Source organism: Dinoponera quadriceps, unplaced genomic scaffold, assembly GCF_001313825.1.
Source record: "Dinoponera quadriceps isolate SergipeBrazil2010 unplaced genomic scaffold, ASM131382v1 scaffold558, whole genome shotgun sequence".
Taxonomy (NCBI): domain Eukaryota; kingdom Metazoa; phylum Arthropoda; class Insecta; order Hymenoptera; family Formicidae; genus Dinoponera; species Dinoponera quadriceps.
Genome location: NW_014554665.1, coordinates 642,497 through 779,615, shown reverse-complemented (window position 1 = coordinate 779,615; position 137,119 = coordinate 642,497). Strand labels below are relative to the sequence as shown.

The 137,119-nt window shown below is 43.8% G+C and overlaps 19 protein-coding genes and 2 long non-coding RNA genes across 51 annotated transcripts in view; 10 read left to right on the top strand and 11 right to left on the bottom strand.

Annotated features, from left to right (window-relative positions):
- The window catches only part of LOC106740715 (ATP-binding cassette sub-family B member 7, mitochondrial), a 6,502-nt gene extending 5,036 nt beyond the window's left edge, over positions 1-1,466 (top strand). The window contains exons 10-11 of the mRNA XM_014612031.1: positions 1-87; positions 311-1,466. The exon at positions 1-87 is cut by the window's left edge and continues 189 nt beyond it. Coding sequence (XP_014467517.1) covers positions 1-87; positions 311-568 — 345 coding nt within the window. The 3' untranslated portion in view covers positions 569-1,466. The remainder of the gene's footprint in view (positions 88-310) is intronic.
- LOC106740714 lies at positions 1,366-5,184 on the top strand. Of its 4 annotated transcripts, none has more exons than XM_014612029.1 (9): positions 1,366-1,456; positions 1,641-1,753; positions 1,820-1,974; positions 2,049-2,267; positions 2,342-2,461; positions 2,574-2,809; positions 2,929-2,980; positions 3,057-3,547; positions 3,664-5,184. In XM_014612029.1, exons 1-9 carry the CDS (start codon positions 1,386-1,388, stop codon positions 4,961-4,963), a joined length of 2,757 nt encoding a protein of 918 aa, XP_014467515.1. In that variant the 5' UTR covers positions 1,366-1,385; the 3' UTR covers positions 4,964-5,184. The 4 variants fall into 4 exon arrangements, with proteins under 4 accessions (XP_014467515.1, XP_014467514.1, XP_014467512.1 ...); XM_014612030.1 differs by having other exon boundaries at positions 1,370-1,456; positions 1,839-1,974; XM_014612028.1 differs by having other exon boundaries at positions 1,647-1,974.
- A 549-nt stretch (positions 5,185-5,733) lies between these two features.
- Positions 5,734-6,726, top strand: LOC106740716 (trafficking protein particle complex subunit 3). Its single transcript, XM_014612032.1, has 2 exons — positions 5,734-5,832; positions 6,094-6,726. Exons 1-2 carry the CDS (start codon positions 5,740-5,742, stop codon positions 6,589-6,591), a joined length of 591 nt encoding a protein of 196 aa, XP_014467518.1. The 5' UTR covers positions 5,734-5,739; the 3' UTR covers positions 6,592-6,726.
- Positions 6,727-6,885: 159 nt separating this feature from the next.
- Positions 6,886-7,622, top strand: LOC106740677 (E3 ubiquitin-protein ligase RNF180-like). The gene is made up of 2 exons (XM_014611945.1): positions 6,886-7,299; positions 7,380-7,622. Exons 1-2 carry the CDS (start codon positions 7,117-7,119, stop codon positions 7,548-7,550), a joined length of 354 nt encoding a protein of 117 aa, XP_014467431.1. The 5' UTR covers positions 6,886-7,116; the 3' UTR covers positions 7,551-7,622.
- Positions 7,623-7,949: 327 nt separating this feature from the next.
- Positions 7,950-11,371, bottom strand: LOC106740670 (lysM and putative peptidoglycan-binding domain-containing protein 2). Of its 3 annotated transcripts, none has more exons than XM_014611936.1 (5): positions 10,839-11,112; positions 10,317-10,632; positions 10,004-10,156; positions 9,774-9,897; positions 7,950-9,478 (listed from the first exon to the last, which is right to left on the bottom strand). In XM_014611936.1, the coding sequence occupies exons 2-5, from the start codon at positions 10,494-10,496 to the stop codon at positions 9,321-9,323; spliced, it is 615 nt and encodes a 204-aa protein (XP_014467422.1). In that variant the 5' UTR covers positions 10,497-10,632; positions 10,839-11,112; the 3' UTR covers positions 7,950-9,320. The 3 variants fall into 3 exon arrangements, with proteins under 3 accessions (XP_014467422.1, XP_014467421.1, XP_014467420.1); XM_014611935.1 differs by lacking the exon at positions 10,839-11,112 and adding an exon at positions 11,135-11,371 and having other exon boundaries at positions 7,951-9,478; positions 9,770-9,897; XM_014611934.1 differs by having other exon boundaries at positions 7,951-9,478; positions 9,770-9,897.
- A 1,060-nt stretch (positions 11,372-12,431) lies between these two features.
- Positions 12,432-17,485, bottom strand: LOC106740703 (striatin-3). Of its 3 annotated transcripts, none has more exons than XM_014612011.1 (11): positions 16,709-17,485; positions 16,139-16,242; positions 15,490-15,708; positions 15,201-15,360; positions 14,886-15,041; positions 14,666-14,804; positions 14,424-14,551; positions 14,127-14,305; positions 13,674-14,011; positions 12,899-13,210; positions 12,432-12,712 (listed from the first exon to the last, which is right to left on the bottom strand). In XM_014612011.1, the coding sequence occupies exons 1-11, from the start codon at positions 16,973-16,975 to the stop codon at positions 12,543-12,545; spliced, it is 2,172 nt and encodes a 723-aa protein (XP_014467497.1). In that variant the 5' UTR covers positions 16,976-17,485; the 3' UTR covers positions 12,432-12,542. The 3 variants fall into 3 exon arrangements, with proteins under 3 accessions (XP_014467497.1, XP_014467496.1, XP_014467495.1); XM_014612010.1 differs by having other exon boundaries at positions 14,886-15,047; positions 16,709-17,484; XM_014612009.1 differs by having other exon boundaries at positions 14,886-15,047; positions 15,165-15,360; positions 16,709-17,483.
- Positions 17,411-38,432, top strand: LOC106740701 (activating transcription factor 7-interacting protein 1). 18 transcript variants are annotated; one of them, XM_014611993.1, is made up of 17 exons: positions 17,411-17,497; positions 19,177-19,381; positions 25,645-25,973; positions 28,196-28,309; positions 28,536-29,681; positions 30,190-30,542; positions 30,685-30,945; positions 31,099-31,440; positions 31,589-31,745; positions 32,037-32,221; positions 32,716-32,799; positions 32,907-32,967; positions 33,136-33,281; positions 33,438-33,537; positions 34,336-34,505; positions 34,587-34,665; positions 35,741-38,432. In XM_014611993.1, the coding sequence occupies exons 3-17, from the start codon at positions 25,709-25,711 to the stop codon at positions 35,818-35,820; spliced, it is 3,543 nt and encodes a 1,180-aa protein (XP_014467479.1). In that variant the 5' UTR covers positions 17,411-17,497; positions 19,177-19,381; positions 25,645-25,708; the 3' UTR covers positions 35,821-38,432. The 18 variants fall into 18 exon arrangements, with proteins under 18 accessions (XP_014467479.1, XP_014467484.1, XP_014467483.1 ...); XM_014611989.1 differs by lacking the exon at positions 17,411-17,497 and adding an exon at positions 17,615-17,960; XM_014612003.1 differs by lacking the exon at positions 17,411-17,497 and adding an exon at positions 18,889-18,986 and having other exon boundaries at positions 33,136-33,218.
- Positions 19,389-24,450, bottom strand: LOC106740704. The gene is made up of 4 exons (XR_001374118.1): positions 24,365-24,450; positions 20,406-20,717; positions 20,090-20,328; positions 19,389-19,969 (listed from the first exon to the last, which is right to left on the bottom strand). It is a non-coding gene; the product is annotated as an uncharacterized LOC106740704 (long non-coding RNA).
- A 1,169-nt stretch (positions 38,433-39,601) lies between the features above and the next one.
- LOC106740700 (probable E3 ubiquitin-protein ligase RNF144A) lies at positions 39,602-44,635 on the top strand. Its single transcript, XM_014611988.1, has 4 exons — positions 39,602-41,234; positions 41,331-41,493; positions 41,566-41,876; positions 42,021-44,635. The coding sequence occupies exons 1-4, from the start codon at positions 40,575-40,577 to the stop codon at positions 42,255-42,257; spliced, it is 1,371 nt and encodes a 456-aa protein (XP_014467474.1). The 5' UTR covers positions 39,602-40,574; the 3' UTR covers positions 42,258-44,635.
- A 2,420-nt stretch (positions 44,636-47,055) lies between these two features.
- On the bottom strand, positions 47,056-57,308 carry LOC106740699 (activating transcription factor of chaperone). Of its 2 annotated transcripts, XM_014611986.1 has the most exons (3): positions 57,168-57,308; positions 55,559-55,888; positions 47,056-48,842 (listed from the first exon to the last, which is right to left on the bottom strand). In XM_014611986.1, exons 2-3 carry the CDS (start codon positions 55,794-55,796, stop codon positions 47,944-47,946), a joined length of 1,137 nt encoding a protein of 378 aa, XP_014467472.1. In that variant the 5' UTR covers positions 55,797-55,888; positions 57,168-57,308; the 3' UTR covers positions 47,056-47,943. The 2 variants fall into 2 exon arrangements, with proteins under 2 accessions (XP_014467472.1, XP_014467473.1); XM_014611987.1 differs by lacking the exons at positions 55,559-55,888; positions 57,168-57,308 and adding an exon at positions 52,485-53,581.
- Positions 57,309-58,796: 1,488 nt separating this feature from the next.
- Positions 58,797-70,050, bottom strand: LOC106740720 (battenin). Of its 5 annotated transcripts, none has more exons than XM_014612039.1 (9): positions 69,693-70,050; positions 69,465-69,550; positions 65,029-66,830; positions 63,234-63,373; positions 62,256-62,414; positions 60,118-60,454; positions 59,892-60,041; positions 59,666-59,806; positions 58,797-59,534 (listed from the first exon to the last, which is right to left on the bottom strand). In XM_014612039.1, exons 3-9 carry the CDS (start codon positions 65,215-65,217, stop codon positions 59,394-59,396), a joined length of 1,257 nt encoding a protein of 418 aa, XP_014467525.1. In that variant the 5' UTR covers positions 65,218-66,830; positions 69,465-69,550; positions 69,693-70,050; the 3' UTR covers positions 58,797-59,393. The 5 variants fall into 5 exon arrangements, with proteins under 5 accessions (XP_014467525.1, XP_014467527.1, XP_014467524.1 ...); XM_014612041.1 differs by lacking the exon at positions 69,693-70,050 and having other exon boundaries at positions 65,029-65,853; positions 66,330-66,830; positions 69,465-69,641; XM_014612038.1 differs by lacking the exon at positions 69,693-70,050 and having other exon boundaries at positions 69,465-69,641.
- Positions 69,488-69,806, top strand: LOC106740722. Its single transcript, XR_001374119.1, has 2 exons — positions 69,488-69,579; positions 69,639-69,806. It is a non-coding gene; the product is annotated as an uncharacterized LOC106740722 (long non-coding RNA).
- Positions 70,051-71,691: 1,641 nt separating the features above from the next.
- Positions 71,692-75,323, top strand: LOC106740676. Its single transcript, XM_014611944.1, has 4 exons — positions 71,692-72,369; positions 72,451-72,847; positions 73,124-74,554; positions 74,848-75,323. Exons 2-4 carry the CDS (start codon positions 72,541-72,543, stop codon positions 75,240-75,242), a joined length of 2,133 nt encoding a protein of 710 aa, XP_014467430.1. The 5' UTR covers positions 71,692-72,369; positions 72,451-72,540; the 3' UTR covers positions 75,243-75,323.
- Positions 75,324-76,040: 717 nt separating this feature from the next.
- On the top strand, positions 76,041-77,168 carry LOC106740674 (probable U3 small nucleolar RNA-associated protein 11). Its single transcript, XM_014611941.1, has 2 exons — positions 76,041-76,191; positions 76,304-77,168. Exon 2 carries the CDS (start codon positions 76,324-76,326, stop codon positions 77,080-77,082), a length of 759 nt encoding a protein of 252 aa, XP_014467427.1. The 5' UTR covers positions 76,041-76,191; positions 76,304-76,323; the 3' UTR covers positions 77,083-77,168.
- A 344-nt stretch (positions 77,169-77,512) lies between these two features.
- LOC106740667 lies at positions 77,513-78,987 on the bottom strand. Its single transcript, XM_014611931.1, has 5 exons — positions 78,918-78,987; positions 78,557-78,691; positions 78,390-78,476; positions 78,197-78,308; positions 77,513-77,973 (listed from the first exon to the last, which is right to left on the bottom strand). The coding sequence occupies exons 1-5, from the start codon at positions 78,985-78,987 to the stop codon at positions 77,646-77,648; spliced, it is 732 nt and encodes a 243-aa protein (XP_014467417.1). The 3' UTR covers positions 77,513-77,645.
- Positions 78,988-79,834: 847 nt separating this feature from the next.
- LOC106740666 lies at positions 79,835-81,134 on the bottom strand. Its single transcript, XM_014611929.1, has 3 exons — positions 80,747-81,134; positions 80,360-80,508; positions 79,835-80,026 (listed from the first exon to the last, which is right to left on the bottom strand). The coding sequence occupies exons 1-3, from the start codon at positions 81,132-81,134 to the stop codon at positions 79,835-79,837; spliced, it is 729 nt and encodes a 242-aa protein (XP_014467415.1).
- Positions 81,135-81,672: 538 nt separating this feature from the next.
- On the bottom strand, positions 81,673-83,199 carry LOC106740678. Its single transcript, XM_014611946.1, has 3 exons — positions 83,096-83,199; positions 82,475-82,762; positions 81,673-82,195 (listed from the first exon to the last, which is right to left on the bottom strand). The coding sequence occupies exons 1-3, from the start codon at positions 83,172-83,174 to the stop codon at positions 81,834-81,836; spliced, it is 729 nt and encodes a 242-aa protein (XP_014467432.1). The 5' UTR covers positions 83,175-83,199; the 3' UTR covers positions 81,673-81,833.
- Positions 83,200-84,755: 1,556 nt separating this feature from the next.
- Positions 84,756-87,611, bottom strand: LOC106740679 (acidic leucine-rich nuclear phosphoprotein 32-related protein 1-like). The gene is made up of 5 exons (XM_014611947.1): positions 87,536-87,611; positions 87,182-87,370; positions 86,744-86,833; positions 86,090-86,258; positions 84,756-85,927 (listed from the first exon to the last, which is right to left on the bottom strand). Exons 1-5 carry the CDS (start codon positions 87,609-87,611, stop codon positions 84,817-84,819), a joined length of 1,635 nt encoding a protein of 544 aa, XP_014467433.1. The 3' UTR covers positions 84,756-84,816.
- A 6,386-nt stretch (positions 87,612-93,997) lies between these two features.
- Positions 93,998-96,656, top strand: LOC106740684. Its single transcript, XM_014611954.1, has 4 exons — positions 93,998-94,067; positions 95,440-95,667; positions 95,829-96,036; positions 96,134-96,656. Exons 1-4 carry the CDS (start codon positions 93,998-94,000, stop codon positions 96,654-96,656), a joined length of 1,029 nt encoding a protein of 342 aa, XP_014467440.1.
- A 1,269-nt stretch (positions 96,657-97,925) lies between these two features.
- Positions 97,926-130,323, bottom strand: LOC106740732. Of its 2 annotated transcripts, XM_014612060.1 has the most exons (9): positions 130,178-130,323; positions 129,726-129,888; positions 129,359-129,499; positions 127,267-127,404; positions 122,129-123,471; positions 103,428-103,664; positions 102,462-103,339; positions 101,915-102,197; positions 97,926-101,834 (listed from the first exon to the last, which is right to left on the bottom strand). In XM_014612060.1, exons 5-9 carry the CDS (start codon positions 123,393-123,395, stop codon positions 101,647-101,649), a joined length of 2,853 nt encoding a protein of 950 aa, XP_014467546.1. In that variant the 5' UTR covers positions 123,396-123,471; positions 127,267-127,404; positions 129,359-129,499; positions 129,726-129,888; positions 130,178-130,323; the 3' UTR covers positions 97,926-101,646. The 2 variants fall into 2 exon arrangements, with proteins under 2 accessions (XP_014467546.1, XP_014467547.1); XM_014612061.1 differs by lacking the exon at positions 127,267-127,404 and having other exon boundaries at positions 129,359-129,888.
- A 4,711-nt stretch (positions 130,324-135,034) lies between these two features.
- LOC106740710 overlaps positions 135,035-137,119 on the bottom strand; it is a 9,970-nt gene continuing 7,885 nt past the window's right edge. Inside the window, exons 10-12 of the mRNA XM_014612016.1 lie at positions 135,860-135,949; positions 135,619-135,776; positions 135,035-135,501 (exon numbers count right to left, since the gene is read on the bottom strand). Of these exons, the coding sequence (XP_014467502.1) occupies positions 135,249-135,501; positions 135,619-135,776; positions 135,860-135,949 (501 nt within the window). The 3' untranslated portion in view covers positions 135,035-135,248. The remainder of the gene's footprint in view (positions 135,502-135,618; positions 135,777-135,859; positions 135,950-137,119) is intronic.

Below are 137,119 nucleotides of genomic sequence, written 5' to 3'. Positions count from 1 at the left end.
GTCGCCATCGCCAGGGCGATCTTGAAGGACAGCCCTATTCTTATTTTTGATGAAGCTACCTCCTCCTTGGATTCCATCACGGAACATGTAAGCTCTCAAATAACGTATCTTTTAAGGACCGTCTACAATAGCAGCAAGCTAATTGACCAATTGGATTCGTACATTCCAAAAGTAAGTCGACTGTGATTGGTCAATTAGCTTATTGCTTATATCTTACTGCTTATCCTCTTGTGGACGGTCCTTTATTGTCCTATTTTATGTTGCATCAGAAATGTTTCTCTCGATCTGATTCCAAATATCTCATTTCCAGAACATACTCGACGCTCTGCACAAAGCGACAGAGAGACGGACGTCGATCGTGATCGCGCATCGTCTGATGACTGTTATGGACGCCGATGACATACTCGTTTTAAACGAGGGTAAACTAGTCGAGAGGGGCACACATAATTCCCTATTGTCGACACCGAATTCCCTGTACGGAAAATTGTGGGATGCTCAACATTTAGGCATGAAGAAACCTAGTCAAGAAGCACAAGAACAAAGAACCATTGGTGAACAGTATAGTTAAAAACACGATGACATAGGTAAAAATATATAATATCGAATGTGAAAGTATATAGTCTTGTTAAAAATTCAGTGCTCGGGGGATTCCATAAAGATTCCCGGTCTACGATAGATATTTCAAGCCTTGAGAAATCGTGACTAATCACAATTAATTATTCTCTTCACATTCGACTGTGATTGGTCAATTTTCTTAAGGCTTAAACTTGAAGCAGCTATTGTAGACCAGGACTAATTATTGGAACTCGGCAGACACACAAGTTGTTTCAGGTGATGACGAACCATTACAATACTATTGTACAGGTGTAAGAGAGTATACGTAGTGAGACAGTAATATTTATTCCAAAGTCAATGTACATATAACATATAACGTTAAATAGTGATAATAGACAAGTGTTGTATATTTGATCGAATTGTTACAATAGTACGTATACATTCGTTATGTATGTGTGTATGTGTGTGTGTACTTCTTCACGAGTAACTGAAACCGATTATTTTGAAAATAATTCGTACGAATTTGAGGTAATACAAATGTCAGCTGCCATCGTTTGTATCATAGTCGACTTGTAAAAATGTAAACTGTAATAAATAATAAACAAGAGGATCTTACAGAGACAAAGGGAGAGAGAGAGAGAGAGAGAAAAAGAGAGATATATTCCAAACTTAAGATACACATGCTTGAAATATATATCGATTACTAAGTATTGCCTTGACAACCGTTCGAAACAGCAATGGATGCCCCGGCCAGGCTGCAACGAGTTTGACAGCTCTGTGACAATTCGATACTACGAAGGATGGATCGCACAATGCGAGTTGTAATTTAAATGTATAAAATGCAAACTGAAGCGTCTACCTTGCCGGTAGTACAACTTAATGTGAATAAAAAATCCGATAGGTAAATGAGATTTGAAGAAATTTGGAGAATATCCTTATACTGTTGTGTCACGCGCGGGTCAGTTGTATACCCCCTCGGATTGGATATCCGGGATTATTAGTTAACACAAATGCTCGAATGATGTGTATCATGCGATTTAGATTATAAGCTAAATTCATTAAGTATATATGCATATGTATATAAGTTGCAGAAAATCCAAGTCCAATTCAAAGAGCTCCACGCTGGAATCCAAGAAGCTCTCCCCTTGCAAAAACACATTATTTACATCGAATAGAAAATGTTTAAATCCTCTGCTCGGTTTGTATAAGAATTTAAAATACAGCAATTTACTTCATAATACCTGTGTTATATATATATGTATAGGTGGGCCTTATAAAAGCAGCATCAAACAGCAATCGCTATCGGATGAACCAAAATCTAGCAATAAAAGTTTCCTCGGACAGAGGGTGATGTCCGCAAAAATACTTCGCTTCAAACAGCTGCAAAACCAGTTAGCCGATGCGCATTATCATTTAAATGCAAGTATCTAAGAATATATATCTACCGAGAGATTAACCGAACCTGTTTATGTAACGCAGAAACAACTTTGTAGGAACTCGCGAATGAGAACAGGTTACTGAAAGCATTGCAGAAGAAGCAAGATTCCGCATTGAGGCGTTACGAGGGAACGAATGCGGAGCTACCGAGAATTATAAATTCGCATCACGAGGAATTAAGAGTACTTCAAACAAAGTACAAGAAATTAAAAGAACTGCACAGGGATACGTGTAACTTGCTGAAGGAGAAAGAAAATGAGCTTTACACCATAAATGTAGGTAATTCGAGCGATGCATTTATATACAATGGAATGTATAATTACGGACTCATGAAAATGTCACTTTGCAGTCACAGAACAAGCATCTACTGCAGCTCAGTAAAGATCGAAATCTTGGAGAAAGGGAAAAGTTGCAGTTACAAATATCCGACATGAATCATGAGATGCGGCAGCAACAGGAAACTATACAGGTAATTTTCAGTGTATGTTTCGGTAGTAAGCATCATGAATTAAATTAACGTGAATCGTAACGATTTATTTGTATTTCATGTGTAAATGTGATTTACAATGTTTTATTCGCAGATACTGCATAGGAAGCTGGCACTTGAAAGCAAGAGCCTGAAACACCAATTGCACGTCGAAATTTCCAAACACAAGGAGACACAGAAGAATCTGCAGGAAGCGATAGAGAAATTGAAAACCCTGGAATGCCTGTTAGACAATAAAGAGAAAAGATTATATTACAACGGTCAGTTGCCAGTCTACAACAAAGAGAAGAACCTGGGCAGTCATTCTTCCACAAATCTCAGCGATATCAGGTACAAAAATCACACCCTTTCGTATATATTTTTAATCGTGATATACAATATATGTTAAAAGTAGAGATATTAAATTTACATATAATATATATTTCGCATGGTACGTCCAATGCAATTAGACCGTCCGGTAGAAATAAGAAAAGTGGAAATGATACGCCAAAGGACAATCTGGTAAGGATAAATACGGTAAATTACATGTATTAGAACGATTCTGTGGACTTGGTGCCATTATTATTATTGATTACAGCCACTACTCGATACCCTGGAATCCAATGACGATGAAAAAGCGACTGAAGCAAAGAATGTTAACCGTGCGGGAGATCGATTGAAATCGGAAACAATGGCGAGCCTGCACCAGATACGAAAGTTCCGGCTGCAGAAGTCGCCGCACATGCGTAAGCACGCTCATTCTATGAGTGATTTGAGGCTCCGATTTAAAGATCCGGAATCGGAGACGCACGGCAGGAACGAGAAGATCACGATGTACCAAGACGCATCGGTAGACCTGAAGTCAACGCCAGGGAGGAACAGCCTCGGCAATGATAAAAATGAAAGTGGCGGGTTGAGGAAATTATTTAATAAGATGAAGAGTCGAGCCTCGCGAAATCTGCAAAGAGAAATGGAGCTCGAGTCCGATTATTTGTCCGACGATGATACGGAGGACGAAAACGCCGACGAGCGTGATATCGAGTACTACTCTGTTGATAGTGCGAAGAAATCCAGAGAGCTATATGCAAGGTGTGCAAAATTGTCGAGCGAACGCTCGAAATATAATCGCGAGATTCTGCGTCACAGTTATTCTGTCGCTTCTGTTGATTAATTTGTCAATTAATACGTAGATTAATATGTTACAGGTTAATTAACGGCACAGACGATACGTCTGATGCTTTATATGGTACGACGAAGAGGATAAACACCCATTACAGCGACGACGACGACGACGAAGAAGACGAGGAGGAAGAAGAAAGAGAATTAAGCACGCGGTTAGCGAAGGATTTGGTGTTTCAGAAACGCAAGTACAAAAGCAAATCAGACATGTTGCGTCATCGCAGAGATGAACAATTTCACGACAGCGACTCCGAAGCTGATACCGAGGGAAAGGTGGATGGAAACGAAGGTTACTCTTCGAGAGAATATAAAGCTGATTTGTGTGGCGAAAAACAATTCTCGAAACCTTTTGATAACACCGCTCATCCGGAGTACAACGCTTCGGAGATCGAAGAAACGTCCCAATCGAGAAGTCTGGAGCTACGGAAGATCTCTAACGTTACTTTCGACGTCGTCAGCGCGCCGAAAAATGTCGAGGTTTCCGCACAGACTTCCGAGAAAACGTGGTCGAGAGGGAATAACAGTGCGAATAACTCTTTCACGGACATCAGGAGGGAGAAATACAAGGAGGAAAACGGGGCGAAATATTCGGAAAGTAAGCCGATACGCACCGAAACGTCACGTGACAGCATTTACCGCGATACGTTTGAAGAAAAGAACGCGTACAAGGAAATGAAAGGTCTGTCGAGTCCAGGAAGAGATGTTCAAGATGGCTCGCGGCACGAGGAATACAAAACGAGAATGGCAAGCTCCACAGAGGCGGAATATGCGAACACTACGATACCTAACGAGGACAGAGCTACGTTCAGTCATCCTGAGGACGACGATCATTCCATGCATAATTTAATAAAAGAATACAAGGAAAGGCTTCGAGTGGAGGAAGCACCGAGGCATTACAGTGACGAGGAAGAAACATCAAGGGAAAACGGTTTTAATGTGGAAACAATGAACAGATTGAACGGTTCATTAGAAGCGAGGGAAGATGTTGATGCATTACCTGATAATGTGTCAGGTCAGACTGAACGAGCCGGTGACATGGGAATCGCCGAGGTGACGGACGCGAAACAAACCGACACGAAGAGGGTGATGAATTTTAACAAAGAGAAGCTCCTGGCATCGATGAAAGCCATTGACGATAACGAGAATATCGAGTTCCTCAATCAGGGCTTCAAGAATCATAATGTAGTGAGCAGAATGCAAATAACGCAGAATCTTTATCGGGGCGTACCTACGCACTCAAGGCCGAAGCGCGATGTAATTAAAGATATATTCGAGGATAATCACATAGAAAATAAGGTCAGAGGTACTTGCAGTAAATCCCATTGAGAGAGAGAGTTTAGGGACAACAATAGATGGTGAACGGCACGAAACTCGCTTTCCACTTATGTTCCTCGATTCTACGAAGCTTTTAGCGCGAATACAGCCGAAGGATGGAATATCCAAAGAAAGAGAGAGAGAGAAGAAAAAATGCATTATATTTTTTCTAGTATACTGAAGTTTTTATCAATATCTGTCTGAATATGTCACGAAATGTAAAATATATTTTTCTCGAAATAAATTAAATATATTATTTTCGAGAGATATTTATTTATTTTCAGGCAGATATTTCTCAATGGCAAGTCAAATCGGAAATTTATACGATCCGTTGATCGGTTTTTTATCGAAAGATAAAGGTCTGTCTGATTTATCAGTGAGAGTTGTATATTACTTGCGATTAGAAATAAAATTATCTCTGATCTGTCATTGAGTTATCCGACCTGGAAATAAAAAAGTCATTTGGATATCGTTAGATACCAAATGAAGATGTTAGGTGTTCAAATTAATTTCAGTGCCTTTAAATTAAATCAATCGTAACTCTGTTTTAAATGTTTCTCGTAGTTTTGGGATCCCGATTGCGTTCGAAGAGAACGTTATCTGCGCTCTCCCCGAACGCATCCTCTGAAATGCCAACTTTAACATTTAAAAACACTACATATCTTGGTCAAACGGTCGACATAAGTGGTATGTTCTTTATATAGGCTGCACCAGTTCAGCAGTGCAGCTACAAAGAACAGACCAAAGGTTTGTACGTTTTAGTTGACCTGAAGCCAGTGATGCCAATAATGTGCGTTGTGGCTCGATGTTATCATTGGCATCACTGCTCCTTACTTGTCAATATGTCACGAACAGGAACGAAACTGGATGCGAAGAAAGTGGCGAGTGTCGTGTTATTTCTTTCGAACGCGTATAGAATATTGTTTTGTCGTTCGTAAAAGTCATATTTGACGTTTTTGCATTTGTTTTAAATACAAAATAAGTACATTACACAGCTAATGGAGGTTATGATCGTGTATCTGTTTAATTCTAAGTGTCAAGGATCAGTACGATGTTTGAAAGAAGAAAAAGCGATGTCAAGGATTTAATGTATTAGTTATTTGCTTGTCAGATAAGGTAACATTGTCATCTCTGTGTTGCAGAACTCTGAATTGTTTACTTTAACGTACGGAGCACTGGTGGCCCAATTGCTTAAAGACTATGAAAATGTGGAGGATATTAACAAGCAGTTGGAAAGGATGGGATACAACATGGGGATTCGACTGATAGAGGACTTCCTGGCGCGGACAGGTTCCGGCCGGTGTTACGACTTCAGAGATACCGCTGAGAAGATTCAGAGCGGCTTTAAAATATTCCTCGGCATTACACCGACGATTACGAATTGGAGCCCGGCCGGCGATGAGTTCTCTCTGTGCTTTGAGACCAATCCTTTGACTGAATTTGTCGAGTTGCCGGATCATTGTTTAAATCTGAAATATTGTAATATATTGACTGGTGTACTCAGAGGTGCTTGTGAAATGGTGCAAATGGAAATTGCCTGCTGGTTTGTACAGGATCAGCTTAAGAACGACAATGTTACCGAGTTGCGTGTGAAGTTTGTCAAAAGGCTGGAGGACGCGATACCAGCAGGCGAGGATTAAATGTATATATAACAAACATATATATAACAATTAGCTTTTCTGTCTGCATTTCGCAAACTTTTCATTTGAAAATAATGTATTAAGGATTTCATTTTTACATTGTCGCTAATGTTAATGTAATAATTGTAAGATAGACAAATATATATCGACCACTTTGTTAAAAATTTGTATCAAATTCTTATCCTGTCATGTGGAAAATAAGTTATGTATTTTTCCGTCATTTTTATAGTAATGATATTGTCCTATAAAATGCATAAATCGTTTTCTTCGTTATCCCTTTTGGGCAATAGATGGCTCACAAATAGCGTGGTAGTCCGATCCGGTCACAAAGGTTATGTTTACGTTGCGTGTGTGTGAAATGCAAGAATTGCGAGATTTTAGTTAGATCGTGGCTGCGATATTACGAAAGTAATTTTTACTCGATTGTATATGAGTTGAAATTTAATGACGCATATATTCGAGTGATAATATTGTTATTAAAATAATAAATGTGGTAGTAAAGTTCCTAATGCTTGATACAAGATCATGGAAGTGAGATGCAAACATTGTTGTAAGCACCTTTTTAAGGGTGATTCTATGTTACTTAATGCACATCATCAAATAAAACGGCATCCGACAGATATGGGATGTAAGACAGATGAATATGATTGCTGTTCATACATGACTGTGGAAAATGTGCCAGATTGGATCTTGGACGTTATTGAACAAGTATATATCTTTATATATCAAATTTTGTAAGATACCTAATGTGTATACATGAGATATTATTGAAAAGTATTTTTTCACAGGAATCCTGGACTAAGGGGAAACTATATTGTCCACATTGTAACAGTCGGTTAGGAACCTTCAATTTTGTAAACGACTTAAAGTGTTCCTGCGACGAGTATGTAAAACCTCCCATAAGATTAGTTAATAGTAAATTGGATATTCTATATGAAACTGTAAAATATAATAGTTAAATGAATATCTGTATTAATTATAATTAATATATCCATGAAATTGTAGGTGAAATTATAGGGCATAATTTTGTAAGAAAATAAACAAATTTTCTCCTGTGACACATCCCTGTCAAATAATCTCATTATTTTGATCGATACCCAAGAATTTTTTAATCATTTTTACTATACTAAATAATTTTCTATTATAGGTTGCAATGCGATAATGTAATAAAAAGACCTGTTACCACAGTTTATTCTTCTTCATTCGATTTCTATTTACAACTTTTATATATAATATTATTTAATTACATCCTTTCTAACTCTTAGGTACATTGTGATTATTTATATATAATGGTGATGACAACACATCACAGAAACTATATATTAGCTTACAACATGTCTATGTATAGTNTATGTATATTATTTTCTATGAACTATATATGTACAATGTAAAATACAAGATGTCGGGATAGAGATTTATGTACAAAACTCTAAACAATACATATGATGTACAATGTATATCAAGTTTAGATGGAAGTGTATATTACAAAAATTTACTACTAATTTTCTTACTGTTTCGTAAATTATATAATCTGTAATAAATTTGGATAAGAGAAATCTTTAATATTCACAATATTGAAAGATTTTTATATTTCTTACATTTTTACGCAAATGTTTTAATTAAAAACTTATCTTTTTATTCTCTAAACTTATAACACTGGGTGTAAAAAATAAATGCTCACATAAAGACGCATGTATAGAAGGATGCTCAATTAAAGATCAACATTGAAGAGACTAAGCCGCTCTGTTCCTTAATCCTTTTATTCGTAGTAATCTACTTTGGAAATTTTGCAAATGATATATACGTATATGTAATATTACAAAAATATCATACGAGCAATGGCGTACATTTTCTTCCGCCACTGTGGCAAAAGAATATTAAGTACCTTCGTAGTAACGATTCAAAACAATTCAATCAACTTAAGAGACAAATTGACCACCTTATTGTTATACAACAAACATAACAATTCATTTAAGTAATAACGTTAAAAATGTCGATACTACATTTCATTGATTACTGTAGTATTACCCATCGATAGTTACTTTTTCCTAATATTGCCAAAGTTTCCGACTTCTGTCGAATTCATAGTTGGTTCATCACCGTGATTGAACAAGATGAAAAAGAAGAAAAAATCGAAGGAAAGTACCCGTAAACGTCGATCTTCGCGTAAAATTGATCAGACAGAAACGGAGAGCATCGAGAGAAACCTCACACAACACAGACTCGTGTCCAAGGCACGTATTGGTTCGCTAAGCAACATTATGAAAACAGTTCAGCACTACGTTCAAATAGTATAAAAGTTAGTTGATCCGCTCTCTCTCTCTCTCTCTCTCTCTTTCTCTCTCTCTCTCTCTCTCTCTCCACGATATTAATTACACGACGAATGAAAAGTCGAGATACTGTAACACGAGTGCAAGCGTTACATCAAATGTAACATTCGGATCGGCCTTGAGGGGCTCGATCGTTCAACACAGCGAAAGTCAGGTAAGGGCGACGCGATTTACAATTAAATCACACACTGGACCAACCAACCAAATGTCGGGCGTGAGAAACGACCTCCTATTCGCATTGATATACAGTACATCCTTTCCTACAAGCTTCTTAATAACAGTCGAGACACCCAGCGTACTTATTACAATCCCGTAATGCTCACAATCGCTACAACTGGAACATCTCGTCCTGCTGCTGCTCGAGTCTTTGTAAGGAAGTCTTCACTTTCCTTCCTTGCGTCATAACCACGGCGGTCGGGAAGTTATGCATATCACCAGAGGACGCGGGCCTACCGGGGTCAGAAGGGCTGTTCGACGTGGCGCCGGGATGCGAGTTTCGTAGCTTAGCGGACGCGCGACGTCGTTGTACGTAAGCGTCATTGCTGTCGGCACAGAATCTGTGATGAGACAAATTTACCGATGAGAATGTGCCACTTAACGTGTCTCTCTCTCTCTCTCTCTCTCTCGCTCGCTCTCGGTAGTGGTGTGACGCGCTTAGGCTTGAACAGAGATCAGAGAGCATTCTAAGCGAAAGATCTCTGCGAAAGCTCGCCTTCGTCTCTCCACAGCACTTCTGAATCATCATCATCATCATCATCAAAAAGGTTCGAAATCGCTTAACGCTTTATGTAAATCTCGAGCGCACGTGAATTCCACCAGATGCGTGTAAAGCGCAGAAAATAACTTACTCACTGTTCCCTTGAGCACGCTTGACCTCTCTCTTGACGCTGGCTATCGAGCTGTCCATCTTAGCTAAGAAATCATTAACCGAGCTCTCATCGTCGATGGACGATGATATCGAAGAAGGACTAGATATCTGCAAAATACGTGCATGAAGGTCGTCTTTTAACGCAATTTATTTAACGCAAAGTACAACGCAGTCACCTGTGTGTGTGTTCTATACGGTTTCGGGTTTTACTTACATTCGGAGGTACGTCGTGTTCCTCAGAAGCTACCGCCGGCTCGTCGTTGCACGCAGAGGCAGGACTGTCGGCGCTCACAGGTATAAGCAGGTGTTCGCGTAAAAATAAACTATCCGACGCCCATAATCGATTGACCCTCCTTATTTGTTCCGTCTGCAAGAATCGGACGGTAAGAAGATACCCATCATCAGTGGTGTGATGGATATCGCAAAGATAAAGCGTTATCAAGCGGCATTGAAGAGAGATAGTCTTCAAGATCATGTGCTAAACAGATGAGCAAAAGTACAACTGAGCATACAGACGAGTGTCATACCGTAACACCGTACTTGAGAGCGATTCCTTGCAGAGTATCCGTGCTGGACACTATATGCTTCACCAAGCTCTCGGTTCGTGTCATGTGTTTGGCCGTGCTCCCGTACTTCTTCAAGGTCCTCCCGGTGTCCCGAATACACCTACGCTCCTCCATCTCTCTGGCGCCGTTCCGCTCCATCATCGTAGGCCTTCAGAGCTATGATACTCGCCGGAGAATAGGACGCACCATAACCAGTCGACCTAAGTTGTGCCTCAGAGATCTCAGGAGGAAGGGGGGGGGGCCTCTGTATCATTCCATGGTCGCGTCCTCACATAACCTGGCGGGGAATTTCCGAAGGGTTTCTCTTACTCGGCCTCGAGTTTTGCGTGTCGATAAAGCGAGCCGACCGCGCGTCGAAAATTCACGTTATTTCGCCGATCTGCTCGTTTCACCTCACGTCTCTCTCAGGCAACACACGAGCACCCGAGGATGACGATGAGGACGGTGATGATGACGATGATGACTTAAGGAGTTAACACTTACGAGGCAGGTGCGGATTACACAGCGATTTACGAGGCTGGAAGCGCGATTATCGTGTTCGGAGCGGCGTGCACGCGTGTGCGAATCCTCATCATCGTCTCGAGATCATTGACAGGCTCTCTCGTGGAACGGTGCTCTCGTGCTCGACACGGGAAGCGAATGGATTGGATATCACGAGAGAGAGTGTGTGTATATATGTGTGTTGCTACACCGTATTCCGCGTACACGTACACGCGCTACGGCTGTGTCGGGCTGTCGAATGCGACAGAATGTCGGTGGAATATTTAACAGATACATACGTTAATTATAGAGGAGATCACCACGCTGCGTCAGCCCCCGAAGAGATGGCATCGCGTGAATCAGATTAAATCCGGCGAAAGGACCGCCGCGCGCGGTCGTCGCAATGTCGGCAAGGATTAATTCAAAAAGCCCTCGCGAAGCGCGAGATGCACGAGGAGTACGCGGATGCTCTTCGCCGATGCGGCGGCTTCCCCGACGGAATTATAATCCGGCGAGATCCCTTCTCTCGCGAAGGAGTTTCAAGACACGCCTCGGCATCACGTGCGATCGCATAAGAAAAAAAAAGAGCGCGATCATATGACCGCGCGCTCGTAATTTTCGACGGAGAATGCGCGCGCGACGAGCTTCACTTTCACCGCGACGGGACTCGGTTTTTCGTGGGAGAAACGGAAAGGCCGGAATCTGGACCGTCGGGGCGCGCGGAAAAACGCGGATCACTGTGTGGGTAGTGTGTGTAAAATAAGAAAATAATGGAGTGAGATTTTAATAAAAAAATGTTCATTATAATATACGTTACACAGTTATCTATTTTTAAATACAATATATTACAGAGAAACACACACAATTATAATTTATTGTTATTAATATTATGTCTATCAGCTTACGATTAATAGTATTATTATCATTATTATTATTATTATGTTATCATTACTATGTGCTAGCCTCGATGAATATATTAAGGCAGCAGGAAAAATTATGTGTAATGGGAGACTAATTAATGCATGTTTTTTTTTTGTTTATTAGGGCAACTTTATCGTCGATTATTACGATCGTATTAATCCCCAGTAGCTGTGCAACAGTAACGGCGATATTGGTAATAAATAGTTAACGTAAGGATAAATATTACGCTACCGCGGCAGTGTATACTTCCTGGATTCTGGGTAAAGGGGCTTGGTTCCTCTAATTATCAGGACTATATCGGCTAATATGCTACATGATAGACCCCCCTTCCCGCTATTCCAAATAGTATGGCTACTTAATGATGATAACACATCAACAAGCAGCGTTTATAATTATTAAAAATTATTTTTTTTCCCATAAACTGTGTCACAGATAAGAAGTTACGGATAAACTTTTCTTTTTTACCTTTATGAATACCTACACACGATCGCGATTTGATTTCCTTATAAACCTTTCTCGTAAAATAAACGGTAGAAAAGAGAGGAGAACGATCAGAGAGAGAGAGAGAGAGAGAGAGAGAGAGAGAGAGAGAGAGAGAGANGAGAGAGAGAGAGAGAGAGAGAGAGAGAGAGAGAGAGAGGGAGAGAGAGAGTTTACAACGAAATTGGAAGTGTGGACACATAAAAGTTAAGGCTATCTAGAAAAAAAATACGAGTACAAAAACTGCTCCGTTTGATATAATAGTAGAAACCATTATTTTGATGTGAGTGTATCTCGATTTACAATTCACACAAACACTTTGGCGAGAGCGTCGGCGCCTGCGCTTGCTATAAACGGTCGTGACGGGTGGAACGCTACGTCTAGAATACTTTCGTCGAACTTCTTCCTATGCGCTGTTATCTCCTGAACACAAGTCTTGTTGTCCATATTCCATAATCTTATACTGCAATCATGACCTGCGCAATAACGAGTAGCGAATTAGAAGAGATGCACAGGCGGTACCATCTTTTGCGTTACGCATAAAAAATTGAGATTCAGACCCGAGACTCAAGCAAATTGTGCGACCATCTACCGATGGTATTGATCTGCTCGTCGATCGATCCGCTAACTATTGCATGTCGTAATTTTTTTTTTACACTTACTTCCTGAAAGTAAGTATAGACCATGAGGATCTACAGCAAGACTAGTAACTGCGTCCAAGTGTGCTACCATCGCGTGGGCGAGAGTAGCCGACCGGTGATCGTAAAATCGGATGTGCCGGTCCTCGTGCGCGGCCACGACAAGCGGTAACGTTGGGTGTGCTACAACGCGATTCACGCCTTTCGTCTCGTTTGCCTCGAGTCGCGCCACGATCGCGCCGGTCTCGGTGTCAAACACCACGCAAGCTCCCTCGTAAGCCACGACTAGCTTGTGCGGCTCATCCCTGATGAAGTCGACCGAGGTCGGTATGCCGTCTATAAAGGAAAGAAGAGGAGGTAAGTGCCGGAAGGATCGCAACAGCATTGCAAACGCGTACGGGCCGTATGACACAGGAAATCGACAGCCAATCGACATTCGCTAGATAAAGCTCTGCGAACTTGAGACAATTCTCGTGTTATTTTAATTGGCATTATAATTGGCTACTGATCGTGTGAGTTGGGCATTGCTCGAGTAAATTTTAATTCACCCTACCTTACGTATCTATCTTATAAACGTGCTCGGGGAACCGAACGTATTCACGAATTGAATTTTACTCGAATATAAATCCCGGCAGGATGATGTTAAACAAGGAAATTCTCTATCATTGACCGATCAATTTAATTTCGAATGAAAACTTGTTATCTTCGTACGTCACTGTCCAATTCTGAACTCATTCATTATTCTCGCATCGAGTGCGTCGAGATTTCAATTCGCACGTGTTGGATAACGTCTGCTCACCTTGATCCGAGACATACGTATTGAGAAGAGGTACTGGTGCCTGCGGCGCCCATAATTTTACAGTTCCGTCCGCACTAAACGACAACATAGTGGGACGTAGGTGATACATGCTCAAGCCCCAGACGGCATTTGTGTGCCCCTTTAACGTGTGACTAAGGACACTTGGTTCGTACGAGTCGTACGGATCGATGTTGGCCGATGGTAGCGTCCAACAATGGATCATGCCATCCAAACCACCGCTGTAACATCGGTTGCCCGCGCTACACATGGCTAGACACAACACCGGTCCGGTGTGTGATCTGAATGTGTAAAGTGGTTCTACATCTAATGAAGCTGACCTGAAAAAATAACAAAATGCAGATAAGGACGACGATATCACATAGTATCATTGAACGAGATTTTTATATCAATGATGAATATTTTTATAGCATCAATCAAGACTCGGATCTTTACTTTTTTGCCGGTACAGTCTTATGAAGATTCCACAACTTCAGTGTGTGATCATCGCTTGCGGTGATGAGAACCGGATCTGTGGGATGGAAGACGAGTGCCCTGACAGCGTCAAAATGCGAACGCAACGTATATTTTGCGTTCCATGTTTTTCTGAAGGTTTCTTTCGTGGTGGAAACCATCTGTTACAAGAAAAAAAAAAATGAAAAATAACACGTCGACAACACATTAATGAGTTGCAACTTGAGCGAGTCGAGAGAGCGACTCGATTGAAACACGGGGGAAGTATTTAAGACTTACATCGTACGATATTTCTGCATCATTGTTAACACATAATTGTTCTAATTCTCCTAATTCCAGTGTGGAGTCACCACCCTCTTTATTATTTGGGCGTCTTGGATCTTGTTGTAATCCTCTGTGTAATAAATCTACAGGCATCGTTGGATTATCGTGATTGTAAAATATGGCAATGTTACAAAATATCTATTACCGAGGTCTATATTGTATCTTAAAACGTACAGAATTAACAGGGATTTACTAACCCCACTTTGAAGAATTCATTTCCAGATGAATAGAGCCGGGTGGCGATTCCTCAATTTCTGTGAGGAGATTTAATTCGTTTAATACTTCTTCTGCCTCTGCATCTGTATCGACATCTTCCGCAAGAAGGGGGATAGATGCCTGTAAAATAGATGGAGATCACGTTAGCAAAGAGTGATAGCAATATCGTGCTGAAAGACGCAAGACGATAATGAACGTTACTTTATTTGGTTTGGTATCCGTATTCGCATCATAAATTTCATCCTCTCCATCTCCCTCCTCCTCTTCCATATCCATATCTGTATGTCCCAAAAATTCGAAATTCGCTATAACAGCTGCTTCAGTGTCTAATATCATTGCTTCTGCTATAGAAGACGGCTGTTGCTAAAACAGAGCACACAAATGTATAAACAAAATTGTAACAAGTCACTGGCACGACTTAAATTCCTCGACTGAGTTTTAAATTGACAGCAAAATGTAAACACGTTCATTAATCTCTACCTTTTTCGGATGCTTCCCCCGAAGCACAAGACTTACATCGGATGATTCTTGTCTGTTCTGCGTCCCTTCATTTCCATTTAATGCTGGAGTATTCATTTCATCTGAGTCTGTATTATTATTTAAACCAAGCAGTGATCGTACTCTATTCGACCGTACATCTATTATTGTGTCGGTGTACCCAATCTCTTGTAAATATCTATAATAAGACATGGATTCTTTTACATCCTGGTAAAGTTTGGTACAAATTATTGACTAGATCACGAAGGAAACTGCCACCAACAATTCTAAGGGCAACATCTCCGAAATTAAAACATGTTTTACATACTGCCTTAGAAGTTGACGACCTTGTCTCCAACTAACGTTACTGACAGATGTAAATGAAGCTTCTCCGTCTCCACCTTCTCCTCCCCCTCCTCCTGTTCCTCCTCCACCACCACCACCACTTTCAGAGACATTGCATGTGGTACCTTCTTCGTAAAGAGGTGGTTTAACATCTCCTTGCATTACCAAGTCGGTACCATATTTTAATTTATGATACCTTGCTCTGTACAAATTACAAGAAGCATTAGAGTGAGATCAACAGATCATAGATAATAATCGTAAAGATTATAATATCAAATATAGTCGATCCAATAAAATAATATTGACATTTAATCTGAATATAGCAACTCTGATAACAAATTTCAATAAAGTTCACTTTGCATTCAGACAAATTTAGAAAATACACCTTATAAAAAGATAATATTCTAATACACTCCTTTCTCAAACAAACACAAGAAAGTATAATTATATAACTTCTCAAACAAATTGACATTAACATGTACATACAAGAATGACAAATTATTGAATATACTTTAATCTTGTGTGTAATTCAAGATTCAAACACTTTATCTCCGAGAAAGATGGCAAGAATATTATCCGTTCTATATAAAATCGCTATATAATAAATAAGCAGTTATTGATTTATTATTTACCTTTCTTGCTTAAGTGCGTACTCTAACATTTTTATTCGCCTCACTAGATCATTCTTCAGATTCTCCTGTCCTTTTCTCTCGCCTTGAAGAAAAGCTATCCTAGCCTATGTAACAAAATACCAAGTCCAATTAATTGTCATCATTTAGTCATCATCTCACAATGACACTGATATTTCTATCAAATATCGCATCAGGGACTGTTATATATATACATGTAATTGCGACTCGTATTCTACCATATATATAAACAATATCCTCCGTCAGTACGTTCAGTCAAACAGCTCGAGCAGCAAAAGAAAAGGCATACTCGTTGTACTTTGGACAGCTTGTTGGATGAGAAACAGTATTTCTACAAACGGAGTCGTAGATTCAAGCGGTAAGATTATTCGCACTGCTACAACCGTGTCGCGGATACACGCACTGACTCAGAGCCAGTGCCCGTCGGGACTTTACATGTTCCTTCATCCTTCTGTCACATGACAGCTGAGATGACACGCAAGGCGGACAATCGTCGCGCGCTCGCTCGCGCACAGCCCGCGACAAGCACGCACGAACAGCTCGGGGTCATACCTGAAATTCCGCCCTGTCCAGCTCCCACTGGGACCTCTCGAGCTCGAAGCGGGCCCACTCGTGCTGAATGAAGTGCAGGATACCAGGCATCGAGTACTGCGGCCGTTGATCCTTGGCGTCGCCGTTGCTGCCATTGTCACTGCCCTGGATCGTTTTGTTCACGAGGGAGACGTTCGCGCCGCCGGACAACTGGCCGTTGTGATTCTGGGACGCGGGGCTGCAGCTATCCTCCATTGTGGCACCACAAAACTGGCTCGGCACCTTCATTTCATGACACGGCGGCCATTACAGCAACTTCCCTTTCTTCGCCGAGTACACCGAGAGCGCTCCTCCGGTCGGACAATGTATTTCGATCGGGCGAGTCGGAAAAGGAGACAATTATTACGCATGCGGACGCGTCCGCGTGTGTGCGAGTCTCTCTCGCGCGCGAGAGGGAAAGAAAAAATCCGCAACACCCCGTCGCTGCGCGAACGCTCGGCACCCGTGTGCTGCTATGTGTGTGCGTGTGTGTGCGTGTGCTGTGCGCGCCGCGCGATGCTCTCTTCCGGAAAAAAGCGAAGGAGGCGGAATCGCGCGGTGGATCGTTGTTTCCTCTCTATTACTGCGTCGTCAGCGGCCCGTCCGTCCGTCTCGTCCGCGCGGCTGCTCAACGAGTCAACGGGTGAAAGTTATCACGCGGCATGCCAGCCGCGGCGAGCTCGTGCATCGTCCGCCACGGAATCAAGCACGATCCGACCCCTGTCGTCGAGAGATCACACCGATCGCGACATTCACTTCGCGCGACTGCCCGTAAGGTCCGGAGAGACCCGTTTGTTTTCCTGCTAGTCGCGACGCATTATACGCTTCACCTCGCCTTTTATTGGCCCATCCTAGTCTAGTTACCGGGCCGTTCCGACGCGCGCAGACTCCCGCTTCTTCATTCATCCGCGATCTCCGACTGTGGACCAATAATCGTGATGTTGGCGCGCGTGGCGGGAGCGCGCCCTGTGTACCGAGCCTAAGATCACCGTGCTCGCGCGTCGCCCCGTTGCGTCACAACGATCGACGGATTTTGATCCGACGAACAACTAAATCGTCCGCCGGCCGAGTGACGCTTCGTCCCGCAATCAAGTGACAATATTGACTGACCGACCGACCGACTCGCTCTCTCTCTCTTCTTCCCTCTCTGGTGCTAATTTATACCGAGATGACACCTTCGTGTTTGAAATGTGCGGCTTGTCGCGACGCACGCGCAGATCCTGGCCATTCAAAGGTATCCTTCCCCGCTGTGTACAGTCTTCGTCAAAATACCGGTCGAACTATTTCCGACAAGGAGTTGATTGGTTGGTTAAAATTCTTCGAGCAAGACTTTTACACATTGGACGCTTCGTCGTGTGATTTACAGAGGGATGGTAAAACTCACTCGTTATTCGTTGCATCTGCGACGCTTGTAACGTGATGATCATGTCGTCCGAGATCTCGCGAGAAAATTGATCAGGATCGCTCTCTTAGTAGGGTTTGAAACGATGTCGAAGTGTGCGCAAAATAACACGTAGCTCGACTCTTCCAGATTTTTCGCGATGCCGCGGCGGATAATGTCTCGATTCCACACATTTTGTGTGATACATCACATTACTATTTTTACATGTTTGAAGTAAAATGAAAAGTTATTTCCGTAAATGGAAAGGTCACTTCACCTACACGTCGGAAAGGCCTGTAAATGTCGTTACGCTTGGGATGCTCGACATTCTAAGTTCGTAATTGCGCCAGCAGGTGTACACGCACCGCGAATCGTTCGGTATCGATTTCAACGATCCAAGATACAAAGTATGCAATAAACAATAACATTCTTCCGCTTACTCGAAAATTGTAACGGGCAATACAATCGTTGTTTCCAGTCTGTTCTCAAACAAACATCAAGTAACATTATATAACTGTTAGTTGTAATTTCCCACTCAACGATCTAAGTGCAATCAATATAACACTCGTATTATATTGCATTTACACTGTTGAGTGGAAAATTATAACCAACAGTTGTGCTACTTGCTGTTGGTTGGGTTATGTATACGTGTTACATGTATACATAATGAATGTGCACCCAATTCCACAAAACAACGTAACATCTCCAGCATTTACATATCTTTCTAATAAAACTCCTAACGCATTTCGATTTACAATTATTTTATTTAATTTGCGTACAGCTGTAGATTGTCTCGTTAGTCGATTAATTAATCGATCGTTTAATCACACTCGCTGAATTTTGCGGCAAAACAAGTCAGGAGTAAAAGAAATTTACACAGTGAGTATAAGGAAATAGTCATCGTTGTATTTCAAACGTTACTTTATTGTCTCAATTTTTGTCAAGGTATTACAATATTGTTTGCGCACGTCAGAAATGACACGAAGTGACTGGACACAATTGGCACGAAACATACATTACGTAAACGTGACAATTTCATTAAGGTAACAGAAATACTTACATTACGCAGATGCAACGACGAGACCCGTAACACATGACGGCGACCGCACTACTACCGTAAGCAGAAAAACACGGCGGTAGCAGGCAACGGTTTCGAAGCTTTTTCATCGAAACATGACACCGTTGTATCGTTGTAGACGATACATTCATCGTATGAGTAGTAGCTTAACCACGAAGTGCCGGTGTCAAATGGCAGCACTATGTCAACATATTTCGTAAGTAGCTACTATGAGTTCTGCGTAATGATGCTTATACTGATCGCGCGATAACGGTAGATGTATGAATGATGAGTACTTCTATCGCGAGGTGATTTCGAACCGCTCGACTTCGTGCGACGATCCAGGTGGCATTGAATACATTATTCGAAATCAAAGATTCTCGGAAGTTGAGGAAAAAATTGGGAATATCGAGATGTGTCTCAACAATTTTGACGTTCTTGAAAGTTGACATACTGATAATAAGTGTATGACGAAACCGTCTAGTCATCACATAGCTGCACGTGTGTTTGTTTTGTATTGATGAAGTATGAACGTTCTTCGAAATGATGAGATGCACTATTGAGGAAGTATTCAAAAGGGGCTATCCGGGGCTTCCCGGAATTCGAAATTTTCAGACAATAGCCAGGGTGAGTCGTTACTTTCGTATCCGATGAGGCGACATGTTGAGCTCATCACTATGCACACTGCCCTCGCGTTAATATCTCAGGATACTTACGAAATTCGCGTTAACGACCGCCTCGTACGCGTCGGAAGTTCATGCGTTAGCAGCAACGGGAAGAATAATCTCGCGACGTGAACTTCTCGCTGAAAAGAAAGAAAAAAAAAAAGACAAATGCCGGTTGAGCTAAAATTATTAGTCCGAGAATTTAAGCGTAACGCGCATGCGCGCCGCGACGAGATACAACGTATAGATACCATACGTACGTCGATAACTTTTACATATGTCGTTGTTACACCGATTATTTCCGAGTTACGGTAATTTTCACTTCATCGTATCGTTTAACGTAGCCTTCGAACCCGTCATGTCTCCGTGGTTCCTTATAATTTCGTCGCCGTTTCCGAAGTTGACGCCGAGAACAAAGTGGGTGGGGAGTGTCTGCCTGGTGTAGAACTGGCAACCTGGCGCGACTCGCTTGTTTAGTTTGCGCTGTTGCAGTTACTCGCTGGTGGGATATCAAAACGTGAGATATCTTTCCGTTTCTCTGAACATTATTCGCAAATATAACCCGTTTTCACGTACCGAGGAGTGTATGCACCACCGCCTCCTAAGTCTGTCCACACAATACCGTAACGTAAGTTTATTAATTGGCATCATTGTAATACTCTTATACTGGGGCTGGGATCTGCACGGGATCACACTCAAGGGAACCTCATCATAGGTCCCCAGTCGTTAGTGCCAACGATCGTTTTGTCGGAATTGCTACACGGTGCTCGATGAGAATGGCATTTTCTCATTTAAAAATTTCGATCTATTTGGTAGTTTTGTTTTCCGGAGGTCACGTATCTCTAGTTTGGGTTTTGTTGCCCAGCAACGAAGCCATTCTGACATAACCTAGACATTACAACGTAACATGGCATAACCTCACTTTTTCGAAAGGAACGACGCAATTAATTATATAATGAACAAAATGTCTCAGAATTGGGCCTTAAGGCCCAAATTTTCTCGGGGATGTGCCGTTGCCATAGAGACGGTTCCACCTGACAAAAGACACCATTTTATATATCGTCCTACGCCATTTTGTTGTTGTTTTTTGCGAACTACGTTTCACTGCCTAGCTCGCGATTAATTTTAGATCGGCAAGAAATTCCTTGTCGTGCATAAAATGCAATTGGCTCGTATCGCAGTATTAGTATCAGAAATCAATAACACACATTCACAACAATTCCATATACACACACACACACACATATACGTATGTATATATATATATATATGTATATATATTGACATAATGATGTTTTCTCTAAGTAGATCTAGCCGATTATTATTAAACAATATCATTATTGAATACATCTCAATAGTCTTCTAAGATTTTTGTTGTTAAACACTGTAAATTACGTGTTTTGCCGTTTGTCCATAATGACTTAACATCTTAATGCGGCCGGTCGATTCGGATACATTAAATGTAGAATACGGTTTTATTTGAATCATAAGAACTAATTGTGCTTTATCGTAAATTTACGAATACGTTTTTACATTCATATGGATATACAATTAGAATGGGGAATTTATTGATTTTTCAAAAAAATGTATTATATTTAATTTTTCGTAAACATTGGTACATGTAATGATAAATTTCTTAACGATGTTACATTTTTTTTACAGTTGAAAACGAGTTTTCTTGCATGTGAAACGAACTACATATAAGATTATAATCGATCGGCTTATCTCGATACCTTTTTTCCAAAAGAATTATAATCAAAATGTACACATATACACGTAGCAAAATGAAAAACATAATTTTGCATGATTTAATTATATTTTTTTCATAATCGATTTATTTCATTAAACTAAAAGCAGATGGCGCTGCTTGTTCAATTGACCTGTCATCTAAGAAACACAAACTGTGATTAAATATATTTACACATCTCTAAGGCTTTTAAGTTCTTAATGTATGTTAATCTACCTTTAATTATAAATTATATCTATTAATTTGTTGTAGTTTGTATGTGCAATTTTTCGAATGTCACTTATTGCAAGTTTGAGTTCCTTGAATTACTTGTTTGCTTACATTTGATTATATATTTCATGTAAACATTAAATATATTAATTAAATAGTCGAAAATTGAAAAAATTTTTGAATAAATCTCTTTTTGCGAAACAATGTGTATCATTATATTTGACGTTGTTGCTCGAAACATTACAGCATCATTACAGCAAAAAAGTTCGTACAAAACCGGTAGAAATCTATAATTATATTCGCGATTATATGTTCCAAAGTGTTAGGTTTGTGTAGTAGTTCAGAGTAGCGTAGCTACTTGAGTGTTCGTCCAATCACCGGCCGCGTTTAGACCAAACCTGTCTGTATCGCGCGCATCATTGTATTAGTGAGACCGTTCACTTTTCCACGCTGACGTTAGGAATAAACGAAAAACACACAAGCGTGCACGCGATTCGCAGACATCCGCGTCCGTTATCACGATTCATTAACGATAAAACTTAAAAAAACCGGTAAAGTTTCAAAAGCTTCCGCTTGAAATAGAAAAATGGCAGACATTAGTGCTATCTTTTTTTCACGTGCTCTTCCACCACTGCGGCCGTGAGTGTTTGGAACGTCGGGTCTCCTGGTAAAACACGAAATTTAGTAGATTGCAGGTAAATTGTTTTATTGGTTCTTCCGTTAAGAAAAACAGCCGTTCGCAGCGTAAAATAGCAGGGCCGTAGTCTGAGGTCCCAATGACCGTTAATGTCGCAACATTACGAAAAAATAACACAAAAGCGAAAATATTAACAAATCGGGCATGATTAAGTTAGGTTGTAACTTGAAGGTTAGAGTACGGCAAATGTTTGAGTCAGAGGCGCCATCTTCGTCACATTAGACGTACATCTTTGGATGTACTTTTTTTCTCCTTATTACATTAATCATGAATATTTATATACTATATTGCAGATACACGTTATTTTTATGATCTTATCAGTGAACCGTAACATGAGGAGAGGTCTCCGTCTCGCGTATTTTCAACTTGTTAACTGATCAGTTAGCCCCGCCTTTTGAGTTTCGCTAATGAAATGACGAAGACAATTCAGGAGAAAAATAATTGTTGACTGTAAAACTTATTTTCGATACTTTTAATTAATTTTTCCGCTCGTGACATTGATCTATAACGTGACGTAATTTAACAACTGCAGCAACGAGTCTGTTTCATGGATCCTGAAATCCCACCGATAATCGTGTATACTCAAAATACGCAAGTGTTTTAATAATAATTTTAATATAAATTGCATTTGGATGAATTCATAAGCGAAGTAAATTATCCGTTCATAATTAAGAGTCGGCAATTCAATCAATCTTGGTTACATATGCGAATCGTTATTGATTCACAACGTTGTGTGAAAATTTATTGTTTTATTAGGTCGATAGATATGAAAATGTTTACACGTCGGCCTCGGTAATTTATTGAGCGCGCAAACCGAGTGCGTTGATGAGCAAACCGAGTGGAAATTGATCTTCGACCGTTTCTCGAGATCGAAAGTGGAGAGTTCATACCGCTGCTGGGCATCCGATTTAAGATCGAAGCGAGGCAACAAAATCGATCGTTTTGCAACACGCGACAAAGAGAGCTGTGCCATTTCTCCCACTATAGTAGCAGTTATTGCTGCTTCTGCACACAAGCCGAGCTTGCCATTGGTTCATCGGGCAAAAAGGGTGGGGGGCGCTGTTCATCAGCCGCTCAATAAAACGAATTCGCGATGCGAGGATTATACATATATGTATATATATACACACCACACAAGTAAAGGCCGCATTAATAACATTGAATAATCAAAATATATATCGAAAAATATATCGATCGCAAAACTGGGCCCGATTTAAAAGAGGAACATACCGTATATGTATATATATATATATATATATATATATATAAGTATATATATAGTGGATTTGATTGATTCGTGACATGAAATAATCGTGCATGCGCGTAAGCAACACCCGGGAAAAACTGGTACAATCGATAAGGCACGTCTGATCGGCGGTCAAACGCCCGTTTAATATCCCGTGCGAAATGAATAATTTGAACGAAGAAGGAACGCTGAGAAATCGGAAGGTCGGATTGCCACAGCGGCGAAGATGGTGAAATGGGAGGGCCGATCGCGAATTATGATTCCGTCCATTTATCGCGCTCCCGCGCACCAAGCCCGATCTCTCTCGCGCGGGATCTTTTGCGGGATCTAATGATCGCCGATGCGATTCTAGATCCTCGCTCGCCGGAGGGAACAAAGGTGTTCCCCGGCGGTCGCGCACTGCGCGCGCTACGTCGATTTCTGCCGGCATTTTCCGACACTTCGTACGTACTCGGCCATCTTCGGCAACGAATCGTCGGGGCCTAAATGTAGTGTGCCTCGCGCTCGATGCGCTCAAACCCGTCCCGTCGACGACGTACTACACGGAGGTCACACGGATCGCGCGGTACCTTTAATTCGCGTGTCGTCCGTCCGCGATATATTTGAAGATCCCGCGATCTTGTAAGAAGACTTACTCGCTGGTAAACGATACACGTCCGCCGCCGTTCCGTAATTTGCGATCCCGAGTGCCGTTTCGTAACGACTCCGTCCGTGGACGTTGACGGAGCGGGCTTTCACACTCCTCCGCGAGCGAATCCGGTGGCGTCTCTCTCTCTCTCTCTCTCTCTCTTTTTCTCTCCTCGATTCTCGATGCGCGATACGTACAACGTTTCTCCTTCCCTTATTTCCATTCGAATTACCCGATTTCGCTGAGTGAACGCCACATAAACGTGCAATAAACAGATCTCGATCTCCCTCTCTCTCTTTCTCGTCGATGTCGTTGAGGTCGAATGCACCGCGATCAATTTGCGTTGTTGATGATTCGCGGGGGGACCGTTGAGTACGTCGGGCTGACGAGAGTTTGAAAAAAGAAATGAAACGAGACGACGAACGAACGCGAAAAATCGTCACAACCGTCATGGAGAATGCATCTTCAGACCGCCATCTTTTGCTTCGATGTGCCAATGGGCCAGCGGGCCTTTGAATAAAGGGGCCCGATCCAGCTCCATGCCCGCGAACGATCTGTGTGACGGCCCGTGCAGCACGCTCGTCAGTGGCTCACCGAAAAACCGAAAACTCCGCCGTTTTCTTCGGGAACGCGTCGAATTTATACTGTCGAGCACACATCCAACAAAGTGGTGACCTCGCACGGTGGGCATCGATCCAGAATGAGAGAGACGTGCGCGCGTGGGCGCGTGCGTTCGTTGTGTGAGTGTGTGTGTGGTATAGTAGGCGTCGAAGGACGATAGGGATATTTTCCGTAGTGTAGGTAATCCCTATACCAGATTGATCGTCGCACGAATCAAGGACGATAAAAATAGTCGTTGAAACGTTTAATAAAAAAAAATAATGCTGCCTCGCGGGAAAAATGAGCACTCTCGGAGGTAGGAAGGATAGAGAGAGCGTTGACCATGTGTACGCTGCGAGAGAAGAGTGGGGGGCGGGGGGGGGGGGATAATTTTGAACACATGTCCGTTTTCGGCGCCAATGAACACGTTTCTGAGGCTCCTCTTTCGTCTTTTTCATCCTCCTTCTTGCTCTTCGTCGATATACGCTCGTGCGTTTCGTATCACACTTTCTTCATATCGTATATTAGTCCGTTTTACTTTTTAACGTATCATATCATATCATATCATATGAAATCATAAATGCAATGCGAGTACATATTGTGCGAAATTACATGTTCAGACACTCTTGTGACTCTTGCAATCGCGCATGCGCATTAATTTTAAAGGTAGTCTTTATTTACTTGTAGATTGGGAAACATTTGATTGACGAGTTAAAGGAAGTGCCGTGAGATTTTATTGTACAATTTCATCATGATGGAAGCTGTACAGAATGAATCGGTGCATGATACGAATTCTAATTCCGCAGTCTCGTGCATCGACGAGACTAACACCGATGAATTGTTGAAGGAGAAAGATGAATTATTGTTCGGCGCGGAAGAAGATGGTGAAGATGAGGATGCGCTGTCCGATGACAGTTTGCGATTAAGGCTATCCGACGACGAGGACCCTGAACAGGAAGATATTACGAAAAACCAAACGAATGTTTCGGAATTTAAGGCGCCAAATAAAATTCCCGGTATGTAGTTATAATTTCGATGTATCATATATATATATATATATATATATATATATAGATATATATATATATATACACGTCGAGGATATTATTAATTAATTTCTCGACGATTTTTTGTTGCACGTACATCGTGTATGTGTGTGTGTGCCCGTTAAATAATGAGGCTCATCGCTTCTAAAGACTCCGCAAGTAAGAGTTTAACCAAATGTATAATTAAAGTTGTGACCGCTAGAGCGTGCTCTTTCCCATACGTGGGCGTGCCGTACTTTCGGTGTTTTTGATTTTACCGCCGCCGTCTAAGAAGCAACGCTTTCGTTGCACATGTTAAAATATTTGCCATAAAATATACGCATATATATATATATATTAACATATAAAAACCAATTATGGATGGCTGTCTGAATCGTTTGTACTCCTTTCGATGATACGGACGTATCATGGAAGGTAGAAAATTACTGGAGGATGAATTCCGCCCAGGTTGATCGGTTTCTGCTCACTGAGCAGATGAAAACTTGAAGAAAGTTCGTACGATGTGATGCAAAAGAAGTGAATGAGCATTACACCATTTACTCAACTTGAAATCTCCAATGAGACGGCTAAGTAAATGTTGGAAGCAGAAAAAAGTTTGTTCGAAATTAGTGCTGCGTCGTCCGACGACTGAATAACGAGAGTTGCATTGAGTTGCACGACGCCATTTTGTCGACCTTTTTTATTTACGTTTCAATAACGTATTGATGATGATATTTGCTGTTTTCAATATGACTTTGGGCAAAGCATAGAGCGATGCGTAACAAATTCTCGCGGCAAAAAGGAGTCAAGTTGCCCGAATTGTATGTCGAGATAATGCTGATCGTTTTTTTTATGCGATTGGAGTTATCTATTTTGAATTCGTATCCAAAAGTACCGCAGTAGACAGTCGCTATTATTTAGGAATAATGGAACGTTTCCACACGCGCATGCGCCGCATCAGGAAGCAGTTTCGAAAGAAGAGCTGAATACTGCTGGACGATACGAACACTGTGCACTGTGCATCGAATGTGAAGCAGTTTCTTACTTCCAAATTGTATTATTTATGTGACCAGAGATGAAAATTACCCGATCTGACAGTAAATTGACCCGGTAATTTTGAAAAGCTGGTAAAATGGTGTTTAAAAAAATTACAGAAATAAAGATATTTGATATAAAACTCAAAAGGAGCATTTAGACTTTAAAATCAGTGAAACATTTTATTTAATTCATATTTTCCATAAAATATTTTTATACTGTGTATTGATATACACGGTAATTTTATGTTTCTACATGTGATCACAACATCAACACTATTCGCTCAATTTGGCGCTGATAGACGTTTCTTCTGTTCTTGAAAATAAATATGTCATAAAAGAAAAAGTGTTTCGGCGACATTAGCGACATCCAACGCATCGCGATCATTCAACTTAAAGATGTCTAGTGCAGCAATTTCAGCGCGCTTTTAATATGCAGAAAAGGTCTCAACCTTGTGTGAAATATAGGAAACGTGCCATATTGAAAGTAAAAAAAATATTTCTCGTAATAAAAATTTCGAAATATATATATTTGTGTGTTTTCTCATAATATAATCTCATTATTTAACAGGCACACTCTGTAGGTGTATATCGCTTTATGATCAATTCAGCAGAATGCAATTTGGATTAAAGTAATTATGTTTATGTAGAAAAAAGATGGTCATGGACATAGCCAGGGTAGGACAGGGGACGTTTTCTCCCTCCCCCTCCCTCTCTGGGAAATTCTGGCAAGAAGAAACAATTAAATACTATGAAAATAAAAGAAATGTAACTGACATTACAATCTACATTCCACAAGAAATCTACAATACATGTTTTGTAATTAAAAGCCAATGGCAAAAGTATTAGCAATGCTTTGTGAAAATGAATGTAATCGACACATTTCTGAATTTCACCACCGACGTCAGTGCCTGCATCGTCTGCAATGATTTGGACGTATTTCAGTTATGTAAGAAGAATCTACTTCCACAGATGCGCGTGAAATAAATAATAATATTTGTGTGAAGATTTTGTTCTGCCCCCTGACTGAAATCCTGGCTATGCTTGAAGGTGGTAAAATGTAAAAATACACTTGTGAAAAACACTAAATAAACTAAATAAATTAAAAATCTTTTATCGAAGTATCTGATTTTTAAAAATAATATATAGTACATGCGTATATTGCCATTTTGTTCGCAGAACCATCTAAAGATATAATTACAGAAGAAACTTCAAGCTCTGCTCCACAACAGGTTGTGGAAGAAGAAATGAAGTCTGGCAGCAAGAAACTAACACCGAAGCAGTCTAATTCAGGTAATACTTTGACGATTGACAAATTTATATATGAATAATAATAGCTTATTTATATTCTTCTCCTGTGTGACATGCATAAAAAATAAAGAGGACTTTTAAAATGGACTTATATATATATGTAATCGCTTCTTATATACATGATATATGTTGCATGAATTATTTCTCACTTTGAAGATACAAAGAAGAAATCGACAGCTTCACACTGTAACATTAAAATTTGTTACAGCAATAAATCTTCAGGAAAATTCAGCATTACCCTCAGAATGTACATCAGAAAACAAATTAATGCATAATGAACATAATTTGGAAGACAGCACAACTGTAACTAAGTCTAGTGAAAAATACACGTTGAATATATGTGACAAAGTAAAAAGTGACGAAATTTTCCAAGTTGCTAACAATACGGAAAGCAAAATGCATTTAAATCACGTTAATAATGATAAAAGTATCGTTGAAATTCAAATATTAAATGACAATTTTCAAAAAGAAGACAACAACAGTGTGATAAAATATACTTTTAATTCTGCTAAAGATAAAAATGTAAAAATTATCGAAGAGGGCAATGTATGTGAAAAGCAAGAACTCGAGGAAAATATATCAGATAATGATCGTTTACCTGTCGACAATCTTGCAGAGACAACTAGTTGTCAAAATGTAGAGCTAACAAACGACAGTGAGGATAAACTAAAAGCAACAATCAACAAATATGACGAAAAAGATTCTGTAGATACTTGCGGGTTAAATAACTTGAATACTGCGGATGATTATGATGAGCTTATATGTTCTGCCAAAATTAAGAGTAGGATTTGTAATGTCGAAATGTCAACAACTACAGTTATTCCCGACCAACCCAATGATACTTTAACAATATTAATTGACAATGAGGAAACTATTACTCAAAAAGGACCGCTGACTGAGATTAAAGATGATCACGATTCTACAGATACAATCAAAACCGATAGCTCTGAAGACACTTCTTCATCTTTTAAATATTCTAGCAAAAGTAAAGTTAAGACGGAAAACTTAGAACATGAAAGTGTAACTCGAAGTGCAAACACACCAAAGACGCAATCAATAGACACGCTCATACAACAAGAAATAACTATTGCGTTAACAGAAACTCAGAATGATGCAATAGACAAGGCAGAAATGACGAATGAAGATCGTGACGTTAATAAACCCATAAGCGAAATAACAGATAATAATACTACGTCGACAAAATCCACCTCATTAACACCAGTTAATGTGGAAGATAATGAGAATAAAAGTAATAATACCGGCACAATCGTTCAGAGAAGGAAACGATTGAAAAGAACTGAGATCTTAGATATTAGTGCGGTACAAGATCGTATTAATGAAGAAAATAAACAAGGTAGGGAATATTTTATGAAAGTGTGGCGCATTGTATCAGTATCTGTAGCAAAGGATTGAGACAGGAAAGAAAATGAAAAAAAGAACATGATAAAGATCTTTGGCAGTCCATAATCAACAATCTGTAACGTTTAGTGCATATCTATAGGCAAATTTATGTGGATGACTCATAAAACAACGTTAGTTTCGTGCAAAAAGTTTTGTAAATTGAATATTACGACAAGACATTTCGACGTTCATGTATATTTGTGATACATAAAAATATAACAAAATTTTAAGAGTTACTATAAGGTATTTCGTTTTAAAATTACTTAATTCTATCGATGTTAACTGAGTTTCTCAAAAAGAGATATAGATTTTTTTTTAGACAAATTGTATCTACAGTTTGTTTTTTGCTGTTATGTGTGAAATATTCTAATCGATTTCTGAGTATATTTATTACACTTTGCTTGTGATATTTTTACTGTGGATATTTTAATATGCGTATATTTTGTACTTTATTATTGCAGAAATAGGGAGCAATGGACGGCAAAAACGGAGAACTGCGAGGAACGCGGAAGAAATCATTAGAAGGAAGTACCTTAATAGCGACAGTGATTTTAGCGATAGCGATAGCGAAGGACGTAGTGTAACATTAAGCTCGAAATCAAGTCAGAATGTATCTTCTACATCGTCAGCGTCATTGAAGCGTAATTTTTCGGAGAACGATGACGGTGTTGTCTTTAATGGTATTGTTAAGAAAGTGAGAATAAGCCCCAACTCTGAAAAAACTAATGGCTCGAACGACATCACGAATCTCTCTTTCGTAGAGAAATTCAGCCAAAGGAATGGTAAAGATAAATTTCCGAAGCTTACGAACGAGGTAACGGAACATTTATATAAGAATTAGATATAATATCGAACACGGTGTTATACATATATATCACTGTATTCGAACAAATCTGAATTCATTTGAACTAACAATCGCTCGTATTGTATGAGTAATTTTCGCCAATTTTCTTAAGCAATTGGAAGAGTTGCTCATCCAAAAGATCGCGGAGACGATAACGATGCGCAGCGAAATCGGGATACTTCGTGAACAAGCTCGCATATCGGAGAGAAATCAGGAAGCGATGCGAACAAAGCTGCAGCAGTTGACGAAACAGGTTAAGGATTTCGAGATGGTGTTGAATCGCAACGCGTTAGACCGCCGTGTAAACCCCGAGAAGACGGCCACGCCTATTAAAATCAACAGATCTGTGGGCCTGCAGGTCAACTTTGTTACGGTACTTATAACTTATAGTTATATACTTGTAACGGTAGGCTATGTATTTCAACTCGTCATTTTCGTGCAGGATATTCGAAGAGTAGTTCTCTCTCGCGTTATATCTTTGCAATTGTGACTGACACTTTCGATCGAATGCTCTTTATCCAAATAGGAACACGGAATGCAGAATTTGCGGCAGGTACAGCAAAGCCAGCAAAAGCCCCTCACGAACGCTCCGAATCCTACCAGCGCTCCAGCTTCTGAACTGGCAACAACTAACAATACGAATGTAAATACAAGTCCAAGGCGTGGAATCAAAATAAGATCGCCTCGACGATCCGAAACGTCCACTGTTGTACCTTCCGCTCCCACGGTCTCGCAGTGCTCGATGCAAACTACGCCTCTTGTTTCCACCGTGACACCGGCGGCGTTGGTTGTCGCTAAACCCGTGGACACGCAGCAGACGATAACGCTGCCTAATCAGTCTAACATTCAGCTCTTATCAGGAAATATGGTAAAACTACAACGACATCCGCATCGAAGTGCGATAGCTATATACAATAGCGTGCAGGTCGCACTTTTTCTTCGCGATATTTTTTACATGATATAATATTAAACTTTCGACGAACACTAAGCTGCAGTTAATCGCATAAATCTTGTAGTCGCAGCAGCAGCAGATTCAGCCGCAGACTTACGTTGTAAATGGTAAAATCCAGAATCAATCCGTGAATCGTCCGAATACGACGTTGGTAACTGCGACTACGAAATCAAGAAGCAGCGACCTTATCGATCTTACGGACGAAGAGGAAAAGAATAAATGTAAGTTTATGCCTTATGCATCTACACAACACGACGTTGTCGCAATGTGTGTATTGAAAAAGCGTGTATTTATACTTTACGTTCATACGTAAAGGACCGCCTGCAATAGACGTAAAGTATGTAGTGAGACGTAAGTAGTAAGCTAATCGACCACCACGGTCGATTTATTTTTGGAATGTATGAATCCGATTGGTCAATTAGCTCACTGCTTATAAATATCGGTCAGAAATGTAGAAACTTTAATTTCCACTCCCCCCGCACTTTTGTTTAATCTGCGGAATCTCATTGTAGCTGCGAAAGTTACTGCCACATCAACACCTACTTTAATCGAGCAACTGTCAACGGTCACTACAACGAAACCAATATGCTTCCCTAGGGTAATACAAGCGTTACCGACAAACGTGGCGATTACAACACAACCGGCTAGTATAAGAGTGGTACAGCCCAATCAACCACCACCGACCGCTACTATCGTGGTAAATATTTTCCGACCGTGTCAGGCTGTTACAAGTACTACAAATACTGCGTTTGTATCGTGGTAAATATTTTTCGACCGTGTCAGAACTACTACTACGCTACTACAANTTTTTTTTTTTTTTTTTTTTTTCTTAGCGAACATGTCGAAACTTGCATGTAATTTGTATTTGATGTTCGATTCGCAAAAATATTGTGTCCGCGCCGAGATGGATCGATCGCGTTCGTGAAACGCGAATAAGATCAATATGGCAAGATTTGAAGAGTGATCCTCCCGGACGGTAATTTTTAACGACCGAAGGACAAGAATCGTGTGGCGATAAAACGATCTGATGGTAGACAGAAGCGATATTTAATTCGAGCTTGTTCTGTGTGCCTAATTTAACCATTAAACGTTCTTTATTTTTATATAACCCGGAGTAGACTTATTTTTCCGCGAATCTAGAAAACGAATAAGCGTAACAATATATTATCCAGTCCTTTTTTTTTTTTGTAGAATAACGGAGGGCCTCCTAGACTGGCATATGTAATGCAAAGTAGTACAACGAGACAATTGTTAATAGCTCAAAATACTAGTCAGGTATATTGACAGTTTACTTATGATTTTTGCAACTTTATTCGAATGACAGTAAGATCACTTAATTTTATCGCTGATTCGCGTTAAAACAAGAAATTTGATTTTAATAGATACGACCAATAACTACATGTAGAGTAACAACGTCGTTTCCAACTGTGGCATATAAGACAGGTTAGTAAATTATAAGAATTATTGGAAAAACATTAACAAAACTATCCGTATCTTGGGAATAAATAACGTCATGTCTACACATTTCTTCAAAAATACAGTATAAAAAATACGCTATAATATGGTACTTGCATTTATTATTTTATATATATATTTTTTTTCATTTTAAAGGAACCTCAACAATTGCGAATGGCACTGTGCGTGTAATAACTACACCGGCTGTATCAAATGTACCAAATGTCCCGGCAAACAAGGTGAACATCAGAAGCAATCCTTCCCGCAATCTCAGAATTGGCGCATCCAAAACTTTGGTTCAAGTAGTATTTCAAATAATTATTTTTTTCTTCAGATTTAAAGCGATTTATATAAATTTTTACATTTCGTAAAAAATTCGCCTGAATTCATTATCACAGTATATATATATGTATGTATATGTATCGAACACATGATTATACAATTTCGTTTTATTTCAGCATCCTGCACCATTGCCGGATACTCCAACTTACGCATTTACTCCTGGCTGGAAACTTCCACCGCCTGCTCCGTCGTTAAAAATGTCTAAAGTCCCCAACGGTAAATTACGATTCTTCATTTAAATTTTTAATGCGACACTAATGTCTTCATTTTTTTTCTCCTTCGGCGGTTAGTTACAGATTTGTTCTTTTTCGCTGGACTATTGTACATTTATAGAATTTAAAAAGAGACAGATATGCAGTTAAGACTTGCTTGAAGAAAGAGAAGAAGAGAACTGGTGTAGCCAGTTCAGCTATAAAGAACAGATCTATACCTACACGATATATATACCTACACGAGATATAGATCATAGTATTACTACTTTTGCCCAGACTGCGTTCAAATACTCATCGCCAGTGTGTTGAAAATCTGTAATAACGTAACATGAACTGTAGATTTTCAGCGTTGGCAGTGAATTTTAGAACATAACCACGATAGAGAGCAAAATAGTTTATAGACACACTACGGGTATGTTCGGGAAGCGCGTTATCCGCGCTAAAGCGTTGTTTTATCTTTATCGCTTACTAGAGCGACCGATACACCTAGAATGACGCTTTAGTGCTGATAATACGCTCCCCGAAAGCACTCTAAGCCTGTTTATTTTAGCCGAACTTAATGTTGCAATTTTGTTTTCTTTTCGATCTCATCTAAGTTATTTGTTTTATTCTAAAGGCGAAAAATGCAACCTAGTTCGACTGAAACGAACAGGCTTACTGAAATCGGGAATCGGGCAGCCAGTGGTCCAATGGGAGCACTTATTTTCGACTTAATCCCTTCCCTCATTGGACCATCGGCTGCTCTGAACTTCACTATGTCCAAACTGTTTTACTCCCCACCAATAGCAATGTCACGTTGCAGGCATAGTATTATCCTGGAACGTGCCCCTGACTGATAAGCATGCTGATATTGTCAGTTACCAATTATATGCGTATCAAGAAGTCACAGGCGTGTCACCAAACACGTCATTGTGGAAGAAAGTGGGCGATGTTAGAGCACTGCCGTTGCCAATGGCGTGCACCTTAACTCAGGTAAATCTACTGCTTTATATCCGGTGCTTAATCCGAGATTCACCGATATCATAAGAGTAATAATAATATTACTTTCCACAGTTTTCTGAGGGCAATAATTATTATTTCGCGGTCAGAGCGGTGGATACACATTCCAGAAAGGGACAATACAGTATACCTGGTAATATCTCTTTGTAAGAGAGGCGAGAGAACGCGAGAAAATCAATCATAATTTAGTCTCGAAATTTTATCCAGTTCACATCTCTCTTTGCGTCCCTTCTTTTTTTATGCTTTTATGCATAATTCGATGTGTGATAAAATGTGATAAAAATGATCTGCTGTCTAACAACCAGCATATATGGCACACATTGTATTCCATCTTTCCCATATATATTTTAAATAATTTTTTTTATTTTGCACTATTAACACTTTGCGGTCCGCGTTATAAATTTATTGCGCTATCTGACTCAAGAAAAACTGAGCCTGTAAACCCTTATTTGGCCGCACTTTTTCGGTTGTACATAAACATCTGTATAAAAGGATTTATTAAAATTGCATCAATTTGGTTTTTATCGTCGTAAAGTTCATTCTTTTCTCTCACCAATGAACTTAATAAATTTAAACTTTTTTGCTTGTTTTTTAGACAGTCAAAGATGGCACTTACTTCCTTGCTGAAAAACAAAGTCAAACGTCAGTATGTTGATAAATTTAATTTACGTAAATGACAATCGTCCCATAAGAAATCACGTTTATAATTTTTTGGTGATGTGCTAATAATTGATCGTAAGGAATTTTGTATGTTTTCTGAAGATAATGTCGGCGCGTGCGTCATCATACTGTCAAACATATTTATCCTTCTAAATTAAAATATATATTCGAACTTAACAACCGTGTTTTTGGCTCTTAATGGCCTGTTCTAATTTCTAAAGATATAATAATTTCACATCGTCCGATGAAAATTCTCCTTATATATATATAATTCTATATTATTTGGCATTTCCGCACTTTCGTTCGTTAACTATTTCAACCGTGTGTCGCCCATATTCGCCATTTTCTAACGCTTAATTGCGATATTTTAACATGTTTACAATTTCTTGTATTGTTGCTGGCACGTTGCTAAGCATGTTTTGCTTTTATTTTGCTCCACACATTTATTCTCAATCATATAGGTACGTGTATATCGTTAATATTAATATTCTATCATTATATCGTCCAACGGACCGCCACGTCGGTTAAGACGCGATGATACTGCATAGGTGCTTTCCAAGGAAACACGGAGAAACACTGTGTCGCACAATTGAACACAGTGCATGGGTGTTTGATGGAAACATCTTGATTTTCGAAACAGCCGCTAGTTGGCGATAATGCACGCACGAATACACCCCACACAGCACACTCCATCTGCGGGACGTCCTACGGACATCGTTTTCGGATATCGTAATAATCAAGATATTCTAAGATATCCGTGGGATTTTCAGCCTCTACTAGCCAATTACGGAACTTGAAACGTCATTGGTCGTTCCAGGAGCGTTTCAAATCTACTTAAAAAAAAAAGAGCTAATAATTTTATTGTTAATTATAACTTTTATTTATATTGCTCAACTAAAATTATTTGCTGTTTGGCAAAATATGAATATTGTTAAGTTTTAACTACTATTTTGTTATCTCATTCTAAACTTATATTTTATTATAATGAACATGTATGGGAAAATTTTCAAAACAACAGAAATTGTCCCAAGAGAGAAAACGATTCTTCAGTATATATTTAACGCTACAAATATGAAAATTATATGAAAATTACTGAAAAGTTACTAGCTATGATACCGACACAAATGTTCAACTCTGCTCTACAGCTGCGTTGATTTGTGTTTTATTGTGTCGTAAGAAGGCATTTGTGTCAACACTGTGTTACATTGTGTCTCTTCTTTGGAAGGTATCCTATATCATCGGCGGACCGCAAAGTGTTAGTTTCAAATCAACGAATGAACGCGATTCTTTGCATTCATTGTTCAGAAGAATAATAAGTGAAATAAGTCTAAAGAAGAAACATCTAGAATAAAATATAAGTAAATAATATAAGTAAAATACAAATTGAACAGTTGCCAATCGCGCGAATTTCACTCCCATAAATGCTTCCAACTACATAATTAGCCAGGAGACGTTTTGCGCGTAGATGGCCGGCAAATCACGCGCCAAGATTGCTCAGCTACGCAAGCAAAACTTTATCCTAGTTTTGCGTCGTCATACAGCCACCGAATGATTAGTAAAATTTGCGCACGATACTCTTAATATGAAAACGTAACAATGCTCGGGTAGGATCGAAGCACGCGGTGAGATTGCGCGAGTACAACAAATGACTTGCGAGCACAACTTAAAAGCTGCGTCAATATACCGTTAAATCACGATAAAATGTTAACAGTATGCTAATCAATTTGCACGAGATTTACTGGTGTATAACATAACACGTAGCCTGTCAATTTGCATACAATATACACATGACTGGACATATTTCACGAACGAAAACGTAGACAAGTCTTGTGCAAAGCTCGCAGGCGTAACTGACACAAGGTTTGCGTGAAAGAATTGTTATGTGCATTGAGAAAAAAACATCTAAAAACAAACGAATTTCTTCGATGGGTCTTTACACGATATTTACTTAAATTCTCTTTATTTAAACTGAGTAAATAAATAATACTCGATTTAAATACAGTGAATTTAGGTTTAAGTAAATATCGTGTAAGAACCCATCAATAGAAATATAAATTTGTTTTTAGATAATTTTCCTCTCGGTGCGGGTAGTTGCATACACGTATCGTTGTGTGTGACCTTTTTAACTCGATTCTGTGTATATTCTTCTAAAATAGACAATTTACGTTACAATATAACTATATACGGTTATGATTTCTCAGCTATACATTAACGAACATCGATGGGATTGTCTTCATTCAAGCTATGTCTTTGTTTTGCACTTCTTCATGATTTACTACATTTAACAAGTAGCCGTAGCGCGTAGAACAGAGAATTCTAGTCGAAAGGTTTTGACGAGTTTCTCAACATCTTCAAATAATGGAAAATATTACACAAAGACTTACGGAAGGGAGCGTTGACAATGTACAGGAAAACAGAAAACATTCTGCGCATGGATATCCACACTCGTTGTTCTCTCGTATCGAAAGATTAAACGCCAACTACGTATAATTATTATTTTAATTCGCGCTTAAACTCGTGATGATACTCGATGCTGGTCTTTTTTCCAGCAAATGATTGCACGAGTCTCTACTAAAGTCTCTTGTTCTGAATAATTTGCTCAATTTTTATACAATTTTGAATTCGGGGTGTACTATGTATTTATAATACTATATATTTGTAGGATAACAAGTGTGAAAACAAGATGTGTATTGTACGACGAGCTCGTGAATGTAAATATTAACGTAATGTGTAAATCGTTGTGTTATCTAGGTCAAAAAGCATAATTAGGATACTATTAAATTACGATAAGCTTTACTTTTACTTGTAATAATTATTACAATGATTCTTACTTTTATTTGTAGTGAGACCTGTTGCGGCGTCGAATTACCTAGAGAGAGAGAGAGAGAGAGAGAGAGAGAGAGAGAGAGAGAGAGAGAGAGAATGATAGCGAAAATATATGTTGATTTTTTAAAAGATATGTAGTGCGAAATTTTATATATATATATATGTATGAATTTTATTTGTAACTGCGTATAAACGGGGAAAAGAAATTTTCCTGTTCCAGCAAAATCCGTTTCCTCCGTGTACCGTTATTCTTCGCAACTTGTTTCCGCTATTTTTCAGTGCCGTTTAAAGATGCCTCGCCGGAAGTTCTTGTATTGGCCAGCGAGAGATTTCTCGAGGATGCCACGAATACACTGCGAGCGATCCACTAATATATTAACATCGATCTTGTTTTGTACTTGTATGAGAAATAAACTTTTCAGCCAATTTCCTCGTGTAAATGCAAACGCATTTCACGATATCGAGGCTCCGGGGTAGCCGCTATGACGGCCCTTGCTTAATGAAATCAGAAACGAGAGAAAACGCATACCGAGATTTTTTGCGTTATACTTTCGAATCCAAGGACGCATCCACGAAATGCTATGTTTGTGATCGGTTCGGCGCACCTGTAAAATTGGACGAACACCTCTCTCTCTCTCTTTTGTTTGAACAATCAATAAGTAGTCGAAATTAACGTACAGTGACAAAATCATGAGGAAAAGGGAGGTTCGGTGTCAAGTTAATTTTGACCGGGTTTCCGCGCGCCAGACGCAGCTCTCCCGCGAGCCTCGGTGGCCGCCGCGACGCGGCGCCGCTGCGAGATCAACTCGCTCGCGAGGTTGACTTTGCTCATGGCGGGTTATACAAAGTATCGCAAGAAAAACTATTCATCTCTATAGATTTCTCTTAAATTTTGAAAAGGAACCATATATGTTAGTGAACGCTGGCTTTGTGATTGTTCAAAGTGTGTATGCATTTTTGGGAGACACCCTGTATTAGGTTGCTTGGGAAGTTCGCTTCAAATTTTGCGCGCTCGCGTTGCTACGTCGCCAACCAATGAGAGTAAGGGCGCTCCGAATGATTTTGCAGTTTTCGTTCGTCTCTAAAAAACGTATTCCTTTCATCGGATATCAGACGTATGTCGGACGTTGGGCAGTGTGAATCCGCCATAAAATGATCATTGTTTAAGTCCGTTCTACAATACGCCGTATGTCGGGGTCGGATGTCAGATCGCAGCCGATGGTTCAATGAGGAAAATTCTTTCCCGAGGAATTAATCCTCTCGTTGGACCGTCGGCTGCGTCCCGACTCCGACGTATTGTAGAACAAGCCTTACTACTGTGCGTTTAAAACGTGGTCTACAATGGACTATATATAGGTAGGAATATGTTTACAAGAAGCAACAGTAAGAAGAGAATGAACCAGTCGCAGTCGACTATTCTCCTTACATTCGAACACGATTGGTCAGTTTCTTATTCTTACTTCTTATGAACATACTCTTACCGTCCGTTGTCGACTAGACTTTACCCCGACGGTCGTTCCGTATTGGCCGCTCCCCATTCCCGTCGCGCGTTTTCGCAGTTCATGGGGACAGCGGCCCGAAGCGCGACGTCGCGGAGGATCTGCGGGACGAGCATAAACTGACGTCACGCATTCTAGTCGTCTTCGGGAGTCGCGGGCTCGCTTCTCAGGCTCGCCCGCCGCTGGTGGCCTCCGCTCTCCATCTCGCTCCGCGGTTCTACCTCTCCATCTAACGCACATCCTCCGCATGCAACGCGCTAAGTGAGTCACGCGCGCGCGGGTCGCGTAAGGTTGCGTCAAAACAAAAACAACCGCCGCTGCTGATCGCGAAGGTACCGTCAGCGACCGTCTCACCCCCTGCGCTCGGTAAGGAAAGAGCGAACGAGGAAGCGGGGGCGGAAGTAACGGCAGTGGTCTCCGTCGGGTCGGATAATTTATGAACGCGCGACAGGCGCGCCCGTCCGCGTTTGTGTTGGGTGTCCGTGAACGACACACGGCGAAGGTGAAAACGTTGGCCGGAGCGAACCTATAGCTGGGACGTGCACGGCGGGATAGAGTGGGACATCTCGTGCGCCACGAATAACAGTGAAAGCGGAGGCGACGAGTGGACGATCGCGTCGATCATTATATCGCTCTATATAGACGAGAAAAGCTGCATCGCGACGCCCGCCAATGACAGCGTTCGCGCGTTCGTGATATCTCAGGTGCGACTCGTCGGCGCTCGCATTCTCCGCTGGCGACGATACGCGCAAACACGCTCTTAGCGACGCTCTCTCTCGTGGAGGCGCGATCAGCTGTTGCGGTTTCCGCGAGGTCGCCCGCCGATAGGACGGGAGGCAACACACCTACGGAAACAGAGAGGTGTCCGATAAGGTGCGTGTTTTCGGGCGCGCGCGCACTCTCTCTCACACGGAGAATGTGCAAGAGGTAGCCGCGACGAGGAGGACGGGTGGATTATTATGACGAGCGGCGTCCGAAGGAGCCGTCAGCGTGCGTGCGACATCGGGCTGCTGCGCTATGTGAATACACCGTGGTGTACGTATGAGCAACGTAATTCATGCGTTCCCCTACTGTCAGCGGTGAGCGTACGACGACGGGCGGCTCTCCGCCGACAGGCGAACGGCAGTCCACGTCAGTAACCGGCAGCGACATTCAGGGGATGCCTAGCCTACACTCGCTCGTCTTACGGCGAGCCCCGCTAACGGATATGGGCGCCGCGACCAGCTCGGTGACGTCCGTCAACCCGCCCGCCAAGATCGCCAGCCAGAAGAAGGGGGACAAGTCGAAGCTGAGACTACCTCTGATACGCAAGGAGGCCAGCGTGGTGAATCTCTCCCTGACGGAGAGGAGCGTGCCGGGCAAGGAGGCGGACGCGCCTCTCCTGCGTCCTGAGAGCAGCGCCAGTCTGGAGGCGCGCGGAGGAAGCAGCTGGATGAGCCTCGGCCCCGGGCCGCTGAGGAAGTGCGAGACCGCCGTGGGGCTGAGCACCTCCGCCCTGGAGGGCAGGCCCATCAATCGCAGCAGGGTCTGCTCGCGCTGCTCCAGCCTGCTCTCACTGGCGTCCAGCTCGAGGTACAGCCTAGCCGCCGGCAACTTCGTGCCCGCGGCGACCTCCCAGCAGACGATCGGACGGATATTTTGTAAACTCTGTCTCGTCGACACCACCCTTTCCAAGTCGTTTAAGATAGAGAGATGCGGTTGTTCCTATTGTAAAGATGTAAGTCTGACTTCTCTTATCATATCTCGGGGACGTGTGTACACAGAGATTAAACGTGCGACCGCATGTCCTCAACGTGTTCTCAATGATTTCCAGTGCATGCGTGCCTACGTGGAGTTTGAGATCGAGGAGGGCGCGTACGAGATCAGCTGTCCCGACGCTCAGTGCGATCAGGGCGCCGTACTCTCACTGCCGGAGATCGCGAGCCTCGTCAGCTCGGAGCTCGTGGAGAAGCACTGCAAGTTCCGAGTAAACAGAGGTAAGCTCCCCCCTCCCCTCTTCCTCTCTTTCGGAGAAAGAGAGATATCACCAACGTTCTTCCTACTCGCAGATGTGTCCATGGACAAGAGGCGGGCGTGGTGTCCAACTGCCGGTTGCGAGACGATATGTTCGATCAGGGCCAGCGGTGGAAGCGGCGCTCCCTTGGTCCCCGTGCACTGTCCCAACTGCTCGACCGACTTCTGTTGGATATGCCGGGAGCCCTGGCACAACGGGCCCTGCCCGGATCTCCCGTTCGACGGCGACCACATCAAGTCCTGTCCCATGTGTTCGGTGCCCATCGAGAAGGACGAAGGCTGCGCTCAAATGATGTGCAAACGGTGCAAACACGTGTTTTGCTGGTACTGCTTAGCATCCCTAGATGTGAGTATATATTCCCTCCAACTCGGCCGCGCGATCGCTGCTACGCGCTGGTAATAATATTCCGTAGCTTCCGTCACGCTTGGCTCACGCGCAAAAATACGAGCGTGACTAAACCGCTTTTTGTCGGACTTGACTTGATTGTAGGATGACTTTCTGTTGCGACATTACGACAAGGGACCATGTAAGAATAAGTTAGGCCACTCACGCGCGTCCGTGATATGGCATCGAACGCAAGTTATCGGGATCTTCGCTGGTTTCGGCCTACTTCTGCTCGTCGCATCGCCCTTGCTATTGTTAGCGGCGCCCTGTATCGTGTGTTGCAAATGTCGCGTCTGCGGCACCTCCAGGCTCGACCAGGAAGAGGGTGACACGGCAACATAGGAACTTCCAAATCTCTCTTTCTTTCTCTCTCTCTATCTGTCTATCTGTCTATCTCTTTCTCTCAGCTAATTCTCGCTTCATTATTTCACCCAGCTAAAAATCAACATTTTTCCTAGACTTCCATGTATGGGAGGTAACACGGTCGGCAACTTATATAGATATACATTGCATTTCCTTAAGTCTATACTTTTGTCTTTGCGTCGCTAGACATAATGTTGGAGAAAAACAAAGAGAACGCATGTCTCTTTTCAGTCAAGCATATTGTGATTCACTCTATACACATATATCTACATGCATATATATATATATATATATATATATGTGTGTGTGTGTGTGTGTATATATATTTATATTTTATTTGTGTAAACTATTTAAACAGAAAATGAGAAATGGTTACTGCGCGATTCGTTTAGTCTTAATACAATTGTTTCTTCTGATGATGATATAAACTTACCTTACGTAGCCACTTAATAACTCTATATTTTTTTTTCTTCGTTTTTTTTTTTCTACGACGTGTACTAATCGTGTGATTCAATGAGATCTAATTATTTAAAAATACTCATAACGAATCATTGTCTACGAGAACATTCCAAAGACTTGTACACTTTGCATCAAATTTATTGTACTGCCGCATAACATTACTACGTCTCCGTCTTAATCGGGACACGATTAAACAAATTTCTTCGGTGAATTCCCCGTGACGTTTTCGTTAATTTCTATTTACCGAGATGCGAGCTCGATCGATTTTTGAGAGAGTCCTCATGAAGTTGTGATAATAGCGTGTTGATTATTTTATTACATGGGACGTTTAAATATTAGATTAGATACTAACTAAACACGTCTCCTCCCCCCCACCCTCTTCCCTTTTCTCTTTCTCTCTTTCTTTCCTCATGAAATTGTAAATATTATCAAATTAATATATCTCGAAAAAACAGTGTATATCTATATGTGTGCCTATGTCGAATTAATGCAAGGCTCAGCTCTACATTCTCATTGAGAGAAACGAATCTTGATTGTGGAGTATTTAGATGGTACGATATTCTATTCCCTCGTTATCTTGTATAATTTATATAGGTGCTTTCACGTTTAGTTTGATGGTGATTTAATCGCTTATGTACAATTACATGTGCATTAATTTAGAAGGAGCAGAAAAAGAAAAAAAAGTGCGTATACATTGCGTGAGGAGAAAAGAAAGAAAAAAAAAGAAAAATAAGAAAGAGAGGAAATGTCTTATAATTATGCATTTTATCAATGAAATTAAAAGAATGCCGTTGTTATTGTGTATTTAACACGTTTTTCGTCTGAGCATGACGCACGCGAGTTGTGCCGCTAAAGCTATCAATCAATATGTGCCATGTGATTATTGCGGGAACTCTGTAGAATACCTACGGTGACTCGGGGCCTGCAGCACACACAGGTAAAATCGCGAGAAACGTGTTAACATACATTCACGCTAATCCACCTTATTATGCATATAAATGAAATTTAGATTGTTAAAGGTCAAGAATATGAATAATCAACTGTGGACAATAGTTATATGTTATTTCCGAGAAACAGGTTCTTATCGATATTAAGTAATATGAAGATATCGAGAAGGTAAAAAATCATATATATATATATATATATATATGTATGTATATATATATGATATGTAATAAATATATGTGGTATTTTGTGTATATAATACGGATTTAAGATGAAGGATAGGTTGGCGTTATGTTTGGATGTCCGACAAAACGATGCATTTCTCGCGAGCAGTGCTGTACAGGCGAATATCGGCGAACGATTATGTTAAATACGCTATAAGTTACCGCGTGGTCGGTTTTCACTAATTTACGTCGCAACTGTTAAAAGTATCTCGTTTGTTGTACTATTAAGATTGTATGTAAATAAAAGTACGCATACACGCCGACACGTGTATGCAATTATGCATTTGAGTGTGTACACTCGTGTGTCAGAAATAAAAGAAAATACAATGAGAAATAAGTTTATATGTATGCATATATGTACGCACACATACATGTACCTTTATGAACGTTCATTGTATACCGCGCGTGTTTGTCTGCTCCACTGAGTGCCGAGGAGAGAAGAAAAGAAATGGGAACACGAAAAAATTCGCCGAGAGATCCGAGCGGATTCGGCATTAAACTCTCCCGAAAGAAAAAAAAAAACTTGATAAATATTAATGAGCGCGCGCTTTATCGTACACAACGTCTCGCAAAGTAAAGAAAGAAATTCGCTCAAGGTCCGCCGATCGATAATGGTGACGTCAAAATCGAGAAATGCGGCATAAATTATTTCCGCAGCTCTCTCTCGTGGCTCGTTCCGATGTGCGAGATTTCAAATGATAAAAGGTTCGCTTTGTTCGGCTCGCGAATCCCCTCTTCGGCGTTGTAACGCGACTCCGAGAATATTTTTGCGAGAGCAGTATGTTAGATTTTTGTGTCAACGGTAATGCCGTGACGTTAAGAACTGTCCCGTTAATTTAACAGACCTGTCCGACAAGGCCGAAGTCGCGAGAGAGAGAGAGAAGTGGGGGAAGAGGTGCGGAGAGTTGCCGAACTCTTACCGTTTCTACTTTTCTTCCACTGCTGATACTTGCCCGGCTCGCAGGACCGCTACGTGCTGACTCGGCTCCCGAATCAAGTCGGAATTTCTTCGGGCGACCCGAGAGAAATATACAAAAAAATCCACGCTCTTAGATTGAATATTAATAAGGATGTGTAAGAAAGCCTGTAAGAGCGAGCGTTAGTTACAAAAATGTGCGAAAATAATACGCTACCGTATGGTTGATAGAATCGTGTTAAACAAACGATTCTGTCTTGTCTTGGGTCATGCAGCAGCAACTTGCGGAAGGAAATTTTCCAAAAATTGCACAAAATGCAATACGCAGAGATGGATAACAATGGGGGATTTAACGTGGTCACCGGGAATGGCAATCTTCTGTGACGGCGCGTCGCACCTAAACAGTCCGAATTGTGAAATGTGGCCGTAAGAAAGTAAGAAAGATGCCGGTTGTGCGTCGAATCCAATAACGAGTGTATTTGGAGGATCTACATTGAGGAAAAAAAAGCGATTGGATCTGCAAAATCAGCGGCCACCCTCGTTCAAAGAAATGTCACGTCCATCGAACTAATTAATTGGCGCAACGGTATGTTGCGTCGGCACAGTTGCTGACCAAATCACAATCAAGTCGAATCAACTAATTCATTACAGGAATTACGTAATCTGGACGTGGCGCTTGAAAAATTTACGTTCATTTGAGCAAAACTTCCTTGACTCAACTATATTTTTTTTCTCAATGTATTAGAAAATGGTGAGGAACATGGCGAGAAATAAGAACGAGATTGTACAATAATAATTAAAATCATACCCGATCGAGCGAGTAGCCAAAAATTACGGCTATCAAAATACAAAGAGTCCAAGTCGAGAAGGTAAACCGAGCTCGCCTGCAGCAGGCGGCGACATGCAATACACGACTGCGCGTAAGGAAACAGTACCGAGCATATGTTCGCGTATAACTGAAGAATTCGCGCTATTGCGAGGAATTCTGCGATGTGCCGCGTTTTTAATCGATCTGTCCAACGTACGTACACCGAGAAACCCGTTCAACTCAAGCAAAATGCTTGTTTGGACGTGGGTAAACAAATGTTTCGGTTGCGAGAGCCAAAATTTAGTTCCCGGAACCCAAGCTTTTTCACTTTCGAAGAAAACCATATTTTGGCTCTCGCAAGCAAACAGCAACTTTCTTACCGCGGCCACATTTCACAATTCAGATAGTTTTGACACGAGGCACCGTCACAGAAGATCACCCATCGGTTCATCTCTGCGTACTATGTTTTAACATTTTCGCATTTGTGCAAAAATTGTGTCGCGAAATTTTACCTCGTAAGTTACCGCGTTCCATTTGAAAATTTCGATCCCAAAACAGGACCGAAACGTTTATCCAACACAATTCTATTATTAACGATTTGTCTATTATTTTTGCGTATTTTTAACTTGACGCTCGCTCTCACGGAACTTTCTTACATTCGTCTCAAACGAATGGGGAAGAAAAGGTGGTGGGCGCGGTGGGCTATTCGAAGATTTTGACACGAGATTGTATTTTTACGAACGAAAGAAAAAGCGAACTGCGGCCGCTGTTGCAAATGCATAAACCAGTTCTATACGCATCATCGAGCGCACCACCGACAGAGTGCGTGTCCGTGCGTGCCTTCCTTCTCGGCCGACCGCGTCCGTTTCTGCTTCAGGTATGCGGCGGGATGATGTTTTTCCCGTCCGGAGTTTGCGCGAACATCGTTGCGTTCGCGCGAACGCAACCGCACAGATCTGGACAGGAAGTGCTCTTTATCGCTCTTATTTGTTGTACCGTGCGACTCTTTGTGATTCACACGCGTTTCGCCGACCGATACGGCACATTAAGCGCGATTCCCTCATCTTCGTCGGAAGCGACAAAAGATCGACGTAATGAATGTCAGCGCTTTTACGCGTTTAGACATCGCTGGTTACGCTGGAAAGTAATTTATAAACTTTTATCATCGTTCAGACGATGAAAAAAAAAGGAAAGAGCACCGCGACTCCGCCTCGGGTTATGTACCCACCCTTCGCCTTCAGTTGCGTTGAATTCGATGAGAAGGAAGGACACATTTTCGCCCCATTTCTTTTTTTTTCTCTTTTTTGACCCATTTATTGTAATTAACATATATTTAACCGTATGAAAGTATAATAATGAAAAAAGAGATTAGGGTAAAAATTAATCGGAATGAAGAGGATTCGCATTAGAGAGGGAGAGAACGGTGCGGTAGATAATCACGTGAAACGTTGCAGGTAGCGGCTTCCAAAATGCATATCGAGAGGCACGCTTATTCGATGCGATTCTCACGGAGTCTGAAATTTCGATCGAATGAAACGTTCAGAATTATACATAATTATATACATTACAGTTGACACGTGTATAATTATCATACAATCCAAATCTCTCCGAATGCACTTGGGTCGACCATTCGCACGAAAAATGTGCGTATTCTTATTCGCGGGTCTGTACATGTAAAAAATTTCCTATTTAAATTCTTCCCATTGATTTAATTAAAAACGTGCTCGCTCGGCGACTTTCACGTGTTACTAGCGCACCGTGCATTTACCAAGATTGGTGGGCCTCCGCGTGTTAGAAAATCGATACGCCGTTCTGACAATACACACGATAAGCCCCCTAGTTCTTCCTAATAAGCTGCGGTAATATATTTATATAATTATATATCTATATGTATGTATGTATGTATGTATGTATATATATATATATATATGTATGTATGTATGTATGTATGTGTATGTATGTATACATATAAAATAGCTAAAAAGTTTGCAATGCAAACTTTTTCGATACGCCAAGTTCGCGAATTTGATATGCACGAGACCTATCGCGCACATCAAGTGATGGTACACCTATATTATGCTGGTTAAAAGATAAAAAAAAGTCGAGTAAACATCGATAAGGTACATAATCGTAAAAGTACGGTTACCGTGCGTAATTAGTAGTTGCTTCCTAGACTAAAACGTTCAACAAAAGGGGAGGTCTAAAAATACGAAAAAAAAAAAGAACTAAAGAAAGAAGAAACGAAGAAAGGAAGAATCGCGTCGGTGCGACGACAAAGGAAGGAGCGGACTGACCCGGTCGAATACGGGAGGATTATTGAAGGACACCTCTGGCCTTGAACATCTCCCTCATCATATTCTTCACGACTTTGACCTCGCGCTTCAGCTCGACTACTTCCTTCTTGAGCTTCTTGTTGGTCTCGGTCAGCTGGATCTCCTGAACAAGTATATCCTTGATTTCCTGTTTCTTTTTCTGCCGGTAACGCGTCGCCGCGTTCTTGTTCTGCTCCTTCTTCCGCACCTTCCTGTCCTCGACGGACGGCCGGTAGGATGACTGGCGGTAGGTTTTAGAGAGGCCCTTCGAGGTCGACGGCTTGCTACTCTCGTTCTCGATGTTCCAGTCGGGATCATCGATCAGGTCCTCCGTGGAGATGCAACTGCTGCCGGAACTGGTGCACGGGCTCGACGGTGAGGGTATATCATTGGCGTGCGAGCGAACGTATTCCTCCACCGCCATCAGCTCGTTCGCCGCGTCCCTGTCGAGGCTCACCGAGTTCAACGGTATGTCCTCGACGCCATCCCACTGGCGGGTTGTCGCCGCCGCGCTGTTCGCGAACAACGTTTGCTGCTGCTGCTCGTAGACAACCGGGACTACCGTCTGCTGCTGACTGTCGGGGAACAGCGATTGCTGTACCGGCTGCAGGGTGATCAGCAGCTGCGTGTCCACGCTCTGCTGCGACGGTGGCGGGGATTGCGGGGGGGTGAGCGTAGAACTGTTGTTCGGCGGGATGATCTGGTGGCAGGCCTCGACATCTCCCAAAACCGTTTCGAATTCCTCCAAGAGAGTCTGGGTGTTCTGCGGCGGCTTCAAGGGACTGTTGTTGTTGTTCGTTTGGTAGCCAATGTCATTCGGGTTCTCGTCGTCGGGTGCAATTGACAGTTCCTCGAATATGGGTATGTATGTTCTCTGTTCCATCCAGTTTGAGAATGATTCTGCAAGAAGAACAAGCGAATCTCATTAGGGTTCGATCGGCACTCGTGCGCGTTTGCTTGCTTCGCGCGCGAATAATAAGATGTATTGCGCAACCTCTTTGTGTAGGGTCTCTTCTCGCGCGATATGCGCATCACGAACGGCGCCACGGAGCCTCGTCCTATTTCTAATTGACGTCGACATATCGACTCGGCAACCCGTGAATGAATCACATTGGCGATTATTACGATTTCCTGGTACGCGCTCATCGTCACCCGCCGCGACAAAAGACGCAATTCGCGCGACGACGTCGTCCCAGTTGAATCCCCGATTGCTTCTGCCTTCTCCCCGAGTAAACTTGAGCCGAACGTCCCCGGCCAATTTTCTTCAACTGAAGAATCGTCTGTGACGTTCAGTCACAGATCTTGTAATTAAGACCGTCTCAAGTTCATCTTCGGACGCATTGTAGCCAATAGGTTTGTTCCTTTCTTAATCTAGCTAAAATTAGATCGCATTCTTCTGCCTTTAGAGTGAAACAAGTACACAACCGAGCGGTGAAAGGAAGGCCCGGTGTAACATTGGTTGAGCTAAAACGAGCAGGTCCGATGAAACGACCCGTGCGATATCTGAGGATAAACTTGAGAGACAGCTTTAAGTACAAAGCCCGGTTGAATGAATACCGGTCTGCGTGTCTTGCGTCTTTACCGTCGCGACAACCCGCGAGGGACTAATTTGCTTCGTTCATGCCCGATATGTATATCAATCTTCCGCGCTCCACCACTCGACAACGCCCGATCAGATTGTCCGCACAATTTCTCTCGCGTCTATTTTCTTTGGTCGGTCGGTGGTGTGGCAACCCGAGAAGGATAAAATTTTCGTGTACAATTATGCCCCCCGCTTGTACAAGAACAAAAAACGAGGAAAAGTTGTCCCGTCGAACAAGCGATAACGGGTATCTTTGTGTGTACGTAATGCGGATTTTTCATATATCTTGGGAGCTAAAACGAGCCGACGGTTAACAGTACTTGTCGCGGTACGTGTGGACAATGTAAAGTGGGCGCGGTTGATATATACACACATACATATATATATATATGCATTTTCATGGACGTTGCTGATTTAACTAGGAAAACAAGTTCCTCATTTGCAATCGCCTCATAATGAGATCAATTCCTTTGCCACCGTTGTGTGTTTTTATTCCGAGTGCCACGAGCGCGTGCACGCGTGCACGCACACTGTGCGTGCATGTTCCGCGAGGTGTGTGCGGAACACGCTTCGGAAAAAAAATATTTTCTTTTTTTTCTCATCGTTAATGACCGACAGTGTCCTTGTACAGGTTGGTGGACGAGTCGAGAGAGGGGCGTTCCCGGTTTCCCTGGACAATGAAACTATGTTGTCTCTCGTCGTCGTCGCCGGACGATGAGGAGGAAACGCGGGGACCGAATAGAACGAGCCAAAGCGCACTCTTAGATAATATTACAACAATGTTGTAATCAATGTTTTCGCATTTCGGCCTAAGACAGCCCTGACCCATTTCCCGTTGAAACTTTGATCTCGCCGGTTCACTCTCGATGTCGCTCTTAAAGTTATCTTGACTTAAATGCAGAGGTCACGGAAGGTCAGATAAGAAGCACTTCTGTGCTCGAAAGTCGTTGGACGGAGAACTTGCGAGAAAATACGGGTATATTTGTCCGAATGGAAAAAAAAATTCCCCTCTCTTTCTCTCTCAGTCGCGAGGCTGCGCTTTCGCGTGTCGCGCGTGAACATTGTTCGTTATCGAGGCTTCCTACTTTTTTTTTCCGAGGAACCGGATCGACTTTGAAAGTGCGACGTAACTCAACGTTCTCGAATAGTTCAGCGTAGTTCACCGAGTGCGTGCCCTCAGCTTTACCGGTTTCTACCGTACCTTCGTGAGGTCTTTGCTCAATCAACGAGCTAATCGACTAATCGGACGAGCGAAACGCGCGCTAATGGTCGCATCATCGAAGTCGAACAAGTCGAAGTTGAAGTGTAGCCGTGGCGGGTTTATTAATTCCCAATTGAAAAGCTCTTGCTAACGTGATATTCCACGAAGATGCCCCCCCCCCCGAGACGCGCACGCACGCGCCGCTTATGTTATCATCGGGCGTGCGATTTGGCGCGTTATCTTTTTTATTTTCGCTCCGCGGGCTGGTAAAGGCTGCGAACTGCGAGAGAACTGTCGGAGGAGCGTCTGTCCGTCTGTCGTCAAGCGCTAGCGAGAAAGAGAGACGGAGAAAGGGGAAGGAAGGGGGAGGAGGTCGAGAGACACGTAGATACGCACAACGAGCGAGACATTTCGACGGCGGATCGCCCATGTGTGACGTGAGAGATCACGTCTGAAGGAGACGTCGCTCTCATCTGTTCGTTCTTCGTCAGTAAAAGAGCGTAATTCGGTGAAAGCGGACTCGCGAGAGAAACGAGAAGGAGGAACCGTGCAGCACCGTGCACCAATGGAGTGCCTCGGGTCTCTTATAGGCCCAGCGATGTCGCAAATTTCGAATTAGACGCATCATTCCTGAATATTCATGCATCATGATTGCTGATTTTATAATGTGAACCGGCAGGAATGCTCCAAAGCAGTCGTCATGATGCGCGAATACTCAGAAATGATCGAGCGTCCAATTCGAGGTTTCCGATATCTCGCCATGATGTCCGGAGAACGAGATTCCATTGATGGCCAGTCACAAAGGTTGCAATACTTCTTTCCTTATTTCAGGATCGATCGTGTAACTTTTTTCTTCCCAGTACGGAAACATGAAATGCGAAATGCGTTCGAATTAGAAGATTCACGCTGGAGAAGATTCATGTGACCCCCTCCTGGGAGCCGGTCGTGCGGAAATCTTATTCGACGGAGTAGAGAATAGCGCTCATTAGCCACATGATAACCGTGATAAGAGGATTTGGGTTCTATTGTGATTGGTCATTTGAATGCCGCTCTACCAGTCAAGTAAGATCTCCGAAAGCACCCTGGGATGTTGATCATGAATTTTCTCCTCCGGTATGAATTCGTGAAAAGCGTGCATTTTCCAATTCGAAGACATTTCACTTTTCCGTTCTGGGGGGGAGCAGTTACACAGAAAGATCGATGTCCAAAACACATCTCGTGTCCGATAGAAGAATTTTGTCCTCCAGCAAGCGAGATATATATATATATATATTATCCTTCGGATACGTTGCAAAACTGAATCGAAAACAAGTGTCGCAACTTTCTTGACTGACCATGAGGACAAACTCTCACGAGGAAGAGACGCTACGCTCTCTTCTCCTCGTCGTGGTGAAACTGAAACAGACAGAGAAAAAGAAAAAGAGAGACAGAGAGTCGCGAGAGCGGGCGAATTGGCAGAGCCAGCTCCGCTGATAAGTGGAATTTTCCACGGGGAAGAAAAGGAAGATAGATTTTCAGAGAGATACGCCCTGCCTGACATCGGCCATACGCGTGGCCACCTCGTTTTCGATACGGTTCCTTCGTCGAACCGCACGATGACAATCGCGCCAAATACGCTTGTTGATCACCCGACGACCGGATGATAACGCACCGCCTCCCCCCGAGGGGATTTCGTACTCTCGCGGCTGTCTCGCCGACTCGGAACAATATCCGAGCTAGACGAGAGGGAGGGCACGAGAGAGCGGAAGTGGAAACCTACCGCTGTAACATAGAGCAGCCATGGTGATGGTCGCGCGTTTTCCTCGTTAGAGGAGAAGATACGTGGGGGAAGATGGGAGGGAGCGCGTCGGTGAGCGCCGTATTTAAGCGCGCTGATGTCCCGAAGGTAAGCTGGACGATTCGACCGTTCTCTCTGCACCGTAGCGGCGGTGGTTGGTGGCTCGACGATGACGAAGAACGCGCGTCCTCCCACGTGTCGTCGCGTTTCCCCGCGAGCACGCACACACAGAGACGCGACTCAACGTCTTTTCACCAGCTTCTGCGAGTTGACGATGATCTCTCGATTCCACGTGTAGAGATATGCGAACTGCATGCTATTATATAACATTAGCACGCTCCACCATCGAGACGCCGGGTCGTTTGCACGGGTAGACTGTCGAGATGCCAGTATTGTCGGGTTACCGGCGCGCGCGCCCGCCTTCGTCTTCTTCACCGCTCCTGCGGTCTCCTCAGCAGGCGCCGTGCGGCCGGCCCATGAAATTCGCGCCACTCGCGACGTACAGCTCAGCCGTATGTTTCGCCTTGCTCGCTCATCCGCTGCCGTCGGTCCGCGGCGATCCACGCGCTTCGCAAACCCGTAGTCTCGACGGTACTTCGGTTTTCCTTCAAAACTCCGACGAATCTCCGGTGAGTCGCCCTTCCTGCTTTCGGCCTTTTCAGCAGAAAGAGAGAGAGGGAGCCAACTCCGCTCCAAGCCGTTTCCCTCGGTCCACTGTGTGTCAGGTTCCTCCCGAAAATCCGCTCCTCTGCTCTTCCACGGGGTGGAGGAGCGCGGCGAGGAGGTCCTGCTTATCGTGAGGTGGCGATAGGCGTGAGTGAGAGAGACGTTGTTGCTTGTTTATCTTGTGAAATCGACCGACGGAAAGCACCGAGGAGACACCACACAAACCGATCTTTCGAGTTGGCCGCCGTGCTGGCACGTGTGGAACGACCCGCGCGGTATTCGGGGACACTTGACACGGCGCAACACTCTGCGTGGCCTGGAGAACAATTAGATACTGATGTAGCGCGACGGCACGGCGAATGGCGGATCGTTTAAATCGCACTTGGCTGTATACAGCCGCCGCCGCGAAACCACTCCTGCTTATCTTTGGACTTTCCCCTCTGCCGCCCCTATCTCCCTTCTCGCGCGATCTCTCTCTCTCTCTCTCGCCGTGCTGACAACACAGCGCGTCGCGCCCCTCCTCCGTCGATCGACGAGCTCTTTCTCTCTCTCTCTCTCTCTCTTTCAAACCGTTCGCGTAGAGGTTAACCAGTTTGTCCCACTCTCTTTTTCCAGAAAAAAGGAGAGGAGGGCGCGGGAACGGCGACGAGAGGTGGGAAAGAGATGGCGAGCGAGAGAGAGAGAACGAAAGCGATAGGCAGGGATACGAAATCTAACGAAAATACCAGTTTTCGCATTTTTTTTTCTGCCTACGCGGCGCGGAAAAAAGCGAAAAGTAGGCGATTCTTGGTTAATGTGCATTCACGCGTGCCTTTGCTCCCCAGCCCTCGTTCCCGATTATATTTGCGCGCGCGTGCGCTTGCCTGCGCACGAGGAGATTGCGAAGTATCTCCTCGGCGGCGGCATAATGCAACGCAATGCTCGCTTACTCGCTCGCTCGTTGCTAGCATCTCGCTCGCTTCTTGGGATACCGAGATACTGTATCGTTGATTTACGATGACGCGTCCCGCGCTGAATTGCATTTGCAGGAGCGCCGTTTAATACGCGCCGACTGTGATTGAGGCTTCTCGCGCGCCGTCTCGGACATGCGATAAAGTCCCGGGCGGCGTAATTGAAAGCTCGCAAGTTCCAACATGCGGCCCGCCTAACACGTCGCGCACAAATTTCTCTCGGACAGTTGTCGTCTCATTCACGGATCTCCTCTAGTCCAAATCTCCGCCGGTATCTTATCGCGTAGTTGTACGTCGAAGCATGAGGCATCTATTCTTTCTCGCTCGACTAATATATACTTATGGAAAAAAAGATAAATATAGTTATGTATGAGACTCGGTGGAAGAAAGAGGAGGAGAGAACTAGTATAAGCTGGTGCAGCCAGTTCAGCGAGAAAGAACAGACTTATGCAAAACGAAGAGATAAATAACGATAGTTTTTATTACAGCGTATGTTAAATTACAAGATGCTTGATAGAGATTTATGCCACGCGCTAATTATCATATCGATTGCCACGAGTACTGTTATTAGGTAGGATTGAAAATTTTGAATAAAGATGAGCTTCAACTGTTAGACCGATGCGTAACAGGCACGTAATGCGTAATAAATGTGGTAAACGGATGGAAATATCATTAATACGGTATTTGAAAAACGGTAATAAGAGACACAATATAAAGATGTGCTCCGGAATTATTTATAGTATATATAAGATTTAAGTTACATGAAATGAGCTTCCATGTGATAAAATGGAAAGCGGAAATCAGCGCGGCAATCAACGTGTTATTTCGGCGAGCTGATTATAAATCGGAGGTATTTTCATGCTACAAAAAAATATCTGTACCTGTTTATTCGTGATATCAAGAGTAAGAAATGAATTTTGTAAAAGTACGTTAGTTGATTTTTTTTTATAACGATTCAGAATATCGACTGACAAGACGTTTTAATAGAATTTTCCAAAAAATTTCAATATTCAAAATGGATATCTTTATAGTTCTGAATATATTCCATAAAAAAAATATATACATATATAATTAAAATAGCCGAAATAAGAATTTCGTTTACAAACTTTTCTCCTTTATCTTTATAGTCTTATATAGTAGTATACATTGAAAAATTTAAGATTTAAAGCTTTTATGCTAAAAGATACTATTATGAAGTTATTTTATCCAATTTATACCAAAGAATATTTGTTGTAATTTTTCAAATAAATAGGAAACTGAAAATTCGTTTGAAAATTTAGCTTTTCCTTCAAAACAACATGAAATATTATCTCTTTGATACGTGTGAAAAATTTAAATATTTACATATCATACTAATTACTAGTAGAAAATAGAAATAAATGGCATAAATAATAAAATAATATACATTATTAGTAAAAAATTGAAATAAATAATATTTACCTTCCTTAATATATTCTTGCATTTCCATTTCTTCTAATACTTTAGAAGCAACTTGCGCACGGCTCAACCGATCGTCATACATTAAATGTTCCGCAGCTTCATTAGAAAATTCTAAAGGCATATCATTGAATAAAAGCCAGTCGTCGTTATCAAATTCCAGTAATGGTGGTGTCCCGTTAGGGGACACCGGCTCTTCCTTCCACTCCTGCATCTCCTGGTCCTGATTGAACTCCATCATCAATGCGAATCCAACCAAATGTTAATAAAGAATGATGAAAAGAAATTTTTGTCGGTTTGGCGACGTAGCTCGCAACGAGCGCCATATTGAAACTGAAATTAAAAAAGAAAGTTTTATATTAGCAAGAGAATTAAAAACAAGATTGAATTCATATCTTGGAAAAAGAGTAAGACTAAGATTGAATTCATATCTTGGAAAAAGAGTAAACATTCATTTATTCAATGTTCAGTTAATTTGTTAAATCTGTTTGAAAATATCTTAATTAACGTAAAATATGAACTATGTCGGCGACTACGACTGCGTTGATATATATATATGTGTATAAATTATTATATATACACATTGTGTGTGTATGTGTATAATATTATATATCAATTATCAATGTCGTGCTTATAAAATTTCAAAATTATTTAAGTAAATATATGATAATATGTGTATATAATAACCAATTTTCTACATTAATTAAAAATAATATATAAAATTTATATTACATTTAATATTAATTTAACATTATAAAGAAATTAAAATATCACCTTTTCCATGTATTTATCTGATATTTTAATAATAAACTTTACATATCTATACAAGTTATATTAAGTGAATTACTTGATAAAATTATTTGATTATATGATTGATTTAAGATAATTTAGAAGAAAAATAATAATAAATGAATTTTACTTCACTTAATAGGAATAATATATATTTTCATATATACACACTATACATTTTTAAGCCATGGTAGAGATGTGTACAGGCTACGCCAACGGAATCAAACTGATAGTTGTGGTCGATGGTCATTTTCCACGTGTTCACGTGTCCACGTGTTCACGTGCCGGAAACAAAGGTTTTTATGGGAAAATTTTCTATTTGTGCACACTAAGTTGGCTACACTAAGTTGCGCGAGTTCTCTTTTCCCCTCCTACCCACCAAATCTCAAAAAAAGTGGGGAACAAAGATATGGCGCAAAGCAGTACAGCCACTGTAGGAATAGAAATCAAAGTCTACAGAAACACGGAAACTGAATTTACGTCATCCTCCGCGCTGAGAAATTTTCAGCGGTAACGCGCAGAACTGTACGTGAAGTTGATGTCGCTCCATGACGCAACATTGGGTTATCATCTGGCAAAATCTCGCGACGACGAGCGAGGCATCTCGAGTGAGAGGATATCTGCGTAGCTCGCAACGTAACATATGATAAGAGGTGAGAAAAATCCCCGATATAAGACGAAGGGAAAGGGTGATTTGTGATGCAAACTGCGTCACGTAAGAATGAGTCATTCAAAATGGCAGAGTTCCCATTGTGAAACACAGTTGCATAGTTCGAAAGGCGAGCACCTTTCGCGAAAAATGAACAAACGTAACGTTACTTACTCCATGATTATATGGTGTCTTCGGCACACTTGCGTGTGCAAGTCTTCGGTGAACTAGGTACTCATCTTGACCGTATTCGGGAGCGAAGAGAAAATTCGAACGTCTTCCTCCTAAGCCTCATGGATACGGAATGTAGAATGAGCGTCGCGTCCAACGCAGCCTTCGATCGGCATGGTCACGTGACATGCCTCTACTACTCAGCGTCCCACATTATTCCAACAGTTCTTCTCCTTTCAGTCTTTAGTGTAAAATTCTTAATTTTTAATATTCAGTCTGATGTGTGTCTTGTTACTTAGAAAAAAGTGCGTGAAAAGCGAATTTTGAGTCGTGCTATTTGAAAGGTTAAGCCGGATCTGCAATGCGCAGCAGGACAGTCGCAACCACTCGGATCGGTCCATTTCTGAAGCGTAATTTACGATAAGCAGTAGGAATATGTTCATAAGAAATAAAGGACCGCAATAGTCGTAAAGTACGCAGTAAGACGTAAGCAGTAAGCTAGTCGATCAACCATAGTCGATTTATTTTTGGGATATATGAATGTATTTGGCCAATCGGCTTACTATTTACGTCTTACTGCATACTTTGCGGCTATTGTAGACGGTCCTGAAGGATAAGAAATTGACCAATCATATTCGAATGTAAGGAAAATAATCGACTATGATTGGTTAATTTCTTACTTATTTCTTATAAACATGCTCCTATTGTCCATTGTAGACCACGTTTAATTCTAACGACCACTACCAATCCAATTCCTCCTAGGATTGGAGTAGGCAGAAGCTGCTGTCTCATTTCAAGTGCAAACAACACGAACTATAGATTTTCAGCGCTGACAGCATGGACGTATAAATATCTAGAGCGTAAAGTCAATTTGCCGGCGAGAGAATCGGCGAAACGGGGGATTCGCCATATTGTCTGGCAACTTTCGGCGCCCTATTTGAAACTTGACGGATCGCGATATTATTTCTATTTCCACTGCATGAGAACAGAATTTTATATGAAAGCTAATTCAATGGTTATATTTAATATGTCTTTAACCAGTTAAGTGTGTTTGACGACTATATCCGTCATGGAGATGTGGCAGAATCTTGTGTCATGACGACTATATCCGTCATGCGTAAAATTTAATACAATTTGATATTTAAATTGTAATTCTGGCGAAAACTAAATTATATTCGTAAATTTTAATATGGGTAAAATGTTTAGAGGTCAAGACGAAATGAAACAAACAAATGAAAATTATAAATAATTTGAGTTGGATTTATAACTTCCTGAGAGCTAACTCGCTTGATTATCGCGAGACACACTGGTGGTCTCTTTGCAAAGAGATCGCCACAGTTAACTGGTTAATGAGTGGAATTTTTTCCCGACTCTGTAGAAGCAGTGCACAATAACTCCCATATTTCAAGGAAGTGATGAGTCACTGGTTTCTCTAATTGCGGACCTATTTGTAAAGAAAATGTAATGTCTAAGGTTTTTTTATCTTATTGTTGCGAGGAAGCTTGGTTCATTGTGTAATAATGTAATTATTAATGAGCAGTATGGCTTTATGCCTGGCTCGCTGCACTATGATTAACCTTACGACTTATAAATATTTAAACACTAGTGTGGAGGAATAGTTCTCATGGTCGATTCTGTCTATACTGATTTTAATAAAGTATTCGATACGGTCGACCACTTATTTTGATTAGTAAATTACATGCTATATAAGATATATAGGGTAATTAGCGATATTTACGTCGCACTGCGAGGATTTCGTTATTGCGTGACATAATATATTATCAGTGAATGAGCATGCGAAATACTACAAAAAATGCTCCGTTCCTAGTTTTTTGAACGTTTGTATACCAAATAACAAAAAAGTTCGGACGTTTATAATCAAAAGGCATGAAAATATGACGGATAAATGAATCCGCAAGATTCCTCTCTTTCTTTCTTTCTTTCCGTATATCTTCCTCGAACGTCGAACATTCTTTCCATCCGCCGATTTTCAGCTCTCACCTCGGAATACTACTTGGTACACCGATCGCCTTCGATCGCGCGATCAAGCATTCACTATTTAATCTAAACTATAATCTCTAAATGCTTAAGAGGTACGATTCGCTTCATCACCGCCTTTGAACGCTCCCTCGTCACGTTGTTGAGGAACTTTCGGAAGCCGGAAGTTTCCGCTCTCTCTCGCGGAAAACTCTGTTGTCGCTCGACAGTTAGAGATCCTCCTTGCTATCTCTAGCTGCCTAATCGCGTTGGCTGCGGAAGTCTGCAAATAGCGTTGTGTACCGGCATGGACAGCCATCCGGCTAACGTGATGCCTATCGAGTCAGCCATCGTCGCGATTCCCATTGAAGCCTCGCGATCCGCCTTCGGAATCTGCGGAAAGAGAGGGATTTTGGCAATTTCAGAATGATGATTTCGCGCATCCGGATACTTGGATCTTTTTTTTCCCGCTCTCGACACTTTCGTACCGATTTTCTTCCGCTTCTTATTGGAAAAATCCTTACCTCAGTGGACATCCGATAGAAGGTGTTGACGTACGCTCCGCCGCCGAGCAGGCCTTCCCACAGCACAATAGCAAAAACGATCCATATATTCGGTATGTAGTAGTAAAGGGTCTCGAACAGGAGGATTATGACGTTAACGAACTGGAAAGAGCAATCCAGTGCGGAATGAGTGAGCATTTTCTGAAGAATCGACTACGGCATTTGATTTTCATGGGGGCGTCGTTACCTGCAACAAGGACATGATCCAAATCTTGTTGAGGGAGATCAAGTTCACCGACGACCTCGAGATGAACACGCCAATCTGGTAATCCACTTGGAGCCATCTGTATTGTTGTTTATGCGTCAACCAGATGTCGTTGAATTCGATGAGCTCGTACTGCAAAAATATTTCATCCGTCCGTTTCAATGATGGAACGCGTTAATTTCACACCGATGTATCATAATATTGTTACCAGGCCTTGATTGATGAAGTATTCGAAGAAGTAAACCAGCCCGAGCGGTATCATGTACTTCAGAACGCTGGGCATCAGATTGAGCTTGTCCCTGAAGGTCTTCTCCGGCACCTTGATGATCTGCTCCTGGCTGTCGATGCCGTTCTTCGTGATCGGGATCCGGGTGTGCATCGGATGTTGCAGGATGAACCAGAACGTGATCGCTTGCAGCACCGGCACGATCAGCATTAGCAGCAACGTGTTCTCGGTGTTCAGCAGCATAGTCAGCCCGGCGTAAGACGCGGCGCCGATTACCCCGGCGCCTCCTGTGCCCGATGACCATGTCGAGATCACCTCTCTGCGGAGAGAGAGATTGATAACAATGACAGTCGGTGAATCGCGCGAGTTTATCGAGCGGGGCTGCGAGAAGCCAGCGGAAAGGAAATTGCGCGGGCGGCTCGAACTTAAATTGCCGTAGCATCGAAAATACACTAAGTGTCCGATCTGATCGAATGAGCCAATTAAAAAGTAACAAACGGACATATCCGATCTCATCCCGTCACTTCGTCCGATCGAATCGTGCCTTTATTCGACGAAAATTACCACGGGTATGCAAAGGGTGACCAATTTTCCGATTGGGTTTCATCGGTGACTGCACAGGTTACTTCATCGGACTCGTCATCGGATGAAGGTGTCATCCGTCGCTTGGTCGGACGATAAAGATACCAATCGGACACATCGTTTGGATTCATTCAAATCATTTATCTGATTGACATTTTTCTCGGTATACAATCTTCTCGCTTCAACCACTCTTGTTTTTCAATTATCTAACGTTCAACGTCGAGTGTAATTGGTCGCTCGTTGATTATCCGACGAATGCTGTGTTACCGCGATTCCTTCGCTCCCACATATTCACGATTGTCTAATGACGGTACGATTTGCATAATAGGTGTTCCGACAATAGCAAACATCCTCTCCAGGTTTTATAAGAGAGCGTTCTAATTATAGATCGCGTGTTGCTTCCGATACGTTACATCCCGCCTCGCCACTTTCGTCAGAAAATGCTTAGTGGCTAGTAATTAAATCTGTTATTGTACCGGTCATCCGATATGATAGCGGACGTACCTACCACATACGTCTCCACGGCGATAAAGTCCCGCGCGAACGGACATCGTTTATCTTATTTTTCTCTCGGCCGACGGTCGTGCACAACGGCAGAATTTATTGTATTTCCCGGTCTTTAAAAGGCCGCAGAAACCGAGGAGGCTCGCCGCGAGGAACGTCGCGTTCATTATCTTATCGCTATTTTTTTTGACGCAACTGTCTAAATGGTCTGTCAATACTGCGACTTGATTACTCTGAAAATGTACTCGACGATGCGGCCGAGCTGTTCTTTACGTTCCCATTCGAATGCGCTGTCTCAGAAAACGTTGGGTCAACAATTTAGAACATTCAAGTCGAGAGAGATACGCTCGCTTTATGTATTTCGAACCAAAAAACAAGAAATGAACAGATAAGTTTTAAGTGCTTCTCGATATGTTTCGTCACTCCGTCCTTTTTCAGCACACACACACACACACACACACACACGTTACATCTGTTCGCTGTACTTTTTCCTCTTCTCCACGATGGCCACGAGGAATCAACGTATGTGCATATTCGAGGCAACGAAAAGTTATTTATAGTCCACCGAAATCCCCGAAGATCTTAATATTATGAGAACTTGTACACAGATACGCAGATTATGTATTTCCTCATCTAAATATACCCGGGGAAAAGAAAGATCAGGCACGAAATTTGCCCGTATGACGTATGAATATATAACCACGTATGTTTAGAAATTATATGCAAATATAATCGAAGTGAATGCTTCCGGTGCTTCTGACAGCACATGGTATCGACATTGAATTAAATGACATAACATCATTTTTTTCGTATAAACATGTATGATCATACGTGTAATCATATATATGGGCAAAATTCATGATTTCATATAAAATTATTTTTTCCCGGGAAATGTAAAGGGCAGCTCTATCACGGTTTCCCGGGGAACTATCGGGCTGGCAAACCGTTCCGACCAAGCGACTATAAAAAGATAGGGCGATTCTATCACCGCGGGACCGCGGGTGCGATAACAATATCAAATGAAATGCACTTACTTGGGGAACTGGTTACTATAACTGAGGAGGGTAACTTCGCCCAAGCCGGAGGAGAGCGATGTTATGACGACGCCCAGAATGGCGAGCCATTCAGTCGTGCTCAACGATACCAGGAGAAATCCTGCAGCGGAAAATAACACACAGGTAGCCAGTCGAGCACTGTAATTAACGAGTCGATTAATCGATTAGCATTTCGGCTAACGGGGTTGGTCCGGTCGCTGCACAACCGCGGGAAAAGGACTTACGCGATGTTCGAAGCTCCGTCGTCCCCGCGTCGTGCGGTTTTCGCGCCGGACGTGCGAGGTTTTTAAGGAAAGTGTGTGTAACATCGAGAGAGAGAGAGAGAAATGTGATTGAAGATTTCACGTTCTACATTTTGCGTCAAATTAACCATTAAACTGGTCACACTTATTTCCATGAGTGGTCGCTTCGAATAACACACGAGATATGCGAAGACATATTAATTTATCTGCGAAATATAGTTGATTTCGATCTTATGCTTATGCAATAAATAAGCGTGTGTGTTCTTTCAATCGTGTCATGACGTAAATGGATCCCGTCATTTTTGTTCATCAAACCGATGATTCTGTCTAATCGATTAACGATATGGTATCGTTTATTTAGTTATGCGCGTTAGTAAGATGAGGCATCCGAGCGTATGCGAAATCCACGCAGACGTATGAGGAATTTCGCATCACGACGGGAAAGAATCGAATGATAATCGACGACGAAGCGTTGCGTAAACGAGGAAATAAAGATATAATCTAGAGGGAAACGTTTCGCGGAAAATAATTCGCGCGTGTCGCTTCGCCAGTGCCGACACCGGTAATTGCTCATTATCGGATGAAACGGGTATATATTCCGCGGCTGTTACTCGTTCGCAGTGCTCACTGGGTTTCATTTCTCGGCAAATGATCGAATAAATCTAGAGACGCATAAGGATGTAGCGCTGGGTAAGCTGTGAAAAAGGACACTCACTGCACTAGAAAGGGCAGGAACGGTGCGGTAACCTTGATCGCTAACGCCGGTAGGATGTCCGCCAGAAGTATGGCACCGGTGGAGACCGAGTTGCACGTGCGGACTCCCGGGATGTGCGTTTCATTTTTCGCGGTGGAATTCTAAAAACGTCGGATAAATACTTTTCATTCATTTTATACCGTAGCTCTTTTTAATTTTAATTTCAACCGCCGCCGGAATTTGATTTACTCGCGTCAATCGAAATCATAATGTTTATCCTTCTCAATTAAATGTGCTCGTTGAGAAGACTTATTTGATTGAATAAATAACGAATATACATTAAAACGTAGCTTTTGTAAAGTTACATGTTGAGTAATTCGTCGACCGGCTGATTCTCACAGCTCTTTTCCCGTTTTTATGTAACGCGACTCTGGCCGTAGGCATTGGAAGGACGCCGCGGTTGCACAATACAACAGTCTCGTCCAACTTTATCGGAGACACAACTCGTTTTTTCTCAGCTGGGAATTTCAATCGGACGATACGAATCATTGAACGTACGACTGTTTTCCTCGTACTCGTTTGGGACCGACGAATTATTACGAATGACGCCACTGACCACGGGTCACTAAGTTATCCTCGGCACAGATGTTTATTTCGTTTTACCGAACTGTATTACCACATCATCAAATCCTGATAATTGAATCTATGCGAATCAAGTCGCGCACTCTCCACTTTAGAAACAATCCATTAATATTATTACCTACAAATTTTTACAAGGTTTTCCTACAAATTTATTTATCTCACACTTAGTTTTCGGTCAGATTGGCGTCATACGTACATCAACGAGACCTTAATCGATATAAGCGGATAAAAGCGAATGCTGATGGATGGGCTCGTAGAAAGCTGAACACTACCAATTGACGTGTTGTTCTACGTAAAAGGCTGACCCAAGAAGACCGCTATATTGATCATTCGTTAAATATGAGATCATTTTATTTTTGCGCTACCGCCCGATACATTGAAATTCTACCTCTAAATTAACTACAGTGAGTCGTCAAGTAATCATTTCTTTTATTTTTTTTCATGTGATATCTCTGATCTGGAATTGTCTGTCGTCAATCGTGTACAAATTACCTTACCAATTAGCTGACAACTAACCACAACCGTCCCACAAGTCAAAATGTAGCGACCTTTTAACAACACACCCGGTATGCATGTTCTCTCACACTCTGCATTGTGTTATACTTTCAAATCAGGACTGGTAAGCCTTGTATTTTTCCATTAATAAAATAGTCTAGACGCGGACCTTATTGACACATTATCGGATACTGTTCTCAATAAGTCGTGATAAAAGTCGCAGATATGTGTATCGCGTGTTTATGTAAGTCGTTGGATAGCAAACTGGCGGGATGTAGAATGAAAGGAGTTGAAAGGAGTTCTCATTAATTAACTCGAGAAAATTAAGTCCGTTGAAAATTAACTGAAAAATTCCACATCGTAAACCTCCATGATTAAAATCAGAGACACACTATCGGTGGGATATCAATTGACCGGATAATTTTTCGAAGAATACGCCAATCTCCGAGAACATATGTAAAAAGTGTCAACATTAGTTGCAAATATCTCAGCTCTCGAATGGCCGATCTTTTTCTAATTGTACTAGCAGTTAGGTAATACTTCAATGCGTACGCGGTACAAGTCTCATCGAATTCTCATTAAACTCGTTTCACCTTACGACCTCTTCGAATAACCGGGTAATCGTCAGGAGATTCGCGACAAGAGGTGAACGAGAATCGCGAAAATTTCAATTGCTCACCTGATTGCCGAACTTGGTATTGAGGATATCGTGGGCCGCGCTCAGCATCACGACGTAGCCGTAATTGTTGCACAGGCCGAGTATCCAAAAAGCGACGAGATTTCTCCATCGTGCCTTCTTCACGACCGCCTCCTCGTCGAACACGTCGTTCACGTGCGAGTCCGTAATAAAACTGTTTTTGCCCATCATGAAGACCAGTTTCAGAAAGGCGCCCTCCTTCCCTTCTATCGACCTACACCCGGCAAGCCTCTTCTCTGTTGCTCCTTCTTCCTCCTTCTTCTTCTCTCGCTCTTACCCCTTTTTCTCCCTTTCTTTCCTCTCAGTCTGCCCGTCTTTCCTTCTTCGTCTATCCTCAGACCTCCCCACCTCGCTGCTCAAAATGTCCTCCCTTTATTCCTCCCTGGGACCTAAACTGAGCACGTGCGCGCTAGCTAAATCGGTATTACGTTGAACCTCAGCAGGTCCGCTTCTCTCCCTCTTTCCTCCCCTTTGTCGATCTGTCTCTTTTTCTCTCAGACCTTCCCTTTTCCTCCTTCGCTTTTCTAGCTCTCTCGCAGCCACGAATACAGCTCGTCGTTGAACCGCCCAGGCTCCGACCTCTCGCTTCTCCTTTTGATACGCCTTTAGAGCGGATTTAATGGCTCATACGAGCTTCGAGGAACTTCTCCGACTTCTGCCACTGGAAGCCGAGGAACAATCACACGAGGATGACGCGTAACGTCGTTCGATTCCCGTTTCCGAATGGACGGTTGAAGAAAGTGATCGGCTCTGGTGAATTGAGTTAAACGGGGCATCAAGTCCTTCTTAGCAAAGTAGAATACCCGGCTGCAATTAATAATACATATTTGTGGAATGTTAAATCTATGCTGTGACCCTAAAAGAATTCTTCACTGGAGCTCTTCGGTAACAACTGCGGATGGATCGTTCGTGTAAAATGGAACACGAAGTTCTTCACAGCCTTCTATTCCTCGAGATAGAAGAGGAGCGAAGGAAGAAGCATAAAAGAAGAGCCGATCCACTCTGGCGCTCCCGCTATTAGCGGGTCGTTCATGCAACACTGAACATCAAGTTCAACGGTCTTTCTTCCGTGTAAACAAAGGATTAATGCTCTGTCTGTAAGTGCGCGTATATGTCGAATCTGCCGTTACCGCGGCACGAATCTTCCGTCGACGTTCTCTGGATCGGTATTAATCGAAAAATCCTGTCTCGGACGGGACACTCAAGGATCGCGTTTTCCGCCGAACTCGATATCCCGAGTTGACCATTTAAATCCACGATCTACGGTGTACTGGATATTATACCTTTCCCAAAGATGACGCACCTTCGCCGACGATTCCCACCTCCGGTTCCCTTCTCCCTCCACGGTTCCTCGTCAAGAACACCGACGCTACACCCTTACATGCACGCTGGGCTTCGAGAAACTTCTCTTCCACTCTTGTCTCTCTTTTTTCTTATCGGTCGTGAGCGTTGATTGCGTCCGATCGTTTCAACTTCACGTTCGAACGCGCGCTTCCTCTATTTAGAGCCGTCCCGACGCGCACAACGTCGCTTATCAATGTCAACGAAAAATTCAAATCGTCCTCTCCAAAGAAATTACTTCATTGGACGAATCGCCGGGGGATATTCGAAAGCGGTTGTACTCCTTCGGAAATTTACGACCGACGATAATTCTCGACTTCGGTCGACTGAGGTTTCGGGTGTCCGCGCGGACAGCTTCGCTCGCTCCTTTTCTACGTGTGGGCACTTAATACGTGGGTCGAGCAGATCCTTCGGAAAATTCAACATCAGGTTCCGTCAGCGAGCTGTTAATGAGAAAAACAATGTGAGCGGGATAATTGAAATTGCAGATTAGACTGCGAATCGCTAATGAGCAAGCGAAGTTAAATCAACTCCGGCTGATATGTACTTTCGGTGTTCGTTAAACGTGCGTTTCAAAATAACGCTTGCCGGATTTCATCAGTAACTATTTTACATAATAACATTGCTTTATATATATATATATATATTTATAGATCTGATATCCTTTATATATTCCGTCTGAAGACGCAACTTTTTTAAATAATATTTGCATTTATAACTGCGTGTTCTACGTATTATGTAAATGAAACACGATGATGTATAACCAGTGACCGTCATTTTTACGTTAAACACTGTCAACTATCTCGAGTTACGTTACATTAAGGTACATTTACTACATTTATTTAAGGTCGACGATATCGCACACAGTTAAGCTCGTTCGCACAACGGGAAGTGAGCAGAAATCGGCTTGTTTTATCCGTCGAATTTGCATCGCGCTATTTAATTTCTTTAACATTCGAACACGCGCAGAGAGCGCGAATAACTTAGCATATAAACACGGAATACGCATAATTTATGTAAGTAATTTCTTGTAGAATTTCAACGCCCTGTTCTTTTTTTTTTCTTCACGCGAGAGATGTTACGCGTCGTGAAATATTTCTAGAAGCGGCGTTTTCGTCACTCAAGTCGCCGGCTGTATCGTAAAAACATGAGTAAGTAAATTCAATACGCGCGATTATGATGGAAATGCATATTAAATGTGGCTGTCACGCTCCTCCGCGGATATTGGAGACAGAAACGTTAGAACGAGTTTCCTCGCTGCCTTCAAGAAATATTTCGACGATAATTTAGCCTTCCGTTCCGCATTTGACAGCCCGCAACATTCATTTCCCGAACGAACCATGTCTTACCTGAAAATACACATTATTTTCGTTTATCGAACTTTAACTCTTATCGTCGCTTTTACGTCGTGAATTTGTTCCGCTATCTGCGACATGGACGTCCACGCGTTCAACGTCACGCAATATTCGAAATACTGCGCAAAACTAAAATGGAAGTCTCAATTTCGGCGGCCAACCTACTTGATTGATCAAAAGTGAAGTAATGCAACGGATAAAGCGAACAAGCGACAAGACCCATTTCAACGTCGATCGCTCCTTTCTTTCTTCATCCCTCACCGTAATTTTCCGTTATTTCAATCCGAAACATCCTTTTTCCTCTTCTTTCCTATCAAATTCTATGACGCGTACCTCATTATCTCGAGATAATATAGACTTTCGAGCGGTTACTGCTCTCTCGTTATAACCGCTCTTATCTTCCGACGCCAAACACCGTCCCCATCAGTTTCCAAAATGATCTTGCTTCCCCGATATCAGCCCACACGCGGCGTGACGTTTATATCGCAAGCTGTTCGCGTGCTCCGAATGATCGAGCCTGCGGGGACCGGCGAATCATCGACTTCTCGACGCCGCGGATGACACGAAGCGCACTTTGAACGAGTCGGTCGAGCTTGACGACCCACCTTCGACAGTATTCAGAGCTGTGCTACGAGACGCGTTATTATTCTACCGAACGACAATGGCAATCACCATTATCGGCGCAACTGTATCGACAGATCCGCCGCGCAGTTTGCTCAACGACGTCTGTTTGGACGGATACGGTTCTGCACGCGTAAGCGTTTTCCTTCTCGGATCAACTTCGTATCATCTGCACTTCCGTCGCGCTTCCTCGCGGCAGCTCCGGTTAGCTACTACTTACCGCTGGGCAACGTCACTCGCGATATTCCTGATAATATTGCAGGAATTGTCGCGATCATAATATGCAATTTTATACACACTGCGATATAATAATAATAACCGTAATAATAAAATAATGCGTTCTCTTTTTTATTCGCAGCAGTATCCGTCGGCCTCGATTGAGTTGTAACCGACGAAATTCGCGAAACGTGAAATTGAGAATGTGAAATTGCGAGCCGTGCGATGCTGATTAAATTGGCACTAAACGCTCGCACTTATCTTGTAAGAACTGGAACTTAATCTCATAAAAGTCTCGTCTCGTATTACGCGTTTAGTGTTACTAGTTCTTGCGAAACAAGGGTTCAGTCGCGTTGACCTAGGAGCGCTCAATTCCGCGGCGACGTCTTAAATGGATTAAACCAACCCCAACGCATCTGAGCTTTCGCACTGTTTACTTTTAAGCTTCCAAGCCGATCTATTAAATTTAATAAAAACATGCACAGCCCGCGACGTGGCCAAACGTGACCCACATTAGCATCCCATGTTCAACTAAATAACGTTGAATGACGTTATCTGTCAGCTGAGGCAATTTCAATGTTATCACGAATTGTAAAACCACAACTGCTAATTGTTAATCGGAAATTGTACTAATATATTTCCGGCGTTTAATGTGATATGCTGGCGCTTGAATGCAAACTAGAACCGAATCTTCAGTACTTCAGTATTTATGATTAAGAACGATAATTAATTATTTATGTTGATCCCAGATAGCGTAATTTTGCATAGAACGAGACAGAAGCACTGGTAAAAAAATGTGTCGTCGCTAAAATGGCGTATATTGCACCAAAGGTTGATAAGGTTGGAGAATTAATTTGAATTTCGAGACGTATAGATGACACTTACCTTATATTCTTCTCCGAGTTCCAAAGAGTTCCGCCAGAAATGAGGTCAAGAGTTTCATGTACAACGACAAGTATACTGTTATCAGGCTATCACAGTAGTACGATCACATCAGCATGTAAGTAGAAAGATGCTTAATATCACAACGACAGTAGTAATTATTGAATTCTCTTGCAGCACAATATCGGAGATTTATCATTTATCAGAGAGATTGCAAAATGTGGCTCTTACAGAAAGACTCCCACCAACGGGTCGCTAGTTGAGTTCGTGTAAAATGTGGAGATAAGATGATAAGAGCGACAATCGAGACGCGTGGCCCGACCGCGACGAGATCCAACTTCGAAATAAATAGATTCTTGGCGAAATCAGCAGTTATAGTTGTCGACATAAGCGCGACCGCACGGCGGAGCCGGCAACAGCACTTCGTCTTTCTTTTGCCGGTCCCGAGAGTTCGCTATGAGGAAGGCCTCTTAGTCAGTGTCTAACCGCTGAGCTGGTTGAGGCTACTCGACCGATGCATAACGCATGAGTACATAACGCAAGATGCGAAGAGAGAGTATAGTAATAATAAAACATTTTGACCAAACGTATTGAAAGTTGTGACAAAATTGATTAAAAAGTAATCTGATAATAGAATATCGACATTTTTAGAATCGAAAAGTTTTATTTTAATTAAATAAAATAATATAAAAGTAGGTAGTGAACGATAAAAAAATGTAAAGTAGTAAGAAGAAAATTAATTCATTTCCGAAAGAATCTTTCTCATCAGGTGTCTCTGATAAAAAAAAAAAAACATCAAAAATAAATATATTAAATTTAATACGTAATGACAGAGACAAAAAATGGAACGGAATACATACAAAATATTTTGTTGCGACAACAGTATAATTGTATATCAATTTAGAATATTATCATTACTATTAATATTGCTATTATTATCATTAATATTATTATCTTCTTTCAATAATATTAAATAGAAGAATATTACTGCGCATATCTCTAGATGCTTTGTTCTAAATTTATACGGCACGACGACAGATTTATAAATTCAATTCATATTTCCTCACGATCAATATTTCGAGATAAGACGTTTGAAGGAATAAACGTTTCTATTTGTTTCTTTTTTTCGAAAAAACACACATTGATTAGATTAGTATTTAACGATTATTTTAAATGGAACATGCTCGACAGAGATAGAGATTAGTGTCAGTAACGTGACGCTTCAGAGAAAATTGATAACTCGAAGATGAGACGATGAGGTGCATCGTATGCGTCTGGAAGAAAGACAAGGTTTCTTTGTTTCGGATAAAACCGTATACTTTTAAAGCAAGGTCCGACCGTAAGGTTTCAACATGAAGTTCGACATTTACGTCTTACGTGGAACGCGCAGCAAAGTAATTGCCGGTGACGGAACGGAGCAGTTCGCAGAATCGCGCGTTTTCGCGTCGTTGGTATGATCGAGCAGTATCAACGCCGGCATTGCGATATTGCCAATTCAATGACACTTCCTAGAGGGAGAAGAGGGTCAAGGTGCCACGAGGAACCTTTGGTTGACACGCGTGCGACATTCTGTGCGCGTCAATGTCGCGGCTAATATACATTCCGCGAGCATAATACGCTATCTTCCTTCTTCGTCCGAGTTTGTCACGCAATGTTGGCTCATCCTTATCGAATATGATAACCGTTAATCGGCAGAATCGATGAATAGATCGAGGGACGCACGCGAGGAGTTGCAGTGGTGCAATACTGGCGATTTCACGCTCGTAGCTTTTATTTTATTTACAATCTTCCCGAGGAGTGCGGTGTACGCAATGTATATAAGTCGCGCGTCTGGACACCCGATAACCTTGGTATCTTTCCGTAATTATTGTGTAATTTGCGGCTGACCTCCGAAAGTGGCGTAATACAAATTGCGCAATCGACGTTGTTTTAGACAAGCGTGCGTACCCTTGTGCGTGCCGTATTTAAATCAAACATGTAAACTTCTCTAAACTTCGCATCACTAAGATAAAGATAGCGCGAACGAAAAGTGGCGCAGGCGCTTTGATAGACTGCTTTGTAAACAGAGCGAGAAATATAATTCGAAGGATATCGGTTAGTATTTGATAAAATTGTGAAAGTATCGATTGACCTAAGTTTTACATTAATTAAACTTCGAAATATAATATTCTTTTAACCCCTTGACATACAAATAAAACGGTATTTAATGCGTCCGAAAAATACTATTTAATTTTGCTCAATGAACAGTTATGTGCAAGCTTGTGAAACAATTGAATAATCACAAGTGAAATAATTGAATAATCTAATAATATACTGCACGGCGTCACCGGAGACAGTTCTTGACGTCTCGGAGACGTCAAAGTCTACAATGGTACATGAAATGAATGACGTCTACACGAAATGAATAGTCTACATGAATCTTAATAATACTTCGATCCAGATTACGCGCATGTACTTTGACGTATCGTGAAAATCTACGGCCTTTTTCGATAAGATTATCAAAGTTGACAGTGATTTAACGTGACACAAATCTCGAGAGCAATTGTTAAAATGATGTTTGCTCTCGCGCTTGTTTGCGTTATTTGTTCTTAGCTCTTTTTAGCTCGAAGATATCGTGCGCTAAATACCAACGACGTCGAGACAATAATAATAAAGGTCCGCAAAAAGCGACACGTTGAACAATGTGTTTCAACGTAGAGAAGTCACGAGGATATTTTGATTAAAGTAAATCCGCTCGTCTCGCGGTTTATTGGAGAAACATGAAGAGCCCTTAAACTCAGGATTAAAGTACATTTCCAGATATATTTGGATTGTCAAACTTTTAACGGTGGACGGTGTCATCTCGAATTCGATACGTTCTATTTCAGAGATACGCCGATCGCAAATCGTCGCATTTCGATGCTAAACGGTAAACATATTTTTGTTTCTACCTATTTCGCGTATGTATGTACATATAAGTTTACCTACATCATACTGTTATGATTCACAGCCGTGCTGACAAGCTTGTCATCGAATACGGATCGATTAGTAAACACCGAATTGTCTCGACAATCGTGTTTCTCGGCTCGTGTCGTGGGACATGTCGGTTATCGAATCGCTGCTGAATCCTCCTCTTCGCAAAGCCTCGGACAATGTCTGCCGGTTTTGCCAGAAAACATTCTGCTGCACGAAATGCCGCAATCGCCACGTCGGCAAGGTGCACCCGAATCTGAACGCGGACTGTGCCCTGTGCGCCTCGAAGACGCTACCGATGAGACAGTTCGAGGCTGAGAAGTTGCTGTGGGAGAATAAGAAACTATTGTCTCACATTGCGGACAGGCATCTGCCGTTGCGTTGTGTCCTGTGCGAAAATCTGTTCGAGACCAGCGAGGATCTCAAGTCCGTCGGTAAACAGTGACTGTCTTATGTCTGAAGTCTAAAAAGAATCGTTCTGTTTTTAATTGATGACGAACCGCTGTATAAAAAAAAAAACTAAAAGAAGCGATAATTTAAACAAAGATTCAGGATGCAGAGTTTTGTCTTAAAATGACAATTCAACCGTGCTCTGCTGAGACCATTGAGAAAAATTCAATTCCTCACTCGGGGCGCAACAACGCTCGCTTTCAGATTCTCCCGCGCGGTGAATGCACGTTCATTTCGAATTCTCGGCCGGACTTTTCCAGGTGCGTGCAAGTGGCACTCCGAGCATCGTCGGGCGCTGACAAACGAGAAGTTGCTGTGGACACCTACGCCAACGAACTTCGAGGCGAAGCTGAGGCGTATCGTGAGCGACATCAAGTACAACAACAGCCACAGGTCGTTCGCGCAGCTCGAGATCTACCGCAACACCAGCACACCGATGTTCGTCAGCCAGAAGAACGGCTTCGAGTACTACACGCCGTGCGCGCCGAATTTCAGCCTGAAGACGCCGAATTCGCTGTCGATCGCGCAGAGCAACGCGACCTCGAAGATTCAACGGTCGCAGACCAGCAACGGCGACATCAAGTTTTTCAGCTTCTCCCCGAGCGCAGTGGGAGACGAAGGGAGGACGCCCTTCAGGAGCAGCGTTGACGAGCAGTTCCCCCGAAATAATACCGGCCGGAAGCTGAACATCAAGGAGTCAAACGAGATCGTGTCCGACGACGAAGCCAAGGGGGTGGCTTCTTCGTACGACGATTACACCACATCTCCCGTGGACATGAATCTGACGGACGTCCAGTGCAATCAGGAACGTACGCCGAAGCAGAACGTCGGGAGCCACGAGGAGTCGGGCAGAGTGTCGGACGTGGTGAAGAGAGTGAGGTTCTCCGATCAGTACGAAACTCTGCCGCCGGAATTCGGCCATCCGGTGAAGAATAGCTTGAATACGACGGAGGACGAGGATGTGTTTCACGACGCCCACGATGTATCGGGCGTAAAGGACACGAACACGCGGGATACAGGGAACGCGAAGGACGTGAACGTCACGAGCGACACGAAGAGCAGCACAGAGGATACGGAAGAGAAGGAGAAGAAAGATATTAAAGAAAAGGATACGAAGGAGGAGAGGAAGGAGAACGTGGAGGATGTGAAGGATACGAGAGATGATCAAGTCGATAATAAAGAACGCTCCTTGGTACAGTCCTCGAAAGACTCCTCGAACAACACGCAGGTCGACATCTCCCAGGAAAACAAGCAGAACGCGGAGAAGGAGAATCAGGCTGTCGAAGCGTTGCCCAACCTTGGCGTATCGACCATGACGCAGAAAGGTAACTCCAGGGTGCTGATGATGGTGCTGGTGGAAAACAACTCGAACAGCCCCGATCTGATGCCTCTGATCAATTCTGGTCTGAAAAAATTAGAGGAGCAGATCGCATCGCCATCTCCGAGTACGTCTGAGTTGCCGAATGTTGCCGACACGACCGGCTACACCAGGAGGTCCACCACGAAAATGGAGATGAGTGTTTTCAGCGTCGAGAGTTACTCTAACGATAATAACGCGGAGATGATGGCGGATCATCCGCAAGTGGAGCCAACTTTCCCCGTGTCGTCCGTAGAAGATCAAAGAAGTGGCAACGGCGGAATCCTGTCGGTCCTTACGCAAGCTGTGAGATTAGCCTTCCGAAACTTGTCCGGTCAGTAAACATTAAGAAAGTTCCCGTTGAATTCTTTCATTTCCAATATTTATAATAACGCATAATTAGGATCGAAATGGAGAAACTACGCAGAGAGATATATTTATTGTTTATTCTACGCCTCAAAACATAAGTTCGTTCGAATTAAAGAAATTTTATGAAATCCAAAGAAATCTTGTCCTCCGTGTGTGAATGAATGAAAATTTGGTAATATATTCGATAATAATTAAAAGACTGGGGTTCGTTGGTTGTTCGTAGTTTTGAAAAGCTTAATATTCGAGGCATAATTTCAGGTGTAACTTCCAGCAGTACCGAAAACTCTGAAGCGCTTCGACAACGACAAATCATCGAGGATGCGATATCCTTGCCAGAAACAGGTACCCAGTGTAGTCTCGGTAACAACACTGAGATCCGTTATGGCAAACGGACTCGCGACGTTAACGAGGCATCTTCATGGGTGGGTTCTGTTTCTCTTCCGGACATCAGAAGCCCCTTGCCAAAGCGCAAAAGAGGATGGTACAAGATCAAGGGACGACGACCGATCCACAGCGCTGACCGAGTAACGTCACCTAGAGGAGTCTCCTCGGAAACTCAAATCTTCAGTCAAGGATCATTGACAGTGGGTGACACGATCCTGCCGCTTCCTGCCAGAGCTCATCCAGAAGCTTCACTCACACCGCCTGAATAACGATTCTTTTTCCTTTTCCTTTTTTTATATTTAAAGAATAAAAATAAGAATTATTGTATGAAAAACAACAGAATTTTCAATCACGATGACTTTTATTGTAAAAATTATTGACGAGAATTTATGATAAAATTCTTCTTTTGAAAAAACAACTTTTTTTAGAGAAGAGCTTCACTATACATTTTTATTAATAGCTTTTATTTAAAGAATTATTTTATAAATTAAAGAAGATTACCCAAGTGCAATAGTATATATCATATTAAACATATATTTTATATAAACATATTTAATATATGTATAGATTAAATATATACATGTATGATAAATATGTTTACATAAAGATGTCTTCAGAAGATGATATTAAATTTTATTAAACAAATTACATCAATTTTATATATATATATATGCATTTTTCATTATATTAGTAATAAAGGCAACTTGGAAAATATATTGCTTTTTCGTTTTATTTTTCACACTATTCATAAAGAGAAATGAAAAACGTAAATCCTGACTCAAATTATATATTAAAAAGTGGAAATCCAAGCAGGATAAGCTTTAAGGAAGTTCAAACGAAGTATGTGCATACAAAGGCTGTACTTTCGGCAAAGTTTAATAATAAAATCGAACAATATTGAATTTAAAAGCTATTCAACATAAGAATTAATTTAATTTCAAAATATCGAGAAGACAATCGATCCTTCAATAGAATCGAACGTCGATTGATCGATTATCGCATCTCTATTTTCACTCGCAGCGCCACCGATTGCTAAGTGGTACTGGGGACGAACCTTTGAGTCTCCTGAACGAATTATTGAGAGAGAAAGAGGGAAAGAAAGAGAGAGAGAGAGATCAGCTACTATTAAGTGTAAGGTTATGTAGCACATAGTGTACGAGTAGCCATTCTTGATATCGTTAAAATAAATTAGTGATTTTTATAGTAAATAAAAAAAGGGTAAGTCACACAATATATAAACGTAATCAGGACCTACATGCACCTATTTTGTCATATCTATTGGCATTTTCGTCACATCCTCACATAATATACGAGTATACATTTGTTCCAGATTACAGTAACAACCTTAAAATGTCCTCGTGGAAGAAAGCCGCAAAGGCAGGTCAAAAGACTCACCGGGAACGTCACCAGCCGGAGGAACGCAAGCACCTGGGCTTGCTGGAAAAGAAGAAGGACTATGTCGCCAGGGCTAAGGATTTTCAAGAGAAGCAGGCAACGATCAAGCTTTTGCGAAAGCGTGCGCTCAACAAGAATCCAGATGAGTTCTATTTTCACATGATCAATTCCAAGCTGGTGAATGGCGTTCACCGAGAACAGAAAGAAGCCGAACACACGCCTGAGCAGATTAAGTTAATGGAATCACAGGATATCAAATATATCAGGTACAAGAGGCACATCGAGTCAAGGAAGATAAACAAGTTGCAGAGCCAGATGCACATGATCGACGCAGCTAACGAGACGCAGAACCAGCATATCTTCTTTGTGGATGATGACGAGGAGATGAAGAATTTCAACCTGGCCAAGAGACTGGACACTCATCCTGCATTGATATCCAGAAGAATCAATCGACCGAAGATGAGCCAACTGAACCAGTTGAAGCTGCCAGATATAGATGAGAAGACTGTGGCTAAGCTCCGGCAAAAGAATCATATGGCTTACACGGAACTCTCCAAGAGAATCGCGAGGGAACGTGAATTAACAATTGTACAAGATAAGTTGGAAATGCGTATTAAACTGAAGGATAAAAAAATTACAAAACCGAAATGTTTGAAGCCTAATACAAAAACTTCTGCTCCTATTTATAAATGGAAGTACGAAAGAAAACGATAACTTGTACATGCTGTGTGTGTATGTGTGTGTGTGTGTGTGCCTAAAATTGCATTTTGTAATTTTTATTATCATTACATGTTATTAAAGAGAATGAATATAAATTTGATTTTAGAAGCGTTGACTAAAAATATGTATGAATATTTATTCATACATTAATCTTTTCTATTATTTCTATGACTCCTGATATCCTTTTAATTATAATATCGGGAATCGATCGATAGTAAAAATTTGCATTTCTTGATTTTATGATTGTAGGAAGAACTATTTATCTATTTTTACTCATATCCATTTTTATTAATATACATATACTTATATATTTTATAATGAACACAATATAAATGTGAATACATTACTAGTATAAAAATATAGACAGTTGATATATAAAGAAATGTTATCATCGCTTAAAATTCAATTAAAAATGCGAGATGCACAGTCTACTACTATTTCTTCTCTTATTTTATATTCGTTATTATTTCTAACTTATTGCATTATTCTCAATATTTCATATTCCCATTAAATTTATCATTTATCTGTCGTTCCTTTTTATACCCACAATCATCTGTTTAATCGATGGCTGTCTGCTCCGTTTGCCCGGAACTCATTTCAGTCATTCCATTCGCTTGCCCTGTCATTCCGGCTGCTCCCACGGAACTTGCTTCCGGCATTGCCATAGTCATCATTTGATTTGTCATTGATTCCGTCATCGACGTTCTTCCGGTAAGCCCGTTTCCCGTTAGGGGTACTCCTTCGTGTTGTGTATCTGTCATTCTCGGTGTGATATCTGTCATTGATATCATTGGCAATTCCGTAGATACGTTCGTGCAACCGTAATTGATCTGCCAGAGATGTTTCTTGGAGTAAATGTCCAGACGAAGGCAAGCCGTGATGGATCTGCGCAGAGAGGATGATGATTTTAATAAAAATTGCAAGCCGAATTCGACAAATAAATGTCCAGATAGAAGCAGACTATGATAAATTTGTCAAACAGAATCATACAAATTGCAAATTATTAGAGGATTCATTTGGAAATCCTTGAACTCCATTTTATCTGTTACTATTACCAAACGTACAAAGTTACTTTAGCAACAATTTTTATTATTGTACATCCACATACTTGGAAAATCGATTGAGCTCCAAAATGTTGACACACGCGGTCGAGAAAAGGCAACCAGGAATATACATGCAAAACTGAAATGCTTTGTAATCTGTGAGACAATCAAATCGATGTGAATGACAGATTGATTACAAGTGCATAATAAAATTATCACAGTTCTTTATCGAGATTATTTTTAATTGGAAGTGCTCACTTGTGATGGTTCTGGTATTGATTGTGTCTGAACTCAACGCGACGTCTACGTTCAAGCCGTTTCTCTGATATGTAAAATTCACACACACTGCAACGTAAGAGGCAAAATATTTCACTCGTCTGTTTTAATATGTGATAAACTGTGATTGTGTGATTTGAAAAACTTACGATTCTTCTCCCTCTTAGTATACAGAATAATCACGCTCTGACAGCAGGAGCAGGAAAAGGACATCGGGCAGTTGCATAAACTTTGAGTGACAGACACTGTTCTATAAATCAGAAATCCCCTTGCTACAGCATTGCCTACGAAATATTCGACTCATCAGAAACTCAGAAATTTTCGTATAAGAAATATAAGAATTATATGTCATACGTTAAAATAAATAAAAAAAACTCAAAGCGCACTTAAAGCGCGTATAATAACCACTGGAAAGATATAAAAAAGATATTTTCTCGATTGATATTATTATCATAAGTCGAACGTTATAAATAACTATTTTCAGAGTTAAACATAACTATTAGCACTAACTTCCGTTAATAGCGATAGCCCCGCACAATCGTATCAAGACGAGGATACAGAAGTTATTACACAAGTTCATTCTTGTGAATTACGTTTACTATGAATCGTACTTTTAAAGTTAAACTTGAGTAAACAGATACATGCAAAATGCTGACGATTAATTTAACTATCGGCTTCCAATGACGCCCCGACTCGTACTAAACGCTTTCTGCTTTTCCACGCTCTGTTCGACGTTGCAGGAAGGGATACAATTACCAGCTATTATATCGTGGACCTTTAGAAAATACCCGGAACGTTTTTGTCCTCTCTCGAATTATATACGAGCGTGAAATTTACCGTTATATTCCTGTGTATCTAAAGTATATCACATACAAATTTATGTGTGCGTGTGTGTGCCACATATTTTTTCATTGACCGTAAATTGCCTTCGTAAAACGTTACATTTAAAAAACATATAATTTAATAAACGATAATAAAGTTGAGAAAAAGAAACTTGGTTTTCAGACATCTCACCATTTCTCACTTATGCGATTTTCCATAAAAATTTCCCCATTAAAATTTAAAACTTGATATCCAATTGACCGATTTATATAATTGAGCATTAATACAATTAAAAATACCTATTATCGTTTAATATTAATAGCGCACAATGCGCATATAAATATATAATACATATAAATATATAATTCTGATCTTAATATTAAAGGTAAAAGTAATTATTTGGTCACGAAAATGATAATCATATGAAGCAATAATATAAATAATAATATGATTATTACATTAATAGTATGATTATTATATATATTTATTTAAATAATAATAATAATAATAATAAAACAATAATAAAACACGTTTTCATGGCACTCAAATTATACAATTAAATAACACTTTCAACCGTCAGCATCGTCGACTTTCGAGAAACATTCTCAGAACAAATCATCGTCGTCGTCGTCGTCATCATCGTCGTCGTCGTCGTCATCGTCATCTTCATCGTTATAATCATCGTCGTCAACATCTTCTGGAAAAAATTCTACTTGACCCGCTGGCAAACCGCCACCGTCTTCCGGCTTTAGAAGGGCTAATCCGTTCGCGCCAAATCTTAGACAATCGAATCCAACCTGTGAAAACAAATAGACATTTATTATTATTATTATTATTATTATACGGGATTGCGTGATGTGCTCGGGTGAATCTTCTGTTCTTAAGATGATCTAACAAATTGCACATTTTTCCATTTGCAAATCATTTTAAAGGAAAACGAGAAAGCACAAAGAAAACATTCTTTGTTTCTCGCCTTCTAAAAATTACAAAATTGCGCATGAATAATTTGCAAGCATAAAATGCATATGGTAAAATGTGTATGTGTTTTATTTGTATTGATTAATTATAGAACACACGTCATCGGTAATATTTTTCACCGTGAATCTTGTTCTAAAAATCCGAACTCGAACCTTGAACAACGTGGAATCCTGAAACTTGCCCTCCATATTCACGCACAAATGAATATTTCTGCCTTGGAAATATATATTATAGAACCTGACGCACGCTCTGATAAACGGTATCCTTGGAACAGGAACACACACCGGTCTAGGATTTTTCCCTGTAGAGCCGACAAGTCGAATTAAACAAAATTCTCTTAGTATTCGGTCAAATACCCAATTAAATATTTCCTTTATCTTAGAATAACGAATAAAAATGTTTAATGCTACAACTGCTGAAAAGAAAACATTCGATTTAAACTGACACGACGCATAACATGTTAAGTATAGAAAAAATCGTTTTTTATTTGTGTAAATCGTTTAATTAAATAAAATTCATTGTCTGCACTTGCCACTTACCCGAAATTGTCCTCGTATAAAGGATCCTGTTGTTCATCAGGATGTTGGCGGTGAAGCTGAACTCATCGGGGTCGTACGTGACGTTCACACAGGCCTTCTGCTTCCACGTGTCGTATAAGATTCTTGAGCAACATCCGCAGACGCCGCCGAAGCACTGACAACGTCCCTGTCTGGTCGCAGTGACCGTGCTATTTTCCGTTCCTGAAGAAGCTGACGTTTGCCTCAACAATGCCTTTAGGTTCTCCAAGTTCTCCTGCGACATCGGAGGTCCTTCGATCTCGCTGCTCCTTCCTGTCGTGACATCCTCGTAATTCCTTATTTCCGTGAGCGAGCTCGACTCGTCGAGGGCGATGATCAGCGGCAACAGCAGCCAACAGATGGCCTTCATCCTGTGTCCTTGATCTTGCTCAGCGTTCAATCGAGGCGAGGAGACATTTTCTCGAGATATGCTCCTCGCCGAGCGATCGAAACTCGACTGGCCGGTTAACGGACATTCCAGGCTGACCCCGTTTTATGGTGAAATTTAGGCTTGGCCGCAAACTGCTCGCTCGTATTTCGTGATTAACTAGAACTCGTCGTCGAGGAAGCAGAAGCGCTCTCACAAAACGCTCACGTGTCTATCGATGATGATTAAAAACACACGCACTCGTTTCATACGCGCCGAATTCGGTAAGTTCGATCGTTAATTGAGAATGAAATTGATCAATTAAATATGCTTGTTCATTCATATATTGATATCAATGTACATATAAATTAATATTAATGTAAAACTCTTCGAAACGGTGTCTACCGATGAAATAAAAGAAAGAAACGACGCTTAATGATAGATACGTAACACGATAGAGAAGAGTAATACGCCAATTTAATATAAACAACGATTTTTGTATGCGTCAGACGTGATCTACAGAATATTTCGGGATGTCCAAAGGCCATTCGTGTACAACAGGTGATACTTACGTTCTAAGCTCGCTCTAATAATTATACACACATATGTGGTACTTAAATATAATCCATAAAACTATAAGTATAAAACTATTATATTATAATATCAACTCTAAGACGTGTAATTGTGTGGCCGACATAAAAGTCACAGCTTTAGTTGACCGATGTTGGCCTCCTCTTCGGGAGTTAAGCCGGAAGTGTGATTGTTCGGGAACACGGGATCATGCTCGAAGTCCACGTCGTCGTACACTTCGGGCTCGCTCGCTTCGGACTGCGCTTGAAGAACGGCGTTGCTGCCGTCTTGCGGCTTCGTCCAAGAGATACCGTCCAGTCCAATCTTGACGCAATTAAAATGCAGGACCAAAATCGGCCAGTTGACCACGCGTGTCTCGAAGTCGATGCACGCGTGAAGATTGCTCCCGGGTGTGTAGATGTCGAAGAAGCGTACGCAGAAATTGATGATGGGAAGATAGGAAAAGGGCACGCAGAGAGGCGGCGGATTTTTGGCTGCGAATCAATTCATTAAAAGAATTACGATATTATATAAATTACATGTAAATTACAATTCGTACAAGAATGTAAATTTAACCGTCCGAAAGTTTGTTGTTGTTCACACATTTCGAGATCTCGGTGAATTAACTTTTCCTCCCGCCGTAGAACGCATATCCATTCAATTTTATTGAATGGTAAAATTGAAAAGATATTATTCTTTTTTTCAGTGAAATAAAAAAATAATTTTAGATCGTCAGAAAAGGGAACAAAAATGGTTTGAGCAAAATCGCTCACCGGACAAAGAGTACGCAAAAACCTCCCTCTCGTTCATCATGATTGCGACCTTGATGGAGAACTCGTCGGGGTCATAGGTGAAATTGGTGCAGGTACGACGATTGAAGTTGATGGCGGTTAAGTTGATGCCGGTGCAACAGGCGCACGTAAGACCTAAGCAGTTGCATCCTAAGCCGCGAAAAGAGATCCTGGCGTTGGTTAGAGGATGTCGACCGGTGTTTTCCAATTCACCCTTCAATCCCGTTTGTGTGGCCAGATTGTAATACACCATGTTGAATTGGGCTAAATCTGATAAGAGAGATAACGACGTCACGTGTCACTTTATATAATAATTTGTTGATCCTTATGTAAGTCATTTCAATACCGATATTAATATTTTGCTTTATTATGATATAATTGCTTATATTCATTTACTAAAAGAACGACACTTTTAGTTTTAATTTCCTGTTCTATTCGTTCTATTCGTTTGCAATAAAGAAAAGTTTTCACCAAACGTAAATTTCTTCAAATGTTCTTGCTTTACTGGCAAATGACTTTGCTGCTAATCTTCGTGATAATGCTCGGATTATCGAAATATTAATCATGAGGATATGACTCGACTGTACGTAATATCATTCTTACCGATATGGTCGATGCCCGCCGCAACGACATCTTGAATCGCCAAGATCAGGAGAGACGCGCAAAACCATCTGAATAACATGTTGATATGATTGTACAACCTTCGTGCTTCGCCGCCCACGGTAGACTGAAATTTGGCGCACGTTGGACCAAGCCGCAGACGCGCCGGATTCATTAATTATGCATAAACTTTCCATAGAAAGCAAGATCAACATGCTCGATTTTATGGTCGCGATTTTATAGGCGCGATTTAATAGTCGCGATTAAATAATAGTCTGAACTCGAAACTGGAAATCAGTCTATCAGACAATCACGAAATCTGAATATCATTATCACGTAAATATTTATCTCAAAATGCAGCGTTTTAGGTTGTGTCTTTCGCAAAGTGGTATTTTGAAGAATATTGTAAGATTCACGTTACGTTTATAACGCGGCAAAATGATGTGGTAATTATGTAATTATTCTTACAATAATTATTTCTACCGTATCAAAATATATATATTATGCTGAATTTATATATTGTTATATACAAAAGTGTCGTTTTTTTAGTAAATGAATGTAAGCAATTATATCATAATAAAAAAAAAAAATTAATATCGGTATTGAAATGACTTATGTAAGGATTAGCAAATTACTATATAAGGTGACACATGACGTTGTTATCTCTCTTATCAGATGTAGCCAAATACAACATGGTGTACTATAATCTGGTCACACAAACGGGACTGAAGGATAAATTGGAAGACACCGGTCGACATTCTCTAACCAACGCCGTTATATTGTGAATTATATCATGCTGAATTTTTTTTTTAATTATGTACGACGTGTATATAGCGCAATAATGCTTTAATTGCCGATAAATTGATTTAAGTTGATGTCACGTTTAACAAATCGTCAGCGACATTACATTAAAAATTTGAACAATAAATGAACAGTGAGAATAATTGACTTCAACGGCACTTAGTATAAGTTACATTTATTCAGTTTACTTAATTACAACGTCAATAAATAACTTAAATACACACACACATATATATATATATAAATTATAAATATTCATTTGCTCTTAACAAATAACGTTAAACTAATCGAATTTATTATGGCTGAGGTCACGAACGATTCATGTACAAGTCTTCCTCGCGAATAGCGACCCTCAACGAGCGAATCTTCGCGTTTTACGTAATAATCTCGTCGTCGCGCGATCCTATTTAAACTATTCCTTTTTTCCTCTCCTCCAAAAGACGTTTCTCAATCTCTATTAAATCTTGCGTCAGTCTCCACAATACTTAATAAATACACCATTAACCACTTAAAAAAATGATAACATAATCAACGTTAAACAAAAAACTGCCTTTTCAACGGTAACATTATATATATATAAATATATATATATATATAACAGCTGTCTAAAATAAATAAATAAATAAACTGACAATTATTGTAAAATTACAAGTGTTCGTTTAACAGATAATTAAGGTCATGACTATTCGTCGCGAAATTACCGAGAGACGGGAGGCTCTCGCAATTTTAAAAAGATACATCACACTGTCACACAATTATACCAATATCCATTGTATCTTCAAACGAGCACTCCTTTAACCCGACGAGACTCTTCGGGTCCCGCCAGGACGAGTGGATCCGCGAGACCAGACAAAGAGACGACTATTCCCGATTTCCTCGACTTCCACTTATCCTACTGACTGGGGCATAGGTCTGTACACTTCTTAAAGCCTCGTGATCTTGCTCTGACGATTTCCTCCGGGATGCCTCTTCCTGGCCAAGAATCCGAGACTGTAGTCATACTCGTTGGACCCGTTCGTCGTGTCGCCTTTGTTCTTAGAGTTTTTTCCGCTACCCATAATAGCAGTCAGCATCGCTTCTTCCTCTTCGTCATCGTCGTCGTCATCCAGATCGGAGAGATCCTCCGCCTTCTCATCCTCGTCGTCGAACTCCTCGTGCTTCTCATCGTCCTCGTGCTTATCCTCGTCCTCTTCGTCTTCATCATCCTTGTCATACTCGTCGTCGAGAACCTCATCGTCGTCGTCATCGTCGTCCAAGATATCATCCTCGTCATCATCGTCGTCGTCGTCGTCGTCTTCATCGTCTTCATCTTTGATAGGTTTCTTCGCCGGCTTCTCGGGCTCATCGATCGCGTTGATGCTCGTCGATGTTACTGTAGGTTTCTTTTTGTTTCCGACGACGCCCTTCTTCACTTTGTTCGTTTGCGGGAGTTGCCCGACTTTATCGGGTTTCGCGTAGAACACGATTTGGTTAGAGGCTTCCGTGACTTCCTCCTCTTGGTTCTCATTGTTGGTATCTTCGTTATCGAGAGTTTCCGTCTCCCCTTCTTCCTCTTCGAGCTTGGTGTCGTCCTGAGTACCGTTTTCTTCGTGTTCTCCGTTGTTGCTCGGTTCCGCCAGCACGTTATTGCCGCTAGTGGTCAGCTCGTAATCCTCCAATGGTATGGGAGTGGTCGGCCTCGTTAGAATCGGTATGGTGAACTGCAACAATGGCGCCACGGTGGTAACCTTAGGTCTCTTCGTCGTGGTATCGTCGTCACCGGTAAAGATATCTAAGAGAGCGCCGAGGCCTAACAGATCATCGTCATCGTCCTCCTCGTCCACCTCTTGGGCGTCATCGACCCCCGAGGCGTTCGGAACCGAATTCAAGGAAGGTCTATCGTCCTCGTCGTCTTCATCGTCGTCGTCGTCGTCGTCATCGTCGTCCGCACCGAGCCCGAAGAAATCGTCGTCGTCCTCCTCCTCTGAGGTGGATTCCGCCTCAACAACGGGAAGAGGTTCGGCTGGCCGAAGCTTCAGACCGTCCGGGCCAAATCTGGAATTCAAAGTGAGATTACGCGGTACTGTCCTTGAGTAATATCTTAACTAACATTTCAAAGCCTCTTCAGTCTTCAATAAGGGATGATAATTTACGTAGACTAACAAAATTATAACATGCAACTAGGTAGTTCTTATATATAGTTTAACCGATAAATACCTGAAGCAACTGACGCGAAGACTAGCTTCCAGTTCAGTAGCCGACTGTAGTTCTAGGCCGAGGCAAGCTTTGAAGTGATTCTTTGCGTCACGTTGGATGGAGTAGATCCTACCGCAAAATTTAGTGAAACCGCCCGGCAACGGCACGCATACAGGCCTCGGACTCTTTCCTGAAAGTCAGAATATTTGTTGCAGAACAAACTCAATAATTCAGACTCGAAGCTACGTTGCTAAAACGTTTGAAAGTAAATTGGTAAATTTGGGATAAATGGTATAAAATACTCGACGACGCGAATATATCATTCGAAGTATCTTGAATCTGTCATCTGTCGTAATAATTAATATCCAGAATCAATCCGGTGATCTTATCGAGTCGAAGTAATCGATCACGGTTAGAAGATACCATAATCCGCGTTTCTTTCATCACCGTCTTCTGCGTGTTTACAACTTGTTACGTAAATTACAAGATACATCCGTCGAAAGTATCATTTCGTAGATATATATATAATTTCCATCCAATTAAATCTACACGTAGAATCCCGTAATAAATAAATAATTCATGAGAAATATCGATTATATATTGCAACGAGGTAATCGGTGAAAGTGGCGGAGGGGAGAACTGTTAATCGTTACCGTTAACCGAGTGTGTGTTTACCGTTAACCATCGTGCTCGTTAATATGTTGTCGCCGAAGCTCAACTGCATGGCCAAATTGTCACCCTGAAGATACTGCAGCGAGGCGCAGCCTAGAATTTCAAATACGAAGGCTCTGTTAATCGAATTACGAAGGAAAAAATTGCACGTTATTCCTCACAACATCCTTTACAATGATTCTCCATTGAATATCCTTGCGTGTGTAAAAATTCTGTAATACTACATATCAAATATATGAAATTACAACCAAATTATAATCAAATATATATATATGAAATTATAACGTCATATATAAGAGAGATACAATAAGTATTGATCAGCGGAAGATGATAAGGTAAGAGAATAAGATATAACGCGATAAGACAACAAACGCAAATCCCGTCATTGTTCACCGTTGCACTTTCATTTTTCGTGCACAATTGCATCGCATTGATAATTACCCGGTCCTTTCAACTGCACGACCGGTATGTGAAAGTCCCGGCAGCAGTTGCAAATGTTCTCGTTGCAGGTGCAATATCGATTCACGCTGTCGGTCGCCTGTTTCAGGGACATCGTCGACAGGCTCATGTCACTCTGCTTCGAATTATCCACGGTGCGCACCACGCGACGATGCGCCACCTCATTGCGATCTGGAAATAATTGTATGTACGATTTTAATCAAAGTAATCCGGAAGTTTTGTAATTTTTTCATCAGATCACTGTGATTTTCACTGAAACAAGGGATAATTAAAAGCTCGATATGTTTTCAATTTACCACTATATTATTATTGTTTTATAATATTTATTCTTCTTACCGATTACTCGGCCGTACGCCGCGAAAGCCACCAACAAAAGGATCAGCAACAACTCGAAAATCGTCGACAGTCGCATCCTTTCGGGTGTTCTGGAAACAATGCCAAGAAGACGATGTCACGCTGGTGGTAAACGAGTCGTGAACGAAGTATGTGACGGCACGCACGTTCCAGTCTCATTATGGCCTCTTTTGAGTTAACTCCGATAATGGACACGGTAAAAAGAACACGTCGTTGTTGTAAAACGACTCGGATTTAGAACGCGCGTGCCAAAGTATAATACAACATTGCAAGTCGCGCAAGATGCGCTGAATTAGCGAGAAATGTTATTCTCACGTCGTATAACTAATTCGTCATCGAGCGACATAACGTCGTACTCTGAAACCACCAGATATTTTTCTTTTTAAGCATCGATTTCCCGATCAACTGGGAATCAAATGTATAACTATATATCTATAATTGATTTTGTAATTCTGGGACGACCCATTTAAACAAGATAACATTGGTCACATTGCGGCTGCAACGAGGCCCGCTCGCGCGGATGCGCTATAAATCTACCGCTACTAATTTTTTTGGTTCAACTTACTCGAAAACCCACGACCGGTTTCCCCTCGATCTCGAGGGGAGTTGTTCATTTCCACGAGAGACGAGGGGAAACGAATTCTCTTCCGGTTTCAGGCGCGAGCTCTTGGCGACCGGTTGACCTAAATCCCGGTCACGGTCAAAGACGTCGGAGAGGCGCTGCTACTCGAGACGATGGTGGACTTTTAGTGGCACGATCGCCGCGTGTTTCTACCGCGAGACACCGTCGTGTCACCGTTATAAAACCGCGTTCGTACACGGAGGTGCTGGATACGGTCAGAACGACACTTCCACATGTCGCTCGCGACGTGTCGACCGACTGATCGAAGAAACGAACGAATGAATGACGGAGGTGATCAGTGCGGAAAAATTGGTCCAAAGCGTGGTATGCGATCTGTCGGACACTCTCCGAGACTCGGTGTGCGTGACATTCCGATTGATTTAATTTAATTAACTAATCCTCTCACGACGGGTATTTAACATGCAAATAAATAATATGTGCAAATATATATATATATATATATATGCGTATTGAATTTCGATTTTGAATCAGACGTTAAATTTTGACATTTGACTCGATGCGCTGACTATTCAATTTTTCTACGTTTATACGCCGGATATTCTCCGAATATCAAACGCAACGATTCAATCAGCCTTGTGTAATACATAAGGGAGATTAGAAATAATTATATACAGACTCCATTATTTACATAGATAATACTGTCTGTATTATGTAGATAATCTCCGTCCCATTCGCCGACCGCACCGTCTTAGAAACGTTAAAACTCTACAAGAAAATGAAAAAAACAAGGTTTGCTGGAACAGCAAATTGTTTGTTGATACAATGACAGCGAAAAGATTTTTTACACGGAGAAAATAATTTTGTTGTTACAGCAAAAAAAAACATATTATTGCGACAGCGATAAAATTTAGTCGGTATAACCAAATTATCTTACTGTCCATACATCCAGCAAACAGCAATATTCTCAACAAATCTTTCTGCTGTCCAGACAAACATTTATTTTCTTGTCACTATGTTACCAAACAATTCGCTGTTCTGGCAAAATTTGCTTTCCCCGTGTATAAACGCAGTTCGAAATTGAATTACGTTGCTGAGCATTAGAAGGATCTGAGTATCACCGGGCGTAGACTGCGTGACCTTCCGCTCAAACGTGGCAGGTTTCCCGGTTTTCCCGAGCGTCAAACGCTCAAACGGTCAAATTGTGCGCTCTCTGCCTACCTGTGTGGGTCGTTGAGAAGAAATCCGAGGAGGAAGCCCGTGCTCGTCCTCTCCTGTCGCACCCTTGCGGCTCTTTTTCCCGACTCTTCGTCTTACGGAGGCCAATGTCCAACTGAAGATGCCGCCCAACTCCCCCCAAGGTTTCTTTAAAAGTCGGTCACAGGCCACCACCACCTGCCGCCACCGGCAGCTGCTAGGATTATTAAACATTCTAATGCGTTCTAGGTAAATCAGAGGAGGACCCGTCGTCGCACCAATCGTCGCACGTTACCACCGAGATCTTCCTTCGTCGGGCGACGATGACGACGGGCGCGACGACAACGACGTCGTCCCGACGACGAAAGCAGCCCGCGGCACCTTTCCATCTCTCCGATAAACCGGTAACACCGGCGGAGGTTAACGCGGGTGCGCGCGGATGAATGAGGAGGGTTCCGGCTGATTCAGCTCTCGTACGAAAATATCCGTGAGAAATGAGACGTCACGTCGTGGTAACTTCCATCGCTCGCTAAATGCGTCCGGATTCCGGCAGAAAAAGTGACAGGCCGCTTTTCAGCGACGCGACTGTGCGCTTCTCCCCGGTGCGCTTCGAGGAATTCGTTTCGATGGATCGCGATCTAAAGATCATTAATGATATACAGAGTCCCCCCCTCCCAAGATTCCCCAGAAAAATGTATAGATGAATGTTCGAGACGACTTTGTGTTTACATGACCTACATGACGGTTTGTGCTTCTCTCGCATTTCCCGTATTAAATTTGACTGAAGAAGGTCATGTGTGACCGAAGCGTTTGGATTGGATTAATTTATTATATTCAACGTTAATGTTGAGATAAGGATTTTTTGTTTTATCATTACACTACGTTTACTATGCCCGGCTCTCCGTGGCTTCCGATACTGGCAAGTTTAAATTTTCATCAGGGGTGCGTTTAATCTGTTAATTTTTGAGAAAAGGCTATTGCTTGAGGAATGTTCCGAAATTTTCCGGAGGTATTTTCTCTCGGCATTTTTCGCCGAGAGAGAGAGAGAAAGAGAGAGAGAGAGAGAGCAGAGATGGGGGGATTCTACTTAGTATAATTCGCGCTTGTTCTTTCGTAACAATGTGTGTGCGCGTACGAGACCTGATTTTCGCTATTTTCTACCGATGAAACCATATCGCACGCGGTGACTCGCAACGCATCGATAATTAACGCAGGTGACATCCATTCCTCATTCATCGCGTCGTACATGCCGATCGCTTCGACGATCACGTTATCATGCAAGCAAATTTCATAGAGTTCCTGCTAACCATTTGAATCTCTTCGTGACTACTTAAGAGACTCAACCGGGTTTCGTAACTGCGCGAATAAAGATACTATAATGTGGTAATGTGACTTGGTATCTTTCTTTGCAATTACTAAATCTTTCCTTTAACACCCTTTTCCTTATTCCTAGTATTAGTAGAATTAGTATTAGTAGAATTGAATTTCCTTCGTGTTTTGATGCGGAGGAAAATTCGCCCCCGAAGTTTGTCCCCTTGCTTTAATTATACCATGTATATGTGCAATATGACAGTCTTATACGCGTGACTCTTTCTCGGTTTAGCGTGTCGTTACCGTAAGCTCCCGATTTTCAGTCCCGCGGCAGATGGTGACGTTGTCATCAAAAGAAAATTAGGAGCAGATATGACGATAAATTAGAATCTCCCGTATTTATTGCTTTAATATAAAAATAGTGCGCATTGTGCCTGCGCGGTGAAATGAAGTAAAATTAACCACGGGCCAATGCTTGGCTCGCGAGACGCTACGTGGAAGTTCCACGTCATAGCTCGAGAGGTCGTCACTGAAATTTTCCTCAACGTTTTCCCGATTTCCCCGGCGGCGCGAAAAATAGCCGGCGACGCGTTCATAAACGCGAATACCGTGATTCGCGACACAAATTCTAACCGAAGACCCACTTTCGTGCGCGCGTCCAGTCTCCGCGAGGGTTTCGTCTTGTCCGTGAGAAGAAAGAGGAAAAATATCCGGAACGCACGCAGCGAGCGAGTGCAGCGAGAAATTAATGCAGACGTACGTACGTTCGTTCATTCGGCCTCCTCGTGTCGGAACTCTCGGTGCGATCCACGGAATTGTGTTTTGGCGGTTGAGGAGGGGCCTTTCTCTGGTTAGTGGGTCGAAGAAAGTAGTGGCCAGTCCAGGAGTGGTTCACCTTGGTTAATATTTGCTCGTTCCTTCCCCGATATCCGATACCAGTCGCGATCTCGATAGCGATGGCGTCAAGTCTGCCGTGAGTAACATCGGAAATCCGAGGTAGAGAGCCGATCAATCCACTCTGAGAATCTTCTTCCAGCGTGAGAGATTTCAAAGATATGAAATATTATTCGAAACGTTCTGAACAAAAGAGAACTGATGCGTAACGCACGGTATGTATGTGTGTGTGTGTGTGTGTGAAATAACACAAACGCGCGAAACGTGCGCTCCAAAGCATTTAAACACGTTCAGATATTCAGTGAACGTTGTATCCCCCTCCCCTCCTCCCGACACAGTTTAAAATAATTATTTACAAACCACACAAATACTTAATCGAAGAAATGGCGAAGGGTTCGCTCGAGAGAGACCGAGGACGCTTTGACGAAAAGCGCTTTGCCTCAACGCGCTGAGTCGCTGAGTCGCTGAAATCAGCTAACTGCCGATCGAATTGATCCCATCGCTAGCCGGGCTCTCAAATAATAATAACTCGGGGGTTTCCTAAGTCGACGAACGATACGAGCGACACCCGTGGAAGAGATATGTGGGTCATCATCTCGGTCGGGGGGCCGGGGCAAACAAGTTTTTACGTAACGCCGTGGGATAATGGCCGGTTCGGAGATGCTGCGCGCTCCGACTTCCTTCCGTCGGCTCGTCCTTCCACCGTGCGAGAAAAAAAAAAAACAAAGAAAGAAAGAAAAAGAAACAGGCGCGCGATCTCCCGGTGCGAATTAAGATCCGCAGGTGCGATTAAGCCGCGGAGGGTCGCGCGTCCGTGACATTGACAGAGTTTCAGGCGAGTAACGGCGGGAGCGCTCGTTTGCCGGGCGCAATTATCTAACCGCGGCTGTCGCGCGCCGATGATCGATGACGGAACTGGCAATCGGAACTGGGTTGCCGATCCTGCTCCTTCCGACGTAATTATATAACTCCGGGGAGAAAGCGCGATTTTTAGCGCGATTTCGAGGAGATCACGAGACCTCCCTCGCAAAGTCTGGTATTCGCTCTACTCGCTCGATCTCGACATGAGTCCGATTTACGCGTCTTCGAGGCGCCTGTTCTCCGAAAGGTGGGTTCGACCATGGTTTTGTTGTCGCTCGACAAGCGACAAGGGGTTTCTCCTAGCGAGGAATGTTCGATTCGAGGAGAAATGTCTTTTCACCCGATCCCCCACCGTATCAGCACACATTTCGCGCCGTCGTTTCCCCCTTTCGCACGTCACGCGTCAACCGCGCCCACGCTCGCAATGAGAGAGAGAGAGAGAGAGAGAGAACGGCGCGGTGTAATCAATAGCCCGGAATCGTAAGTGATCTCGCATAACGGCGGGACGAGCGGACGGACGAATCGACTTTTCTTCAAACGGTGAAAGGCGAAGAGAAGAGAAGGTTCTTTTTCGCGAAAAAAGAGAGAGAGAGAAAGAGAGAAAAAGTCCGGCGATGTGTAGCGTGTTATTACACTAGAAAACGCTCGTGCGAAGTAAGGCGAGCTTTTTCCTTGTTTTTTCGACGCGTCGGAGACGTTAGAGAGTGCTTGCTTGCTCCTTCGTTCGCGCGGAAATTTTGCGCGGCGCGCAAGAGAGGTGGAAACCAAGCATTAGAGAGCAAGAAATCGGTAACGTCGATAATTAACCTCGATTACGGGACATTTAGCGATCTTACGAACGCAACGGCGGTTCTTCGGAAGCGAAGCGCTACTGAAAATATCTCCTCGGGGTTTGTTGTACTCTGCCGCGTGCGCTATTGTTGCGCCGATAAATGGTACGAAAATCCACGTCATCTCCGTTCCTCCTCCTTTCTCGACAGTTGCAAAAAGAAAGAAAAAAAAGTTACGAATCTGCTGCAATGCCTAAGAAAAAAAAGACCGATCCCTGGATCAGCCAGCCTTCCTCCCGGCGGCACGAAGCGGATAATAATCCTCGAAAAGAGCAGATATCCGATATCCTCCCGCCCCCCCCCCCCAGCCTCCCCACGCGAGCCCTACGGCGACGCGACTCGACGTCGCGCGCGCCCCGGGTCCCCCGAGTGGTACCAGGCTGACGAAGGAGGTCACCCGGTCACCCAGATGAGGTTCCTTGCCCGCCGTTAACCCCCTCGTCGCCTCGTCGAATCACACCGACGCCGGCGGTGCCCCACCGTCGCGGCGGTCCTGGCCAATCCTGTCCTCTGTTTTCGTGCCGACCGCCGACCGGTCGGCGATCCGACATCCGCGGCCGGCGGCGTGCCCAGATTTAAGCTTCTTCCTTGCCAGGCAGGATCTCCGGCTCTCAGCCTCGCCACCCGCGTGAGATCCTTCGTTCACGTCTCTCTCGCGCGAGATCTCGCTCCGGTACGTCCGTCCGTCGCCGATCAGCTCGATCCGAAAGATCGAGCATCGTTGTCTGTGCTGCGGGAGAGCCTTGGCCAACGGAACAATTCGAGAACAACATGGCTGCGAAAGCCACGGTCCTGGTGCTGATGGTCACGCTGGTGGTCGTCGCGTCCGCTGGATTGCTCGGTGAGCAGATGATGGATTATTCGGTGGCGCGCGAAAAGCGCGTCTGCACTGGTGGAGAACTCGGGCGCGCGTAAACGGTGATCTCGACGACGCGGCGTCGGAGATTTCGACGCGTGGATGTCCGGTGCGCACGTGTCTCGCTGCGCTCGCCGCTGACGGCTGGTCGCGCTGACGTTGGGAATTTTTCATTGAACGATCGCTATTGTAAGAGAGAAAAAAGCGGCGAGAGAAAGAGAGAGAGAAAAAAAAGCAGAACGATCGGAGCGGTCCGTGATCCCATCGGTTCTTGTCACGATTCGGGAACAAAATCGTCGTTTGACGTTTCGTATCTTGCATGCCGAAGTTATGCTTCGACGGAAATGATTTCGTTTCTAATTCATGTCGCAAGCTTCAATTTAACACAGACGTAATCATTTTATTACATACGTTCGGTGACAAGATGTATCGTCGTTTTCTTAATAATATTGTCAATGTTGCTGGCGTTGTCATTTTGTCAAGGAATCAAGAAAGCTACAGTGATATTTCGAGTATATTATTTATCTTAAATAATGTCAGCAGTTCAGTAGTTACCAGTTTTTATTTTTTAGCAGTTACTTGAGATAATAATGCTGCATTTTTTTCAAGTTTTTCGCACGGTATGATATCTGTAATTTCTAACTAAAAAGAAATCTTGCGTTTCTCTGTCCTTTGTTATCGCACTTTTAAACGCGACGTTGGTTCTTTGTCGGCTGATTTCGGGTATACGAATTATCGGATTATTTCAATCGCATGGAAAATATTTCGCGTGATTCCAACTTTACGTACTTCGCTCGAGATAAATGTGAGAATTATCGAGAAAAAAATTCGAATAGCGTGGACGGTCGGAAATCAGACGACCTGTCTTCTAACTTCATTTCCGGTGTTTCCGCTTGATTCTAATCTCTCATATTCCCGTAACAGTCGTCGACACAGTCGTCATTCATAAGATCTACAACGATATCTACCAGATATCCGAAGAATATTTTCCAAAGTATCATTCAACGCCTCGACTCGACAATGCGCGATGAGAAAGTCCGCCGATGGAAACCCACATTGGCACACTTAACGTCCAGGTGTTAGCCGTCTCGGTGCCCATTGTGGCACGATGCGTGAAGTCTTCGAGTGTCACAGCCTGTGATTCGTCATTCGGGTCTCTGAGGAAGGCCCGAAAGAGATATCTACGACGTCGCAGTGAAACGCGCTAGAAATTCGGCTTCTCCATTTCGACTTTCGATCGGCAACTTTCGTTTCGTTCCGATTTCTCTGTTCCGAGTTTCTCTGCCGTCCCTTATCTCTCGTGCACGCGCTCACGCCCACATTCATACGCACACACGCACGTGTTTCCGGCCCGTAGAGACCCTGCTCTCGTGGGACTTGCCGGAGGTCGAGGCGAGATCGAGTACGCCGCAGTCCAAGTGTCTGTGCCAGATTTCCGGCTGCCTGTGCTGCGTCGACTTGAACCTGACCTCCACGATCGACCTTGGCGGCCCGGCTTGCGTCAACATCAAGCAGAAGGAGCAGAACGTCTCTCTGAACCTGAGCTACGGCGATAACCCGGTCCACAATGCCACGATAAGGATCGGCAAGTAGTCCGCGGGGAAAGTCGAAACGAGAAGAGAATCCATTTGTCCATTGATCATTTCGAGTCACGCGAATTCTATTCTCGCGCGCGATTTTGAATTCGCTTCGTCACGGCGTACGAATCCATTCAATTCTCAATCGTTGACGAACGTGCCATTGCAGCGAACGCGGCTAACAAGCCGACCTGCATGAACCTCTTGTCCGACCTGGCGCAAATCTGCGCGAGATTCGCGTCGGTCAAGCAGTCCGATTTCGGCGGCCACGACGGCTGCATGGTGATCGAGCCGGCTCTACTGGGCACGCCGCAAGCCACGTACCACATGGGGTGCTTCAACTTCTATCAGGGCGTCCGGCAGGTCGAGGTGTCCGCGTGAGTACTCCTCCGTATGACTCCCCTTCTCCCCTTCGGGAGAAGATGCATTGTACGTAAGCAAGGGACTTCTCGCGACCAAAACTCTGCCACGTAGTATCACGGAGACGACGGGATCGGCCGACACCTCGGACGACGACGACGACACGCTCAACACCGACGAGCTGATCGCCGCGGTGTCCGCCAGCGCCGAGCACGGTATCGCGTTGTTCTCGCAATGGCTGGGCCTCAGCCTGAACCCGAAGCTGAACCTAACGTCCCAAGAGGACGGTCCTCAGGATCAGCAACAACGGGCCGACGGCTCCTCGAGATCAGCCCGGAACATGTTGGACGTTCAAACAGCGGAGAGGAGCGACGAGCGGTTCAAACAGCTGCTGAGCGCCCAGGACAACGTGCTGAAGGGCTCGGCGACCATCGGGCAGTCGAACGGCATGCAGACCACCTTCGTCTACTCCAGGCCGAGCGATTTGATGCTGCCGGGCGCCGATAACGCGACCGAGGAGGCGAAGAAGAGGCTGGAGACGGAAGCGACGGTGCCGCAGCACCTGGTCGTCGTGCCGAAGGAGTCCAGGAGGGGCGGCAGGGCGTACAACATTCACCAGCACGTAAACGAGATCTGATCACGTCGGTTCACGCGGACGACTCTCGGTGGTAGACGCGCGGTTAGGCCGCCGCCGACGAGTCCCCCTCTCTAGAGCTTAGGATGGCCCGCACGTAGACTATACACTCGTACGTATTGCACGCGGAGCTGGGCGACGGGGAGGAGAACTTCGCTTCGTTCGACCGCTGCTGCTCGCAAAGGCTCTCTCAAGGCACCCGACGATTCTTCGGAACTTCGTTCATTGAATTCCCTCTCGCGATTTCTCACGGGTACGACGGGTGGAAAGACCGTCGGGCTGGTGCAGCTCGCTCTCGGGGCTGTCCGGCGAAACCGGGCTGGGATTGCGCGTGCCGATTGAACGAACACGCCGCGGCCGCCGTATTTACATCCGCCCAGCTCCGTCCGTATGATCTCTCGCGATTGTGATCACGTTTGCTCTCGATTTCTCACGCCACCGGTCGAGATCGTCGCCTTTCTCGCGATGCTATGTACCGCTAACCCTCCCCCCTTCACTTCTCTCTCTCTCTCCCCCGTCGATGATCACTCGGAGGACGGCTGAACGTGTACGTCGGATCCTACGTCGTTTTTGCCGTTGAATTATGTGAGCATATCAGTCTGTAATAATTGCGATTCGATCGTTTCGTCTTGCCAACGGAGAGGAGGAATAAGGAAGAAGTAACGTCGCGTGTTCCGGTAGATTGCGACGACGACTACGACGTCGTCCCGACGACCCGTCGATAAGTAACGAGCGCTTCCGATCAGGCGCGTTTCATTTATTACCCCTTTTCTCGGGTTTCCCCGTCGGAGCCGTTCCGCGTCCGCCAAGTGGAAGATACATCAGGCGCGCCGCTCGTGTTTCACACGCGAAAATGCGCGAGAATCGCACTTGCACTTGTGTTCGCGGCGCGCTACAGAGTGCGATAAGGATTTTATATCAGGACGTGTTTATAAACTATAAACACTCACACGCACACATACGTTCACACGAGTGTACGGATCGGCCCGACGCGGTTCATTGCATCGCGATGTAATCTCGATCGAAACGACGATCTTTTTGGTCTTGTGAATTCCGGCGTCCCCCTCGATTAATATTACTAATTAGAATATACGGAGCGAGATAAGAAGCTAATGAGGTTCCTCTGTTACTTCGGAACGCAGCGCGCGATCCTCGTGTGCGAAATTCTCTCTCGGTGCGATGCCAGGATAATATATNTATATATATATATATATATATATAGCTCTCGATGCGCAATAAGCTGAATAAAACAAATGTGTTTGACGAGGGAGATCGTGGTTTCTTTATTCGTATTCCTTTTTCATTGCGATCGTAGCTTTAAGTGTCATGTGTTCAACAAAGGAACGTCCGTTTCACGTTATCACGCGCTTCGATGTACGCCCGAAAGCTTTATTCATCTGAGAGAGCGTCTTTTTAATAGAAAAATTCTACGCAAAATCGCGAGTGACTCATGAATTACACTGAAATTCACTCCCTAAGGGCGATTATTAATATTAATAGCGACGTTGATACATTCTTAGCTACTGATTTGATTCTTACATCAGAAATTCTATCCTCTTTAAAGCACGTTACGCGTACTTTGGAAAAATCCTACGTCTTAAGTAAAATTCTACGTACTTAGAGAAAGATTTCGAGACACTGTACTGAGGGAAGAAATATCGGGGAAATTTTGTTCGACGTGTGGATGCTAATAACGTATTTAACCGAAATGTTTTTCTTTAAATGAGATGAACAGGTGCTTTTTCACGAGGAGCTGCGCGTTTAAGAAAACTTATATTTCCTTATGAGAGAAAATTTTTCTAACGTAAAAATATGTATATCAGTACAAGTAAATATATTATTAGCACCCATCAAATAAAGAAGTTTCTATTTTTTGGATATTTCTTCTCTCAGTGTAGAAATTATTTCCGTTTATCTGTATAATATTTGTAAGAGTTCGGAAATAATATTCAGATTAAAACTCGGAAGTATATACACCTCGCCTAAAATAGCGTGATTGCATGATCGGAAAAGTCGATTATACGAAATGATTAATGACATGAGGTCTGGAAGACGAAAAAGAGCTGCGCATCAGCCGCCTCGACCGGAATTGTGCGTGTTATCGATTGATAAACCCCTTACAGCTAGATATGTGTCAGGATCATCTGCTCCCATGATCCTGGATCACGAACGAGAGCGCAATATAGATAGTGCACAATTTTCTCTCGTACAACACTATGTATATTGTCGTCCCTAGAAGCAGCGAAGCGAATATAAAAACTACTACAAGCGGAATGTCGGACTTGTGTGACAAGTCGCCGATTACGATTTCAAGCCTTCATTCTTTCGCTTCTCTTGTTCACCCGTCAACATCTACGCGTGTTAATGAACGAAAGGGACGCTTTCGAAGTTGTCGTATTCTCGTTTAAATATCCTCTCGCAGAGCACACGTTACTTTCGCGACGTAACATCGTCAGATTAGCGACAATCCTATAAACTTCAGTTATTATTATTACTCGAATATTAAGATTCGTTACACCTTGAAAAATGTATATAAGAAATATATATATGTATATAACCATTATGTGTGTATGTATCACTGTATATATATATATATATATCTATATATGCGCGTGTGTATATATTTTTGTCTTGTTTTCCTTTCGTCGCCTAGCGATTTTAAGAAAAGCCTTCAAAAGGAAATATTACAGAGATGGACTAGATACTAAGAATGTTACTTCCTCTTAAAGTAAACGCGCGTCTCGTTCGCTTTGTCAAAATATATATATATATATATATGTATATATATATAGTGTATATATATATATAGATATGCGCTTTCTGCCTACACGTGTCTTTCGTCTTCGTAGTAAAAATATTTTTTGGGCTTCATCTTTGGGCGATCTTCGTTAGTCTACGATTAAAAAATAATTCCTCCCTTAATGCTGCGATTACTTGGACTTTGGACATCCTGTAACGCGCACCTAATCGCAAAAGTCTGAGCAAAGTGAAAATGCGCGCTGACATTATTGTAATCAACAAGAGATCGTCAGATTTTATTTTTAATGCATTTCTAATGTATACGCATTGCGTATAGCGAATTTCTATGTTGTCAGAAAGTTCGTCGTCTCGTCGGACAAAGTTAGACTTTTGTGATGCAGGTACACGTATTGTATCGGTCAGGTCATCAGAGACAATTACCTCGTTCGATTCGTTCATTTCGTTGATTTGGCATACACGTGAACAAACGTCGCTTCGCTCGCCGTTAATTGTACAAAAACACCGCGGAAGAGAAGATTTTTGTTCGCTTTATAAAAATAAGTCGTCTGTTAATCACTAATTGGAGGACTTCGTTGCGTAGTATTAGATGCGTAGTGTCGTCTGAACTACTGTCCGTCACGGAGGTAATCGCGATTGCGATTGTACAAATCCACGTTACGGATGTATAAATTCACGAAAATAATATTCTCTCAGAAAGAGATGAAGTGAAAATTAAGAAAAATTTATTCGTCACTTTCTTACATCGTCTATAATAAGAGATAGACCGATGAAATTAATTTCTAATTCGAAAAATTACGTCTTCGATTTTAGCCGAATTTCTCTCGAATAGTTTCGCTTATTAATTTCCTTCGGAATTTATATATTCGCGTGAGCAAAGTGAAAAAATGCAGTCGGGCCGAAAGCTTGAATGATCCTCCGTTGCATCGACACTCCTACATATTGAAGGAAAAAATATCTAAAAAATAAAAGGAATATTTATTCTAAATTAATATATATGGGGTGCTAATAACATATTCACTTAAATCTCGAAATCTTCTATTTAAACGGAGCAAACAATTTCTTCTTCGGGAAAAGCTACGTTTTTAGGAGAATGTAATTATCTCATTAAAAGAAATGTCTCAGTATGTAAAAATATGTACATAAGTAAATATGTGATTATCAATGCACCACCGAATAAATATATTTTTTTTATTTTTTAGACATTTTTTTCTCAGTGTAGTAATTTTACATAATATTAGATGATGATTACGAGTTATCGATAAATATTAGTGTCCGATGTAGCGGGATGCCGAGCAGATCGGGTCACGTTGTACGATTAGAACGCGTTTTGATTCGACAGTGTCCGCCTCACCGTTTGATTATATTTGTCAGATTTGCATGAGACGCTTGCTTATCACTGACTCACTCTCTTCTTCTTGTCAAGTATGTATCGTGAGAAGAGCCGCCGTTAATTTTGCATTGTTCTTAACTCGAATGACATAAGATGGAAATCGCTCGCTCCTGATAATGCTCACTCCCGATTAATAATAGTAAGCATTTCTCGTTATCCAATGAGAATGTAATTCAACGTAAGTCATCGCGCAAATACGCGCAAATTAACTGCCCCGTCTCGCCTTTAAACTTAACCCTGAAGCCGTGACACGAATGTAGATCCGTTTTCTCCAGATACAACGTGTTACACTTTCTCCGTTCAACATGCGATAAACAAAACAAGTGACAGACAGAGAAAGAGAAAAAAATGCGTAAAGTATACAAGAATAAAAAGGAACAGATTCCCTCTCTCTCGTATCGTATTAAAGTACAATAATTGATAAAAAAAATTCTGATCATACATACTAGAACTTATCGATAATCATTTTGTTTAAAGTATCGTTTTAAATGCATCCATTTTTACGCGTGCAACCTCAGCTCCTTTAATTAAAAGAGAATTAAGAGAAGAAAAGTTAAAAAATAATGAAAAAAGAAGACTAATCAACAAAATATAGATAGAGAAAGTTAAAATCTGAGATAAAAATTTTACATAATTTCGTCTCACGAATCGAGGGTTAAGACAATCAGAGACGCTCATACCGGCCTCTGAACAGTCTTCTGCGATCTCGCGCATACTATTACCAGCAATAATAAGCAATATTGCTTCTAAATGGCGAATATTCGCATAATATGGAAGATCGAGTGTTAGAAGAAGAAGAAGAAGACTGAGGTTCGACGAAGTTAAACGAAGGGAGCGGCGAAATTACTTGATGGATTGCCTCGAAACGGGATTAACGGGCGCCAGAGTCAAGGATTCCCTTTTCTTTCTGTTCACACGACGTCCCACGTGCAGTACAACGTCTCCAGCCTTCACAGACTTGAATTCGGCGATCGCCTCGGCGTGAGTCATACCGTGAAGAGGTTTCGAATTTATCGACAAAATCTCGTCCCCTAAAAATATAGAAAAATCCCGGATTAACGCTGCGGTATTCATCCTCGAAATCCTCGATTCATCGAGCGTAGCTGTGTACCTTCTTTAACAGTGCCCAAGTCAGCGGCTTGACCATTAGGGAAGACGGTTTTCACGTAAATCCCCATGTTCCCTCGGGGACTGTCGGTACCGCCGACGATACTGAAGCCGAGTCCCTTGTGCCCAGGACCCTTGAGAAATCTGGCGGTCAGTATCGTAAAGGATGCGCCGCCCTTACCGGGTCTTGGCAAGGTACAAAAGCGTGATTCCTCGCCTTCGGCGGCCTCGTCGATGTCCTCGAGCTCCGAGTCCGTGTTCAGACCTTCATCCGCGTCTTGGGTACCCTGAAACAATTACAAAATTTACACGTTATTTTTTGTAATTACGAAATATCGCAAATATTTTTTATAAATCCAAGTTATTTGTATATTTTATAAATATAAAAGATAATCGTTCGAATAAGTTACACGTGTATCGGACGTATCAGATCATGCGTCAAGAGAAATTTGACCACTTGAAATACGAAATTTTTCTAAACGAAATTTCACCCTTTCGTCGTACGTTGCGATTTTTCGACACCACAAAATGCCTCAACAAAATCCACTCACTTGCCAAGTCTTCAAGTTCGCTCCCGAAGAGCTGGGGATATTCGCGACGCTCCTGCTGTTGAGCCTCTTCGTGTTCCTCTTGCCGGCATTTCGGTCGATACCGAGACTGGAGGGCCCATCCTCCTTGTTACCACCGGCGACCAACGTGGCCTCGGCCGAGTAATTGCTCACTTGTCCGCCGACCTTGAAGTCGGTGGACCGCCTCCTAGGCGTCACCCTGGGAATATGTATCTCCTCGAACGACGGCGCCGACTGGTTCCTGCCCTTCGCGTTCTTCTGGAAGTGCACGTTCTCGTACGAGTGATCCCTCGTCTCGGAATTACTCCTGCCGAGGTGTCTGCCCACGTAAGGACTGCCGGAGGTCGCCGGGTCGTCGCGCTGGCCGCCCCGCTGGAAGCGTACGTTCTCGTAAGAGTGATCGTGCGCACCGGTGTCGGCGCGGTTCTCCGAATTGCTGCGCTGGAGCATGGGACGAGTCCTGGGACAGGATGGCGTGGACCTGGAGAACGCCACCTTCTCGTAGAAATCCTCCTGCTCGTAGGCCTCTTGGGAATAATTGAAGGTGTCGCCGGTGCCGTTCAGCGGACTGGTGCAATGCGGGGAATTCGGTACGCTGCCTTCTGCCAGGGTCTCGAGGTTGTCGTGGAAGGGATAGGGCGGCAGAGACGTGGGCTCGCTCGAGTCGTAGCAGTTCTCGTCGAAGTTCTGACTGGACGACGAAGTGAGCGGACTTGGCACGTAGAAGCTGGACGCGTTGTCCTTCTGCTGCGGAAACACCTCCGTCACGCTCAGGGCCTTCCGCTTCCTGATGCCTGCGTTTATCTTACTGAATTTGCTACGGAGCACATGCTGGATGTCGGCGATGCCCTTAGTCGTGCCTGCGGGGATACCTTATTGTGAGATACACGCTACGAAGGTAGGGTCGATACTACATCGAGGTATCACGTAACTACGATTTCAACTCACCCGGCAGCCTCAGGGAACTAGTCTGCAGCAGTTTCTTCGGCGAGCTGCCGTCCTGGAGACTCTTCGCCGCCGGCGAGGCTTCCCTACTGGCCGGTGTCGATCTCACCGCTTGTATAACACCGTGATTCGTTCCACCCTGTATCAGCGCCTCCTGTGGCTCCGACGACTCCTGGACGGAGCATCGTCTTCGCAGCTTCCGCCAACGCTGGCTGATACTCTTGTTCCACAGGTTCAAGTCTGAAAGGGAGAAACGAGAAAACGCTTAGGACACGTCGCTCAAGATCAGGACGCGGAACATTAATTACCGCCCGTCCTGAAACGAAGCTGGTAAACTCCTGCGGGTATCATTTTTGACAAACGAAAGAAAAAAAAAAGGAAAGAAAGAAGAAGAGAGGAACGGTTCCGCTTCCCAGTCATCAGGCCTAACGACCGGAAACACTTATCTCTCTCCCCTGAGCGAGGTGAAGCGACATCTTTATATTTACACGGAGATAACGAGTCGGGCCTGACGAAAAGACACGCGTCACGGCGTGGATGACTGTAACGGTAACGATAGGGCACTATCGGAAGCAGAACAGCGTGTGCGGGGCAGCGACTCGTGCACGGAAACAAGGAGCGCACTGCGACTCGGATATGTATATATATATATATTACAACGCCGCAGTAAAAAAAAGACATTAACGCGAAACAAAAGAATAACGTAATTTCACGTGTCTGAAATTAATTATTCGGTCCCTCGTAAGAAGGCTTCTCCCGCATAATAAATGTTTAAACAACTTTTTAACTTAACCTTTTTTTTTTAATCCGCCACCTTTAATACTAGCTGAGAATTACAATTACTGTAACGTTACTAACAACGTTACAGCAAGTACAATGAGTAACACAACTTCACCGAGTCCCGGAATTTAATTGCGAGAACGCAATGTTGATTTTTTAAAAAATGATGGACGTAATAAATACGTAGTTCCCGACATAAGTTTTTTTTTATTTTGAATAATCTCGAATAAGATCTGTACGCTAAACAATAAATATTTGTCTGTCGATACTTTTATCTCTCTCCGTATCTCGCTCGTTGAATACCGCTCGCACGAATATCCGAAATGTCGACGTAAAAATCTATTATCAGATACTAAACAAATATTTACGAACTATCGAATGCCAAGGGAAAAATTTGTTTAAACCACTCTGCTCACGTATATCATTCTACTTTTACCGCGTCAGTCACAGAAATTCAATTGTTACTTCTCTCCTTTCCGTCGGGCACACGCGGCTAAATTATACCTCCCATCGTAAGCCACGATTTAGCGTAATTACAATTCAATATAGTCTCCATGTCCTCCTCGTGACGCGTCCACGTGTCCGGAAGACGAAGAGACCCAACCTCAGCCGGGCAGGGCCAACCCTTTCCTATTTCTTCCGTCTCGTCGCACCCTCGGCGACCTTGATGAATACCGGAACATAACCAACTCGACGCCGTTTTCCGTCTCTCGAAGTCTCACAGTCACACAGTCATGAATTGCTGAAGCCGGCCGATGACGAGCTCCGGTATCGGGTCAAACCAGATTCACGAATTAATGCGGCTAATTAAATCCATCGCCTGACTTTCGATCGGCTTTCGTGCGAACGATGACGAGGCGAGCGATGATGTGACAGTGGAGAGCTCGACGACTGATGCACCAAACGGCACCGGCTGCTATGCCGTTGTTATCCCGTCGGGGTTACCGTCATCCTGTGCAAAACGCACTTTCACTTCTCCGTATCTCCGGATGCGTCCGATTTTACGGAGGTCTTTTTCAACGCACACCGGACGTTGCGATCCTCGATACTTTCGGCCACCTCGTATGCAAGATCACGCACCGGTGAGCCCGCTGCTAATTGGCTGCTTTATTAACTGGCACAGCGAAGCACATACACATACACGTGTGAGAAACTGTGTGACGTCTACGTTGGCATCGTCGCCTCCAAATTTGGATGCTGTCACTTACGGAGTTTTTACGATGGCGACGAGGGTGTAATTTCGGCGAGCGAGCGTGTCAATCACGAGACTCCCCCCTCGACCCGGAAGTTCCCTCCTCCCCGCGATATCGGGGGTTTCCATAAAATGATAAATATTTCTTGGAGCAAAGTTTCACTGAAACTTCACCTATCCGTGGAGATTACAGAAATACCTTTGCAAGCAGGTAATTGAACCAACAAATTATTCTCTCCAAACCTAAAATCGCTCCCGCTTTTCTAATCTTATCTCGGAAAATGTCGAAATAGATATTGTTGGTGATCAAGTTGAGCAACTAAACTTTCCCGGCAGTTTTAAGAGTTTTCAGTGTTGCTGAAAGTATTACAACATGCCGCAGTGCTTCCGGAAATGTCGGTCGTCAAGTTTCTGATGTCTTCGAATTGCTCGAAGAGAACGAAAAGAAATTCATATATAATGATAATTATTTAATAAGGAATAGATAGACTCCTTAATCCCGGAACGAATCAACTCCGTTAATTGACGCTTCTTGCGGGATGGGATGTAATTAACATTCGCCGGCGTCACGCAGCTTCATGCAAATCAGTATCGATCGCGCGGACTGCGGAAAGTCGAAGGCTCGTCCCGTTACAGACAATGAAAATTTCAATTTCGCCTCGCGTCTCCCGCGTCTTTGCAGGCTGAAATTTCGCACACAACGGTGCAGGACGGAGCGAATAATTTGATCTCGCAATAATAAAAAACGTGAAGAATCCGATACTCTTTCAATATCCTTCCGGGTGTGATCATCTCCTCCGCTTAACTCTTCTTTGCGGAATCCGTTTCCGGATTTAAATTTAACACAGTCGAGAAGTTTTCCTCGACGGAGCGAATTGAATGCTGTGTGACTTTGATCCCACGACAGAAACTCCAAAACTGACCCACAAGAGTCCTTTCCTTCCTTTAGCTTATTATATTCCTGGGGAACCCCCGATTTTAACAATCGCCTTTCGCCCTCACTAATTCGGGACGAGCGGATCCCTCTTTCAATGGAATCTTTCACAGGTTCATTCTTTTCCGCGGGATACAACTTCTTCCACGGATCCAGGCGGGGTGGTTGTTTTTTCACAGGACAAATTTGGACAGCCTGTGCTAGTTCGGGCGAAGCATCATCTGCAGCTCCAGACACAACAGCTCCGTGCAAATGAACAAAAAGCCGACAACGTAGGTCAGCATTTTCGACAGCGGAAAAATCGCCGTCCCACTGCGAATGTTCCCCGCTGTCGGTCACGGTCGTCGATCGTCCTTCGATCCTACGCGTCCGGCGACGCGAGACCGATCCTCACGATCGCGCACGACGTTGTTGTTTCCTCGTCGACGGCTCGCCTTCGACGTCGGGGAAATCACACACACAGTCTGCACCGCGCGCTGTCTCGGCATGGACTGAGAGACCCTCTCGAGCTGTTCAAGCTGTTCACGTTGCCGTGTGCGCGCGTAAAAGGCGTCACACGCGTGTGCGTGCACACAACACGTGCGCAACTCTCGCTACCTGTGCATACAGGGTGACACCAAACTACCTGCTATCCGAATTCGTCTAAACCGAACGGATGAAACCTCGAGATGTGAAACCTCAAAAAAGGAAAAAGATGCCGAAGAAACTGTAAACGAACGATCCCTGTTGTTTTCTCATCTTTGACACTTCACCGTCTTGTTCATCAAGATATCTTAATCTCCGCTAAATTATAATCTTACTGCATAAATTGTAGTCTTACCGCGAAATTATAATCATCGGACGTTGGCACTCAATCGAATATTCAAGAGAGAGGAATGACATCTCCCCCTTTTTCCTTTTCTCTTTTTTCTTTTCCAACGTTTCACTGTGTACGTGCCACGGCTGCAGACAGATTGTGTGCCGATTGTGTGGGAACTCCTCGCTCTGTGTACAGCACGCGAGCGGTCTCTTTCGCTCATGGACGCGCGAACATGTGTGTCATCCACCTATACGCACACACAAGTAACACACACACATATACACACGCTCACGCTCCTATTAATGTACATCACGGCTGCGTGCACACCCTACGTGCAATTGCACTCGCGCGCCTCATGGTCAGGGCGGGACGCCTTGTTCCGCGCGATAATGTGAGCCTGTCCCTTATGTGGATCCGCATGAAAATGCGGACACGCACGCTTTCACGAGCGGCAATTTTCAAACTTGACCAGCTCAATGACCGCGGCGTGTGTCAAAAGTAAAATTAGTTCAGAGCAATTAAAATCCGTCCGGTCAAACTACCCCCACTTTTTCTTTTTACTTCCGCCATCCCAAACGCCGAAACAAGCAGAAACAAGCCGACAGTAGGGGTGGTGCAATACGAATGATTGATTTAGCAATTAACCAATTAACATTGAAAGGGAATAAGCAACGAATCTCTCGTATATCTGTTCATTCGCATAAAGAAATTCTAAGTCTGCTCAGAAAGATATGTCAGATTTGCCCATCTTTAATCAATTTTCATTTTACAACGTCGCCGAATATCACTTCACGTGTGTCTTCTTCAAAACCGACTACACGATCCTCCCGTATGTTAATTATTTTTTAAACTTTCTTCACACACACACACACACACACGTCTCTTTCCGCATTTTCCACCACTTTATTCATCGGAGGATCATTTACCGACGTCGTCAATTCTATAGAAGAGAGCTATGGTGCGCGAAACGTGCTCCATTTTATAGTCTTATATACAGGGCTCGCGCATAAATAAGCAAACCCGGCCAGGAGTGACGAGACTGTCGGCGGGCGACGATAAACGCGCTTTAAAGAGATACGCATGTAAGCACGCATACGCAGCAACGCGTGCGAGCCCGCGAGAGCACGTGTACGATTGTATATGTTTGCGCGCGTGTATGAGTGACTTAAGTGACATGCCGTGCATGAGGTCAAGCCCGGAGAATGTTTCTTCTATTGCTCATTGTGTCTCGGGGCCCCCCTATGCCGCGTTCGAAGTAAGCGGCCGCCCTCGATGGGAATTTGCGCCGAGACTTTGAAACGGCGGGGCAAAAGCCATTCGCCTCCGCTCGTCGCGATTTTTAGGCAGGAAAAAGTATCTCACAAAAGTTATCTCTTTCTTTCATTTGTGTTGCGTCACTATTTTTCTTAATAATAAACAAATCCGATCGACTTAATGGATACGGTAAATATTTCGTTTTTTCTACATTAACGCACGGTTAAGATAAATAATTAATTTGAATGGCAAAAATTTGTCCGAGAAGTTACGGAATATCGAGCAAGATAAGATAAAAGAGGTTTTGAGTAATTCGTCGACCTCCCGGTTTGAATCAAAGAATGAATTTAAATATGAGAGTCCCTCCAAGACGATACAGTGAAACGCATCCCCACGAACTGTCGCGACTTCTAAGACCTGAAGAGAAAATTAAATTGTATCCTGTGGATTGAAAAATATTCGGGAATTGTTCGTTACTTACGCATGTATATAGTTTAGTGTAAAAGCTCGCACGTGAAGAGTAATCATGGTAACTGTCCTACGAGCGCCACCCTCGGGCGTTCCGCTTCAATTATTCGCCGGAAATTTGACGTTTCGCACAATACATTATAATTTCGCATTACCTCCACGCCTCACGGCTGTGACGTTACGTGATACAGCTGATTCGATCGCCAGACGTATCGATTAAATGCCTCCTCATAATTAAATGCCGATAAGAAAGCAGTGATAACGCTTCAGCGTTTCGGCTGTAAAAAGGGGTTCGCCGGCGGCCGGTAACGCCGGCATCGTCTGGTCGCGGTTTTTAGCGGCTATGCGCTAGTCGGTCGGGTCTTGCATAAAACAACCGCCGTCAGTGGGGAACACGAGCATTCTTCTGGTACACGTCACAGCGCAGAAAGGAGCTGAAGACGTTCGCTCGTGCGGGAAGGAAGACGGAGACAGGCCGCGTCAGGAAAGGGACGGAAAAGGGGGTACAACGCACAGTTGCAGCTGGAAATGCGCGCGTAGACCAACGCGAGAGGAATGCGTAAACGGTACACCGTATAAGTAGCTGGCTCGGTCGCGGAGTCGATTCCAGAAACACTCGGACGAAAAACACAGTGAGAAGATGCGGGAGAATGTGCGCGTAGCATCGCCACTTTCGAAAGGAGAGAGAGAGAAAGAGAGAGCCTTTAGGAGTAGGAAGTTCAAGCGAACGATCGTATTTATTGGATAATTGGAGGCATCGCGAGATCTTATCTGTTATTTTCCAATAATAAAATTGGCGGCTATCTCTCGGTCGTAAAAGATAACGAACGGTCGTCTGATGATGGTCGCCGTAAAATTTGTGGAAAAATGTTAATTATTCAATTAAATCGCTGGAAATAGTTACCGCATGATTCTGCTTGCGCCAAGATTTCCATTACCGTGATATACGCAAAAACGTGATAATAATAAAAAGAATTATTTATTTATTGAATAACAATAGTAATCGGAATTATTTGACTCTCGATTTCCTATTTTCGAGATTGATCCTCCCCCTCGTCCTTTGAAAGTCGAAGCACCGTCGATATGCGTTCTTGCGTCTTCGCGCTGCGTTCTTTGTCTGCGCGTTCTTTGGAAGCGTTTCGGACCGAATTATGACATAGATGAGGTTACAAGCATAGACAAATTAAACTAGAATAATTTGTAGCCGATGTGTCAGTGTCGTAAGTGACTCTCTCTCTCTCTCTCTCTCTTTCTTTTTCATCATTATAAGAGACGCCGTTGACAGAGACGGATGGCCCAAGTCCAAGGAGCCTTTTATCTCACGTCGCTGCTTTAATGGGTTAAATTCATCCCTCACGGTCATGGCGCCGTTGCGTCACCACGCCCTGACGTAACGAAGCTTTCTCAAGCTCGTGTCCCGAAAAAGGACACAATCCACTCGCTAGTTTTATTTCGAGCAAGGTCAATGACGCGGAGCCGGTGCATTGCTCCGCTGATAATAGTATCGCATGTCGCGTGTACACGCAGGTTCGCCACTCGGAATTGAGCACGAAACAGCTGAATCAGCGAGAACCGTTCGTCCCCAATGACGTCTCGACCCACAATTATCACGTCCACAATGAATTTTATCTCGATAAAGGGTGTATAAATACAAATACAAAAAATAAAGATGTAAATGATAGAATTGAATTTGTAATTTACACACTTTACACACTTAATATACCGCGTCGACGCTATGAGTTTGTTACGCCGTACGGCGCACGACGATGATATCGTTATCGTCAGTAAAGTGGAATCAACAAACACGTAGAGTATATTGTATCATCGATATGCCGAAGAGCGCACTCGCTCACGATGTGTCCAAGGAGGAACAGTCTTCGAGCAATCACATCGATATTATTGCGAATGCCCGCAATTTTATCTAAGCTAATTCAAGCCTTGTCTATGGGATGCAATCGAAGGTATCATTGCAGGTATAAGTGATAATGCGAACATTACCATTTGAGGGCATTGGAAATACGATTTCGCGTTTCAATGCCTATTCAATTGACGAGAAATCTCCATAAGAGTAGATAAATGAAATTATAAGCCGGGAAGAATACATGAAATGGAATATATCTAATATCCGGCGTTGTAAGTCACAAGCGCGCGAGGTGAATTTCTGTCGCCGCTTTTCTTTCGGTTCAGCCGAATTACGTTTCACGGGTTGCCGGAGTGAACAATGCACCGACGTGTGGAGAAAATCTTCCGCATTCTTATGCAAATTCGCCATTATCGCCCACTCGCGAGAAACAAACGTTGTCAACATCTTTTGTCGGACGATATTGCCGCCAATATTTTATCGCGTATTATCAGGATGCGCGGCTGTACGCGCGCGCGCGGCATTGGCAGCGACGTTTCAGCGCGCACTTTTGTCGACGGTGCGAATTGTTCGGGACGTGTCCACGGTATAATCGAGTAACTGTACGCAGACAATGGCCGAGGCCGCTCGGTACGCATCGTTGACTCCAATTATGCGAGTTCTCAACCTCGGCGCCGCCGCAACGTCACTCCTGCTATTACGCGCGCCCGTGTATATCGTTGTCATTTCAATGCGATCAGGTCGATGCCGTCTGTTCGAGCGTGCAAGTTCCTATGAAACTTCACGACCCCTGCCAGCGCTTAAAAATTTCAAGTGGGGAATAATTAGTATCAGTCAAACCTGAGGATCGTCAGTTGACGATACTGGGTTGCCAGTCAATTTATGCGACGACTTATTCACGAGCAATTTTGTTATTCAAATCTTCGGAACTTAAATATAATAATTTAAATATTTACATCGATTTTCATTCACGGCTGCATGAGCGTATCGATAAAAAATGACACACTTGTTCTCTCTCTCTCTCGACTTGAGTGTCTCTACAACAAAGTAGCTGGCGAGCGACGTAATGGCGAACGGTCATCGTGAGAGGCAACGTTTCACATTTCCGCTGGAAATATCGGGCGAAATCGTTTCCATGTATCCCCGCGCAATCTCGCATTCGTTCAACCCGAGGCCGCCGCACAAACACACAAGAGTGTCCATGTCCGAGAAGGAGGAAAAAAAAACTATCTAACATCTGTCCGTAGGATTACCGTTAATACGATTTTACGGGAAGATTGTGGTTCTTCGACGTTCGCAAAACTGAAGAAACCCGCCGTGTAAAAAGAGCGGCTCGTATTGCCGGCGAAACAAATCGATCGCCGCCATGGATCGATGATCATAAATCTGTGTCTCGAGACGATCGAAGACACACGGAGGAAATGAAGTATTCGGGAAGGCCGATCTTCCGCGTGTACGAATGTCTTTTGAGTGAAAAAAAAAAGAGGAAAAGAAAAAATATTGAATGTACGCGAAGGAAAACAGATTCGCAATTAACATTGCTATTCTGCGAATATGAAATAAATCCCTCGCGAATGGATGATTGCAAAGTGAGACGAGTGGCTGATCGAAATGAGACAGACGAGTAGACGGCTACACATCGCGATGGTGCACGATGAATGGGAAGACCGAAGAGAAGATCGAGCCAAGTATTCCGCAAAGAAGAGGCGAGTACACGGCCGGGGGGTTGCGTGTGAGTCAATAAACTCGTCGAAACGAGTAAAGAGGGGAAACTACCGGCTTGTGTATGGTTTTCAACCAGCCATGAAGCGAGAGAATCCATGAATGGACAAATAAAGATCGCGGCGGTGGACGGAACGGAGGAAGTGAAGCGAAATATTCCGCGGTATTATTACGCTGCGGAAAGTAAATTACCTTCGGCGTTTTTATATCCCAGTAAAGGTATTCTCCGCTAAAAACACGTGAGAGAATGCGAACGCGCGACTACTCAATGCGTACGAGACTCACGGATATGTTGGTGCGCAAATGTGACGCGAATAACGTTTTCGACCGTTGCTCGAGTTGTCCTCCTTACAGTGACGCACAGTATCGAGGCTGATGCTTTGGTCCAAAGAAAATAAAAATCCACGAGATTTTATCGAATTATCAAGCCGAAATACCCGGTGCCATTTGTACGCTCTATTATATTTGAAATAATTACTATTGCATCTTGATATAAGTATTCCGATAACTGCAAAATTTGGTATATCTCAGCAAGCGTTACTGCGTACCACCACGCCATGAAAGATCGAGAAACGCGGAAATAATATTGAGTGGATGATAATAATTCGGAGATTCACACGCGAATTTTACATTTAAATACCGCGTCGGTATTGAAGTGTTAACGAGGCGATATTACTTCAACGGTTAACACGGTGCAACGTACGGTACGGTATGGATGCTTAAGTGGTCATGCGATCGTAAGTGAACGGGACGGACCGCTGGTGTCAACGTTCGCTGCCCAAGGAAAGGATAATTCGACAGGAAGCATCATCTTTATTCCAAATTTCGATCAGCCGGCCGATCGCCGCTCGAGTTTCCGGACCTTCGCGTACTCCGTTAAAAACTCCGAGGAGCTTCTGGACGCGGCACAAAGGATCATCCGAACTTACTTCCCGGACAAACACCGCGTCCTGAGCATCGACAGAAACACTGAATTCCAAGCGGGTTACGACATTAAGGAAACTACCCTTTCATTCGAACTAAATTACGTGCGATCAAATTAGCATTTAATTAGCCCCGATAATAAAATAACTTGCAGCTCGCTAACAAAATTAATTAATTATTCCTAATTAAAGAAAAATTCACAGAAATGGCCGCATTAGCAACATCCTTCACTTGAGCGCTCGCGATGACCCAGAAAATGGCGACTTCCGCGCAATTCCGCGTAACTAAATTGACTGCCCCCTACTGAAGAAGGATCAACGTAAGAGATTCCTTCTTAGTAGATCCTTGAAATACACGGCATCGTCTATACGGTCACATTAAAAGAAATTAAAGGATATCTTCCGAGCATTTTCATTCGGTGTGCAACATGGGCTACAAAGAAAAAACCCATCAAACTAATGACATCGTCGAGTCATCCGGACCTCCCTCGGGCGGAGGCGGAAAAAAAAAACGTTTCAGTTCCGCCAACACAGCTGCCGCAAGCAGCAAGAAGCGGTCTCGCGGAAGTTAAATCGAGTAATTAAATAATCCGGACCTCCCGTCTCTTTTTCTCTCTCTCTCTCTCTCTCTCTATCTTTTTTTTCTCCTAAGTTCAATTTGAAGCGTGTCATTTAACTATCGCGTCTCTCGCGTGACTGTTCGATAATCGAGCTCGCGCCGGCTAATGTCACCGCGGAGCACGACGAATTGTCACGCACGTCGCGATGCGAGCGAAGACGCGCTTTCCGCTGCATCTCTCTCTCTCTCTCTCTCTCTCTCTCTCTTTCTTTCTTCTCATCCCATGAGAAACGCCGTTGCGCCTTCCCGGAATTTCGCCATTATACCGCGACGGCCGCCGCGGGAACCCCATAAGTAATAATTTGGCGGCCGCCCCCCTCTCCCCCGGCCCGCCGACAGCCGGATTGAATTACACCATCGCCCGGCAATTTGTTGGTTTGCGGTGTAATTCGGTTACCGGCGACCACGGTTCCACATTACCGGTGACCCGTGTAATGTGTTTCTTTGAGGAGGCCTCGACGATGCTCACGATTCGACTTTGGGGATGTGAACTTTCTTCAGGTTTCTATGGGAGAAAAAGAAAACGAGTGACCTGTTACGGAACCACCGGAACTCCCTTAAAAACTGGCCGGAAGCTGATGACAATGTCGATCGAGCGTCTCTCCCTGTTATCTTCACACGCGCAAAATTTTCCCCGGGAAACGACAAGGAAACTCGATGAAAAATACGAATATGAACGATATTACCTTATGTTTCGAACATAGCGGCAATTTCTCGGCAACGTGGACGAGACAGTTCTCGTTATTCCTGTAATGAAATTTTAATGGCGGGAGACACATCGGCGATGTGAGGAGCGTCGTAATGTATCGCGGGCGCAGTTTTCTCGATAAGAATTCTTTCCTACGGAGTGTCAGCCGCGATAAACAGGCGCCGGCCTGCTCCATAAACAGACATCCTCTCTGTTACTCAACACCACGGACGCCTAATTGCAATCATCATCGTTTCGTTATCTAACGATGAATATTCCCATTGTACGTTTCTCATTTTGTCATTCGTCCTCATTAATCGTCTTTCGCGTAATCGCGGTAATGAGGTCGGCAGGAGTGACGGAGTGACAATTTTTGCGTCCACGTTTACACACTCGCTCGGGTGAAATATTCGCCGTTGAAATAGGTCACGTTGAGAAGTGCGTTGCGAGAACGGAAATCGCGTCTACGTACGAGAGAGCGCGATCATCATGCGATTCATCCGCGTAGAATTTTCCGCGAGCGAGGGCGCGCGCACAAAGCTCGCATTATATCGATTAACTTGACATTATCTCGCTCGGGTATAAACAGGGGTGCGAGCTCGGTGTTATCGCTCGGACAAAAGTCGCCGATTGTTCGCATGTTTCGCGCTCTGCGAGTCGGCTCAATGAACTATAATAGTCGAAGAAGATGAGCGAGACGCGGAGAAAGAAAGAAAGAGAGAGAGAGAGAGAGGGAGAAAGAGAGGGAGAAGCGGCGACGCGCAACGACGATGAGTACGTGGTGTGTGCATTTTTTTTATTCATCTTCGAGTTTACTCGCTCGTAAACGAGGAGGCCGGAACCCCACGCGAGGGACACTGGAGGAGCGATGAAATGTTCGGGACAGAAGGTTTTCCAACCGTGTGTGCGCACAACAGCGACAGCGCGCACACATGTGCGGCGCTCCGGAGAGCGCTCGTAATTAAGTGCATAACGAGGCTTGTTTACGCCGAGTCAGCCCTCGTAATCTCCAGAGCCGCTTAGTCTGCTGTTTTAATCTGACTCTTCTCGATACGGGTATAATCCGTCGTACGATGCTGGGTGTACGATGTCTCTGCGCTGTATACGACCGTAAATAGAAACTTTCGCTGCGCCGAACTGCAGCGCGTCTCCTCGCCCGGCAGCTTCGGCACGCCTCGAGTTACGTTCCGAAGATAGTGATATGTTAAATGAAAAATTCCGAAATAGAGATATGTTAAATGAAAAATTCCGAGAAGAAAAAGATATTGCGAAATTTTAATTTTCGAGGGAGCTCGCAGAGATCGTCTCCCGTGGCTCGCGTACAGTGAATAATTAATGCGAAATATAATACAGTAATTAATAGAAAGCAATGGATAAATATTTATTTAATCCCTCCTCCCTCCCGTTAATCGCAATATTCTTCACTCGTGAATGAAGTCTCACAGACCCACTAATTTTCTCCCATTATTCTCCTCCGCTTCTTGAAGTAATATTCCTTTCATTAGCACTTGGCTAATGAACCAGACACTAAAGTACGTGAAAAAAACAATGAAGAACAAATTGGCAAGTAGGATGGTGTCTATTGGATATTGCGAGTTACGGAAAGTTGAGAAACGGGCGAGATGCGAATTTTTAATTAACGCCGATTAAAACGGCAATATGAAAATTCCGGGGGAATCCGACTTCCCGAACGCGCGTTTCTACGCGACGAAGACTGCGAGGCTGTTCACTCTTAACGAAGAGGCTCTCCATGTTTATTCATGCGCGTCCAGGGTGAAAATGTCAGGCATTTACCACGCAGATAGTTTCTCTCTCTCTCACCTTTGCCGTGTTGTTTCTACTTGTAAATAACTCGGCGAACAGCACTCGGCGAATCGACTTCGTCGATTTGTACGGGGAGCACGGAAAGGTCCTGTCGCTTTATAAATCATCTTAACGCTCTGCGGCTTGCATCCTCGCGGCGCACTCCACGCTCGGAGATATCAGGAGACCCGAGAAATCCGGAGTAACATTTCGACCGTTCAGGGATATCTCGAACAGTTCACGTCGATGACAAAAGGCGTTATCTCGAGACGCTTCCGCCGAGGCTACCCGGACTACCCTCTTACGCGACATCCTGCGACGTACAACGCGCGCGAGACGCGCAGGATTTTCGCTGAGGCAACGTCGAGGATTAACCGCGATATATTCGCGGGTGTCTGCCTGCAAAAATCAGCCGGCAGCTCGCTTAAAAGATCACACCGACGGCGTTGCAGAAGGTCATGAAATCTCACCTCCTGTGTCGAGAGGGTGGAGAGTCCGCTGCTACGCGCACACGTGCAGCACGCTACACCACCGTCAAATTTCCGTCCTTCGCGCGGAAATTCCACCTTATGTAATGTCCCGCAATATCCCTCCGCCCGAATCGCGTTAACCCCCGGCGTACGAAACTTTCCCTCGCGTCCTTGGATCTCCTCGTTGAGAGAAACCGACGGCCTTATCGTCGGCGACGCGCAGACAGTCCCTTCGCCGGCAGAGCCGAATGATAAAGCGGCCCGGAGATAATATTCATTAATGGCCACACGGGACGCGGACTCGCCGCGGTAAACATCTTGGACTTTCCACTTTCCATCGCTCAGAATTATTACAGAATGTCCCGGGATTTTCCATCTCAATTTTAACGCTAGTCTCTTCTACGCTAATTGAACGTGCCGAGCTTGATCGATCGATCGACCAATCCGAGAGAAAGCCTTCCCGTCTCAGCCATTCAGCCGAACACCGATTCCCGCTCGGAGATTCTCCTCGTGTTTAAAAGACGTCGGTTCTGCTCCACAGAGAGGAAAAGAAAAAAAGAAATACAGGGACTGCCGACGGCAGAAATTTTCGCATCGAGCCTCAAGTGGTGACGCAAGTCGTAATGTCAAGTCATCAATTAATGCGCCGTGGAAGAAGCGGTCCCTCACTTTCTCGCCGCGGCTTCCAACGGACTTTCCCCGCCGAGAGTTTCGCGTTCACCCTCGGCGCCGGTGATTTTCGATTTCCGCACGTCCTTGGGACAAACGTCCTCGACACCAAATCCCAAGGCCGTCGCCGAAATCGAGGACTAAGGTGAAGAGCCTCCTCGTCATGACGCCCGCGCGCTCTCGCTCTCAGCTACGGAGCACCCTCTTGCTCCGGCGTCTTTTCATTGCGAAAGAAGAAAAAGAAGAAAAGAAGAAGAGAAGTCACTCTCACCTTTGCTATCGCAGACGTCGCAGAGCACCATGTCCACCACCGGCAACGGAGAGCGCGTACTCTACCGCGTGGTCGCATCCGCACTGAGATATTTCGTGACGCAGGGCGACATATCGCGGCCGAGGATGCGGCGGAAAATGAGGCGGAGGTAACCGGCGTTGAACGAACGTACAGCACTATCGATCAGCCCGCGCTCGGTCCGTTAAGTGTTAACGGTTTGACAGCCAAGTTTGCACTGGCGACGTGGTGTCAGAACGACGTACGGACGACCAACGGCCCCGAACGCGGCCGGCGGGGCGACGAGGTCGAAGAAAGAGGGGCCGATATGGTCCATGGTGGTGGGGCGCGTCGAGGGACGCCGGATCAATATTAGGGCGTAGACTCAAGGGCAAGGGCCGTCAGCGCCTATACGGGGTGAATACGATACGGGGTGTTGATCTCCTAACGGCGGTTTCGCCGAGGAATTCGGCATCGGGTTTTCTCGACAATTCGACCACCTTTGCATCGCGGATATTGGATAGAGGAACTCGGGCGAGTCGCGAAAGACACTGGAGAATTGCGAGCTGAAGATTTCGTGCTCGAAAGTTCGAATTCAGTGTTGAGAGATGAACGTTTCATTCAACATCAGCGAAAGGTGTTACGTAGCAAATTCGAAATTTCCAATAGGCAGTGATTATGCGAGCAATCTTCGACAAAAGAGAACTTCTCGTCCAAGTCGTATGTTCGGGACACCCTGTATAGAAGAAATGCGTGCAGCCGCGTGCGTACGTGCGTGCGTGCGTGCGTGCGGAAAGGAATTCGGATGCTTCCGATATCGTACGTGGCGATATCGATTGTGGCCGTGGAGTATCGTCGATGCGTCCTATTGTGTCCCGAATTTGTTACACCCGGCCCTTCCGCTCCCACGGTCGTCGGAATCGATCCTATTATCTTCGCACGCCACGTGACGCCGAGAGATTTAGCATGAGATTAGAACGATTAGCCGAGGTACACGATGAGCAGTAAAAATTATTACACGGGTGTGTAAAACGCCGCTATTTGTCTTGCCGGATAATCGCGCCGATCGGTGGAGCGAGATGAAAGTTTCTCGCGCGGTAAAACCGATAAATAAACGACCCCTCCTCACTTACGTAATGGAGAAAAAAATGCCAAATGCACGTGACGCGAGCTCGTGCGCAACGATACTCGTCGGAAACACGTTAGATCGTGAGAGATTACGCTTTCGCGTGGAAACGGACTCGCTGAGCGATACATAAATTTAATTAATCGGCATTTGATTTACGGAAAGAGCTGCTACGAAGGAGACGGCCATTAAACAATCCGACAAGACTTTCCCCACCGCAGGTAGCGCGATGCACCGAGATGAAATTCCTCTCAGGACGTCGAGAAGATGCACCCGATGAGGATCTAACTTTCTCCATGATTATCGTTATCACGATCTTCGGGACGATAGCATTCTAAAAAGTTGTTTCATTTCATTCCGTCACTCTCACGATATTCTCCGTATATATTATATTTATTTCCCTGAGTTTCAATTGTTTCCCCCCCCCCTCTCACTCTTTTTTTCTGTCTTTTTCTCGAAGTAGCGCGCTTTTAATTAAATAACTTAAAAAGAAAACGACGGAAAATTCGGAGTATCCGCGTGCAACCGTGCGGAATATTTCCATCCCTGTGCCATTCGACAATTCTCGCACTTGGTTGCGCCCTTTTGCGGCAAATCCGCGCGCCTAGCTCGAAAAGGAAGCGATAAAATGAAAAGTAAAAATAATCGCATGTCATCGGACTGTTAATAGCGCACGCTGCGATCTTTCGCGCCGCAGATACGCGCGCATTCTCCTCGTTTATGAAAGACTTTCGCGGTGCCGTGAGAATGCGAATGCGGCGTGTTTCGCGACTCGCAAGGGGGAAGGCCCCTTACGGGCTCTCTCTCCCTTCGGGACGCGAAAACGCCGGTATTACGCGAACGGCTAAGTATCCGAGAGCAGCGGGCATAGGTGCATAGTTCAAGCGTAAACGCGGTATTTCATCGCGACGCGAAAGGATTAACCCCTTCGCAGCCACCGACGACCCGAGATCCTTTGATTCAGGAATTTTTCCCGAGGCGAAACGCGACGCTTGCTTTACGAGCCTTCCCGGGACAGGGAAAGAGAGAGAGAGAGAGAGAGGGACAGGAAGAACGTCGTCTTTGCATTACGCTAAGATTACATATGGTCAGCGTAATGTGACGATATCTATTCTGAGAGTGCAACGCGAAATTCTTCGCAACGTCCTGTGAAAAAGGAAAAACTTACCTCGACCGTGCGCTTAGCGTGAATGTTAGACTCCGCCTCGTCTCAATTAATCTGATTCCGTCAATCATTTCAGCCAAATTAAATAGTTGGATATCGAAGATCAACAATTTCGGCCAGCAACGATATTAACCGCTTTCCAAAGAGAAAAAATCGGCCCCATCTTTAAAGGAAAATACATCGAGTCATCGGTTTTATTTCTTTTACGTATTACACTACCATCATCATATTGAACGAATGGGGAAAATTCAGCGGTATAATTGTTGATTTTTTTATTAAATTTCTGACTGGTATATATTTTTTCTCTTAATTTTTTCGTATAGGATGAACTGCGAAGTGGACGCAGGATGAGTCGTTTTATCTAAGAATTATAGCATTCTTGACTCATCGGGTGGGCGCGTACGCAAGTGGAGATATAGTGAGTCCACATGTAAGATGATAAGTCGCAGATAAGAATGCTTGGCGGATAAAAGAGCGAGACAAGGCTCGCCTGCCGCCGCCGAGCAACTTTTTTCACGTGGCGTTCAGGCAAAGGTGACGGTGTGCCACTCGCTAAACCCGTATTCACTGCACTCGGAGAACTAGAAAGCTTCCTGGAAGTATCAGCCGTGAGAACATATCGACACTTTCGGCATCCGCCGACTCGTAATTTGAACCAATCGGATCGCAAATCGGAAAAAGCGACATTTATTATCCAGCTGGGTATTTTATTCAAACTAATATTCAGTAGCGCATTCTCTCACGCACATTGAGTCGAACCAACAATTTTTCCACGATGAAAAATCAACAGGAGTCGGATAAGTAAAAATTATTCCCCCGAGTTTGTACACACATGTATGGGTTTTCCTCTCGTCGGGAAAGGCGAAAGTTTCGAGGGAGCTTTTAGGACTCGAAGAGACCCCGTTAAATAGAACGAAAAAGTAAATCGACTCGACGGGCGAAGGAGAAGGGCACAATGGGACCCGTAAATTTCGAAGCTTGAAATATACGGACTACGACGGCGTTTACATAAGTACCAGCTCTCCGGTACACGCAACCGGCCGTCGCTCTCGAAAAGCTCGCAGGGTGCTCATCAGCCCGAAGCTTTCAGCGCGGAACCAGAGAGAAGAGAGGCGGCGTGACTGTTTCTCCGACTAACTCCATACAGGGGAAGGACATATGTTAAGGGGATACACGCTATATCGGGGACACTTTACCCTGACCTGCGGTAGTAACGCGAATGAACGAACGAGCGAGCGAGCGAACGAGGGAGCGTTCTAAAAATAGGGGTGCCCCGGCCCGAGGGATTAATGAGTATGCCAGTTGTACTGTAATTTTAAACACCTCGACAAACGTCGCTAATCCAATCTACTGGCTTATAAAGCGCCCCTCCTTTTCGAACGGACGTCGAGCGGCCCGCGGGCATTAAAGCGATAAACTCGGGAACAGGCATCGTCGAATGGTCGAGGAAGTAACTGCGAGAATCTCTGTGTAACTCGCGTCCTTCCACCCTCGACTCTTCGAGTTTTCCGTCGGGCAAGGGAAGAGAGAAGTGACGTTGTCGTGAGCAGACACGCACAATTCGACAACGTCCTCTTTAACGAAGTCAAGTGTTGCGTTACGTGAAATCATTTCCGACCGAGATTTGCCGGAACATTTGTCACTCCTACGTGTGAATGTCGTCTGCATTGCTCCCTCGTGATCTTCCGAGGACTCATACCTTTTGTCCAGAACTACATACGTTTTCAATTCGGCGCAATTATCGCAATTTAAATTATAAATTACACTGTGTACAGATTTCTCTTTTTTTATAAGAGATACGTACTAAGCTTTCACAGATTCACCGAGATCTTGAGGCGCGAAATATTCAGCGAGGTAGTCGGAGGTATGTTCGGAAGGGAAGAGCTAGAAGCACACACACACACACACACACAACACACAGGGACTAGAATCGCACAAAGTGTCCCAGTTTTCTCAAACTCACCCTTCCGCTGGTCCTCGTTGTCCGAGTGGAGCTCGACGTCGTGCAACCTCATGGATTGGACGAAACCTCGCCAGTGACTCCGCGAGCGGCCCCTCTCGGCCCCGAGGTCGCTCCTCAGATCCGCCAGCTGCCGGTCGGACTCTTTCACGAGCCCGTCCAGAATATCCGGTCTTTCCAGATTAGAACTGGCCTTGGAATTCTCTTCCGTACTCGCGCCGTTCGGCGAGTCCTCCTCGAGATGATCGCGGAAACCTCGATCCTCCCACGAGCACTCGTCCTCCGAGTAATTCGCGTCCTTCCACCCCCGACTGTTCCTCCGCCTGCGAGCGGGAGGACGCGGCTGCTCCTCCGAACTCGTTTCCACCTTCTCCCTGTGCTTCTCCCTCTCCGGGATCCTCTCCTGCAGCGCCTTGTTGCTCAAGAGCTTTCCGCCCGCGTCCTTGTGCGTCCTGTTGCTCGCGTTCTTCGGATTGTTGCAACGTTCCTTCAGGGACTCGCGATTGCCGCGGGACGCCTCCAGCAATTTCTGCGCCAACAGCCGGGTCCTGGTGATCTCCGTGCCGGGCTTCTTCTCCTCTTTCTCCGAGTCGCTCTTGATTTTCCTGTCGTTGCCACTCCTGGCCGCTGTCCTGGCCGCGGGATCCGCCGTCTGGAACATCTGCTGGATCCTGAAGATGTCCGAGCGGATTTTGGCGGAAGCCGGCACGTCGCTCTTCTTGCTCAGGATCATCGATGGCTTCGATTCCGTCTTGTCAGTCCTCGAAGGACCCCTGTAATTCCTCTGCGTCGGCGTGTTCCTCAGCCTCTCCAGATCCTTCAGGTCCGCTAAGAGGGAACTGTGAGTCCTCGGTAGCCTGGCGTTACCGTCGTCGAGGCCAACGGCGACGCTGCGCGGCCGGTTCCTCGAGTCCGTCCTGCCGATTTTCTCGAGCGGCGTCAAGGATTGATCCATGAAGACGGTCTCGCGAATCTCGTTGATATTGCGCAGCTTGGGCGCGCCTATCTTCAAGCCGGTGGTCCTCACGATCACCCTCTCGACCGACTCGATGTCCCTCTCGCGGCCCAAACGCCTCTCCTCGATCAGCCGCGCCCGGTTCGCGTCGATCGGCGTCGCGAACGAGCTGTGACCGATCGGGCCTTTCACGGAACAGGCGGCACGCGAATTCGCCCCGGGATTGACGGGTCTGCTGCTGCGGAGAGGAGACATCCGGACCAGCTTCGGCGCGTCTCGGGGGTCGTCCGTCTGCAAACTGCCCCGGTACACCATCTTTCGCTTCTCGGTTGGCTGCTCGCGTCGACGAAATGGAGCAGGTCAACCGAGGTGTATCATAATCGTCGTCCACCTGCAAAGAAGAATCGATCATTACCATTTGATAGTGTAAGATAGTATAAAGATACGGTGTGTCACAGGGGAATGAAGAAGTAACCCCCGCAGGTAAAAATTAACTGTATGATACAACTGAAATTTCATCGATTTGGTTCTTCGTCCGCGTGTCTAGTTTTTAATTATAAGAGCTAAAAACTACGTCTGGAGATTAGATTTCAGTTGTATCGTATGGACGGATAATTCCTTTCTTCCACGCATGCACGCATTAATTTAACGCCGGCATTTAAGAAGACATTAATTTACGTCGTTTACTGAGTAAAAAGCCGCTTGTGGTTTCTCTAAGGGCATTAAAATGTCCTCAGAGAATTGTTCGAGATTGCCTGATGTGAACGAAAGGCGGTACCGCCGCATCGTAATCGTAACTTTCGAAAGAGCTGAAATCGAATCTCCGCTCAACTGCTTTCTTAAGTGTCGTGTAGGTGACGGAAGGACCAAATGGAGCCGTAAAAGCTAAGGATCGTTATCTAAGACGGCCCACCGCTCGTTGAATAATACCCCTATTCAGCTATCGATAATGATTTAACTTTCCACCGCGGCATTACGTTTTACTAATGGCTCACACACGTCGACGTTAATCTATGCAAATTACCGGTGAAACTCCCCGAACGCCGGTGGAACAAAGCTCATGCCTGACTGAACGCACGTACATGCAATCGCAGTCATTTAAGCCGGGAATACGAATTTTAATCTACGAGCGAAGTCAGCTCGGGGGAGCGACTTGATTAAATGTCAGGCTTCACGGTTGCGCGATGATTTTGGCGCCACAATTTAACGATTATATTACGCCTTTGAAGAAAACAAAGAGTAATGTCACGGATCTATAATCTATCTCGGCTTACAACTTGTCCGCGCCGTACAACGTATTCAGAAATGTCAGAGAAGCTACGGTGTAATTGTACGTACGTAACGGCATAAATTGACGACAAATTATAATTAAATTATATTTAAATTACGTGAAAGTGCTTTCGATGTATTCCGCTGAATTTTTACTTCCGACAATTCGATCCGATGGACTTTTATTTTCCGTAGTCGAAAGTGCCCTCGAGAATCGTATCACGGCCGGAATGGATCGGGCTCCCCATAAATATCGCATTTGCGATTTGTCCGGTGTAATTTTGCAATTATTCCTCCCTTGCTCAATCGCACGGTGTTGTAAACCAAGACGTTTCTGCGAAGAAAGGAAAGAGAAAAATCGAGAACTTTCAAGCCACGCATCGCCGTTCCAATGGCGGAGTATCAATCTGAACGGCGAGACCGTTCCACCTTTATTTTTTTTCCAACATCGCAGCTCGATTTGCCTTGCGCAACACCGTCGTCCACTTGTCGAGCTACACGCGCGACGAAGGGGAAAAATGTCGCCGGCAACTCCTGCAGCCTATCGCGGTCTCCACTTCAGAGGGTCAATTCGATTCGCAAGGTCGCTCCACGTTCAAATCACCGACCACGCTGAAAATTCCTCCTCCCCTCCCGCCCTGCCTCTCTACCTACGTCGAGCGTACATATACGTATATATTTTATTTATCAGGAAACGGCATGGACTCGTCGCCGAGACTATAATCGACGCGGATTACAGTCCGCGACCAGTCCGAGAGAGAGCCGCGGTAGCTGCGTTTTATGTGGGTGTCGCGTAACGCATGTGGGCAGCGACCCCGCGTCACAGATGTCTTTTGCAACACGCACAACACGCACACAGGCATGCGCGTGCGCGCGTGTGGGTGTCGCGCGCGCGTGCTACACGCGTGATCGTCCGCGTTAAAAGCGTCGTTCAGGTCGCGGCTGCATTTTAATCGACGTCCGGTGCGCATATTCTAATCGCGAGATCGCGGGATCGCCCGACCGCGGCGGATCGAGGGTTGACAGCCGAGCGCGCGCGTCCCGCGAGCCGCCATAAATGGGCAGCGCGCCGGCGGAACGATGCCTCCTGCGAACGAGACAGATCGATCGTCGTCATTATCGACATTACTATGCGAGTACCGTCGCCGGCGTGATATAAGCCTCGTGACGCAATCCCGGGCGTTCGTCCTTCTTTTAAAGCCACCGATGTGAGCAGCTGCAAGTGAAGCGAAGCCCGTAATTTGTAAGTTTGTCTTTCCGCCCGAAGAGAGGCAACGAGCGAGGTTGAAAGATCAGCCTTCTGGAACACCTTCGCCGATAACAGAAGAAACGGTATTCTTTAAGTGGAATTTATGAAATTAATTTCTGTTCGGATAAATAATTTCGAGAATATGGTGTTGCGCGAAGCAAGGTCATTTTTTGGAGCTTGCGAAGGACCCGGCAATTAAAGAGTGATAATTTCGGATATGATCGTAAGGTTGAAAGATCAGCCTTCTGGTTTTTCCGTTAAATATCCACCGGAAATAATAACGGTATTTTTAAGATCTATGAAATTAATCTTGATTTGGATGAATAATTTGGAGAATGTGTCTTGAAATGAAGCCAAAGTATTTTCTAAAGTCTGCGACTGTCTGTGATAATTTCGGAATAATATAATCGGTGCGAAATAATGCGGCTACGTACGCGATAGCCGGGCGCCTGCTTAATTTGCTTGCTTCGAACTTCTCATAGTCGCGAATTATTCCTCACCGGGCACAGAATTCCGCTAGGCCTAATTACGTCCTATCGGTATGGATCGCGGGGTTAACGAAGAAGACAAAAGCGCGAAATTCTCGGCAACATCGCCGGTAAGGAACGAACCCGCGTAATTAGGCGGCATTCTGTCTCTCATAATTCCGATTAAATATCCGCCTACTGTAGAGCTGACTTCATTTCGAATTCCTACTTAATTGGCAGCGACAAGTCTAATCGGCAACTCTATCGGTTATTTTAAGCGAGTTAACACTACATCCTCGACTCGGCTTGAATTTATTAGGAGCGGCTGATCCGTGAGTTTGACTGACAATATAACCGTCTGGTATACGTTTAATTAATTTTCGGATACTCGTTACTTTGTGCCGTTGTGAAAGTAGAATCGTAGACCAAGTTGCTCAATTATATTTAACGAAAGGAACGAAGATTCGGCCGTAATAAATCACGCGATTATAACGCGTACGGTGAACCGTACGCAGAGACGAGAAACTGAAATTTCTAATCTCCGAATTCTCCGTGCGATTCGCAGACAATTGTTACCCCCCGTGTTATTAATCGTTACCGGCCGATGCATTATGCAAATCTCCCTCGTAGGGAAGAGAGCGGGGAGTCATGAAAAATTCATCTTAAAATTTGTTTTCTCTCGTCGCGCGAAGGCTGACCGGTCCATTTGCTTTCTACTTTATCGAAAAATTATACCGTAAGAGAATGGTAAGTAAGTTTTTTTCTTTTCCTTTCCTCCGGGCAGACGTGAAACGAGACGGGAATCGTTAAAAGTGGTCTGATGAGTAATCCGGATTTCTGGCTGCTCGTGCGAATCTGACCGGCATTTATCCGTCTCTCAGACGACGAGGCCGATCGTTATCGCCGTACCGATGTACCTAAATCCGCGAGTCCGTCACGCTGTGTGACGCCAAGCTAGCTCGCTCGCTCGCATGAAGGAGGACGCGAGATAGGTGCGCGAACTTCGCACGCGTTTAACGGAATAGACGTCGTTTTCCGCGTGCGCGCGACTACGCGCGAGTGCACGGCGAAATCCGAAATCGTCCATCACACGTCAACGCTTTTTATGCTTCCGGCAGGCGAGCAAGCGCGCTCACGCGCGAGTAACCGCGCGCGCGCGCGAGAATGAAGGAATACACCTGCGAATTAACCGCGGATTCACCTGGTCTGTTTATCTCCGGGGGAACCGTGAGATTCGTAAAATCCCGGACGGACGGACGGACCGCCGCTTTTTCCCTCTCCGCCCACGGGGATCCAATAATAACGGGGAACTCCGGTCTCGCGGTCTCTCCTCGAGAGTCTGCAACAAGAAAATTCATGCATTTTCCATTAGAACGCTATTGCGAGCGGATGATTTTACGGCTTTCCGCGCTCAGTGCGTTGCTCCCGTTCTCTCTTCGCTCGATGGGCTCTTTGTTAATCGAAGTGGCCGACGGAATACCTCAGGAGGAGGTTCAACTGGACCGAAGCGTGAATGAAAAAAAGAAACGTCGTGAAAGAGAAGTAACGAAATATTGACGAATACCAGAAAAGATATACTTACAATAACGCGAAATCTAATCCGATGTTTTTGTCTTTTACGTTTGCAAAGTACGTCGAATTTTCGTGCAGTTTTAAAGTTCCGGAAAAAAGAAAAACTCGTTTTTCCCCCAATCTTTCCGCCGTTATATCCGTCTCGCTAACGACATATTGCTCTCGGTTTAAACACGACTTACTGCAAAAATGGCAAATATTCACATATTTATATTTTTCATACCGTGAGATACCATTTATCGGAAGACTTCTTTTGCACATTTGTTTTTCTTCCCTTTAGCACCGACGATATTTCCACTCGCTCGCGGACGCACGACTCGAGCTGGATCCGTTCCGCTCGTCCGAAAGGGAGACGGACTTTTTTCGACCGCCGTACACTTAAACGAGAGAGTAACTCTCCCGAGATGGCTATATTTAACCGCGAGTCTAATGATTGCGCTCTCAGCCCTTTCCTTCGGGCCGTCGCAGCGCCTTGATTACACCGCAATGGGAATCGCGCATCCACCAATCTCCGTGTGAAACTTAGCGGATCGCGGAACTTCCTCCGCAAATCATAGCCATCATTCCGAGCGGATTCGAGTGATCCAATTCCGCGTAAGTGGATGAGAACTGACGGTGAGCCGTTCTCGTCGCGTTCGCAGCAACGCAGCAGCGACGATCTGTCCCAGAAAGAAGCGCAACGCTCGGCTCATCGCCTCTTCATTTACACGCGCTGTTTCCGAGGCCGTACAAAGTCGTGACGTAATCGAATCAACACGGTGTTTGTCGTCCGTCGGATAACAACAGTTGCGCGATTGATTCCGCTCATGAGAGAGCCTGTGAGTGACGTAATCGAGTCGAATGTAACTCGTTCCTCGCTAATTAAGATCTGTCCGAGACAGGGCCGTCCTTTACGTTTTCGCGAGATTGAAAAGCTCGACGGAAGGAGCTCGCGTCGTGCGTGATTTCGTTTCACCCTTGCGTTTCAGCGAACGTGAACGCGAATCGCGACACAATTTCTTCCCGGCGGAAAGCCGAGACGCTCGCGTACGAGATCGCGCACGCGAGAACGATCGTAACGGTTTAATTAAAATTTCTGATCGCATCTATATATACTGTATACCGCGCATACTTGGCCGCCCGGCTTGCTCCACGCTTGGAAACCCACCGGATCCTTCACTTCCGTGAGAGTAAGAACGGCTTATTTACAAGTCCCCCGCTTTTTCTTCACCTCGCCCGTATACGATCATCTCGTCCTCAATAGAATATGTATAATCGTCTACAATGGGGGTAAACTTAACGGTCGGACTTGTTACGTCGCGGCGGACGGTCGACGATTCGCAGACGAAACCGACGGGGATGCAGCGGTCTCGCGGAAGAAAAATTTCGCCTCGCTGATTTCGACTCTTTCTCTACCGGCGATCCTCCGATTACCGAAGAAACGGTTCTTGTTGCACCTAATTGCCGGTACACTTTCCCCGCACGCGAGAGTTATTCAATCGAATTCCGTTTGATTCATCGTCCGATCTCATTCATCCTCGGTAAGAATTCGAATGGGTTAAAATAGACGTCGAGTTTACTCTCTCTCTCTTTTTTTTCCGTCTCTCTCAATTATCGGCCGATTCTATTTTCGTATTGCTGCGCCAACGCAAATTACGAATGTCAATAATGCTCTCCCCCCTACGAGGCAACGTTACGAATCACTCCTAATTAACGTTAAGCCGCTAATTAGTCGGCATTACCTTCGTGACAGTCGAGTTGCGCCGTTTCGGCGGCGCGGAATCCTGAGGTCGTAAGTCAGCGATTTTTCAGCCCAGCCTTGCTCGGGTTGCTCCACCACATTCAGCGTCTATTCTATGCCTCTCGTCTTCTACGTCAGATACCTGCGTTCGATGTGGTGGCACTCATTCGAGAGAATTCTGCCGATGGCTCAGGGAGGAGAGCGCGAATCGACCTCGCACACCCCTCTCTGTTCGGCACGGAACTTGGGCGCGGAAACTTTATCGACAAGAACGTTCACGGCATCGCACTCTATCATAATTGGCACGGAACTTTTCACATCACGCCGCCGGACACGCGCCGAATCACTTCACGAAAGTACCTGCGTACCTGCCTGTCGCGATGACCCTCGCCGCTATTTCAGCCACACAGTTTCCTCCACGTAGCACCCCCGGTCCGTCCTCCGACCTTCCCCAATGTGCGTACCTTTTTTTTTTGCGCGGGACTTTCAAATCGAAGGTGCGAAGTGGAACGTGAATTCAGCGAGATCCCTCTAGAATATTGTTTTACTTTTCTTTCTTTCTTTATTTTATTATTATTTATTTAATTACACGCCTGAAAATTACGGAAATATTTTTGTCCCTTTACGAATTGTCCTCTTACAAGTATCATTATTTTTATAAACGTTATCACATTCGTGTATTTTGATAGATATGTAAGAGTACATTAAAAAAAAAATGTGTATTTCTCCGTGATGTATTTGCAAAGTCTATCTTTGACGCTTTTAACGTGTCCGGTGTGCTTGAAAAAACGGGAGGAAATTCTATTATTATCGTCCGTACTTGTGATTGCTCTCTCACTATGTCCGCTTTTATCTTCCTTCACTGCATCCTTCCTCGACTTCCTCGGCTTATCTTCGCTCCACTTTGGCGCACCACCATGTGCGTGCCACTCGCGGGGACGACGACGACTGCGACGGCCATGTGCCCCCGTGCCGTGAGAAGCACTGAATGAGTTCTCCAGACACGAAACATAATCGCGTCTACGGCAGGCTCTGTATAGGTACACTACTCTTTTCCTTTCCATTCCATTCCAGCGCGGCGGTGGGGTTTCCGTACCACACAACTCCCCACTGCGTACGTGTACCAGCGCGACCCACACCCACGCGACCATACGTGGGTCGCCGTCCCGACGTTGGCGGGAGAGAGAGAGAGAGAGAGAGAGGAATGATAAACGGAGATTTGTACAGATTTCTTCTATCCCAAAACAAAATCCAGGAATAACAGAGCTAGGAAGAAAAAATTGCCAAAAGAGACCGCGAGTTGTCGCTAATTAATTTCGAGATAAGAAACTTGAAATTTAATGGGCGTAAAAACAGGAATTGGAAATTGGAAACGCAAAGCGCGATGGAAAGAGAGAAATCGTACGTACTGGTTCCTCCAGATAAGCGGGGCCTTGTTGAACGCAGACCCCGACTGCCGTCTATTTTGGGCAAAAAATGTGCTACGGCAATTAAGTACTTTTACGACCGACCGTTTCGCAATGGCACTTGTGTCACGACGTTGTCGCGGCACTACTTTCAGTTTTGATGCTGAATAAACGATGTGTTGACGTTGTCGCTTGTGACACAAACGATGGCTCTGACTCGGAGAGTCCGGCTTCTAAACTTCGATTTCAGATCAATGAGAATGCCATCATTTACGTAATGTCATGCATGCTGCGTGACGAGTGGGCGGTCGTTTCCTCTTTCTCTTTCTCTTGTAAGTTTTAGCCGGGTAGCACTTCACTTTCGTGACCTACACAGAGAAAAATATTATCGCACCGCAAGGAAAAGCAATTTATTTTTCTTCTTTTAAAATAATCATTAGCTTGAACAAATAATACATTTTCCTTATAATAATATTAAAATATACTCATCACAAAAATGCAAAAAATTTACTCTCGATTGAAGTATTAAAACTTACTAGAATTCAGAATATATTTTGAATAAATTTCATGATGAACTTATGACGAACTTATAAGATATATTTGCGGATACATAAACTTGTTACAAATAATATTTATTTGAATGCAGTATATATGTTTTTCTGCGTGTGGAAGATCGCCAATATTTTATAATTAATAATAGACGAACACACACATGATTCTCCTTTCCAGCATGTTCTAAAATTCAATGAATTGTTCCTTTCATTTCGTAGTAGCATACATTGCGCCAATTAGCTACGTTCTACTAATTAAACTATTTGGCTTGAGGCTGATGAACGAAGTCAGTGTGTATGTGTGTGTGTGTGTGTGTGTGTGTGCAATAATTCATCTATGACAGGCTCTGATAATTTGATTATTAGACGCCTTGATATCTAATAATAGAACGGTTAGGTAATACCCGACGCGACGATCTCGGTATCGAGAACGACGCACCCACGTTTTTATCGAGCTCATAATTTTCACCGGTACAGCGGTTAATTGTTGCCACTTCCTCTAAAAACTATCGGCCGGCGGTGTCTCATAAGAACAAATGATCCGGCACGAAGCTAACACCTTCCTACGCTCTCGAACACGTTAATGAGCTTCGCGGTAGCCGAAGAGGGGGCGCAATGGCGGACTTACCGAAGCAGATCTTTTGATCTTCCCACTCTGTCACGTCACTCTGCATGATAATGGCTGTTTTCTTCATCCTCGTGTAAATACCATTAAAATAATTGATTTTACAATGAATGCCCCTAATCCGTCGTGTAATAATATTATCATATTTTTCGTGAGCCACGGGACGTATAAAAACCATGGGAGTCGTCAATATGAAGAAATTGTAAAGGATATGAAGTAGGCAGAGACGAAATTATACAAGAAGTCAGGGTGATAAAATATTTTTTAAAAATTTAACGAGAATCCCCACTCAACCCACTCAACCCGGATAAATACAACATTTTCGGCTATATCATATCGCGAGTAATTATTTTCAATTCCAATGTATCACGAATTAATTTATTTATAGAAACCATATTACGTTCTAATAACGACGCAATTTCTCATTATCTTTATTTTTCTAAATAATAGGAAATCTTCCAAAAAAACCAAATGATCCCGAAACCTGCCGCTGCACGCCACTTACGAGTTCATTTCTCGGCTCCTCGTCCGTCATCTCGGCATTATCGTCCTCATTGTTCCCCGTACAACAATCGTCGTTACCAGCGACGCGCGTTATTGTTTCCTGGTTCGTGATTATTGTTATTATTATTACGATCGGCTGCAGAAACTCTCGTGTTGCGCGCGTGCGGCGCGATATAATGACATTCTAGACAAGCCCAAAGATGACACAACGCGCCAACAATGACTACCACGTGCGTCCGTCCGTCCGTCTGTCTCTCTGGAAGGGGGACTCTTGTTTTTCTCCTGGAACGGCAGTTGTCGATTGCCACGGCGACGATGGACAGCCACGAATGCATTTCGAGGCCGTATCGAAGACGTATCGTTCAGTCTCGTCGCGTCATCTACAGAATCTGAGACACCTATCGTTTCTCCATTATCGAGAGTTTTCGGAAACGCAGCGGACAAACGGACGATTAATCGAATCCCTCTGTCCACGGAGAAAACCAATTTTGCCGGCAATAGCAAATGTTTGTCGATATGATGGTCGACAGAAGGAAAACATTTATTTAGACAGCAAAAAAATTGGTTTGGACAGCGGAAAAATTCGTTAAGAGCATTATTAATTGCTAATTGCTGGATATATGGACAATTAATGCTCTGAAGAAATCTCCGGGAGAGGCAAAAATCCGACACTTAGCGCCTCGTCCGGAGCGTGTAGTTGCATCCGCCGCGCCTAACGGACTCAAGGTGATCCCGCTTGATAGAAGAAGGTGGCCCCGCGAGCCCGCTCCCCGCAGCCTCGCGTGACCATCGCGTGCCGCTCGGCTTGAATTTCTCACCGATGAGACTGGGACTCGCGCGCGCTCGTATCCCCCCGTAATTGATAATCAACGTTATCGTTGCGATCTTCGGCGCAACGGTAAAGGCGCGTCTCCCCCGCGCGCGTATATTCAACGCAGGCCGCCGGCCTCCGTCGGGGAAGGGGAGTTTGATGCGCGCGTGCGAGTTTTTTCTAATGAGGCAGAGGTCACTTCCGGTCAAACAGAAAGCGGAAACACAGAGCGCGTGCTCGCGCGCATCCGGTAAGCCCGCCGCCGGCTATGCCGCTTGAATGCGCGTCGGAGTGCAGGAAACTGCAAGGGACGAAACTCTTGGACTTCGCCGGCTTCCGCTTGCAATTCCGATCGGGACGACAATCCCGAGGGTGAAACGATCGTTCGCAGTTGCTAACGGCGGAGAAGTCGTTCGTTGCTCGGTCAGGTGACGATTTCGGAGCGTGAGCGAGTGAATGTCACTCGTAACGTGACGTGATGAGACGAAACTCGCCGACGGAACCGGCGATCTTGAAACGAGGTTTTTTTTAATATTTAATATTTTAATTCTACCGTATTATTTAAATTCCACTTATCTAATTAAATAGCTAAAATATTTGCAACTACGTCGACGAATGGCGTCGGGAGACCGTCTTATTGGACTCCCGGGGCCTACAGTTGAGAGGAAAAGGATAGAAACGAGATTTCTTTGATTTCCGAGATCCTGCACGCGTGCGGATCGCGAGAGGTTCGCTCGCTCGGCGAGCCGTCGGACCGGCCGTTGCCCTTTTGTGCAACCGCGGAATCTCATCGAATTTTCGGGACGACCGTGTTTCACGACCGCGAAAGCACTCCTACGCGGTCTCACGGGTAAGGTAACACATTCGAAGCTCGCGCACGCGCCGCTGTTTGACGAGGTAGTGACGCGTACATGAAATCAGGAGGGCGTTTACGTTCTTGTAAATCAACCGTCGTACCGGGCGTACCTCGCGGCGTTGCACTCGCGTGGGCAAGATCCGGCGTGGGCGAATTTCGCCAAAGGTCGCGGGTCACACGCCTCTTTTGACTGTATTTTATTATTTCGTTGTCCTTTTCTCTCTCTCTCTCTCTCGTGAATCGTCGACGTGTGTCTTCAACGGCGGCATGTCTTAACCAGAAGCGTAATCAGCATTGTGCAATCCGCCCTGCCTCCCTCTGCATGCAAATCGCCTTTTCGCAACGCGCTTACGAGGGTCCTGCGTGCTCCTCCTCGAGTGACGTCCTCCGGATGACGAGCTCCGCGAAACATGTCTCTCCAGGTGAATCGAATCTCTCTCGTATTCGCGCCAGCTCGGCTGGTAACGCTGGATTTTTCCTCGGGGCGATTTTCCTCGCCGCAATTGCGGCGACGACGACGTGCTGCTGCGGTGAAAGCGATTTCGCGAAACGGAGAATGAAAAAACCGCATGCATTACTAGTTACCGAGAATGCGCCCGCATTATCGTTACTCACGCGCGAGAAGACACGGGAAAGAAAGGAGAAAATGCACGACGTGAGCCATGGGGGATTAACGGCGGCTGGTTCATACGCGGGCCCGAGTCGCGATTCTGGTCGGGGGATTTAAATTTAGTTCATTCTTAAACACGCGCATTGTGCACGCCGCGTTGCACTTGGCTCTTGTGCGCTTCGACAAGAAAGCGATGTATTTCGGGAGACAAACGGATGTGGAGGCACAGTTGCGAGGAGTAAACTCGAGTGAAGATAACGGAATAATTGAACTGGGATGTGAATGTTTCTCCTCGGACATCGCTCGAAAGCTTCGAATGTCAAATTTCCTTTCGATCGTCGTTTACCACACAATGAAACATTAGAGTTAAGTTTTGACTTGAATTATCTGTAATCGACACAAAATTAACTAAAACTGACGGTTGAGATCCAGCACACAATTTTTGTGTCGACCGACGTAACCGATCGGTCCTTCGCAGTTCATTCTGTAAAATGGTTGAAGTTTGAAGTTTCTCCGGCCGCTTCTTCCTCATAGTTTCACCCCAGCTTTATCGCTCGGGTTTTTAGCGAGGCCGTTCTTGCACCTAATCTTGAAAACGTAATACGCTTTCTCGAGCATCAGAATAAATACTCCCAGGACGACACCGGTTGCCATCACCGCCAGAATCGGCGCTACGCCCTGCAAGCCGACTTCGATGTGTTGGACCTCCGGTAGATTGCTCGTCGACAGATACTTCTCTTTCAATCTGTTCATAACACCGTTGTTCATAAATCGTCGTATGCTGAAACACGTAATTCGGTAGAGCGAGGAGAAAAAAGAGACCTCCGATGATGCGTACGTTCGATAACAGGACGTGCTTAGTTGCAAATCAACAACTGTACTCATTTCACAAACTCACTGATAATTCATGATGCCGGTGTAAGGACTCTCCTTCCGCAAAACTATCCCCATGCTGTCGGCCTTACCAGTTTCTATGAACACGGTCTTACACTGCAGTTCCACGGCGTTCGCCATCATCTCCGTCGTGTAAAACGCCACGTTCTTCTTCTCGCAGACCTGAGACGCGAGAGAAACTTGCGTGTGAATAGATTCGAAGAGATTGCGACTAATCCGTCCTATTAAGCGAAATTAGAGCTGACCTGCTTGAATCCGTCCGCTTCTACGAGCGGTAGCAGATTCTTCTCCTTCATCAACGCGCTCACCTTCTGCAAGATGGGATTCTTGGCGTGCTATAATCAATAAATAATCCCTAAGTAAATAAAAAAATAAAATAATCTTTGATATAAGAATATAATGTAATATAGTGTAATAATTCTTAATCAATAAATAAAATGAACGATCTTAATTCGACACGCGTATTCTTCGAGGATCGACGCTGCGCAATTAAATTTCATAATTAATTCGACCTCCTAATGTTTCTTCCGTACTTTCGCGCGAGAGAGGAAAAGAGATATTGTTAAGTTTATGTTTAAATCATCAAGAGAATGCAATTTTCGTAATCTCCGCGGTCGGTGTAATCGCCGTTACGCAAGCGTCAATTTCTACTTTTTCGCGTAACGATAGACAGCAATAAACGGACTCACGTTAAACATGTCATAATCGGCGCTGTTCTTGAGAACAACTAATTTGTAAGAGCCGTCCGCGACGAAACCCTCCATGGTGGAGAAAGGCAGACTGGCCATGGGGAGCGTCAGAAAGCTGATCAACGAAGCGGAATAGGCGGCCTCAATTATTAACGACGAGACAAAAATCGAAAGGAAAGCCAGCCTCATCGGCAACTCGCTGGGAGGTTCTGCGAAGAAAAATTCACGTTATTTCCAAACCACCGTATGGAGATAAACATTGCATTACGCATGCATATTTTATATTAAATAGTACACTGAAGTAAGTATATTAAAAATAAGTATATTACCCGGCAGACCTTGCTTGCAAAAAATGCCCCAGACGAGCATGTAGTTCTCCATTATCAGACTCAGCGAGACGCATCTTCTCTTTATAATGGCCAACAGAACAGGAGTACACACGATTATAGTCAATATCACCGCCCAAATATTGAAATCGAATGCCTGGGGAAAATTATTTCTTACAAGGACATGCAGTTCCGCTTAGTCGTGAATTTCATCGGCGTTCATTCCCAAGCGAACTTGACATTCTTAATTATCCTACCACTCTTTTCACCTTTCGGGGCAATTATCAGAATGCAAATGATAATGGTTACCTTCAGGTATCCGAACCAAGAAACGTCGGAACCGTCGGGCTGTTTCACGTAGAGGCGATTTCGCGAGTGCATCAGCGGCAGTGTGAAGTCCACGATGCTCAGCCTGTCGGGCGTCATCGAGAATTCGCCAACGCCGATGTCGGCTTGATCGGCCACCAGTTGACCGATCACGCCGGTCCAC

Coding starts and splice junctions, on each gene's coding strand:
- LOC106740714 (XM_014612026.1), top strand. CDS start 1,386: ATGTATAAAATGCAAACTGAAGCGTCTACCTTGCCGGTAGTACAACTT. Junction 1,975..2,048: donor ATGCGCATTATCATTTAAAT/GCAAGTATCTAA, acceptor ACAACTTTGTAG/GAACTCGCGAATGAGAACAG. Junction 2,810..2,928: donor ACAAATCTCAGCGATATCAG/GTACAAAAATCA, acceptor CAATGCAATTAG/ACCGTCCGGTAGAAATAAGA.
- LOC106740716 (XM_014612032.1), top strand. CDS start 5,740: ATGTGCGTTGTGGCTCGATGTTATCATTGGCATCACTGCTCCTTACTT. Junction 5,833..6,093: donor AACTGGATGCGAAGAAAGTG/GCGAGTGTCGTG, acceptor TCTGTGTTGCAG/AACTCTGAATTGTTTACTTT.
- LOC106740677 (XM_014611945.1), top strand. CDS start 7,117: ATGGAAGTGAGATGCAAACATTGTTGTAAGCACCTTTTTAAGGGTGAT. Junction 7,300..7,379: donor TCTTGGACGTTATTGAACAA/GTATATATCTTT, acceptor ATTTTTTCACAG/GAATCCTGGACTAAGGGGAA.
- LOC106740670 (XM_014611935.1), bottom strand. CDS start 10,496: ATGATGGAGCGGAACGGCGCCAGAGAGATGGAGGAGCGTAGGTGTATT. Junction 10,157..10,316: donor CTCTCAAGTACGGTGTTACG/GTATGACACTCG, acceptor CGATTCTTGCAG/ACGGAACAAATAAGGAGGGT. Junction 9,479..9,769: donor CGTGCTCAAGGGAACAGTGA/GTAAGTTATTTT, acceptor GTCTCATCACAG/ATTCTGTGCCGACAGCAATG.
- LOC106740703 (XM_014612009.1), bottom strand. CDS start 16,975: ATGAAGGTGCCGAGCCAGTTTTGTGGTGCCACAATGGAGGATAGCTGC. Junction 14,805..14,885: donor CGGATACCAAACCAAATAAA/GTAACGTTCATT, acceptor TCTATTTTACAG/GCATCTATCCCCCTTCTTGC. Junction 13,211..13,673: donor TACGTATGTCTCGGATCAAG/GTGAGCAGACGT, acceptor TTTCCTTTATAG/ACGGCATACCGACCTCGGTC.
- LOC106740701 (XM_014611993.1), top strand. CDS start 25,709: ATGATGGAAGCTGTACAGAATGAATCGGTGCATGATACGAATTCTAAT. Junction 28,310..28,535: donor ACCGAAGCAGTCTAATTCAG/GTAATACTTTGA, acceptor AATTTGTTACAG/CAATAAATCTTCAGGAAAAT. Junction 31,441..31,588: donor AGCTCTTATCAGGAAATATG/GTAAAACTACAA, acceptor TAAATCTTGTAG/TCGCAGCAGCAGCAGATTCA.
- LOC106740700 (XM_014611988.1), top strand. CDS start 40,575: ATGCGTTCCCCTACTGTCAGCGGTGAGCGTACGACGACGGGCGGCTCT. Junction 41,235..41,330: donor GTTGTTCCTATTGTAAAGAT/GTAAGTCTGACT, acceptor AATGATTTCCAG/TGCATGCGTGCCTACGTGGA. Junction 41,877..42,020: donor ACTGCTTAGCATCCCTAGAT/GTGAGTATATAT, acceptor ACTTGATTGTAG/GATGACTTTCTGTTGCGACA.
- LOC106740699 (XM_014611986.1), bottom strand. CDS start 55,796: ATGATGGAGTTCAATCAGGACCAGGAGATGCAGGAGTGGAAGGAAGAG. Junction 48,843..55,558: donor GCAAGAATATATTAAGGAAG/GTAAATATTATT, acceptor TTCTTCTTGCAG/AATCATTCTCAAACTGGATG.
- LOC106740720 (XM_014612039.1), bottom strand. CDS start 65,217: ATGATGGGCAAAAACAGTTTTATTACGGACTCGCACGTGAACGACGTG. Junction 60,455..62,255: donor TATAGTAACCAGTTCCCCAA/GTAAGTGCATTT, acceptor CTCTCTCCGCAG/AGAGGTGATCTCGACATGGT. Junction 60,042..60,117: donor ACTTCATCAATCAAGGCCTG/GTAACAATATTA, acceptor ATATTTTTGCAG/TACGAGCTCATCGAATTCAA.
- LOC106740676 (XM_014611944.1), top strand. CDS start 72,541: ATGTCGGTTATCGAATCGCTGCTGAATCCTCCTCTTCGCAAAGCCTCG. Junction 72,848..73,123: donor CGAGGATCTCAAGTCCGTCG/GTAAACAGTGAC, acceptor GGACTTTTCCAG/GTGCGTGCAAGTGGCACTCC. Junction 74,555..74,847: donor AGCCTTCCGAAACTTGTCCG/GTCAGTAAACAT, acceptor GCATAATTTCAG/GTGTAACTTCCAGCAGTACC.
- LOC106740674 (XM_014611941.1), top strand. CDS start 76,324: ATGTCCTCGTGGAAGAAAGCCGCAAAGGCAGGTCAAAAGACTCACCGG.
- LOC106740667 (XM_014611931.1), bottom strand. CDS start 78,987: ATGAACTTGTGTAATAACTTCTGTATCCTCGTCTTGATACGATTGTGC. Junction 78,692..78,917: donor GGCTATCGCTATTAACGGAA/GTTAGTGCTAAT, acceptor AATATTTCGTAG/GCAATGCTGTAGCAAGGGGA. Junction 78,309..78,389: donor CAATACCAGAACCATCACAA/GTGAGCACTTCC, acceptor TCTGTCATTCAC/ATCGATTTGATTGTCTCACA.
- LOC106740666 (XM_014611929.1), bottom strand. CDS start 81,134: ATGAAGGCCATCTGTTGGCTGCTGTTGCCGCTGATCATCGCCCTCGAC. Junction 80,509..80,746: donor TTATACGAGGACAATTTCGG/GTAAGTGGCAAG, acceptor TCGGCTCTACAG/GGAAAAATCCTAGACCGGTG. Junction 80,027..80,359: donor AGGATTCCACGTTGTTCAAG/GTTCGAGTTCGG, acceptor TTGTTTTCACAG/GTTGGATTCGATTGTCTAAG.
- LOC106740678 (XM_014611946.1), bottom strand. CDS start 83,174: ATGTTATTCAGATGGTTTTGCGCGTCTCTCCTGATCTTGGCGATTCAA. Junction 82,763..83,095: donor GGCGGGCATCGACCATATCG/GTAAGAATGATA, acceptor CTCTCTTATCAG/ATTTAGCCCAATTCAACATG. Junction 82,196..82,474: donor TTTTGCGTACTCTTTGTCCG/GTGAGCGATTTT, acceptor ATTGATTCGCAG/CCAAAAATCCGCCGCCTCTC.
- LOC106740679 (XM_014611947.1), bottom strand. CDS start 87,611: ATGCGACTGTCGACGATTTTCGAGTTGTTGCTGATCCTTTTGTTGGTG. Junction 87,371..87,535: donor GGCGTACGGCCGAGTAATCG/GTAAGAAGAATA, acceptor AATTATTTCCAG/ATCGCAATGAGGTGGCGCAT. Junction 86,259..86,743: donor AACGAGCACGATGGTTAACG/GTAAACACACAC, acceptor TCTGACTTTCAG/GAAAGAGTCCGAGGCCTGTA.
- LOC106740684 (XM_014611954.1), top strand. CDS start 93,998: ATGGCTGCGAAAGCCACGGTCCTGGTGCTGATGGTCACGCTGGTGGTC. Junction 95,668..95,828: donor CAATGCCACGATAAGGATCG/GCAAGTAGTCCG, acceptor GTGCCATTGCAG/CGAACGCGGCTAACAAGCCG. Junction 96,037..96,133: donor CGGCAGGTCGAGGTGTCCGC/GTGAGTACTCCT, acceptor TCTGCCACGTAG/TATCACGGAGACGACGGGAT.
- LOC106740732 (XM_014612061.1), bottom strand. CDS start 123,395: ATGGTGTACCGGGGCAGTTTGCAGACGGACGACCCCCGAGACGCGCCG. Junction 103,665..122,128: donor CAACGAGGACCAGCGGAAGG/GTGAGTTTGAGA, acceptor TCTCCCTTTCAG/ACTTGAACCTGTGGAACAAG. Junction 102,198..102,461: donor CGAACTTGAAGACTTGGCAA/GTGAGTGGATTT, acceptor TAATTGTTTCAG/GGTACCCAAGACGCGGATGA.